This window comes from Aphidius gifuensis, linkage group LG6, assembly GCF_014905175.1.
Source record: "Aphidius gifuensis isolate YNYX2018 linkage group LG6, ASM1490517v1, whole genome shotgun sequence".
Classification (NCBI taxonomy): Eukaryota; Metazoa; Arthropoda; class Insecta; order Hymenoptera; family Braconidae; genus Aphidius; species Aphidius gifuensis.
This window is the reverse complement of record NC_057793.1, coordinates 10889909-11005775: the sequence shown is the minus strand read 5'-3', so window position 1 is coordinate 11005775 and position 115867 is coordinate 10889909. Positions and strand designations below refer to the sequence as shown.

Genomic DNA, 115867 nt, shown 5'->3' with positions numbered 1-115867 from the left:
CATTAATTTATTGTAATAGATTATTATGATGACACTGTTTGCATAAAGTAAATAAACAATATTTATTGGGGCATTAATACAGTGATGATATAGATAAGCACCTGTATTGAGATTTTGTGCCTTTGTAGTTCTTCAAACAACCGTACGTCGCTAGCGCCATAAGTGAGCCGTAAGTGAGACGGAACTGAGCCGAGACGACCATCGAACACAGCTAATAACGAATGTTTTAGTAAATTTTAGTTACTAAAGTTTCTTCAAATGACCGCAAAACTCTAGCGCTTCCTTGCATACGCTCCGTGCATACGCTCGGTGTGAATAGTGAACGAACACACCTATTGTCCTCAGCGGCCATTTTCTAGTAAATTTTTAGTGAGATATAGTGACACAAGTGCTATGGCATCAGGGATGGGCTTATAATGAGTTTTTGAGTTGTTTACAATTATCCATGGATGAAACGTTTAAAACGTTTAAAACAGGATAAAACCTACGTGATCTCTCAGTAACTTAAATTTTAACCATATAATTTTTTTTTAGCTACATCTTTTCCTTAGCTACTGCTTGTCCTTAGTGATTTATTTATTTAACAAATAAAAAACATGTTATTCATTTTTAAAAAATAAAAATGTTCAACGAAAAGCAGTAGCTACGGAAAAGATGTAGCTAAGGAATTAATGTGGCCAGAAAAATTATGTTTTAAGCAACATTAATTCCTTAGCCACATCCTTTCTTTAGCTACTGCTTTTCCTTTGACATTTTTATTTTTTAAAAATAAAATAACATGTATTTTATTTATTAAATAAATGAATTACTAAGGACAAGCTTTAGTCATGCGGTCATTTGAAGAAACTTTAGTAACTAAAATTTACTAATGCATTCGTTATCTGCCACACCCATATTCGCACGGCAAATTCGTTCTCATTAGGGCTTTTTTGCCACTGATAGCGCTTGTCAAATTTTTTTTATATAGATTTCACATATAAAGGCGTGTGGCCACTAGCATAGTTTTTCGAACAAGTTCTATGCCATAGTCCATTTATTACCAGAAACAACTGACTTTTTTAGTGATAATTGGGAATAATCTAGATGTTTCTGGTAATAAATGGACTATGGCATAGAACTTGTTCGAAAAACTATGCTAGTGGCCACATGCCTTAAAAGCTTTACAAGCGCTGCCATCGGAAAAAAAGCCCTGATGAGAACATCCTCTGCAGTTTACAATTCCGGGCTATTTTTTGCCGCTGATGGGCCTTGTAAAATTTTGTTTATATAGATTTTACATACAAAAGCGCCGCCAGTAAAGAAAAAGCCCTAAATTGTAATGCCCTGTGAGTTGGACTGCTGCACCCGTATTCTGGGGTGCGTTCCGTAGGGGGACCGCGGTCTTTTTTGGCCATAATCAGAGTGGATCCATAAAAGATAAAAATCTCCCTAGGAATCTTTAAAAAATAACCAGTCTCATGTATACTTTTTTTTACACCTTTCTATGTATGTATTGTTAATGTTGTGGATGTGGTGCTTACTGAATTTTGTACTGAATTACTGAATAAAATTATTAAAACAATAAATTTGTTAATAACAGTTAACAAAATGAAAAGAAAAATCCACTTCAAACACATTATCTATTGACTGATGTAAGTAGTAATTGTTGTTTTTGTTGAAAATGAACAGCAACATCAGCCAGTTTAAGATCTTGAAAGATAACAAAAAGATAGTGCTGTCCTAACCTTACATTTGAGTTATGATAGGTTTTGAAGCATTAACTTTGAAAAGAAATACAATTTACAGGCTAAATAATTGAGATAACAACAATATACACCTACTATTTTAATTGACAATTTTTTTTTTGATGCCAAAATATTTTTTTCTTTATAATACGTTAATCATATTTTTCGGTGTTTAAGTTTGCTTATGTTTGTTTACGTTTACTAATACATAGCAGTGCTGACACTACAACGAAATTAAATTCACCATGATAAACCACGCCTATTTTTGGTAGACCGCGGTCCTCTACGGAACGCACCCCTGCAGTCCAATTCACAGGGCAAATTTTTTACAATTTAGGGCTTTTTTTTGCCGGTGATGGCGCTTGTCAAATTTTTTTTATATAGATTTCACATACAAAAGCTCTACAAGCGCCGCCAGTAGAGGAAAAAAGCCCTAAATTGTAATGCCCTGTGAATTGGACTGCAGAGGATGTTCTCATTAGGGCGTTTTTTTCCGATGGTGGCGTTTGTGAAGCTTTTCTATGTGAAATCTATATAAAAAAAATTTTGTCAAGTGCCATTAGCGGAAAAAAAAGCCCTAATGAGAACAATTTTGCCCCGTGAATACGGATGCTGTTGGCCCAGGCCGAGGCCCTCGGTCGGCACCCGTATTCACAGGGCAGTACGATTTAGGGCTTTTTTCTCCACCGGTGGCGCTTGTGAAGCTTAGCAGAGTATGTTTGTATTGTGCGCATTGTACAAAAAAAAGCGATACAAGTCACACACGTTACCGGAGTACTACTAGCGCCCCTCAATTATGTGACGACCACGTAGCGATACGCTTTTCATATACAGGCGAGATAGGGAGTAAGTCCTCTTATATTTCTAGTCTTTTTGCAAGCAACATATCGCTTGTAAACATGGCCGACATAATTCTAAGGGATCTGAGCATGCGCCACACGTAAAATTACTAGAGAAATCACGTTAACTAGGAATATATCACTAGTTTTATGAGAATTACAACAGCCATGTTTACAAGTTCGACACAACCCGGCTTATTGCGCATGCTCAGTCTGTTTTACAAGCAAAATGTTGCTTGTCGTGAGTTTGAGCCATCATGAAGAATAGAGAACAACACCCATATTCAAAGGATGTTCTCATTGGGGCGTTTTTTTCCGATTGTGTGCACCTGCAGTCCAATTCACAGGGCATTACAATTTAGGGCTTTTTTCCTCTACTGGCGGCGCTTGTAGAGCTTTTGTATGTGAAATCTATATAAAAAAAATTTGACAAGCGCCATCAGCGGCCAAAAAAAGCCCTAAATTGTATAAAATTTGCCCTGTGAATTGGACTGCCGCATTCCAATTCACAGGGCAAATTTTAAGGCATGTGGCCACTAGCATAGTTTTTCGACCAAGCTCTATGCCATAGCACTTGTGTCACTATATCTAACTAGAAATTTACTAGAAAATGGCCGCCGAGGACTATGTTGAAAAAATGCTGCATGCAGCATTTTCAGCATAGAACCGCTAACATCACACTAGTTTTTTTTGATACAGCCAACATTAAAAAAATACAACAACAATGGTTTTAGCGTTGTTAATAAATTTCTTTGTTTATATTTACACATGTATAGTACATATATATAATGATTGACTGTCAAAATATCAAATTTATTTTTATGTATTATTTATTTTTTATGTGTTTGTAAGCAAGTTGGTACAGCTGAAACAATTTCAAGAAACGATTAAAACGCCGCCCTATAGCCGTCATATGTGAACTTTTCCTTCCATAGCGCTATGGCATAGAACTATGCTAGTGGCCACAAGCCTTTATACAATTTAGGGCTTTTTTTTGCCGGTGATGGCGCTTGTAAAATTTTTTTTATATAGATTTCACATATAAAAGCTTCACAAGCGCCACTGGTGGATGAAAGAAGCCCTAAATTGTAATGCCCCGTGAATTGGACTGTTGGAGTGCTATTCTTGGTCCCGCAATAATGATTTGCCGACAAGAAATGTTGTCGCGATAGAAAAATATGGAGGCACTTGTTGTTGCTTTCATGTAAAGCTGCCATAGTTGTATGCAGATTGCAGGTGCAAAAATAAGGTAGAATTTGCATGAAAGTAACAACAAGCGCCTTCATGTTTTTCTATCGCGTCTAACATTTCTCGTCGGCGAATCATTATTGCGGGACCCGCAATAACTCCCGCAATACGGGACCAAGAATAGCACCCTTGTTCTCTATTCTTCATGGTTTCAACCCTCAGTCATGTTGTTTATTTCGTTAAGTGAATGATTTTTTTTAAGACACAAGAACAAAATAGTAATTAATAACAACGGAAAAAAGCGACAGAACTGGAATGAACGTTTTAGTAAATTTTAGTTACTAAAGTTTTTTCAAATGACCGCACGACTAAGGCGCTTCCTTGCGTACGCTCGGTGCGCATCTCGTGTTCTTGAGGTACGTTCCAAAAATCACTCGGAAGCCCGGAAACGGCGCAGTAGACAGAAAAAGTTAGGAATAAAATAAACTTAAAAGTTACTGGAGGTTACTGTTGATTGCAAACAACAAAATTAGCCATATTGCATACATGCTACTTGCTTTTGTTATTTTTTACAGTTGTGAAAAGTATTTTTGTAACTATTAAGAATAATCAAACAATAATATTTTCCTGACTTGCATCTATTAAATTTATGGAAAAAAAGTCATGTCTACCACAACAAAATATCAAAAATTTTCTATGATCACAATCAATTACCATCTTGAACTTCCGGATTACTCCGGATTATTCCGGAATTGGCTCACTTAAAAAAAATTCGAAAAAATACGAAAAATCGGTAGCAATTCCAAAATACTCGAATTCCTGTGTAAAATGAAGGAAAAAAATGACCGAAAAATTTTAATGAGCCGATTCCGGAGTGATACGGAGTTTTCCGGAATTTTACGGAGTATTTCCGGAATTTTACGGAGTTTTTCCTGAATTTTACGGAGAAATTATTTCCACCAGGGAGGTCAAAAAATTGAAAAAAAAACAAACTAATAATCATTTTTTTTATTAAACTTCTAACAGGTGTAGTTGACTGTCCTGACCTCTTATCTGATGTTAGGATAAGGATTCTATCTACTAAATTACGTAGTGTGTCACCGTTCTACACCGCATCCGGATCATATGTGTCATCATCTCAACCTCCGTTAACCAATATGATAAATACAGCTAATAACGTATGCAGACACACGTTACTATTCAAAAAATTAATGTCGTTTGAATCAATTTTCCCCAAATTTATTCTTGATTGTGTCAAAGCATCTCATAAGGAGTCTAAATATTAAATATTAATCATTAACTATTAACTTTACGACACTACTCTCTAATTTTAAGCATTTTTGTTTTAGTAATTATTAATTTCACGTATCATGTGATTATATGTATTTATGTATTATATATATTAGTTCATTACTGCATTGTAAAATAATATTTCCAATCTTATTATTGCTAAATTGTAGAATCTCTCTACGATTTTACTCTGTAACCCTTTTATGGCTGTCAAGCCGCTAGGTACATCAAAAAAATTAAATTAAATTAAATTAAATTAAAAAGGTGAATTTTGTTCATAATAATAATTTATTATACGCTTATTTGTTTAATTAATTAATTGTTGTATTTTATTTTGCTTGATCCATCACAGCGTCAAAATATAGATGAATTTCAACGTTTCAAGCTGGGAAAAGCGAAGCAGAAGTATAACCGAATGAGAACCAATATTTTTACGATGTAAAAAAAAGCTAGAAATATGGATTGGCAAATTTCTTTCTTTTCAATTAAAAACAACTTTGCACTAAAATTTCATGTTTTCAATTATTTTACACCTTACTCGTACTGGTTTAAGTTTTAAAGTAGTTCAAATTTCCTCGATAATTTTCAAATATGAGAATTTAAAATTTAATAGTTTTATTCTGGGGGATATTATCATACCCCAGACAACATGGGGAAAGTTCCAAAACCTATCGCAGATATCCCTATTTTAGTTTTGATCACCCCCACCTATAAAATTTTCCTTCACATTTTCTCTACGCTTAAGACTGGCGGCAAATTGCAGACATGTTTTAAAATGTGATATATATATACGTATAATGTATATAATATATATAACATATTTTTCTAACTATATAGTAAAAATATAAATATAAGTAAAATATAAATGTCAATATATATAAGAATATATTTTGAGTGCTTAAAAATGAATATAAATTAAAATAAAAAATAGTATATAATATAAGGAATACTACATGTTTTGATATACCTATACATAAATAGAATATTTTTTATTATTCAATATGAACATTTATATTTTTTTAAATAAAATGAGTCAGAGCAAATATGAAGGTACTATAATAAATTCAATAATAAATGATAAAAAAAAAATAAATAATTATTGTGTAATACAATAGTCAATAAATACTAAATTTTGATACGATATACATATTTACATATGAAAAGAAAAAAAAAATTGGAAATACAAGTGAGCTTTTTTAGTATGACAAACGTTATAAAATTCAGGACCACTTGCCAATGATGCACCACGAAACCATACGACAGCACAACGTTGTTTATGATGTGATATAACGCGAACATCAATTGCTGTTGGCTGACGAAATAAATGAATATAATTAACACAACAATAATACTACCAAATATTATAAACAATATAAATTATATTTATAGTTATATGTCCACCACTGAGTTTTTTGCTGAATTCCAATCTTGCATCGACAGTTTTTTTGACATCTCTCTGTTATCTTCTTCCAAAATCTTTGAACATTGTTGAGCCACCAAATAGCACAATATTTTTATAAAGTGATTTTCTAACATCAATTGGACAAATTTGTATGACATCATCAAGAATTTCACCAAGTGGTGTTGTAAAATCTGGATTTGCAAACTGTAAAATAAATAGTAAATTAAATATATATAGACTTTTTTAAATTAAATAATCCTAACTACCTGTGAATGAAAGAATATTTCTGGTCCTAAAAATCTTTCATATCCAACATCAACATTAAGTCCTTGTTGTGTTATACTGTTCATACCAGTATATTTTTTTAATTTTAGTTGGATCACTATCATATTTAGCAAATTCTTTGACAATATCTGGACAAATATAGCAATGTTATTTAATTTGTTTGATTGTTTTTAGTGATTGTTCTGATGGTATACCAACTTCACGTTCTCGTAAAAGACTTTGTATAAAATATGTTACAACACGTCCAGCAATTGGAATGTGTTTTATACAACTTCCTATGACGTATCCTTTAGTCTTGAAAAAAAACTTATAAATTGATTTGAACAAAAGATAATTTGATAAATCAATTGAAACATATAATAATTAAATTTACAACTGGTATAACATGAGTAACACCATCACCACTATCAACAACAAATCAACAATACCAGTCAATACTCTTTCATCAATAAGTTTTGCTGTCCAAGATAGAAATTTCTTTGGTTTCTTATGTCATCTGATGCTGCTTATTTTTTATTTTTTTCTACAATTTTTTTGATACCTATTTTCATTTTTTGTTTGAAAAATTTATTTTATTCTTTTAATTTTTATTGATTCAAAATAAATTCGATAAACGAATTATTTGTTTCTTTTTTTATGACTTAAAAATATAAAAAAAATATTTATATACTTGCTGATCAAAAATATGGCCAGATGTTTCCAAAATTTAGTTGAACATTTGCCAATTTTTTTTCAACAAAGATAAATGATAAAATTTATTTCCTACAATCATTCGAACTTGAATACATGTATGATAAAAGATATGTTTGTATAGTGGTATAATGTTGGTTTATTAATAAACTTATATTCATGCGTATATATAATATATATATATATATTTGAAGCGTGGGTATAAGACCGTCAAAAAAAAAAAACAATAAAAAATAAAAAATATAATTCATTTGGTCAGGCAAGTACTGTAACCTCCAACTCGTTGGTACTTGGTATTTAAGAGAATAAGTATACAAGAAAACAAGATAGAGAAAAAAAAAATTTTATGTATATACGTATAAAAATTTGTGGATCTCACGTGGGCAATAATGCAAACGTTTCATATATGAATTTTCGTTTAGTTCATGTTTTAAGATGAAAAAAAAAATATATTTTTTGTCATGAAACATTATCGGTGTATAAAAAAAATTCCATCAAAACAAAGATCTTTAATTTTTTGTAATTTTGTAATTTTGTAATTTTTTAAAATTTGTTTGAAAAAAAAGAACTGGTTTTTAATTATAATTTCTTTATTTATATAATTTTTAATAATATATTATTTTATTAATAAATTTTTCTACAGATTAGATGTTGACTGTTTCGTTCAAGGCTATTTTGATTAAACACCTATAATTTGTTATTTAACGATTAATTCAACGCACCATCTTATTTATTTTTATAATATTAAAAAAAAATAAATAAGACGGTACGTTGAATTAATCGTTTCTTGGAACTTTTGATTAAATTTTTAATTAAAAAAAAATTAATTATATATTTATATCGCGCGTGGATAGTTTTTAACAAATGATTTTTTTTTTTTTTTCTAAATAGATGGATAGATGGTCGTTATAGATAAAAAAAAACTAAAATTAAAATTTATATTAATAAATATTTATTTGTTACCACGTTAAGAAGGCTATCTGAACAGTCGAAAAAGAACTCTTCAACAAGCAACATAATATCAAGTGTACTAAAATAAAAAAATTTTTTTTTATATGTATTAACAATAGTTTGTTCACACAAACTTCAATCATGGTAAATAAATTTAATTATTTTAAGTAATTGTTGAATAATTTAATTAATTAAATTTTAATTTAAGAAATTAAAAATAAAAAAGTACCAATTGCTGAATGGACAATCATGGTTTTAATGGAGCATCTATCACTGTCCAATTAACTGCTTCTTTAAAATGGTCATTCCATTACATGAATGTAAAAAAAATTTAATTTTAATAGTTTGCATCAAAATAACTATGATAATATTTTTTTAAATAATATATATTTTTATTATTTTAGGAATCTTTACTGCCTTTAGAAGCAACAACTGTGGTACCCCATAATAATATGACCCAAGTTAGTGGTAACTGTAATGGAGAAACTAAAAACATCAGCATATCATGGAAGTATAATCCAGTAACAAACTGGATTGAACTCAATTTAAAAAAAAAATGGATAGTAACAATTGTACTGTATACTATCTTGAAGGTATCCACATGAGTGCATCATCATTGTATTTTGTAAAAAAAAAAGTACATAAATTATATTATTTAATATAACTATTCAATTTATATATATAATTTATACTTTTTATTATATATATATATTTATACTTTTAAAAAATAAGTATAACACAGGACCATTTCAAAAAAGCAGTGAATTGGACAGTGATAGATGCTCCATTGGAACTATTGATTGCCCATTCATCAGTTGATACCTTTTTGTCTTTTATTTCTGCAGTCTTCTCTATTGGACTCGAGAATATCTCATTACTTATTCCATTCGCGAATAGTGTTGTTTATGATTTTGAATGGATTCTTGTCATCATGTTTAATTCGGAAAAGAATCGAGAACCTTCACTTAGTGTATTTTAACAACGACAACTATTGTTAATACATATAAAAAATTTTTTTTTCATTTTAGTACACTTGATATTAAAATATATATATCATCGTTATTTTAATACAGTAATAACACACTGTGCAATTTTATAGTAAACCCTATGCCGATTTTTTTTTCAAATTTTTTTATATACTTTTATGAATTGGCGGGTGATTTTTATTATTTTTTTTTTTTTTTAAATCCTTTGAATATTTCTAGGGCATGATTTAAGTGAAAGGTAAAAATACAAATTTAGAAAAATGAAAATTTTTTAATGCAAATTGAAATGTATGATAACTTAATTTTTGTAAATTGAAATTTATAAAAATATAAATCGAATTTTATTTTATAAATTATTGTGAATTGAGGAGAGTGATTTGTTGAGAGAAAAATTCTATATGATTTTGATTGAGATCTCTCTATTTAAACTGAGCCGATTTCACCAGTCATATAAATTTTCACCAGTCAAGAAAACTTGTGGTGAACATTTCCAGAAACGATTTCCGGAAATTTACCAGAAATGCAAACAGAAAATTGGTGGTTAGCTAGGTAAATTTATTTAGTTTTTTATATTTATAAATAAATTCGTGTTATAAATAAATAAAATATTCATATAAAAATTTAAATAATAAATTATATTATTATTATTATTTAGGTTTTTTTTTCAATTTATTGTAAATATTTTACCAACATTATTATACATCGTAAATTGTTTACCCATGTTATAATTTTTTTTATTTATAAATTTATAATAATTTTATGATTATTAATATTTTATTTTTTGATAATCCAAATTCACGTCAAAATACAATTAAAAAAATTATTGAACAAGCAACATCGAAAGAAGATGGACCACATGTTATGATTTTTCCGAAGGGTACATGTACAAACAGATCATAGTTTATAACATTTAAATGTGGCGCGTTTCATCCTGGTGTACCTGTTTAGCCAGTATGCATACATTATCCAAATAAACTTGATATACTGTATTATTTTTTTTTTCATTAATAAGAAAGATAAAATAAAATAAAATAAAACGAGAAAAAAAATGTTTATATCTTTTTTCAGAGTAAAATTATTATGGTTAACATTGACCCAGTTGAACGGCAGTTGTGAAATTGAATTTCTATCAGTCTATGAACCAAGTGAAGCTGAAAAATCTGATCCAAAATTATATGCCAATAATGTTCTACGTCCGATGGCTTAGTATATGTTTATGAAAATTTGAATATTTAGAAGAATTTAGTTTATTATATAGGTTTTATTTTGTTTTTTTTTTTTATCAGATTATACATACGATTATTGTAGAATAATCACAAAAGCTCATTCACTCCATTTGCCTCATGCATCTGGAATCGTTATAGCCCACAAACTTCGTTACAAACTCGAGTAAATAATTTATTAAAAACGAATAAATTAAATTAATTTTTTTAATATTGAATAATAATATTATTATGATTTATTCACAATATTATAGACTCCCAAAAATTGAAATTATGGAAAAATGACTTCAATGTAGAACATCCAAATTTAATGAAGCCGTTGATTTTTCAAAGATTGCAAAGATACTTAAAATTAATCCCGAAGATACATCATCTCCGCTGCTATTTAAAATTCATGATAGAGTAGCTAAACGAAGTTTTGATTTGATTTTTTTATTTTTAGCAAAGTCGTAAAAACATTGATTTAGAAAAGTATATATTTACTGTTATTGCAATCGTCAATGCAAATACTGAACTTGATTTAGTTGACATTGCTTTTGAAATATGGAAAAAATTTATACATAGTTTTGCAAACAAAATTAAAAATCAAGGGCTGGTACCGAGTTCGTTCCCAAGCCGGATTAAGGCCAAAAAAAAATCCGAGTTCGTTCCCGGGGGCGGTACTATTGCAGCCGAGTTCGTTCCCATCGCGATTTCCCCTATTTTAGTTTTAGATACCCCCTCCCTTAACATTTCCCTCCACATTTTTTCCAGGCTTAGGATTGGCGGCAAATTGCAGGCATGTTTAAAAATGTGTTTTATATACATATAATGTATATTGTATATATATAAATATAATATATTTTTTCAAATATAAGTCAAAGTAAAATATAAATGTCAATATAAAATAATTTATTTTAAGTGCTTAAAAATAAATAATAATAGATGAAATAAAATAAAAAATAATAATCTAATATTATAAATATTATATATTTTGATATGATATACATAAATATAATATTTTTCATTATTTGATATGTACATTTATATTCTTTAAAATATGTAGTAGAGTAAAATAGAGTAAATATAAAGGTCAATATATAATATAGTATAAGAAATTCAATAATAAATGATAATAAAAAAATAAATAATAATATAATAAAATAAATACTATATTTTGATACAAAATACATCTATGCATATTGTATGTTATAAATATAATATTTTTTTTTATCAATTATTCATTATTTTTATTTATTTTCTTCAAATATAAGTCATAATTAGTATTTTTTTGCTTATAAAATAAATAACCGTATAGAAAATAAATTCGATATATATGTCAATATATAAAAGTCAAACTTTATATTAAATAGTAATCTCAATTAAAATTAATTAATTAATTAATAAACTAATTATTAAATTGGTATTTTAATTAATAAGTCAATTAATAAAGTATAAATATTTGATATTAATCAATAATATCTTAATAATACTAAAAAGTCGTGCTACACCGGGTAGACTCGGTTAGATTCGGGCATGCTTGATCGATGGTTGGTGGAATTACGAATCGTGCTGCACCGGCTAGACTCGGTTGAATTCGGTCTCCGGAAAAAAGCGAACTGGCAAAGTGGAGGGGACACGGTAGGGGAAACGATTGGAACGAACTCGGATTTTTTTTTGGGAACGAACTTGGATGAACGTGCCCCGCCCCCCAAAATTAATCCGGGCATTTCGGGGAAGCGGGAACGAACTCGGCAATTGCCAAATCAAGAGCAAAGTTTTAAAAAGAAAAAACTATTGTTAGAAAAAAAATATATATAGGTACATATACTATATAAAATATATTGAGCAATAATAATGTATTGTAAATAAAAGATATTTTTTTTTTTTTTGAATATATAGCTCAGGGTTTATTTTTTAATTTTTTTTGAAAATTTTCATCGGTTTAATTTTGATACGTTAATAATTTACTCGTAGAATTCTAAAAAGTTTAGAAAACAAAAAATAGATTATACATGATAATTATTTGTTCAAATGATATTCATATAATGTTCCTAAAATCAATAATAAATCATAAAAATAATGTTGCTAGTATAAATGATAAATAATGAATGATAAATACATGATTAAGATAAAGAAAAACAATTTAAATTATTATAGCAATAGAGCAAACAATTGCGTGTGAGTAGTATTATTATTATCAGTATGTTTGTTAAAAAAAGTAAATGCTGGCCACAAAAAAAATAACACTCTATGTATGACAAATAGTTTCTGTTCATTTTCTTGATATAGTAAAGCTTCAATATCCAAGTTCCAATTTATCAATTAAAGTCCAAGTTAAATTTCGTGCTGTTTTTCATTTTTTGCATACTAAAAAAATATTATTGTGAAAAAAAATAATAGGTTAATTTTAAATAAATTTATTGTTGAATTAAACAATTAAAATAACATACCTTGATTTCACGAACAGCTTGTAATATTGCAAGATGACTAAATATATTTGCAAGACAATAATCATTGAGACAATTAATATTAATTGGACGTTTTGTTTCAACAATGCCCTTGCTAACATTAAACTAAGACTTGTGTAGCTTGAATAATTTTTTTTTCCACCAAATCTAAAACCACGTTCATTCCCATCTACATGTTGATGACGAAGTAATAAAGCTCTCATAACAACAGCTCTATCTTCTAGTAATATAAGTTCTTCAATAACAATTTTTTTAACAACTTTGCATGACCATCAGCATCTTTTTCTTCTAAATCAAGTAAAACAACACCAGTCTCTGAGCAACGTCGAAGATTTAATAATGAATAAAAACTTAATGATACATAAATCAACATAAAACATAAAATATTATTATCAAATTGAAGAAAAATATTGATCTAAATTAAATAACATTATTTAAATTATATTCAACAATATGTTCTTGTTGTACTACTCTACAAATCTACAATCGGTTTGGATTTTTTTCTAAAAGAAGAGATAGAAGATCAAGCCAAAAAAAAATAAAGAGAAGGATAGAGCTAGGAGACCCGAACCAACCGATGATTTCGGAACGTCGAACTTCCCCTTGCTTCCCCACTCGTGTACGTTCGTGGCTCTCACACTGGTAGAGAAAAAAAAAACGTAAACACGTAAACAACCTTTGCCGCCAACGGTTTTTACTGAAAACTCACCGATCGTCCTGTAGACATTTTTTCACACTGATCAGTGAGAGGTATTTTCAATGTGAAATTGATTACACAATTATCAAGCAATAAATTAAGTACAATTAAAAAACAGTTAAATAAACAGTGACATAATGTCAAAAAATAAAAAAATTAAATTATTTAAGACTAATGATGGAAATGTTAGCGAGGGGATTGTTGCAAAAAAACATCCAACTGATATTAGTGATTTTTGTTTTGCAAATATATTCAGCCATTTTCCAACATTTGAACAAGCTGATCGTGTAAATCAAGGTATGCTATTTTAATTGATTAATTCAATACAATAAATTTATTAAAAATTAACCTATATTTTTTTTTTTCACAATAATATTTTTTTAGTATGCGAAAAATGGAAAACAGCACGAGAAACGACTTGGTCTGTTATTGATAAATTAGAACTTGATATTGAAGTTTTACGATATCAAAATGATGAACAAAAAATAGAAGTCATACTTGAAGTGTTATCTCTTTGTGGCCAGTATTTAAAACATTTGATTTATAAAAATCTATCATTGGATGACAAAATGGTTCCAACAAAGATTATTAATGAATGTCGTAATTTAACAATATTTGAGTGTCATTTGGTCATTGATGATGATGGTGATATATTTTTCAACAATTTATGCATGAGTATGTCAAGACTAAAAGTTTTAAAAATATATGAAAAATACAATCTACGCCAAGTACATAAAAAATGCATGACCTCTTCGAATAGTTATGTTTCCAGTGTTGCGATGTCTGTTCTGACAAGTGTACCAATGACAATTGAAAAAATTTGCATTATAAATCTCAATAACTATCCAATTGAACTGAATCAATTGGTAAGTTTATTATTTTCTATTTTTTATTTCTTAAAATTTAATGCTATTTGAGTTAATTTAATGAACGTTTTTATATTTTAATTACAGCCACTTGAAAAATTTAATTCTCTACAATGTTTAACACTCAACAACTATGAGATTAAAAGTAATATTACAAAAAAAATTGCAAATACAAAAACAATTATGTACTTGGATTTACAAGAGTGCTCTGTTGAAAAACCAAAATTGATAAATGGTTTGTACAACCTTGAGTATCTTAATATTTGTAAGATGTACTATTTGAACCAAGAAATATCGGCAAATATTGGATGTAAACTGGAAAAATTAAAGCATTTAGAAATAGAAGCAGTATCATCCACAGAAGACAATTCAGGACTACCAATTTCATTTGCAGAAGTTGGTAAATGTGGAAGTTTAAAGAATTTGAACATTCATTATGCTGATAGCATCATTATTGATAGTATAATGTCAGGATGTAAAAAACTTAAATATTTATTTATACAGCAGTATTTTCATAAATCCATGACTTTGATACAGTTTGAAGATCTTGAATCATTGGCAATTAGATGGGCTCATGATATTGATGTTGATTTGATTCGTAATATTGCTAGAGATTGTCCAAAATTGAAATACTTGTGCTTGAGCACTTGTCCAACTAGAGATATATTGCAAGAAATACCAAATAAATTTGCAAATCTATCAAAGTTGGACTTACGTGACAATGAACATGTTGATGACAAATTATTAACTCAAATATCATCATCGTTAAAAGCTTTGAAAATGTTATCTTGTCAGAACTGTCTTAAAGTAACAAATGATGGTGTTGAAACAATACTGAAAAAATGTTTAATACTTGAAAGATTCAATGTTGATGGATGTCCACATATCGGAAGTGATATTCGACCAATTGTTATCGGTGAAGCAAAACAGCGTACAAATAACATAATTTTATATTTTCAATTAAATGATGAGTATGTATTTGATGAAAATGAGTCACGTAATCGTTCTCCATGGCTCAGATTTATATCACCAAAAAAAGATTGTGGAAAAAATACATGGAGCCCATTTAATTGAATTGGAAAAATTCATTTTACATGTTGATCAATAGATTTAATGTTTTTTTTTTACTCTTAATGTTTGAGCTTATGTTGACTACTTGATTAATCAAAACAATTATCATTAAATGATAATATTATGAAAAAAAATTTATAAAATCACTTTAAGATTATTATTATGAAAGAGTAAGAAATATTTCTCTTTATTAATAAAAGACATGATGAAAATTTAAAAAACAAAAGACATAATGCAGAGTTGATACTTTTAATAAATATAAAAGAATATATTTTTTTAAATCTATATTCACAGTTAAATGAATGTAAGCATACTGTTTTTATAATACTTAATTTTTTTTTTCAACCAACATACTGATAATAATAATAAGTACACGCAATCGTTAACTCTATTGCTATAATAGTTTTAATTTTGTTTTTATATCTGAATCATCTATTTATTATTCATTTCAGGAACATGAAATAAATATCATTTGAACAAATAATCATCATATATTTTCTTTTTTTTTTGTTTTATAAACTTTTTAGAAACCAGTGAAAACTTTTAAAAATAATAGTAAATAAAAAAGTTAAAAAATGGACCCTGAGCTATATATTCAAAATAAAAAAACATCTTTCATCTACAGTACATTTTTATTACTCAATATATTTCATATAATATATGTATATAAAGTTTTTTCTTTTTAAATTTTTGCTGTAGATTTTTAATTTTGTTAAAAAAATGATGCACCTTTTGTGTATTTATTTTTTTTTCTATTTATTATCGCGCTGATGCATGATCATGCGCATGAAAGTGAAAAAAAATAAATACACAAAAGAAAGCACCTATTAAAACATAGCTGATCCAGCCCCTCATGGACTACGCTGTTGCAAACTGACTTTTTGCTGGCTGCGCATTTGACTACGCATGCGCAAAAGTAAGTAAGAGAAAAAATGAATACGTTCCAAAAATCACTCGGAAACCCGGAAGTTCAAGATTGTGATCATATAAATTTTTTGATATTTTGTTGTGGTAGACATGATTTTTTGTTCATGTATTTTTATAGGCGCAAATCAATAAATTATTATTCTTTAATTATTAATAATAATTATAAAAATACTTTTCACAACTGTAATAAGTAACAAAAGCAAATGGCACATGCAATATGGTTGTTCTTGTTGTTTACAATATATACAGTAACCTCTAGTTACTTTTAAGTTTATTTTATTACTATATTTTTTCGACTACTGCGCCGCTTCCGGGTTTCCGAGTGATTTTTTGAACGTCTCCCTACGCTGTTGCAAACTGACTTTTTGCTGACTGCACGTTTAATTACGCATGTGCGAAAATAAATAGGAGAACAGCTATGTTTTACACTCAATAGGTGCTTTCTTTCGTGTATTTTTTTTTTCTATTTATTTTCGCGCAGGCGCAGTTGAATGCGCAGTCAGCAAAAAGTCATTTTGCAACAGCGTAGGACATGAAAGGCTGGATTAGCCATATTTTAATTCTTATTTTTTAAGAATTATTTGTTCGGCGCCACCGTTATTTCTCATATATTTAATACTACTATATTGCGCATCGCCTATGCTTTCCCATAAGTGGGCTGTGCGGATTCATTACGGTGCAGACAATCTCTCTGTCGCAGTCATACTGCTCGACAAAAATCTGTTGCGCATATCCGAATTATTATTCGAGTAGGAGCTCGGAAACATTCAGCAATGCACAAAACAAGAAGACTAGAAATACAGGAGGACGAACTTGCCTCAAAAAACCGTATCACTATATGGTCGCCGCATAGTTGAGGGGCGCTAGTAGTACCCGGGTAACGTGCGCGACTTGTATCGCTTTTTTTTTACGATGCGCACAATACAAACATACTCTGACAAACACTAATAGAGCATTATACACTGTTATACACATGATGTTTGTCAGAGTATGTTTGCATTGTGCGCATTGTAGAAAAAAAGCGATACAAAATCGCACGTTACCTAGCGCCCCTCAATTCCCCGACCATTGCGATACGGTTTTCATATACAGGCGAGATAGGGAGTAAGTCCTCTTGTATTTCTAGTCTTCTTGCCACAAAAATTCATTGTGTATACGTGTGAACCGAATGGATTATTCGGACATGCGCAAAAAATTTTTGTCGAGGCGTATGACTGCGACAGAGAGATTGTCTGCACCGTAATGAATCCGCACAAAATCATACCCTATGCGCAATATAGTAGTATTAAATATATGTTTTTTCCTCAAGTTTGCATAATATAAGCATGTGCATGATCATGCGCATTGAAGTGAATAAAAATAAATACACAAAAGAAAGCATCTAATGTGAGTCTTCACACATATGCCATTAGGTGCTTTCTTTCGTGTTTATTTTTTTTCCTGTTTTTTTTCGAGCATTCGCAATTAAATGCGCTGTCAGCAAAAAGTCAGTTTGCAACAGCGTAGCACATGAGGGGCTGGATCAGTTATATGTTAATTCTTATTTTTAAAGAATTATTCCTTCTACGCCACCGCTCTTTCCTCATGTTTGCATAATGTGCGCATGTGCATGATCATGTGCATTAAAGTGAAAAAAAATAAATACACAAAAGAAAGCACCTATTCAAAAACTTTACCTGGTTTTTCGACTTTTGCGCAAGTGCGTGGTCAGAATGCGCAGAAAAAAAGTAAAAAAACGCTGCCCTATTTGCCAGCAGTTACAGCACCCGCACCCGTATTCAGAGGATGTTCTCATTAGGGCTTTTTTTTCCGATGGCGGCGCTTGTGAACTTTTTATATAGATTTTACATAGAAAAGCTTCACAAGCGCCACCATCGGAAAAAAAACGCCCTAATGAGAACATCCTCTGAATACGGGTGCCGTATTCAGAGGATGTTCTCATTAGGGCGTTTTTTTTCCGATGGTGGCGTTTGTGAAGCTTTTCTATGTGAAATCTATATAAAAAAAATTTTGTCAAGCGCCAACAGCGGAAAAAAAAAGCAACAATTTTGCCCCGTGAATACGGGTGCAGGGAAAAGTAGGGCCGCTGGTGGTGGACAGTTAGCCGAAAATGTGTGAAATATTTGACCTTGAAATTATTTTTTCAATACCTGATGGTTTGCCTGAATTTGCTATTAAAATGAAAAAATCTGTTTGACACTAGTTCAATCGTTATTAGGTGCTTTCTTTTGTGTATTTATTTTTTTTCCTGTTTATTTTCACGCATGCGCATTTAAATGCGCAGTCGGCAAAAAGTCAGATTGCAACAGCGTAGGACATAAGGAGCTGCAGTCCAATTCACGGGGCAAATTTTTTACAATTTAGGGCTTTTTTTTGCCGCTGATGGCGCTTGTAAAAATTTTTTTTTTATAGATTTTACATACAAAAGCTTCACAAGCGCTGTGAGTGGTGAAAAAAAGCCCTAAATTGTAATTGCCTGTGAATTGGACTGCACGATCAGCCATGTTTTAATCTTATTTTTTAAGAATTATTTGTTTCGACGCCACTGCTCTCTCCTCAATTTTGCATGACATACGCATGTGCATGATCATGCGCATTAAAGTGAAAAAAATAAATACACCAAAGAAAGCACCTATGTATTAAGGTACAACCAGGGCAAAATGAGAGACATCTGGTGGATGTTTGCTAAAAACATTATATATTCATGAGTGCGAAAAGGACGAGAGATTAGAAAGAGAATACTGTTTCTCACTTCCACTCAAGTATTTAGACAAAGACAAAAATTTATTATCCTCTATTAATTAAAATTGAATATTAAAACCTATACTAAATTTGGGTGATGATTTTTCGTCTTTTTTTCTAGTTTTATCCTTTAGTTTTTGGTAAATATGGCATTATTTTTTCAAGTATTTCGACGGGGTATTATGAAAAGCCGAACATCATTTTCCATAAGAGCCTATGTTTAACTTAAAAAAAAGGACCATCTTTAACAGTTAATTAATCAAAAAAACATCTTATAACAAAAAAACTGATTGAAGAAAAAGGTGTATCGTTATTTCAATTATCTACTTTATAAAATTCGTGAAATCGTCATTATTTTTAATTTTCCCTGGTTGTACCTTAATTATCGATAGTGAGCGTGGAAGCTAGCCAATAGAAAACTTGCTGTGTTATTTGCCTGATCATAGTTAATTAACTAAAATAATAATAAAAAGCTGAAAATAAATAATTTTTTTATTGATTTGGAGATCACATCAATGTTCTGAACATTAAGTTCATGAAATAAAGCAGCCATTAATTCACAATGCACATGCGTGGAGGAAGTACGAACCCTTGACTCCCCTTTCCTCATGTAGAACTTTCATAGTTTCATACGTTCCAAACCTTATAATACGTTTTTACGTGTTACACGTATGAAAGCCTAAAAACGGTCGAATTGCCCAATACTATCCACTGGACAGTGTCCACAAACCGACAAACCAACCTGAACCAACCACTTAGGAACTTAAAAAATAAATAAATACTGAACAATTGAAACATCTAACAATTATTATAACGATAATAGTTTATTTACAAAGATTGTACTGTTATAAAATATTTATCAAGCTCTGAAGTATGTACAAGAAACAGTCTTCTTTCTTTAATTTTGATACTTTGACTACCGAGTATTTTTAATTTTTTAGTTTTACTTTATTAGTGTCAGTCATTTTTTTCAAAATATTTATTTACACTCAATATGGATATTGTCCCAGGAACTGCATCTCTTCTTGATGAGCTTGACAGTAAGTTTTCGAATATAAAATTTTGATCAATCATTTTCATTATTATAATAAAATCAATTAAAATTTTTCATTGATATCAATTATATTGTTGAATTTTTTTGTTATTATTACTAGAAAAATTGATGGTATTATTGAGAGATGGACGAACATTAATTGGTTATTTACGATCTGTCGATCAGTTTGCAAATTTGGTACTTCATCCTACAATTGAAAGGATTCATGTCGGCAAACAATATGGGGATATACCCAGAGGTGTTTTTATTGTTCGTGGTGAAAATGTTGTTCTCTTAGGTGAAATTGTAAGTTAAAGACATCAACAATAACCATGTTGAATAAAAAACTAATAATCATCATATTTGTTTATTTCAGGATAGGGAAAAAGAAAAAGATCATTCTTTGTCAGAAGTTTCAGTTGACGATATATTAGATGCTCAAAGAAGAGAACAAGAATCAAAACAGGATCAAAGTCGTCTTCACAATAAAGCACTCAAAGAAAGAGGATTAAATTTTGTTCCTGATCTTGGACATGATGATATGTTTTGACCTTCGATATCTTATTCTTCATTAAATTAATTATTTTTTTTTATCCATGTAATAAATAAATATTATCCAGTGATTTTTCTTGAAAAAAACAAGGCAACAGAAAAATCATTTTTTAAAAGATAACAAAAATCTAAAATACCTTGTAAATTAATAATAAATAATTAATAAAAAAAAAAAACACTCCTTAACATAGTACAAAAATCATTTATTATTATATTTTTATATTGTCATGGTCATCATAAATTACAATCTGTTTTGTTAGTTTACTTAAATTCTAAGTATCAAATATTAATAATAGTTATTTGCTTTTTTTTTTTTTTAATGATATATTTAATTATTAATAAATGAATTTATAATTCGCAAATCAATACAATAATTAATTTTTCTTAAAATGAAGTTTCTTGAAAATTTTCTTTAATATTCTCTGAATCAATTGATGATTTGTTATTTGCATTATTGTGTATATCATTTTCATGATCTTTTATTGATCTTTTTGAGTCATTTCTTTGCAAGCTTGTGCCACGTTTTCTTGGTGATGGTAATTTGACATCATCAATTTTTTCAATTGAATTATTGGCACTATTTGTTGAGCCTGACGCAATACCTGATGTATCTGAACTAGGAGGATTATTACCATCCAAACAATTAAGAAGACTATCAGAGAGTCCTTTTTCATCAAGTATATTTAAATCATCAGATTCAGATTGTTCAAAATCACCTGTACGTGATGAAAAACTTAAATCAACTGGGCTTGCTGTTAATACACTTCTTGACAATAGATATTCACGAAATGTACTCGTTATTGACATTGAATTTGATGGTATTGTTGTACAATAATCATCCTCAATTGGTGTACGATAATTTCTATTAACAAATGGTGGACGACGTTGACTATCAATTTTATATGTATTTGGAATATTTTCAGATTCTTCACTTATTGAATTTAAACTATTTTGTCCATCAATATCAATATTAACAATTTGATAATAATTTTGTGCACTAGATTGTCCATTTTTCATGGAAGCTAAATTACACAAATTTGAGCCTGACAACATTATCACTGGTTTTCTTGATCTAGGCGTCATCATTGTTTCCTGTATTGGAGAAAAGAAAAACAAATAAAAAATACAGTTTTTATAAATAATATAATAGTTTTTTTTTTTTTTAAATACCGTAAATATTTTAATTATTATTTTTTTTTTTAATAAAATAAATTTGTTAGTTGATTTTTAATTGAAATAAAATAATTCATACCTGCATAGCCTTTGTCATTTTGGAAGTACTTTGTGTTATTGGGCTCATGCTTCTATCATTATTTTTAAGTGGTGTTAGACCATAATCACTATTTGTCAAATTACGACGTAATAAATCTGATGGTGTTGACGTATGAGCATCATAAACATTTAAAAATTTATTTTTAATAACTGGTGATGAAGCTTGATAATGACAAGATTCAATTTTTTGGTTTGATGATATATTTATATTTTCAATGTCATTATTTTCTAATGATTTTACTAGACTTGACATCAATTTAATGGTGGATTTTTCATAATCTGGAAGAGCTGAATTTGATTTTCGTCTTTCTGCCATTACAACATCGTCAGTATTTTTTCGTGATTTTATTAATGAATACATATCACGTGGTTCACTCAAGTGTCGACGAATTTTACGATCAAATTCTATATTATTTTCTTGATTAATGTCTTGACTATCAACGTGTTCAGTTGAACTTTCATTTGATAATTCATCATTTTCTTCAATTAAATCAACACTAATATCTTTCCTAGTTTCAATTTCAACAATTTGACTGATATTTTTACAAATATCAATACTTCCTGTACTGCTGCTTGTTATTTTTGTTTGTGCAAGATTTTCATTATCCAATGATACAAAACTATCTGTGCTCAATTCATCATCAGATTTACTGAATAATATTTTTGGTGGTAAACTTTTTTTATGACTCTGTTAACAAACCAAGGAAAAAAAAAAAAGATTCATGCATTCAAGCGATTAGTTATGCAATCAATATGCAAGTTAATATTTATTATAAATAAAAGCAATGTTAATTATATATCTTACCATTGATAAAATATTTTCTTCGCTACTTGATCTACTTATATCGCAGCCAATATTTATATCACAAACTTTTTTATGGCCACCAAGTAATTTTTTTTGAAATATATGTTTTTTAATTGAGTCACCAAGACTTTTTGTTCTAACTTGTTTAACGTGTCTCGGTGTTCCTCTGCCATTTTCTTTATTAAATTGTTTAACAAGTCTTCGTTTTTTTGCTGATTCAGGCATTGCTTGAATATGAGCATACAACTGTGCCAAAGCTGCTTGTGTATCTTCTGTTATATTTGCTTTTGCTGTCAATTTGTGATCAACAAAACTAAATACTGTATGAGCAGTTCCTCCTGTATCTGATACTGATTCATTTGGCTTTAAAATAAAAACAAATAAATAAATAAAATTGAGATTAAACAAATTATTGATCATTTTTTAAAAATAATTTTAATTAATAATTGATATACTTACATCATATTTATTGGGACTTAATAATTTTCTTTCTTGATCAACCCAGTATGCCCTGATGTCTGTTGCCAATTTTATTGGTATTTCAAACAATTCATTGCCCTTTCGTATCATAAATGCAACAAGTCCAGATAAATTTTGTGAATCAAGATGCAATGCTTCAGGTGTTAATTTTCTTGGACACATTAAATGTGGTGTAAATAATGTTGCAAGTGTATCACAATTCATTTTATTACTATTTTCATGACTTGCTGTTTTGTTTAATAAATTTAGTAAATATTTAAGCAAAATTCTATTTGCTGATGGTAAAAGTAATAAAAGTAATTGTAATGAACTCAATAATCTTGGCTCATTGGTACTTGTATTTGGATTACATAGTTCAGCAATTTGACAATAAGCTGGATAATGAAGATCAGTAAGAAGTGGCTCTGGTAGTTCAGCTAAAAAACCTTTTAATACTGATGCACAATCATGAACACTATAAGCACCTGCTTCAAGATCCAATGGTTGACCTTGATACAATATTAATTTTAATTCTTGTTGTCTAGTCAATTTGCCAGTTCTTCTAAATATTCCCTCTTGATTGATGCCTTTCATATTTTTTTAAAAAAAGGTGATAATTATAATAAATTATTAAATTATATTTTTGTTTGTAATAAAAAACAACAAACAATTAAAACTCACAATCATTTTTAGATAAGTATTGAATTAATGTTTTTATTTGACCAATTCCTTCAGTTGTCAATGCAAGTCCTTCACATTTTTGTTGTAAATTCATCATTGATTTTGGTTTTTTAGAAAAACTTAATATACCCCATTTTTTTAATTTTGCTTTTTCTGTCACTGTGTCATTGCTGGAAATAAAAAGATAAGTAACGTTATAAATTATAAAAATTGTATTATTGTTAATGAATTTATACAAATATTTAAATGATATATCAAATTGTTACTATGAAAAAAAAATTTAACAACATTAATGATGTTGTTCAATGTTATTTTTTTTTTAATTGTTGTTAAACATATTCATGTGCATTTAAATATTTAGGTAATATAAAAAATTGTTGTTCAAATTACTCTTCAGTGTTTATATCCAACTCAAATGATAAATGCATTTTGACGAGTGTAAGAAATTGCTCCGGATTAACCTTTCTCATTCTACTTGTCAACTTTCCATCAACTGTCTCATTAAAATCCCCCATATTTGTTGTTTTTTGTTGTTTTTTAAATTATAAAATAATAACTGTAGGTATGATTTATTTGTTTAAAGCTACATTTAATTTATCTAAACTCATATTTATATTATTTTATTTTTTTGTCTAAATATTGTTTATACGGAACAAGCTTTGAATGACGGTTATGTCCGGTTGACAACAAAAAAAAAAAAAAAAAAATTGAATTAAAAAAAAAGAAGTTTTTATGTATACATTGTGTTTTTTTTGTTATTTCTATTTACACACTGAATATTGTGTTGAATTTAAACTACTTCAAAATAAATTTTTAAATAAATTATCAATATTTTTGTTGTTAAATGGTAAATAATGGTAAAGAAAATCAAAAGAAAAGTGACCGGTACACCACGGTACTGTGTTTTCATATGTGTGACACACACTGACACACACTTGCATTTTATTTGTGTAAATAAAAACACATCACGTGATAAAAATAGATTTATTCCATTGGTTAAGTGAGAGGCCATCTTGCGGCATTCTAAGGAGAGAGAGAAGAATAGAGCGTGGTGTAAAACAGTGTAAAATATTCATGTATTCATGTAAATAGTAGTGTGTCTGTGTGTGCAACAGTGTGCAGTCAATGGTGATTACTCTAGTCCATGTTAATTTTGTTTTTCAATTATATTTGTTTGCTCTTTAATTTTAAATACTTTTTGATAATAAATTATATTTTTTTTAATATATATAACGATAAATTAATGATAATTCAGTTGAATATTTGTGAGCAAATAAACTTTGAATAATATTGAGTAAGATAACCTGAATTTTTTTTTTTTTTTTTCTCGTAAAATATAAAATAATAATTTTATAAAAATAATTAACAATAATTTGTGCTACAAAGATATTTAAAATATCAGGTAATTAATTTAATATTTTTATCTACTTCATTCATTAAATTATTATTTTCTATTTTTTCCACATCATACAATAAATTTTATTATTTTTTTTTTTTTTTTCAGGACAATTGCGCATGCGTTAGTGCCACATGTTTATAAATTTTCGCGGGTATACAAAATCGCCATTCTTAAATTTGATTTAAAAAAGAAGATAAATAAATACGCCAATGATGTATACCGCCTACAATCAATCTGTAAATATTGACATCAATGACTACATGTTTCCAATCAACAGAATAAAAGTGAGTAAATTTTTATTTTTTCTATTCAATAAATTAATCTATTATGTTTAAATTTCCTCCACTTTTATTATTTACAAAATTGATTTATTTTTCAAAACAAACAAGTAAATAATAAAAGAGAAAAAAAAAAAGACAGGAACCAATAACAAAACAACAATAACAAAAACAACAATTGAACAATTAAATTTCTAAGGAAAACATTAAAATGCATTTACCAATAAACCCTTCACCCACATTTGACACAACATTGCTATTTATTAAATAACTTTATAGCATTAAATTAGTATGAATCAATAAAAATGTGGGTCGAGGTATCATTAGTCATAAAACAATTCAACTTTATACAAAATATAAAACATAAACATTATACTTTCATGCTAAATGCTTGAACAAAAAAAAAGAAACAAAACAAAATGGTATTGTATGATGATGACCCTGTTCTATACATTTGCTAATTTTTTTTTTTTTTTTTCATATTTTATATTACATGTTTTTGCACATTACATGTATCGTGATATTTCGGTATGCTTACGCATGTGTTCGTTAGCCTTCGGGCTCTTATCATGACGATTACGCAACTCACAAACCGAATCGTGTCTCGAACTGTAAGTACCTCAAGCGTAATAACCAACAAAAAAAAAATAATAAATGATGAAAAAAAAAAAACGTACAATAAAATTGAAAAAGATACAACTCAGTTGAATTTTATAAATTAAGTTTTTTAAATTTCCTATGAATCATCATGTGATTATCATAGATTCTGTTTCTTTTTAAAAATTTTTTTTTCCTTGAGTGACTAAATAATACTTGATAAATTGAATTTTCAAATAAGTTTTTTCTTTTATTTTCTTTTTCTAGTTAATGTTGCTATTGTATTACCTATCGTCGATTACATTAAATAATAATAATAATAATAACTAAATCAACTGTTTATAACAACGTCGACATTTTCGTCGGCATATGATGACGCGAACAAGTGATATGGTACAACTTGGGTGCAACATAAGCTCAGGGCGCGTGCGTTAAAAAACACTTGTGTATTAGAGAAAATTTAAGAGTGCCTAGAAATATATATAGAAAAATTATTTGTGTATTAGTATCGCGACGGCGCAGCTTGAATCATACAATTTTATTTTTATTATTTATATATATATATATACATTGTTTTTTTTTTTTTAAAGTTTTATTATTATTATTTTTCCCTTTATTTCGTCGACACCGTTGGAGAGTCCCACGAAACCTACGGAGTCTCGTCAGAATATCAGTAGAAAACAGTAGCGGGGGGCATAACACGGCCAGGAACACAGAATAGATCAGACCGAGTGTATAAGCAAAGTTGTGCGCACCGGTCTACGTGGAGATAAACACAGGCCGGTACGGCCGCAAGCACATACAACACAGTGTTCAATAAAATGATAATATTTAATTTTTTTTATAATTAATTAAATACCTTGATACACATTTTAAAAGTAATTTAACATTTTTTTAAAATTAAAAAATTCAATACGGTTAAATAAAACAAAAGTTGCATCAGTGCTTTTGATAAATACTCCAAAATTTATATTTTTTAATTATTTTTTCCTTTTTATTTTTATTTTTTAATAAAAAAAAATCAAATCATATATTTATTTATGACATCGTTAGTGTGCTAAATAATATAATTTAATCATGGAACGTTTGAAACAATTAATATAATTTTAATGTGAAAAAAAAATAAAAATAAATGTTTATTAATCAGTGCCAATTTGGTAATTTATTTGTAATAAATAATATATATTTTGAAACAAGTGGAGAGTAATATTCAAATCATAGGAAAATAAAAAAGTGTCATAAGAAATAAATACTATTTTTTTTTCTAAGGAGTCGTCTCGAGGTTAAGGCGGACGGAAGTTGCTAGGTTGCTGGGTTAATAAATTTTATCGTATCTACACGTATTGTATATATGAAAAAATACCACCTCGTGTTTATTACATAAATGTGCAACATGTATATATGCATTAATTGAATTACGTGTGACGTGTTTTTTTTTTCTTACGTTTATATTTTCTATACACAGTAATAATTATTTTATTAATTCTTAAAAGCTTTTTGATAAACTTGTGTATTTTCGAAAAAGTATACAATTTTATTACTAAAAGAAAAAACATATTTGAAAAAATTTGACAAAAAATAAAAAATAATAATTGAGTGTATTGTTTTGGAGTAAAAAATAAAAAAAAAGTCAAAAATGGATTATTTTGGCCGAAGTGCACCGAGACCGGTGTGACTTTGATAAAGTTAAATTAACAACATTAATTATTTTTTAAATGAATTGCAAAATAAAAGATAAATAATAAAAAAAAATACTTATTGTGAAAATAAAAAAATAAAAAGCGATAACAGAAGAAGCCAAGAAAGGAATCAAGGAAAGTCGAGTCTTCCGTGTTTTTGTGGCTTGACGAGCGTTGCGATCAATAGGAAGCTCGCGTGCTCGACCCAAGAACGTTGACGACGTTCCTGAAACACCGTAGTTACGCCAGAAGGGCATATTAAAATTCTTCAATTTGAGACATAATAGAAAATTTAAAAAAAATAAACAATGATAAAAATGGTTTAATAATTAACTATAAAAGTAAAAAAAAAAAGTTGATTAATTCATTTGATATAAAATCAAAAAACAAAGACCCATATTAAGTACCAAAGAAAAAATTTGTTGACAAAAGAAAGAAGAGGAAAAAAAAAATAGCAATGCAGGACGATCTTTTAATAGAAAAATCAAATACAACAAAACCAGCACCATTGTCACCAGGTGGCATGGATACGACAATAACATCATCAGTGAGTCAGGAGAAAAGTAAAGAAAATGATTCTATAATTGATAGTATATCATCAATATCACCATCAACACCATCATCAATGGACAAAGACATAACAACATGTAGTACAGCAACATCAAGTCTTCAAGGCTTTACAGATTCTGTACGTGTACAAAATTTATGGTCATCATCAACTGAAGATACATTACATGCATTGCCAGTTAATGGTACAATTGCATCATTTCAAAATTTTCCAACTGGCGGTGGAGGAGCTGGTTTATTTACAAGCTCAAATCCACGTAGAGCAATAACAGCAAATCATAATTTTCAACATGGTACAACTGGTGGTAGTAGTGGTGTTGTTGGAAGTGGTGTAAGTGTTGGTAATAGTTCTAGTGCTGGTGGTAATTCATGTTCAAGTGGTGCTGGTGTTGGTGGTGTTAATAGTGGTGTTGTTGGTGGTGGTGGTGGAAGTAGTAGTGGTAGTGGTAATGGTGGTACTGGTACTGGGGGAGGTGGTGGTGGTAGTGGTGCTAATAGACATGGACAACAACCCCAAGTTAATCAACAAGGACAGCAACAACAACAACAGCAACAACAACAACAACAACAACCTGGCTCACATCCTGGTGTTTATCTTCAAGGTAAAAGTTATGCTGCATGGTCTGGTGGACCACAAGGACCACAACAATGGGCTGGTACACCACAAGCAACAAATAGTCCATCATTATCACCATGGAGTCGTGGTAGATCTGTACCAAATTTACCACCTTTGCATTCATCACTTCATGCGGCTGCTGCTGCTGCTGCTGTTGCCGCTGCTGCTGCAAATTTGCAAGTACGTAAAACAAGTCCAACATTTCCAGGACATCATAATACAAATCAAGCACATACATCAAATATTAGTCCTGCTAAATTTCGTCGTAGTACATCATATCCCGGAAAAAATAATCCTTATTCACCACAAACAGCACCAACATTTGAAGTTACTTCTGCTGAAGAAAGGGATTTACTTCAGATGTCATCTTATCAGCAGGTAAAAATAAACCTAGCTCATATTAAACATCAAGTTTTTTTGTCCATAATTTACCATTTCTATAAAATTAGAAGCAATTACTTTTTATAAATTAAAAATTTGGATAAAATATTACGATATATATAATTGAAATTAAAATTAGCAAAAATATCTGATTTTACATTTTGACCTAATTATCATTTGCCTATATATTGTGATTTTAATTTGAGCACAGTTTTCATGAAAAGCACACATCAGTTTTTTTCATGTCAGTCATTGACGTATATAAACTTATATTGTGCATACATGTAAATGTAAATGATATATTTTAGTGTGTGTACGTGTGTGTGTATCTAGAAGTTTAAGCTCAGCTATTTTGGCCACGATACGAAAATAGGCCTTGCATACCATTCAAACGAGATGGCAAGTTAATGCTACTGTTAATTCTCTGGTTGCTACGACTCATCATTTAAATCAATTATTTATTTATAATTTTTTTAATTCTACATTTAAAAATAATTCAATAATTATAATTTATTAATTTTTAAGAAAAATAATATCATTTTTATTCTCACGTTTGAATATAAGTTTAATTGAACTATCGTCCTAATACTGCAGAAAAAAAAATATACGTATTGCACACCATGAAAGTCATAATATCTTATCGATATTTCTGAACAATTAGCCTTGCAATCAGTTGCTTTCTTATCTTAATTGTACACTTGCATTTTATTAATATATCAAACACTTTTTAATGCTACATGACTCTCAATATTCACACATTCAAAAAAAAAAAAAAAAAAAAAAAACATTGATTGTGTACGAATAATAATACTAAACATGCATTATATTATATCAACCTTTTTTTTTTTATTCTTCTATTTAACAATTAACTTAGCTCGTGTATTTACTAAACCTTAAGACGAAAAATTTGAAATATTTTAAGCAGAACGCAAAAAGAAAAAAAAAAACAAACAAAAATGACAATTGGCGTATCGATCCTTGAGGCTGGTCCAAGAATAGACTAAAACTAAAACAGGCCGACACTGCAGTGTTCTGATGCATTCTGCAGTGCGGCTCGAATACTTTTATGTGAGTGATGATAAATGACTATGGGGTATCATTTTGAATATGAAAATATTACTATGAATAGATTTTTATTTTTCTTAAATGAACTAAAATTGTAACAGATTTTTCTTTGAACAATAAGTGAAAGCTATAAGCGTGAAAAAAAAATATATATATTTCACATTTATAGTAAAATTCTAAAATGACGAAATTTTATATTTTTCCTATTTAAGTTGGCCCAAAACTTTAGCCTGGGAACACTCAAAAATCAGAGATTTGCAGAAATCTAACGATGAAAAAAATTTAATACACATAGAGTGTTAAAAATAGACTACAATTAATCATTGTGTTACTTTAAAACTAGGCTGTGTTTTAAATTGACTCAAAGAAAATGTATGAAAAAAAAAAGTCAACACTAAAAAATGTTGAAACATATTTTAAAGATATAATATTTTTATGTCAACTCAAAGTATTATCTAATTTTTGTTGGTTGAAAAAAAAATAAAAACTGTATAATGCCTATAGAAAAAAATTCGCCAGTCTTAAAAATTCACCATTAAGACAACTATTTTTTTTTATACTCAAAAATAGAAATTATTTGGTAGAATTTTACTTTTTCAATGAGTTACATTTTTGTTAATAATTTTGAGGAGATTTTTTATGCAAAAATTTTTTTTATACTTGATGTAGTTTTATTTTAGTTTCTTTTCCTTCAGGTCATTGCATCACTTTTTTTTTTTTTTTTCATCTCAAATAGTAATCTATTTCAGGTGCACACCCGAACCTGTTACGACATTTCATCTTGATGTGTTATATCAAGTCTCAACTATTCTAATCTTATCATGACAATTTTTTTTTTTTTTTTATCTTCACAACGCGACACTTTGTAAAGTTTTTTTTTTTTTTTTTTTTTTGTAAGAAATGAAAAAATATTGCAAGAATATTTGTATTGTTTTTTTTAACTCTTCATAATGAGGCTTCAAAAAAATTAAAAAAGTATAAATTAAATTTTTTTTATACATAACAGATGAAAGTTATTATTTTTTTTTTTTATTTTTGTTTTTTTTTTTCATTATTACGACTATAATGAGAAATGTACATTGGAATATGTAAATAATATTTTGAATGAACGCTTCTGTCTATTTATATAAAATATGGGTCCATGAATTTATGCTATTGTAGTGCAAGATAAATAATGAATGTATAAAATTATTATAAAACAATTCGCCACATTTGATTCCTCTATCAAGATATATTATTATTATTATTATTATTTCAATTTTTTTACGGCGCTCTTAAATATCTACACTGAGAAAAATTTGTACCGTGCTTTGATGAAAATTTCTTGAATCAATAATACAATTTTTTTAGATAATCTTTTTCTTTGTAATACTCATATTTTTTGATTTAGCTTTTCACCTTAATTTAGGAATATTTCTATTGAAACACGAATGAAATTTTTCTCGCTGCAACAAATTGCAAGTTGTTTTATCATTTTTCCAAAGAACAAAAATTTTTTTTCGATCGAAAACAGTCTTTTCTTCAATTTAACGAACGATTTTCTGGTAGTAATATAGTAATGTCGAGTGTTAGGAAAATATTTTTTTTATTGTTTTTTATTTTCTGTCAGATTGTACAAGTATATCTTGAAGCATATATAAGTTGCAATATTAATTTATACAATATTTCAATATTGAATTCGACTAGCCAATGACAATCATCACTATAAAATTATAACCAATGTAGTTTGAATTAAAACGACAGGATACATGTATAGACTTTTTCCGGTCTTTACATATGAATTATTAGATTTTATTGTTTTTTCTTTTATTAGTTTTTGTTTTATTTTTATTTATGTTTTATGATGTTTGTTTGTTTTATACATTTAAAATCGTTAAAATATTAATCAATTCGTATTTTATGTATATATTTTGATCCGTTGGTTAAAACTGTGCCTATATTTAAAAAATAAATAAATTTAATTAATTTGATTTTGATTAGTAAATTTAAAAATCTTTTCTCAATGTAAAAAATTAATTTTTTTATTTTTTTAATCATTGGATTAATGAGTTACGTTATATGACAATCAGAAGTCTCAGAATTCAATATTATCCAATTTTTGTTTATTGAAAAAATAAATGTTTATTATATTAACAACATCGAGAGAAAATTAAGAAAAAAAACTTTTATTACTTGATTTTATAATCGCTGTTAGAATAAACGGTGATGAAATTCGCCAGTTTTATAACTTTTTTGTTTTTAAATCAAAATCAAAAATATTGATTATTTCATTACGTGATAAGTAAAATATTTTATTATTTTTATTATCACTTTTTTATAATAGTAATAATTTAAATTTTATCAGTAAATAGAGTATGATAGTTAAAAAAAAATTTTATTGTATCTACTTGTTTATCATGTTTGTTTGTCATTAATATATTTTTATTGATACAATCGTTAAATGAAAAAAACAATTCTAAGCTATTTAAATTTTAATATGAAAAAAAATTCGAATAAATTAAAAGATAGTAAAAGTGTGATTTGTTTATATTACTAAATAATGTTGAAAAAAATATTAAGTGAATGTTGAGGTAAATTTGATTTTGTGGTCAATAGCTGTCATGTTGCGTGAATGACTCATCTAGGGTTGTATAGTTTATATTACACAAATGAAAAGAGAGAATGCGTAACAAGATACGACATCATAAGCTCTTTCATTCGTATATATACGTGTATTTATATATATGAATATAATTATATTTGAATGTATAGAAAGCTCGTGCTGAAATTAGAGATACAAACGAGAACGCATCGTTTCGGTCAAGATACTAACTTTGTCTGTCTGTCTTCCATTGCTAAACCCACGATAAATTTCTATTCCTAGACTCACTCAAATCATTTTCATTCGTACATCATTTTTTTTTTTTTTTTTTTTTTTTCAAGAACCAACCTAAATAAATGAAAAGATAATATTCGTATTAAAAAAAAGCTCACCTCAGCGTCGTTTTATTTATATTTTCTTTTGTCATTCATTTTTTTTTTTTTTGTTAATAAATCAATATATACATAATATTAAGATAATTTTGTATACATGTCTTAACGGGTATTGAAAGCATTATCATGTGAATTTTTACGGCTTATCATATTGTTCTTAAAAAAGTTATTTATAATTTTAAAAAAAAAATGCAAATTCACCTTGACGCATTAAAAAGATTTTTTTTTTTTAAATATCATTTTATTAAATAATATATTACTGTATTTTTTTTCTTCTTTTATATTAAGTTGAAAATAATTTTATGATAATATAATTGAAGAGTTGGTTAAATCTAATTCAGTGGCTACTCGACCTGCTTGACAATTTCTGGCTCATCCAAAGTATGTATTGCATTTGTGTGTTTCAGTGTATATGACGTCGACGTCGACAATCTCATTGGTGATAAATATAGGTCGCAAGTACAATCGCACACTGAAATGAGAATACAAATAAAATTTAAAAAAAAAAAATCAATATAGATTTTAGAATTAAAATATATTATTAAATTGATGGTTGTAAATCATTCAGTATAGAAAAACGAAAAATACAAAAAAATTATTTAAAAAAAAATTTGAATGCAACTAGGTCACTCTAAAAAAAAAAGAAGAATACATATATATTTGCAATGGTGAAGACGTACTATAACGTATACTTTACACTTACAATAATCAAATTTTTATTCTACGAATACTGCAGTTATTACTTGAAGGTTTTACATAATAGAATGACTAGAATTATCAGCGAAGGTAGTCAAAGTTTTACAATGCACATGAAGGCTATATGAATCAACCAATTTAATTTACAATACATTAGAATGTATCACTAATTTAAATAATACATATTAATATTTTAAACTTTTATTTATTTATTTTTTTCCCTTGTGATAGTTATCAGATATTTTACGAGAAAGCTAATCAATATAGTATTATATATAGTTTATACAGCTAAAAAAATGTGGGTCACGAACTTGACGACCCTCGGTTGCAAGCAAGAATAAACGGGTGCATATAAATATATATAGATAAACCATGACAACACAACCCAGAAACTACCCCTGGGTAAAAATAATTTTTCCAATTTACTCTGTTGTTTTGTTGAATTTTCTCCAATTTTCTGTGAATTAAAAAAAAACTCGGAGAAGTAAATAGGAGGAATCATTTTTTCAATATACAAAATACTCTTTGATTGTTATTTTAAAATGATTAAATATTTATATGGAATTTAATTATATTTTTACAAATTTTATAAAGATTTAATTTTTTTTTTATTTCTAAAAAACTTATATTTTTTTTTTCCTCTGAATAGCATGAAATGAATTTATATAATGTAGATATAATAAATTTAAATTTAACTCGCTATGTTTTATTAGGTTTAGAAGAATAAAAAAAAAATAAATAAATAATTTTCTTTGTATAGTCAAATGTGAACTAAGTATAACGCGAGACTCTGAAAAGTTTTGTCGACAGTTCGTGTTGGCAGCAGCAAACCAGGCTTTTGCCTGGGGTCGCTCGATATTGATTCAATGTGACGTTGCAACCACGTATTTACACCAACCACCCAAGCTTTTATGTAGACCCCTTTTTTTTATATACATTACTATAGCAATTTTTTCTTTTAAAAAATCCAAATGGCCTAAATATTTCATTTCACAATTTAAAAAATAATATAATGAAATATTTTTTATATTAATCTATATAAAACCAGTTAACTATATAAAATAAATGAGTTAATTTTAAATTTTAAATATATAATTTATAAATTTAAAAATTTCTTTTTTTCTCTTATAATTTATCGATAAGTTTAAATTTTTTATTTGTCGCTAAAAATGAAGATAGTCGGATAGTCAAGTGAATACATTTGTAAAAATTATTTATGAATGAATAGTATATTGACTACGTTTTAAGTGCACAATCAATCATTTAATATCAATATATGAATAATGTGCGATAAAAATAAACCTTGGTATAATTTTTTTTCTAAAAATATAAAATATATATAAAAATACCTGTTTTTGTCTTTTGACTTGCGTAGTTCATGTTAACTTTCCACTACGACTTGAAATTTTTGTTATTTAAATAAAAAAATTTTTAATGAGAGATGACTCTCTTAATAATTTATATTTTTTGATAAAATAACAATTATATAAACTGTCATTTAGATAAGACAAAAATATTGAATTATTTTTTTTATTAAAAAATGTTTTTATTGAAATATATAATAAATTCTAAAAAATCAAAAATATAATTTTTTTTTCATTAAAAAATTTTTAATACTCTGGCAGAAAAATTGCACAAGTTATTAAATATTTTTTTAATAATAATTAAAATTCACGTTTAAAAATATTGTTAACACTCTCATACTGGTTAGAATTAGTTGCACACTTCAACTTGAAACTTGATTAAAAAAATAATTAATTAATTTTACGACAAAATTTTATAAGGTGTAAATATTAGAAAAAATAATAATTAATAATACATGCAGCGCCTGATTTTTTATTCAATTAACCTGATGACTTTATGGTTTAAAAGTAGAGTTGGGATTATCCCTAAAACCATGCATTTAAATTAAAATGAATATGTGGAAGGGATATGCAACCCTCACTATGTACATCTGCCCTACTGATTAGTTTATTAGCTTTTATCATGTACATATATCCTGCTCAGCTGTTACAATACAGAGTGCAGAAGTACCAGCATTGCATCCATATCTGAGATACAACAAGAAAGCCAAAAAGATGGTAAATGAAAATGCACAATAAAAATAGTAAAAAAAATATATAGAACAAAGCACTACTAACTTGATAAATGAAAATGTTCGTCTGAATTTTATGAATCATTTTTCTATTTATTTTTATTTTTTACGAAAATTGTAAATACTTGATCATTAAAAAAAAAAAGTTTAAATTGATATGGTAAAGCTGTTTGAAGAAATTAACAACTCTCGAGTGTTTAGAACAGAGATATACAGATATAATATCAGGAAGATGTAGTGTTTTTCTTTAGGCGATATTATTTATATTTTCCATCGGATTTATCATGTCAAATTTTCAGTGTAAGCTTGACCAAGAAAACCCTAATTCGAGCCTGACTTCGATTTCAAAATTTTGGTTTGAAATCATATTGTTATTTAAAATTTCCATCTGACATTAGCTTGTTTCTTTTGCCACCAATCAAGGAGGCATTAAGCATGCTTTGTATTTTCCCACGTCATCATATCTGGATTCAGACTTGACTTAGGTGTATTGGTGACGAGCAAAAACAAGGTATGAGTTGTTTATTTTTGATTGGCCGGTGCTTTGTGACAGTGAGTCATCTATGTCGTTATTTATTATATTGAGGTTATAAACGTGGTTGAAATTGAAAAAAAATAAGTGGTTCTGTTAGCAAACATACTACGAAAAATCGCTGTAATAATTAATTTAAGAATATAATATTCGCATAAATAGAAATACCACGGACTCTTCATTGATCATGATGCATGTTTTTTATTCAATAAAAATGATGATCAAAAAAATAACATAACTTGGTATGAAAATGCGTCAATCAATCCGAAGCACACATTACTTTTTAAATTAATTAGTCTTCATGTCAACAAAAAATCATCAAACGAAGTTTTAATTTCTATTTCATTTTTACATTAATTTACTACAAGTATCTCTTTTGATATAACAATAATTGTCAAATCAAAATTAAATTAATAAGTAGTGTATCAAATAATTTTGATTTATGCCATAACAAGAAAATAAATTAGCTCTCAAACGTTTTTTTATAAAATAAACTGCGTTTGCGCGGAATTTTAACCAATGAAATATCGGCAACTCGCACCTTGTCCCCACCGCAAAGTCCTTCTCTCTTCCCCTGGCTGGAAACTTTACGTTTTTTTTTTTTTTATGTTATGTTATAAATGTAGGTCTCGTTATAAGATTAGCTCGTTGTTCGTTGGTTTGTATCCCACCCGATGCATTATAAGTTTTCAGCTGTTTTATTTTATAAATTTTTCAGGGGCCAAAATATTTAAATCATCCCCTTCATTATCTTCAATGCAGCAAATAAATACGATACTTAACGTGATCTATATTAAACCAACTGACTTGATCTGCATCTAACCTCTAAAAAATGCATTTAATCTAGATCCGTTTTAAATTTTGATTTAAATTCGAACAATTCTGATCCATCTGGGATAACAAAGTCAAAGATTGTTTATGAAATTTTAATCGTTTCTTTATGTTTGAAATTTGCGAGAACGTCTGATAAAAAATCCCTCTGATCAATTTAATTAGATACTCAAAACGAATTCTGCAGAAAAAAGAACCTTGTGCGTGAAAAAAAGTTTACAATTTCAACATTGAGATTGAATTCAGCAATTCCAAGTTCAGTCACGAAGTCTGAAGGTATGATGTTGAATCTGTTAAAAATTCTTTTCAGTGTAACCAGGCTGAATCCTTCATTTATATATACGTTTTGAACAAATAGACAACAATCTGTATTATACACGGATTTTTTTATTTTTGAAATTGTAAGTAGTGCCATCTTGTGATGACAAACGAATCATAAATAATCAATGTCATTTAAAAACAAATAAATTAAAAACATACTTTATTTTCAATATATTTAATTAAACATCGAGGGTTAATCGGTTAGTTTAAATTTAAATTATTAAATTTATAAAACTATAACTATTTTTAATTTTTTTTCATGGTCACAAGGTGGCGCTATTTTTAAATTCAAAAATAAAAAAATATAAATTCTATTTTTTAGAAAAAAACATTGTTTAATAAAAAAAAATTATTACTTTATTTGCCTTTTTTTTCTGCAAATGAAAAAATTAATTTTTCTATCAAAATCAATGGTTTCTTTTGATACTTAAAAATTTCATGAAATGAAAACTCTGTAAAAGTTTGTTTTTCCCATCTTGAAGGTTGATGGGGCAATGGATCGATAATGCTTACAGCAATATTTTTTTTATATTTTCATTCCTATCGTTATACAATTTATATTTCTCGTTTAAAAAAAAATTATTTTTCCTTCCTCAGTAAAATATTTTTAAAAAATAAATATAATTATTTTGAATATCATATTTCTTCGAGCTAATTTTGAACTCATCACTCTAAACTTTTTTTTTTTTTTTTTGACAATTCCAAATCGTTTATTGTAAAATAACGTACAAAGTTTTTAATAATCACTTACAGTGCATTTTAAAAACAGACGCCAGACATATACTCTCACATCAACAATCGACATGAGTAGACTCAACGAAATACAGTGAATACTAGATGTTATGAAAAAACAGTCTCTTTCAATTATCACTCTTTATGAGGACGAAATTTGAGTGATTTTTTGTTTCCATATTCGTATGTGTTACAAAGTCTCTCTAGTCGCACTTACTCCCTTGTGTTTATATTGTTACTTTTTTCACCCTAGCCAGACACTCCAGGTTTATTATTATTATTATATTATTATTATCATTTTTATAATTATTATTATTTTAGATCTATTTTAATTTTTTTCTTTTTCGCTCTTTTGTTTATTTGTTTATTATAAAAAACACTTTTTTTAAATTATATTTTCCAAGATTGTTTCAATTCAAATTGTTATTTATTTTTCTTTCTTTACAACTATTTTCATCATGATTTATTTTATTTTTTTTTTCATCTTTACATTCTTATTATCTCGAACAATCTTTTTTTGATTCTCAACGTGTTTTTTTTTTATGTTTACTGAAGCATCTATCTGATATTTTACTGAATAATTATTTACTTACATCTTTATATGAAACATATTGAAATAGTTATTCTATAATGTAAATTTTTTTATATTGTGTATCTATCAGTAGCTCGTAGGTTTTATTATTCATAATAATATTTATTAAATAAATACGACTGATTTTTTATCAGATAAAATGATGTTTATCTGAAATAGCAGCATCTAAGTTGCAGCATTAAATAACAAGTCGATATATTCGCCGGGCAAGATATCAAATGTGCGCAGGATCGTTACATATATGTGTATGTATGTATATGCAGGTGCAATGCACACAAATACATAGTGACACCAGATGGGGTTGTTTGGATGAGCAGAAGTAGCCGGGTTTGCAATGGGATGCTGTTGCTTTTTACGATTTGCAAAGTTAGAAGTAGGTCAACTTTTTGCACACGCGCTCATTGATACTTCTGCTGCTCGACCTCGAGATCATCATTAAAATCATTACACACAAAACTATTCGAAATCGTTTCTACTTTCATTTATTTTATCCTCCAAGAAAAACATGGTGGTGTCGTCTTACAGTATTATGTATACAAAAAAAATTCTGATGAGCTTTTTTTTTTTTTTTTTTTTTTCGATTACATAAAATTATAAAATTATTATTCACAATGATTACCATGATAATCTCCGGCAATAATTTTTCTTGCAGACATGTTAAATTTTTTTACTCGTAAAACTTGAATCCTAATGGCTTTATTTTTTAGTATTATTTTTTGTCAAGTATCAAAGAAAATTAATAATAAACAATGAAACTTTTGATGTGGTTAAAAATCATAAATCCGAATTTTTCTATTATTTTTTTATTTGGCTTCTAAAATAAAAAAAGGTCTTATGAAAAAACTAAAGTTAATAATATTGCATAGATGATATGGTTTTGGATATACTTTTAAATCAAGCCAGATGACCTGAAGATCTTACGTATATAGATTAATCACGAACATGCATGATAAGCAATGGTGATGTAGTAGAACTAATAATGGACCAACTACCAAGCAAGATTTTCAGATAATTAGATTGACTCGTTTTCCAAGTAAATGCAATTTTCAACTCAAAAATTTTTGTTCGGATTACTGCAGAGATACCTTGAGAAAGAAAAATGTTAAATTGTAAATTAACCAATTCTAGTTTAAAAGATTGTAAAATAACTAAAAACAAATACTATGAATTAGATTATTGAAATAAATGATGAACAAAAATATTTAAAGAAAATGAACCACTTGAAAATCTATAAAAATTGACAAATGAAACTTTTGTCATTTCAGAAAGTTGAGGATTTTAATTGCAGAGATGTTTTTCAATAGAGAGGTGAAAATAGGAAAAAGACAAATTATGTGATTGTGAGAGGATGGCGCTGGGGTGGAGCTTGCACGGGAGTTTTGCTGTCGACGCCCTGCCTGCCCGACGTTTCCTGGTTTTCCCTATATTGATTTTCTAGCGCGCTTGGTATGCTCAGAAATATAGATATAAAATAGTGTATCTCTTTTTCTCTCAAAAGCATGAACGAGGACAGCTACACCGTCATTAACGATAAACCCTGGTATATTCTCTCCCGGTTCTCGGCTGGTGCTGGTGCTGCTACTTCCACTGCTACTGCTACTGCTATATACTGTTTGCTCTGCTACTAGGTATATATAGCGTTGGCGTATGAAAGATAAATGCAAACTCTAGTGATTTAGGACGGGGGAGCTTTCTCTTCTCATTTCATCGCTTCATACTTCACTTCACTTTACTTTACTTTACCTTCTTCAGCATGATGGTGGCAAAGAATATAGGTATATGTCAAACGAACCGGGTCGACATAGGTAGTAAAGAAAAAAAAAAAGCCCGAGTGAAAAAACTTGACATAAGATGAATTTTTTTTAAAAACAAAATATCAATTTCTAATATACGAACACTGTTAAACATTTTCACTGGGTTTTTACCTGAAAACGATTTAAAAATATTTTGGAATAATTAGAATAAAAGTTTTGTAAAAATTTACGATTGCAACTCAATTTTTGGAAATGTATACATGCATATCCATGCGTGCACTCTAATTCCAAATGATTCCAAAAAGTTTTCTTAAGAATCTATTGGAAAAATAAAAACTTTTTTTACGTTGTTCCTAAATTTATATATATTGAAAAATTACAATATTTTTCAGCAAGTAAACAAAAGTTTTTTTTTGCTCGCTCTAAATGTCCTAGTATCATTTTTAAACCGATCAATGATTTCATAAATCTTTCAGTTTTATGCAGTTGTTTTTTTTTTTTTTTTTACTTGCATAGAACATTTTTCTATTTTGTGCAAGGAGAAAAAATAATAGTCGAGGAACCCTTATTTTAGTGTATATAATTTGTATGTTGCCTAAACAGGGTCATTGCACCCAAAACCCAAGAAAAAAAAATTTTCAAATAGTTGGAAGGGAAAATTTAATGTGTGCCGTATAAAATAGTGGTCGAATTTTCTCCATATGCATGTTTACTTGCATAAATGGGGTGAGGGAGAAAATTTAACGTAGCAGGGTGATATTCTTATTTTTCGAAGTATCAAGGGCTTCATTTTTTTGAAGGGTTTCCCCTCTCAATGTGGGGATAGCTGTCTTCATACGGTGACTAGATATTTTTCGATTTGTTATATCATTGAGTCAATCTTAAATTCAACCAAAAAATAAAATGAATATTATGTTATATAAGTTTATATATACAAAAATATTTTTATATTTGTTTTTAGTATTTTTAAACCTAAATTCAAAACAATAGTAAATAAAAGTTTTCTTTTAAAAATTAAAATTAAGTTTAAAAAATGACTATGCAATATGTGCTCGATTTAATGTGCATTTATTGAATTAAAATTAACTTTTTTTTTTTAAATTTATATATAAAAACTTTATAATTTTTTTTTCAGGAACGCATGGTTGGAAATGGAAATTCTCCACTGGAAAATATGCGAACTCTCGAACATTATTTGAGTGATATAATGCGGGCAGGTGCTACTGAAACCCCAGAACATATGAAGGGTAAGTTTTAAAAACAAAATTATATTTTTTGAATTTCGTCAAACAAAAGGGTAGATTTTCAATGATTATACATATGTTCATTCGACATTTACTGTTATTTTCTATACAGTGATATGTCAACTTTTAATATGAACCCTTAGCCTAGTTTCACTGGAGATTTATATTTCTATATATTTATTTTTACTTCTTAATGAATATTTGATTAATTTATTTGTAGCGGTGATAAGAAAATTATAAATTCTAGAACGGTTTTCAGGCAACGTTATACAAATACTGATGTTCAGAATAATAACTTCGAATATATTGAAACACTTGTAATTGATTTATAGTGAGTGTCATTTTGTACAATATCAATTATTTTATTCGTTGATAAAATGTTTTCTTTTTTTTATCCATTACAAACCAAGTATTGTATAATAGTTACAACAATTTATTTTCACTGTATTATTCATTGCAAAGATCTGGTCATTCATTACATATCCGAAACCAAGTTTTGAAAGATTTTTGTTTTTTGGCAATTCTCAAGTCATCCTCCAGGACTTGGCTAGTAATGACAAACATGCTCCAAGCTGTTATAAACATTCAAGGCTCTGCCAATTCTTGGCTTGGCTACCCCTCAAATGTGAAACACATTTTAATGTTTGATGCACCATAAATCTGCCAATGATTCGGTGATAAATTGTGAAAAGAACAATCTGACATCGTCGAATAGTACTAGTTGTTCTTCACCCAGCAATGAGTCTAAGAAACTTTGAATTTCGTTGCAAACTATAAAGGATGTCCATTAATCACTTGTACTTTTTTTTATTTTCATTTTTATCTACTTATCGATTAAATTTCCAAATATTAGTCATACTCCATATTTCAAACATAAATTTTTCTAACGCTTGGAATTAAAAATATTATTTATAATTATACAGCGTTGTATATATTAATATTATTTTTTAATAATTTTTATCTATTAATAATTCAGATATATACCTGGATAAATTTATCATGATAAAATAAATGTTCTAGGGTGTTTTTTTTTCGTCTTATATAACTATCCTGAAACAAATCAGATCTTGCAAAAAAAAAAAAAATTTCTTTGCTTTATTATTCAACCCTCTAAGTTTGAGGGGTCTTACACTGAGAAAAAAAAATAACAATTTTTACTATGCTAGCAGGGTAATCGTCGGGTAAAACTCGATTTTGGGATTTTTTCATGTTCTGATATATAAAAATTATTGTTTAGATTATATAAATTACTTTGCAGCACAGTAAAAATTGGGATATGCCAGGGTAGTATTTATTGGTATAACAAATATTGATAAGCTTAATACAATTATTACAGTTTTATTCAAATAAAATACTGAGCTTTGGATAATTTTTATTGTGCTGAACACTAAACATTACTCTGCAGCATGGTAAAATTCAACCCTCGGTAATCTTCGGCGCTGTTCGATAATTATCGTGTCAGGCTTTTGTTATTTTTGTTATTGTGAGACGCACATTTAGGTATTTGTACGTCCAACGGTCTAACGGCCTCCGTAATTATACATAATATTGATATTAATTAATTCAAGTGAATAAAAAAGTGCAGTTATCTAAGAAAAATCTACGACTTAATTTGAGTACTTTTACTCGCTAATTATTTATAGATATCACTAGTGAAATGGAAGTGTGAACATAATTTGTGTGCAGTTTTCATTTGTTTATCGTGAATTTGATAGCAGTGAGGATGGTCTCAATTTTTATATTATAAACAATATTTTAATGGAAACATCCACACAATATTATTTTATAACAAATGATTTATTAGATGTATTTTTAAATGAACACACCGAGCATTATGAAGTTAATAAAAAATTTTGTCGTGAAAAATTTAGATTTGAATAAAATATATAATTATAAGTTAACATATATAACACAAACACCAAATACAGAATTTATTGTTAAAAATTGGATATAAAAAAAAATACATTAAATAAAAATTTTATTTTGAGTATCGTTATTTAATTTCCCTTTCATTTATTTTTTAAGCAATATTTAAAAAAAGATAATATATTTGGAATTTTTATTAATTCAAATAATAAAAATTGTTGGTAATACATCAAACTTTACTTATCGACACTATATTTTTTAGTGTGTATGTATAGTTAAAATTACTGTGCTTGGCATGGTAATTTTTGTCCAGCCGAAATACAAAATTAAATGGCACGAAGGGTAAAAATTATTGTTCCCATTGTAATATATGTTAAACTTACAAAATACCCGGCCTTTACTACGCAGCACAGTAATTTTTATTTGATTTTAGTTGTAAAAATTGTTATTTTTTTTTCTCAGTGTACGTCTGAGATGCAGGTGTCCGTTACGAAGTGGTGCCAGCCAGATTGTTATTATCGATCTTTTCGTCAATATAACCCCTTGCTTTAACTTCATTGGCTCCCTCAGATTCGATTACATTTGCAATTTCCGGAACTCCTGATCATCTAAGTAACTTAAAAAGATAGTTTAAATCGATAAAAAAAAAAAAAATGGTTATCAAAAACGAATAAGTGGTTTCTACACGGAGAGAAATCCACATCAAATATTACTGTAGTAGTTTAGTAAAAATCATAGCCGACGTCATTTTAGCGACTAATTCTCACTTATTATAATAATTATTATTGCATTTTATCTAAATTTTAACTGTATTTTACAGGAATATTTAAAGTCTTGAATTAATAGTATACTTTATGATAAATATTACTGAAGTTTACAACTGCTCTCGATAAAAACGCATTGCGGTGAAGCACATGATAATTATATAAAGGTTTTTTTTTCTTTTTTTGAAATTAATAAACACGTGATATCTTCATTTTGATATCTAAAACAATGAGTTCTTATTAAATTTTTTTTTGTTTTTTTTTTTTGCTTGAGTCTAATTTTTTAGTCTAATAATTTCCTCCACAATTTCGAAGTGGGAAAGAATTTTTTTACTTTTTGGCACCGTTCCCCAAAAAGTTGTTGTCCACCAATTTCGATGTACAAAGCGCCATCTTACAATAAACAATAACGAGTAAAACTAAGTACTTCTCACCTTCATATGATTTCTCGTTTAACTCAACATCATCTTCGCACGTACGATCAAAACTTTCCTCCACACTTGTACAATAATGATCTACGATTTTCACACTATAGATACATGATATACTATTTTCACACAATTCCCAAGACAAACTGAAGACTCGATCTTGACTATTCAGCTATATGTAAGGCATCATCTTTGTTTTTCACTTTTTTAAAACTCAATTTTGTCAGAATTTCATATGATATTTAGAGAAATATTATAATGCTATGATGATAATATTTCTTCAGATGATTTTATATTTATTATTTGATATTTCAATTTAGCTGTTTTCTTGAAAATGAAATCATTCTTTCGAACGTTTTTATAGATAATTTAATTATCAAATTAACATGTAGAATTGATTACATATTTGAAAAACAGTTAAGATAAGGAGTCAATGTATTATGAGTACATAATATATCCTTAAGATTTTAGAAACAATTAACTAAAGATTCAGAAAACAATTTGTTGACAAATTGAACAAATTACATAGCATACAATTTTGACAATAAAATAAGTCAATAAAACAGATGACATGACGAAATTTAAAATTTATATGTATATAAATAATAAGATATTTACATGATGTTATACATAAACGTGAATAGTTATTCTGAGTGAGTCATGAACCGCGCCATTAGTGATGCATATATATGTTTAAGCTGCCGAAAACAATGGCTGTATATACATATTTCAAAAGACAAAGCTTAGTAAATATCGTAAAGGAAGCGTCGGGACGCAGAGTGGTGAATGGGGATAGTTGGGGGGATGAAGAGTAAAAGGGTGAATGCGATTTCAAAAGGCTCAAAGAGTTAAGGGATGGGAAAAAAAAGGAGAGACTATCTAAAAAGCCGGGGTAATACTGGAGGCGTTGGACAACAGAACAGACGTGGTATATCTACACCATGTTTTTCAACTTGTGCAACGAAAACGCCCTCTGGTTGCAGACACAGTCTCACGTACTCATTTTTGTTTCTTTTTCAATTTTTTTTTCCATTTCAACCCTTCTTGGCCTTGCACTTGAGCACTTGAGGATAGAGCTTAGAAGGGTGCTTGAAAAAGTGAAAAAATAAAAAAAAATGTAGAAATCATAAAAAAAAAAAACGAAAATCTGGATATAAAAAAATAAAAATAGAAAAAAAATTATAGTATTTCATATGCAGCAAGAAGTTCAGGTCATTACCTGTAAAAAATACGACAACTTTATATTTGTCTTTTTTTTTTCTTGAGCTTTGAAGATGGTTGATAAAAAAGAAATCTTATAGCAAGCCTATCTTTGCTATCATTTTATAAGGATTTGACCTCTGGGCAGGACATATACTTCGACAACACATCAAGAAATGATCGTTTTTCGATAATAGAAAGTCAATGAGATTGAAATAGTTGAAAAAATTACTCAAAATCAATTGATCAGGTAAAAAATTGTTCGATGCAACTGACTTAGCTGATTTCATTGAAAAATTTAACGTATACAATTTAATTGAAAAGAAAAATTGAAGCCCATAATTTTTATCGTCATAAGAAAATTTTTTATCGAAAACAAAAGAAGATCTAGAGATTTTTTATTAGAGCCATAATATATATACAATAATTATTATAAAATTGTCTGACTTTTTCACTTATAAAAATACACATCAAATTGTATTTTATACTCAAATGTTTAAAAAATAAAAATTGCAAACTTTGAGGTTATGTTGACAGGGTTGATAGAGTTAAAAATTATTTTTTATATTCATTTATGCTCTAGCACATATTATATGCATAAAATTTACATTATATAAATATATTTGTACCTGACGAGAGTTAACTTTTATTATACTTTAAAAATCGACTTATTTTTTATTTGTTATTTACTTGCACGTTAGCGTAACGCTGACATAAAACAAACAGCACGTTGATAAGTATATGAATATGAGCTCAGAATACATGCAATAAATAAAAAAGACCTTCATGCTACTATATGCATGAAACACACACCAAATTCAAAAGTCAAAACAGTGTATATTTTTCAACTTTATTCTTTATCAAAAGAACGGTCTCGGTAATTTCTTTTAAAACGAGGTTGGTCATGTTATCATTTTTATTTTATTTTCAAAATCTCATTGGCAATTATATTGAAAAAAAAAAACAATAAAATATTTGTGCTGCTTGGAATTTTGTTAATAAAATAAAATAATTTTGAGACTCATTAAAGCCAAGTTATTAGTATTTAAGACAAATTTTTTTTGTGATAATTACATGTAAGATGATTTTTGGGCAGATTACGCTTACGAAGCTGGTAGTCCTGCGTATTATACCCACACATATGAATGTAATCCCTCTGCACACATAACTTGGTCGTTTGGCATATTTGGATAATAATTTTTTAGTGTAATGGAAAAAAAAGTAAAACAAAAAAAATTATACGAAATAACAATCACACTCAGCCCCCTGGAGTTTTGAGAATTTCAATTTTCGTCACATGTGCTTTTTTATATTTATTTTCCAGTTTTTTCGCAAACTGTAAAGATCTAGCGTTTTTATAAATTATATTGTTGCCAATGTGTTAGTATACGTTCATGTTCAGACAGTAATAAAACACCAAAAGATTTACAGGTGTTAAATTACTGTTATTTTTGTTGAGTGTCAGTATCATATATGGGTTTTTATGGATTTGTACTGGTCACTAACGGCTGCTCATGAATGCAAAGAATATGAATGTATTTTTATGTTAAGGAACTTGTGTACCAGTCCCATATTATTTAAAAATATAACGAGAATGTTTTGTTGAAATTTCGCACACAGTCAAATTTTTTACAATTAATTATTAAAAACATTGGCTATGTCGGTGACGTCAGCAGCGCTCTGCAATCTCCGCAATAAATTTGTATACCACCTCCTTAAGTTATTAATTTTTAATGGAAGTGCAACTATTCTATCATCTGCAAATAATTTCATTACCAAGCGTGCATCTAACCTGTCCCATAAGCAACAATTTAAAAATAGTAGAATCTCAAAAAAAATATGAAATTAATTACAAATGATGTTAGATTTTTTTATAGCGAATATTTAAAACACTTGGCATTATTTGCAAACGGCTGTTAAAATGCCGTAACTATAGTGGTACACCAAATCAGCATGCTGCAACAACATTTCTTGGAACAAGAGGTAAACGAATAAAAATAATTATTATTTTTTTAATTTTTCTTACACGCAGCTAGTTCACAAGTATATATTTTAGCAAGGATATTCAAAGTATACATCTACCGGTTGATGCTTTCCGGAGTTTATAAAATTGTCGACTTGTTAATTAGTACAGAGTAGTAACAGCGCTGTATAATTGCACAGAGTTGTAAAATATATAATCTTAAATGTTAGTCTCATGTACATGTTAATATATACTCCATAATATTTTATATTATGTTACTTCATCAGTTATATATATATAAGTATATCATTTTACCAACTCATTAATGTCATTTTCGTCAATTTATATATCCCAGGTAGGAGTTCTCGGGCTTGAACAACTGTGCCAGGCTTGTGCGAGGGTCGTGTATCGAGCCTGGGGAGCACAGGCTTGACACAAGCTTGTGCCCATTGTTTTCTCCGGCCTTACACGAGCCTCGTTAACATTGGTGGCTTGACACAAGACTGTCCTCGTTGTTTAACCTGCCCACGGCAGCTCAATATCCGCCAGTGGTCAAAGCCTGTTTTTTGTTTTCCTGGCCTCTACACGAGCCTTGTTAACACAGGCTTGACACAAGATTTTTGTCCCTTGTTGTTTTCAATCGGCCTCCACAGCTTCCCTCAATAATTCGGGCCGGTGTCAAGCCTGTGTTTTTGTTTTCCTGCCCCACACGAGCCTTGTTAACACAGGCTGACACAAGACTGTCCCTCGTTGTTTTCAACCGGCCTCACACAGGCCTCACACAAAGCTTCCTCCAAGCCTGTGTTTTGTTTTCCCTGAAACTACACGAGAGCCTTGTTAACACAGGTTGAAGACCAAGACTGTCTCGTTATTTAAACTCTCTTCACACAGGCTTCAATAGTCCGCCAAGTGATATTTTGCGTTTAGTTTTCCCGGCTATCGAGCCTTGTTTCAAGCCTGTTTTACCAAGCTCTTCACACGGGACTTGACTTGTGCATATATTCAATTAAAAAAAAATTAATTAATTAGATCTATAAATTGTGTATAGACATTTTTAAATAAAAAATTATTAAGATTTTGACTTAATGTGCCAGGCTTTTACAAAACTATGTATTGACTCTTGAATAAATTCATCCATATAAAAAATTTTGAAATTAACTCTTTTCATGAATCCCCGTGGTCGACTTGATAGAGCATTGGAAGTTCCACGTGAGAGACCTAGATCGATCCCCCGTTACGCCATTTATTTTAACCATATAATCATCGTTAATCCAAATTGTATCGCGTAAAAAATAATAATGTCAAATTGTTAATACGTTAATAATTGTTTATTTATATTGAATTTTTATAATTTTTCTGAAAGCCGGTGTGAAGCATTTCAAAAGACTGTGTAAGTGGGAAAAACAAGCCTATGCCAAGCCGGGATACACTAGTTGGACAACAGTAAATACATCGTGAACATTCCAGACTTGACACAGGCTTGCGTCACAGGCCCTTGGTTGCAGGCCCAGAGCCACGTATCTTTGTTTTTCTTCTTTTTCCCGTCGCCACCTTCCTACCTGGGATTCAAGTAAAATGATATGATAATAGACTCAATAATTAACACAAACGTTTTTATTCAATTATAGAGTTAATTATTATTTTAAATTTTATTTGTTTATCAAGTTGGAGAAAAAAAATCAACATTAAAAAAATATTTATTTGTAGCAATTAATTGTTTTTAATTTTAAATTGGAATTATTTTGTTTTTTTCTAACATTCTGACAAAATTACTTGGATTTCGTCCTTCTACTAAGATTTTTATTTGAAGATATTCTACCAACATTAACTCCATTTTTATAATGAATACAAAATTTTGAGTTTTTATTTAAAAAAATATTTCACAATATTTAGTTTTACACAATATAAAAAAGAAAAATTGAAGCCTTTAATTTTTATAATTCATAGAAAATTTTTGACAGCGACAAAAGTATCTTGAATTTATTAGAGCCGTATATATAATAAAATTATAAATATATTTCTACTATACCAGTATAATAATACTTAATACTATACTGGTATAAAATATAAATGAAAACTTTGAAGTTATTACATTAGTTATACTGTATTTTAAATTCATACCATACTCTAGCAAATATTATTGTACTTTATTGTAATCATTATTATACTACAGTTCTTTATTTATATGAATAAATTTATTTAATTAAAAAGAAAATTTTTTACCAAATAAATCATTTTAATAAGTTGCTTAAAGAAAACAAAAATAAATTTTAAGGCAAGACATTCAAAAATATTTAATAAAATTTAAATTATTTATATTAAAAATAAAAAAAAACTATAACAATAACACTGAATTTGTAGTTTTTTTTCTTCAATTTTCTTAGTTTTATTATTTATAATTTAGCTCAATTTATTATTTGATTACGTAAAAATTACAAGTGAATTTTAGAATTTTGTGTCTCAAAATTCAACAATATTATTTCATATAAAAACACTTTGTAAATAGGAGAAATTGTTCAAGTGGCTGAATTAAATTGCAATAAAATATATTATCACATCGTGTTTTGAAAGACACGACTGAGTGATCATGACACTGATCAACATATTGAAAATATAAATAGCCATATATAAAATTTGTTTAATAAAAAATTCATCAAAATAGATACTGGATAAATTACAAGAGGATAGCTCTGATGAAAGATGTGCTGAATCATTTTAAATTTATTTAGATTTAGATAAACAAGTAAAGTTATTCGTTTTATAAATTATATAATCTTATGAATTACCACGAATAAAATTACTGAAATTATTATTGAAGTGAAAAATTATTAAAACTGAAGCTACTAATATTTGAAATCAGTAAACTAATGAAATATCAAAAACTAATTTCTATGGAAAAAAAATTTAAAATATATTTTTGACGTATATCTGAATTTCATCTATTACAAAAAATAAAATAAATCATTTTGTGCTTCGCACAATAACTTTTAATTTATCAACAATATTCATGACGATTGGTTTATTCACCACTAGATAAATTTGAAACTAAAACAACGTGCTTTTGAATTTCGTAAACAAATAATATATATATTTTCCTCGTAATGATTCCGTTTAAATTATTCCATCAGAAAAAGGACCATGTTTTTTATTTAGTATACATTGTATATCATATGAATTGAAAATAAAATTTGTATTGTATTAAAAAAATCAATTGATATTGAATGAGATGAAATTAAAATGAGATTTTGTCAGGTAATGCAGTCATTACGTACTGAACAATCATAAACAATCAGAAAATTTTATACCTAAGCTGTAGTATATACTTGTATAAAATGTATAGTTTTTTAATGAATATTTTTTATTTAAAAAGTAAATAAAAATATATATTTTTAGATTTGATTTAAAATTTATAATCCCATATATTATTAACATTGTTTTTTCTGAATATTAATATTTATTGATCTTATCTTCATTATTATTTAACCAATAATATTATAATATAAATTATTTTTTTCAATAACTATAATGTTTACTTGTTAAATATTTTTTTATTTTTCAATTAATTTTTTAAAAAAGCATAAATTTACTATATCATGGTAAAAGTTATTATTTTAAATTTTATTTGTTTATCAAGTTGGAGAAAAAAAATCAACATTAAAAAAATATTTATTTGTAGCAATTAATTGTTTTTAATTTTAAATTGGAATTATTTTGTTTTTTTCTAACATTCTGACAAAATTACTTGGATTTCGTCCTTCTACTAAGATTTTTATTTGAAGATATTCTACCAACATTAACTCCATTTTTATAATGAATACAAAATTTAATTATAAAAACATATTTAATAAAACTACAAATTTTTTTACCATACACACCTACATATAATTTTTTTTATACGTACTCACAACTTTTGAACGATAAAATTGGATAGATTTTTGAAGCATTCATATCAACCGCAAAAATTCAATAGCAAACTTTCTCATAAAATCAACTTTAAAAAAAAAAATATTTCTATTCACTGTGCATTCTTTTGAAGCTTTTCCTTTTTTTTTATTCTTTTTTCAATAGAAATATTCAATACTTTACAACTCTTTCATTTTTTTTCTTTATTTCAATAAGATTTTTCACGGTCTAGCAGCAAGGCTCGTAGCTATTGAATTGAAAAAGCGACAATTCAATTGTATTTATTATTCCTTAATTTTGCCAATTACAGGTTTTAATTAAATATTTATGTTGAGCTTTAATACATCAATTTCGAATGTAATTATCTTCCTCAATACCCTTATTATTTACGTATACCCGAGAAAAATCATTCTCAGCATTCAATTGTATTCTCTTTCCTCACAGTTAAGCTTTATCACTTCATCTTTTTTATATAGGCTATTTCGTATTAAACTATCATCATTTGTTTTCAAAATCCAATTTACCTCACATTAAAAAAGAAAAACATTAATAAAACTAACCTAAAATTCAAAATTTTCAATACCTTAACGGGAAAGTTTTATTCTGTGCATGGATGGGTATAAAAGCCTACCAACCTTATTTTTTTTTTTTTCGAGTTTTTAATCATTTTCTCATTAATTAACCGATCAACAAATGAAAATTCATCGCACGATCAATAACACTCGACTTGTAGTATATGCACATGTGTAATTTTTCTCAAGGCTCTTTCAAGATTATTTCTATTTGAAAAAAATGGTTGAAATCTCCATAAGAGCCAATGTAAAAAAATTTTTTTAATAATTAATTATTAAAAATTCAACCGATCAACATGAAAAAAGCAATATACAATCATATAGTCAGTATTAAAAAAGTTAACTGTTTGCAAAATGTCAGAACATTCTCATCATTATTTAAAATAACATAAGGCTGGTACACAACCCCCTTGACTTGCAATTGAATTTAAAAAATAATGATAATTTAACATTTCTGATAGCCAAATAATGTATTTTAACATTCAAATTTTGTAAAATGTAATTTTGTGTTAAATTCTTAATTCAGTACAACTAGAAAGTATATAAAACTTTTCACACTTATAGTTTTTTTTTTTTTTGTGTAATCAATATTAAAACACAATCCTTATTTTAGAAACTAGCCCTATATATATAAAAGTGAGAAAAATGAACAAACAAGACTAAAGTAGTTTCCTGATAATATAATGATTTTTTTTTTTTGTTGATGTGTGTATACACACTGGTGTATATATTTATTTATATTATGAACATCATTGTAGTAAATTTTCTGTGGCTAGATAAAGAACGAGAAATTGGATCATTTGCCAGCCTGTCTTTAATCCTTCAACTTTTTCCATTTATCTATCTTTTTCATTTTGATAGTTATGTGTAACAGGGTCAGAGACCTTGAATGAATATAAGGGTAGAAGAGGGGTTGAATGCTTCATCAATCAGTTGCCTTATTTCGGATCCATCGGCAATGTCATTTCCGCATGTCCATACTGAGGGTGAAACCCGACGAGTGCAATGGCCTTGTGTCTGCTTTTACTTAGTGCTTCATCACCTAACAAAATAAAAGAATAAATAATAATAAACAAAATAAAAAAAAAACCCCAATTTTTGTTGGTTTTATAATTTATATAAAAATATGAAAATTTTACGAACCCTGTAGTGAAAATTTATGTTTGTTTTTTTTTTACTTTTCATCGAGGCGAATAGAAAAATGTTAACTACAGGGGTTTCTTTTTTTTTTTTCCATAAAATCTTATACTTACATACAAATGTATAAATTGTCGATCATGATGATTTGTAATGTGAATGACAGTCTTTTTTTTTTTTTAAATAATAGTTATTAAATATAACTAGACCACTGTCTGTATTTTTTATTTTATTTTTTTTTTTACTTTTGATATATGCATAAATTTTCACAGTCATAAATTTTGTCATTTTAAGAACAGCATTGAGTTTCAATTTTGTTTTATCATGAAAATCGGAAGTAGAGATTGAAAACCACGAAAAAAGAAAACTCATCTAGTCAGATTCAATTTTTTACAACAAAAAAAAAAAAAAAAAGAACTGACAATTTTTGAATATATTTTATGCAATATTTTTCTGAACTGAAGACTTATTGATTTATACGCAATTAAAAGTTCATGCTTAATATCAAGGAAAACGTAAATAATTCCCTCATTACAAGATTTCCTATGATTACACAAGATTCTTTTTTTTGGTAATCACAAAGATCCCCAGTAATCTCTTATGTTTAAGTATCGTTATTAAATTTAATTATATATTAAATACACGATACTTGAAAATAAAATAGTGTCAATTTTAAAAGCACACTTGAATACTTTTTCGATAGACATGAAAAATAATAAAATAAATTGCTGATTACATGAGATTGTTCAAGATTATTGTTGATTAGAGAATATTACAAGAGTATACTATAGAGATTGCAATGATGACATGATTTTTTAAAAATCATTTCGGTAAGATTACAAGAGATTATTGAGGACTCTTTTCTTGATGTATACCAGATTACACAAGTGACTTCTCCCTCATTCATTCTCATTATCAGCCACCATAATTTTATTGAGCGATGTTTGCATATAGACGAGTAATATGCAAATATAGTGTGCTCATAAGTTTTTCAGCTTTACAGTATTAAACAATATGCTTTAACACAAAATTCTAAAATGCATTATTTACATTTTCATTTGACATTGCTAGCAAAGATAAAATACCACAAATCAGTGATCAAGTTGAGTCATGTAACTCATCATAAACAGACTATTGATTTTTAAAGTATATTTTTCTTTTCATTTGATTTTTTATTCAGGTATACTGTTTTTATCGAGTTTAGAATTTTTAATTATTTGTATGTATACTCCAAATAATTCATTTAAAATAATTTGTTTTGTCGTTTGATGCTGCAGCTATCAACTCTTATGATGACAAATTACTTATTTTTTAAACAAACCCTTTGCATCTGTAGTTGATATAATCATTGTAATTCTATTTTTTTTTTTTTACAACTCAAAAAAATTTCCATATCACAAAAAAAATCTAATCACATTGAAAAAGTATAAATAAATTTAAATGTAGTATAATTTTTTTTTTTAATATAAATAATTTTAATTTTTAAAAAAATTTACAACTTTTAGATAACACGTCATTGCATTTTAAAAATGAAAGAACATATTTTATTTTATTTTTTCAAAACTAAATAACATGTTGAATAAAATTTTATCAAAAAGAGGTGTTTTTACGATAAAAATAAAATAAAATAAATGACCATCAAATAGACAGAAAAAAAAAAAACTGTAATATCGAATACACCCAAAAAAGATAGCAGGAAAAGAGTTACGAGTCTCTGGGCATTACGAGTTTAATTATGTCGATATTGCCTCGGTAGTAATATATATACTAAAAACATTTTACTAAAAATATATAAAATTATGCACATACACTTGAGGATGTTAATCCCCACAAACTGAATTACGGATTACACACGTGGATAATTAAAAGATTAGTATAACGATCATAGCATAAATCAATGTTTTGTTGTTTTATTATTGTTATAATAATTATATTTTTGAATATGTAATATATATAATATATATATTATGACGGTATATAACAATTTCATATTAATATATTTATTATTTTATTTACAAAGAACATCCAAACTTGGATATAACCAGTTTTATTGTTTATCATATATATATATAATAACGTTAAAATATTAATTGTTACAAAAAAAAAAAAAAAAATTAATATAAATGTGAACATTTAAAAACATTGTCTTGTCATTATAAAATAATAATTTTAATTACTTTAGACACGTATTAATCTACACTTTTAAAAATATAAATTTATATAGGCAATCAATAGTAATATATATGTACTATCGGTAGTTTCTATGCGAAAAAGTTTTATATATGAAATATACTGTAAAACTTTTTAACGTCAGTTGGTAATACTGGCCATATTTTATGACATAACAATTAAACAATGGAACATGGTCTGATGCATTATGGCCTTGTGAAACTATTTTACTTAGTTATTTTTAAAATTTTCATGTGTCATTAAACTACTTACATATTTTACAACCATTATCAGTTGAATACACAAATCATTTATTTTTATTTGATTTTTAATTTTAAGGAAAATTTAATTTTCTATTTTTTTTTACTATAAGTTTTGCTTTTGTACTTTTGCAAGCTCAAATTTAATTTATATTTAACCAGATCAGATACTTGCATGCATGCTTAAAAATAACATAGGTTTGTGTCAATTCTAGAAGTATTAATCTTGATCCAACTTTTCTATTGATCCAAACAAGAAACCATTAGAATAATGTAAAAACAGATTTTTAAACTGAATCAAGTTATGTTATTTATTAAATATTAAAGCTTTTTTGTGTCACAAATATTTTTTTACTCTTCAAAAACATGAATTGTCGATATTGCTGAATATTTTAAAAGTATATAATTTTGAGATATTTAAAAATATTTCTAATAATAATATTTCTAATATTCTAATAATATTTCACTCGTTCATGAACACTAATTATAATTTGAAAGTGATTGGGACTTCGTTGGTTGGTATATAGATAATACGAAATTTGTAACTATCCAGATCAATTATGACAACTCATCGTTGAAATATTAACAATGTTTATTTTCAATAGATAAAACTATAAAAGGCCACGGGTCTACCTATTGCCCTTATACTTTTTAATTTAAAAAGTCTGACTCGTGCTAAAATTTGAATAGGTTCTTGACACGTACCGCCGGAAATTTATCTTGTGTATAGCACTACACTCTGTTTTGTCATTCTAGCACTTTTTATTTTTTCATTTTTTCTACATTGTAAAACTCTTTGTCTTGATGCCAAAGTACTCTTTGTTTGCATACTGTGGTTCGCGGATTTCATTTTTATATGTCCGCGCGTGATTCTTTTTCTTTTACATGACAAACAGGAAACAAATAAGTGCTGTCATAGCTATGTACTTTTTTTTGCCTTTCCGGGTGTCTTCTGATGCATAAATATATACTTTGGCTAAAAAAAACTTTGAACACATATAAAAACTAGATTTTTCTTTTATAAACCAAAAAAAAAATTTATTTTATAATTATTTCAATGCTGTAGTATTAACACAAATGTTATTTAGGATAAAATCGCGAAAACTATTATTTTTTTTTATTATGCAATGTGTATTATATTATGTGTGATGCGTCATGACTCATGAGTTAAAAATATTAAACTGCTGAGGACATATGCAGTAACTCAAAAACTTCTATAAAATCGAGAAAAAAAATTGTGTATTTTTAACTCGGCACAATTAAATTAAACTCAAAATAATAATGCAATTATTTCATTAAAACTTCATTATTTATTCAATAATGCTGAATATAACAATTAATATAATTAACCAAGATTTATTCTGATTTAAAATTTCAATTTATTTAAGCTTCCTTCGAATTAAAACGTTTTGTACCCATTTGGGTATCAACTAAATTTAATATTGTCGACAATCCTTAGGGTCTTAAATTTTTTTAGTTTTCAAAGATGTGTAAAGCAAGATCAATTAAATTTAAAAATTATTGCTAGTTTAAATAACCCCAGTTAAACTGCTACATCAGAAACAAAAAATTATTTTTTTCTTGAAACAAGAAATACATGAATATTATTTATTTGCTTATGAAAATCATAAAAATTATAATAAAAGTCTTTTTAAATGAATGTCACATTTATATCATCATTAAAAGTCGTCATAATCAGTTTTACAATATTAATTTAAATATACTTGATACATCCGAGAGGCTATATTCATAACAGAAATCATGGTGTCAAAATTTTTTTAAATCAATCATAAGTCACCTCGATAAGAAATTATATTTAAAAATGCAATTGAAAAATGATATTAGTAATAATAAAATTACGTATTACACAATACCAACTAATTAACATTTATTGAAAACAGCGAATAAACAAACCTTGATTTAAATGATTTAAAATAAAAAATTTTATTGATTTCAAATCAAATGAATCAAAAAAATCACTGAAATCATCAACAATTTAATTTAAAATTAAATCATATAGTGTCAACAAAATTCTTCATGAATAACTCCTCGAATCCATCAGCATAGCAATAAAAATAATGAGTGTCATTGTCTTTATGATCTTTGAAAAAAGCAATTTTAATAAAAATAAAAAAAAAGCAATAAAATTTTCCTCTAATAATTGATAAATAAATATTCTTTATAAAGTTATACTTTTGAATACATAGTATTATATATATAAATTTAAAAGGATACAAAAAAAAAAAAAAAAAAATGAAAAAAAAATTACCTCAAAACAACTTGAGGTTTACGATTTTTTGAATGGCATGCATTTTACTGATTGGGGCGGAACAGATCGGTCAGATGATATTTTGGGGTGTCTGGCACAAATGTCTGCTAAGGGAAAAAAAAAAGTAGGGGAGGGAGGCGAAAAGATATTATTATATGAACTGGCGTGTGCGACCAAGGGGGTTCCCCTTTTTATACTTTCTCTTTCGTTTTCGTCATTTATACACGTACAAATATAAAAATACTTACATACATATACATAACACACTGTCTAATGAAACGAACCCAAGTGAATCATTTTTTTTTTTTTTTATTTCTTTTAGTATATATATCCATGCTGCACCCGGTATCACCTCGGCGGATAATTTTGTAATACAAGGGGACCAAAAAAAAAATAAAAATATTAAGGGGAAAGGCCAGCAGAAGGCATTGAACTCTGCAAGATACATCTAAAGTTAATATTTGTGATTGGGATATATCTACTGAGATTTTTCACGGTTTTTTTAAATTTTCAAATTGACATTTATCTAATGTATTTAATGTTACTTCACTTGTGTGTCTCCATTACATTTATTTATTGTATATTTATGTTTTATTGCACTGACGCTAAAGCAGACAGCCTTGAGCTGTATTATCAGATTGCTGGTTGTCTTGAAACACATATAGTTGGCAAAAAGAAAAAAAAAACATGTACATATTATACAAAAAAAAAAAAAGACATTTTTTTTCATTAAACTTTTTACATGCTTATTGTAAAAATAATTCCAAATTATTGGTTCAGTCATTAGCACGTACATATTTTGATGGAAAATATTCTCTGGATTTTCTTCGTAGTTATTCCACAATCCATATTTTTCTGCGTTGCTCCAAAATTAGCCCAGTTTGATTCTTCTCGAACTAAACCAGTTTTAGACTAATGTAGAGAGATATAGAAAAAAAAATTGCAAAATTTTTTCTGTAAAAAAAAGAGATATATTGTGATAAGACTCGATAAAATTTAAGAGGTTCATATATAAGCATGTTATAATAAGGTTGAAACTTTTTTGCTTATATGTTTATTATATAAATTGATCAAAAAAGTTATATATTTACTTCCGGAAGTAATTGAAATATTTTGACTGACTATAATATGATACCAATTATTGTAAACAGGAGCTGGAAAAAAATATAATATAATTCACGCCCTTGACTTTGATTATTTTACAAAATCTCCTTTTTTTATTCATCTTAAATCTTTTGAAAAATATTTTACCGCATGTGTTTTGAGTGAATTTCGATATATATATTTATCTTTTGTATACAGAAAATACATAAATGTATGTCTATGTTAATGCAAAGATCACGTTTTACAAGTTTTTTTTTTTTTAAAAAAAGAGCCCAAGTGCTATGATTATTTTTTGTTAGCTCTGTCACACTCTTATACTCAAAGCTAACATACCGAAAACATAAATGTATAAACAATTTATTCCTGATAAAAATATATTTCTGATAATGGTTTTACCTTTTGTCACAATGTTAAAAAAAATATCAAATTATATTCAACAGTATTTTAATAAGTTTAAATTTATTTTTTTTATTTTACCATCGTATTGTAATACACGAAATATTAACATAATAAAAACTATTTAAACAACATTTTATAATTTAAATCTTTGAAAAAAAAAAAAAAAAAAAACAAATAACCTTCATAAAACTTGATATTAAATAAATGCAAATTATATTTTAAATGTACATAACATTTGGGCTCTTAAAAAAATTTATTTATTTTACTAAAAATTGTAATATAATACCCACGTATTATGATTATTAAACGTAGAATAAAGTTATATTTTAAAAAATATAAATTACAAAACTCTGGTTGATTTTAAAAAAATTTTAAATTTTTACTCCAAACAACGAGTTCAATTTTTTTATAACTAAAAGGTAAAAAAAAGGACAAAAAAAAGAAACAAATCATCATTGATATACCACTGAATTCTTTCCAGCTTATATCTTTGTTTTACTAATATTAAATTGTATGACATTTATCTCAGTCATACCAAGGCAAAGTGTCATCTGCCTGACCCCGCCCGACCCCACTCACAACTCATGCATACCAAACAATATCAGTGTATAGTAGTATAGTAGTATGTATATAGTAAAACGAAACGACTTCCCCCCCACGAAATTGTTTTCCATCTCCTCTTTATTTTATTTTTTTTCATACAGTCATCCTGATAAAAAACCACATATACAAACACACATACACACTAGGATAACAAATAAAAATATATATATATTGCTCGTTAGTAGAGATCAAAGTATACACTTTTTGTATATATATATGAATAAAAAACGATAAAGATTGATGTTAAAAAAATGAGAAAGAGAGATAGAAACAAAAAAAAAAAGATATTCACAGGAGCTATGTCAGCTCTCCACTCTTTGTTGCTGATGGCGCTGTTGGTCATATATATATATATATTGTACATACTGTACAGTATGCACTGTGATCGTCTCAGCAACACGAGAAATAATGACGGCGGGGGGTATGGTAACAAGCAATTTCTTCCCCTTCCTCTTCATATCTCCTACTTGGTGAACCAACCGAGAATCCCGATGACTCCCACGCCTGAGGGTAGGGGAGACCATCGTCATGCCGCCATTCCTTTACCAAACCTCGAGCTGAACACAGTTAAATTTATTTCATAATATATTTTTATATATCTATATTTAAATATCAACAAAATAATTATTATTACTATTATTAAATAATATTTTAAATCATAGTCAAAAATTTTACAGTGAGAACATAAATTTACTTTTTTATTTTTTTATATTATAAATATATATATTTTTTTTTAAATAAATTTTATAATTATTTAATAGTAGTTTAATTAATTTTTTATTGATTCATAAAAAAATTCATAATCACATAGTACGTATACATTGACGTAGGCACGTGGGCAAAAGGCAATTAAAATACGTATAGAAAAGTTTTTTTAAATAGTGAAATATCAAATATATAATAATCTACAGCCGTTTTTTAATTAAATAATAATATAAAGTGTTATTTTTATATATCAATAGTATTTTTTTTATTTTAATTTTTGCGAAATTATATTTTGTTCAGTGTGTACATACGTTTGCGCTCAAGTTAGCAAGTATTTTTGCATGTTCGTGTGTGTTTGTTTACATGTGTATGTGCCACCTCGTGGTTACGGAAAAGTGGTGGGAGGTCACCTTGAGAATAAGGTAAATCGGAGCGAGAGCTAAATATGCATCAAGAGAAAACGAAACATCAAGTGCAAATAATAAAATAATAATAATAATATCTTGATTATTTATTAATTAAAAAATTCAATAAAGATATATATTCAAATAATAATAATAATATTATACCTAATTAAAAAAATATTTCAAAAAATTATCGTATTGTTTTTTCTTTTGATTAATAATTAACTGATAATACATATAGTGAAGAGAAAATTCTGTAATAAGTTTGTGAATTTTTGCGACGTTACGCGATCCGAGGACCCCAATCATTTTATAAAGAGAAAAACAAAAAAAAAAAAAAAAAAAAGTAGTGTCGTAACAAAGTTCTTCTCGGTTATAACCAAGGCCACTCAATAGTCTCGTAACTTGTGTTTTATTATTAAAAAATAATAATAAGTAATTTTTTTAATTTTTTTTTGAGGGTGTGTGTATGTTTATGACGCAATTAGACACAAAATAAAAAAAAGGATTTTAAATATCTAAAAAAAAAATTAAAAGTGAATATTGTTTGATATATATATATGGAAGGATTTTACTTGAATTATAAGTAAAAAATAAAGTAACCGGAACTATTTGAGGACGACATCCGGTGTAAAAAAAAAAAAGAAACAATAAAATATGTTTAGGGCTTACGGCACAACACCACCGGAAACACCGACTGGTGATGTCTACTCCTGGAACAATTCAGTCTTCAACAAAGGTGCAGTTATTTAAATATCATTATAATTCAAGCAAATTGTTTAAATTTTTGTCTGAAAAAAAACTTAAGTTATATTTTATTTATTTATTTTTAATTTCTCAACGTCTTCAAAGTAATATTAATGAAATTATTTATGTGTCACCTCATGCTCACTTGATATATTGAATTTATTATGTTCATTTTTTCCTCTATGCTTTTTTATTTATTTATTTTTTGCATCAATGTGATAATCAATATTACCTCGTCATGATTATATATATATATATACTGAAAATATTATTGTTGTTATTTAAAGGCCTTGAGGCGAAAAAAATTTAAACACGCACATATAACCATTGCGCGCGATCTATTTAAAAAAATATTTTACTATAAGTAGAGCTAGTTTTTTCTCTTAATATTTTTATTAATTTCCTTTCGTGTCAATGTTATTTTTATAATAAGTATATATATAAATTACCAGTGCATGTCCCCCTTCAATTTAATTATTTTTTGTCTGAACTTTTTTTCAATTTGGCCATTTTTTTAGACACCACCATCACAATGGAACACCCTGTATATGAATATGAAGATTTTTATACGATTGCGTTATCAAGTTTTGTGTCATTTTTTTTCATCATACAATACAATTTTTTTTTTGTTTATTTTTAACTTTTAGTTGTGATGATGAAATTTCTTATTTTCATAAAAAAAAAAAAAAAAAAACACTTGAATTTCTGAATGATGTGAACCATACCTAAAAAGTTACATAATAATTAATAATTATACTTCAAAGAATACTTATCGTTAATTTTTGAGGTCATAAACTTGTAAATAAAACAAACAATTTCATTGTTTTTACAACACTTTGATGAACTTCATTAATTAACGATACATTAATTATATTTAATTTTTAAAATAACTGAAATTGAACCTATTTTAAAAAATATAATACATATAAAAATTATTTTATATACTTGAATCGTGTTATTTAAATTGATAGTTTTCATTTAAACAATATTAATTTGTTTTTATTATTCATTAACTATTCATTTAAGTTCATTTAAATATTTTTACTATGTAGGTAGGTTTAATTAAATTATCAATTTTTTTTACTACAGCTTACTATTAATTGTGTACATTAATAATAACAATAATATATGTCACTTTATATATACATGTATACGGGAGATTTGTTGTTGTATTCGAGGTTGCATTGTTGTCTCACTCCATCGTCATTTATATCATTTGATTTGAGGTCAAATGATTTTTCTTTTTTTTTCTCTACAATTGGCTACTGTCTAGTTTATAATAATAATAATAATAATAATATATGGTATTTCGTTTATAAAGATATTTGTTTGTATTGTTGTCTTATTTTACCTCAATTTATAACTTTTATTCTATTTTTGTACAAAACGTGCCAGCAAAACCAAACGAAACGTAACGAAACGCTCGGCGCTCGCAAGAGAGTGCCTTGACCTGGCCTGACCTGCGCAACTTTGCACCCCACGAAAGGATATAAACCTGCTGTAGTGTGTCCCCCACTTTCTCCCTTCATAACCCTCTATCTCTCTCTCTTTCTCTTACTCACACGTAGTTTTTCTTCCACATCTCTTCCTGATCCATTCAATGACGATACCCCATTTTCAGCAGCTTCAGCCCCATTACCCATATCGATCGAAAGACTTCATATTTTTATCATATTCCTTCTTTTTTCCTTATACTTTTATCTCTCTCTCTCTCTTTTTTTTTCTCCCTCTCTATATGTTCTCTATTTTTTCTGTACTACAAATGCATTTTATTGATTTTACACAATGTTTTTCTTATGTTTTTTTTTTTTATTTTTGTCCCTTTTTATATTTTGATCATTAGGAAATAGAAGATTATTTTCAATTATATAGCTGTATATTTATTATTTTTAATTAAATGAATAATGATGATGACATTGTTGTGATTATAATAACAATGATTATTTAATTTTTTTTTTAATTTAATTTTTACGTAATGTTATAATGAATTACGTGTATTTTATACTTTCTGTATTTTTTTTTTTTGCTGCTTGGTAGTGAGTCGTATTATGGCTTTGAGAATTTAGGACAACATTTTTATTTGTATATTATTATTTTTTTTTTTTCAATGTTCAACTATTGTTGTGCTTGCTTGATTTGTGTCAGTTGATTTTATTATTGACGCTTTCAAATTTGTTATTTATTGTACGAAAAATAATACCACATGTTGGAAAAATACTACGTCGTCATTTAAAAAAATTAATTAAATTTACTCAACAGTGCAACAATTTATTTATATTTTTTAATCTCACACGATATTTATTTTTTTTTATTCAATTTTATCGATTATATTATATTATTTTTTGTTTTTAAACGAAGAAAGTTTGAATTTGAATAAAATGTATATACATATACAAGTTCGACCAGAAAAAACGGCCTTATTGCGAGAGTATAATTTTTTTTTTCGTTCGTAAACCGGTCAAAGATTTTTAAAAGTGCCAATCACTAATTTGTGAAATGTACAGCCTTATTCTATAATTAAATTTAACAAATTTCGATTATATAAAAAAACGGTTAAATTTTACAAGTAAATAAACATATAATAGTATAAATAATAAAATAATTACTGTAGCATATATGCCATGATTTTATATTAATTTTTTATATTTCAATAGTCAAAGTAATATTCTATTTAAATCCAAAAAATTTAAAATTAATTTTAGAAATTATACTCAAATCAATTTGAATTGATTTTACGCGTCTTTGAGTTATTTATTTTCTCCGAGTATACCTCTTTATATATATTCATAATTTTTAACGCTGTTCTCCTAAAAAAATTCGCAGTGACTGTCAAAATCTAATTGCTTAAAACAGGTTTTTTTGAAGGTCGATTTTCACTTTTTTATATATGTCCTTGACTCTTATTTATTGTCATTGCAAATGCTAACTTAATTAGGGATTGTCTACGTTTGAAAGCTGATGAATAATAAATATTTTTGCAATATCGGCCTTAATAACCTGTAAATTTAAATACAATATTTTAAATGAGCCTATTATATAGCAGCATTGATGGAAAACTTTTCGAGCAGTTATTTTTAAAAATGAAAGCAATGATTCGTATCGAACCGTCAAACTCATATTAGGAATCATCACCTACCTCGCTCGCTCATTTAAGAGATTCTATCAATTTTTAACCAGTTATGAGAAATGTTTGAAATTTTCACAGTTAATCCTTGAAATACTTTTCTATTTTATATAATTTTTTGAAAATTAATAGAAAGCTCGTTATTTTTATATTAATTTTCAAATTTGACTATATACTTTTAACTTTGACTTGTGGAAAATACGATTCGCATCTATATAAATAGACATTATTGGACGACAGTAGGGCATCGAAATAAAAAACAATTAATCGAAACACAACGAAGGGCATATTATAGGATAAAAATTGTCAGGTTTGAAGCTTGGTTTTTTAAAAATTAATTTACTCGAACATTCGATTTCATTGGGAATAAAAGTATTTGCCTTGCCTCTATCGGCGAAGCTACAAACTAACTTTTTGAAAGTATACATACATGAAGGGCAGTGTCATCTGTGAATGACAGCCCTGTGTATTGAGTGTGCGATAGTGTCCCACGAGCATCGACCCTCATAATTTTTTTTCAAACTCGCCCCTGTTCCTAGTCCCAATATGGCCTATACTTTTTTATACTGTTTGCACAATATTCCTGATTATATACTGTAAATAAATTTTGCAAAATCAAAAATTGGTCATGAATGTATCAAAGATAATTTAATCTTATAATACAATAATAATTAATATGTAAAATAATTTTTTGAATCAGAAAAAGAAGTAGAAATTTTGTTTTATTAAGGTTGGCAGTAATTACTTTTGGGCCAATGAATGACAGAGTGGCTTCATTTTCTCTTTTTGGCACTAAAAAAATTGTCGTCATTTTTAAAAAAAAATGCTTATTGACATTTCGAAAACGTGCTTTTCATAAGTGAAATAATATTTTTTTTTACTCCCAAATTTTCCATGCAGAAAAAATAAATTTTGTCATGACCAATAACTAAAATCTAGTCTTTTTCCCAGAAGTTGCGTTTTATTGATCGCGCAAAAAGTTTTCATATCTTGATCGGTCAATCAATGAGTAATTAATTATAAACATTACAAAAATGAAATGTAGCAACGTATGGCATGTATTAAACACACGCGCATGCGCTTTACACTTTATCTTTTTACAGTGTAGCCAAGTCTCAATTTTGTCTGTGACGTCAGGAGTGCCCTGCAACCCCCGCAATGAATTTGTGCATAACCTCCTTAATAACAGAAATCTATCATACAGCTTCGTTTCGATTTTTGTATTTTATGTATTAAAACTTGCTGAAAGTTTCGAAAAGCTGCAGCCATTTCAGCAGTTCATCAGCTGTCTTCGTTATGGATCGAAGTATTTCTGTCAAATTTTCAGATTATTTACATATTTATTTGAGTTGGAACACGACTACCTTAAGGATGAATCATTTTTCTGTTCTATTAATTGCAAAAATCATGACTTCTATATCTGCAAAGTTTCATTATGCTTACACCGTTTTTTAATTATTCCAAAAAGAAAACAAAAAAATTCCACCTTGATTTTCATAAAAAGTCACAAAATCTTGTCAAAATAATAAAAGTCAGTGAGGGACAATTCAGCAATAAAAAGTTGCTGCTCATTATTCATACCCAGTAATGGTTATGGCACACTGCGTAAGATCTAAACTTTCAACTGAGAAACTGTAAAGGAAAGAATGGGTGATAGGCAAAATATCAAATCGACTCAATCAAATAGACAGTGAGTAGAGGATATACGAACTTGGTGAAATAGAAAAATCCGAGGGCCTGAATAGTCATAGTTTTAAGGCACTGAATTCGGACGTTGCCAGAGTTAGAGAGAGAAAAAGAGTAAAAGCAAACGAGCCCCGGACAAATCGATAGTTGAATGCCCTCCAATTGACATGCGTAGCCCCTACCTGAATCCTTTTGCTATACTACAAACAACCACAGTCTATATATATCATAATTCTGTCTATTCTTTTCCATTGCTTTTTTTTTTTTTTTTCAATATCTCTTTTATTTCTTCGTCTTGTCCTTGGCAGACCCAGCTATATTTACTCACTCCCACATCAATCACCCTAAATAGAAAAGCATATATGTGTTATGATGTTCCAGATGCTGATTTCAGACTTTTTCAACACTATTATTATTTCATTATTTTTTTATTATATGTATTTATACACTTGTGCTGTTGGCCCATCTCAATTATAGGTGTATACTTATAAACACATTCGATTAATTTTTATTAAAAAACTTGCTTATGCATTTAAATAAATTTTTTTTGAATATAATTTACTGAACAACTCATTCACCAACTTTTATTTATTCAACAAAAAATATTTTTTATTTATTTCCAAGTTTCTTAATCCAATTGACGCAATAAAATCAATTAACTTCGTTGTTTGTATGAAAATTAAAATCAAGATTGATGATAGTTTATTTATTTATTTATTTATTTTCATTTGGTACTTAATTGAAATTAATTTATGCACTTTTGGATAGAAAATTTTAAATTACTTCAAAAAGGAGTGAGGATTAATTCCATGAGAGAATTTGTTATGTTTAATGAAAAACATTGAATTTTGTTGATATACTGATATACATAGACATGGATGAATGGAGATATATATATAATATATATTGATGAGAATAAAACGTGGGAAGTGACCTATTGTGAGATAAAATGTAGTTGTAACTATTGAAAGGCGCGTGCGCATCAAATAATTTCCGTTTGGCCGAGTTTAGATATGTCAAACAGCGTTTAAAATTTTCTAAACATATTGTCATTGTTTTTTTTATTTCAATTTTTTTTTGATAATTTATTTGTCAATGATTTTTTCGATTTTGATATAAATTAAATAATATTACGGTATTAAAAATTCAGTCAAAAAATGTTAACATATTTTCATGTGAATATTTAATTAATTATTATTTTATAAAATTATATTTTTTTCTTGTAAAATTAAAATTATTTGAATAATTTTTTTTTCAAAGTCTTCAAAAAAAAAAAGAGAAATGATATTTAATTTAAAAAGTAAATAACAAATATTTTATATAATTAAAAATTAAAAATTTTTTTTTATAAAATCAGACTTTTAAAAATTATATTTGTTTTTAAAACAAAACATTTTTTCTCAGTGCACATATAAAAAGTTTGTGTTTTAAAAAATAATTTCATTTGTAAAAGTTAAAAAATAAATTCGAGATCAATTTCCAAACAGTTGAAGTACAATACTTTATTTTGAACAATAAAATATAAAAAAAAATATTCTTAAGAAATTTCATATGCAATTGATGGTTCAACTCTAATTTTATTTTATTTTTTGCACACCCAAACAAATTACTAATTAGTATATTACATAACTAGTTCGGGAGGTAGGTGATTGGAACTCGTATATGGTTAAGCTTATTACTTTGCTCATCAAACGGAAGGGTATGGTGAGTTGATGGTTTAGCGCAGCCAGGTTCGGAGTCGAGGTGTAGCCATTCATACCTGTAATATATATTCAAGCATTACATAAAAATATTTTTCAATATTTTGTAAAAATTCTCTCTATTCAAATTTTTGGTTAACGTTTATGAAAAAAAAAAAAAAAACCAATGAACTCTGTATATGCAAGTAGGGGACATTGCACGTGGCAATACATGTAACTAAATAGGTTAATATGAACATCCGTATGTCGAGTTGTATCGCACATAATGTCATGCATCCAAACTAAAATAATATTCTTAATAAAATTCTATTTTACATTATAATAAAATTTATCATATACAAAATACAGATGTTTGCAATTGTAAAACAAATTTTATAAGTTTGTTTTTGTTTTAAAACGAGTTTTAATTGCAAGTATTTTTTCAATAAACAATTTTGATAAAATATTCAATTCACAATAACGGAATAATTATACTATTAATCAGTTGATCAATTTTTATAAAAATTAAACTAATAAAAAATTGAAATATTTTTTATTATTATTTGCCTTTTTATTAATACAATTATTATAGTTTTTATTAACGCATGTAATTTTCATTTTTTTGTTACATTGTTCATAAATAACTATTTAATTATTTAAAATGAAAATTATGAAAAAATATGAGCATGTAGACAGTATTTATTTTTAATGTTTACATTTATTTTTATTATCTTGAAAAAATTTACTTAGCATTATTTACCAAAAGTTGAAGATATTTTTTTTTATTTATCTTTTCATATCTCATCTCATGATTTTTTTTTTTTTTTTATTTCATCTTGTAAGAATATTGTACATAGCTATATTTTAAATTGCCAATGGGAGTGACAGTACCATGATTGCAAATTGTTGAACGTCAAACCATTATTTTTCTCGGCAAGCATCTGTTTTGTTGCGATTATAAATTCACTTAAATCCTGGTACTACGTTTATATTTTTCTATGTTTTTATGAAAATAAAAATATGTGGTCATTAACCCTGAAGATATAAAAAGTTTAATTAAATTTTTTTCTTCATTTAAAGAAAAAAAAAAAAATATGAAACATTAAAAAAATCTCAACGATTTTGTCTGTGGTTTTAAAAGGAATTTTCAATTTTCTAGTTACATCAACAGGTTAAGAATCGCTGAGTTGAACAATTTTTTGCAGTACTTATATTATTATTTTTATTTACCAAAAGAAATTTTTCATTTTATTTTTCAACTTATCAAATTAATGTCGCACTTGAGTAGATATCGTTATTCCTCTAAATTAAATAAAGTTATAAACTACCTATTTTATTAAACTCATTTTTTAAAAATTCATTTATAATTTTTTGCGTATATAAAACTGCAAGATTAAATTAAAATTACACGTATTTTATTAGACAGATAAAAATATTACACATATTATTCGATACAAATTAATTTATTTTAATGTGTCGAATATCAATAAATACGTGTCCGATTATAATTGAAATAAATTATTTTGTATCGAATAATAAGTGTGATATTTTTATGTGTTTAATTAATACGTGTGAATTTAATTTGTGTCGTTTTAAATTGTGTCTTTTTTATTTGTGTAAATTCTGTGTCCACCTAGCTTTTATGAAAACACCAAGTACCAATTAATATGGATATTTTCTTTCACATAAAAAAATAAATGTCAGACAAAATAAAATCAAAGATACGAGTTGAGAGTTGATTCCTCCCTAAACTGTAAATTCAAAAGATTGATACACTGATGCATGTTAGTGCATTAAACATCTTACATTATGTATTACCATATATAAAATTCTCGGAACATTAATCAACTTATGAATACTGCACTCTGCAGTTACTGCTTGTATATTAAATATTCCATAAATCATAAAAAGTGAAATTTCTTATGTTTCCATAAAATTTCTCGTATCTTTACAATCTATAAAATATATAGTTATTGTACTTACTAGCAACAATAATTATTATCACAATTATTCATATGATCATTCAACTCTTCTATGAGCTCAGTATTATCATGATCAAATATATTTAAAATACAAATAATTACCGTAATTTAATCGACAATTAAAATCATTTATCGTGTATTATATACTTGATTAAATATTTCAAACTTTATTATAATTTGTTTTTGGTTAACGAATTAAAAGGAAAAAAAAAAAATGATTTATAGTTTTTGTTGTCATTTTAATACTAATACCAGAAGAATTGAAGTGTTTGAATATACTTTTTTTATTTTTCTTTGGAAGAGAAAAATATGAGGATAAAAAAAAATTTTATGGTTAGCTGAATTACGGCTTTCGTATTTTCACTTTGTTTATTTTGAGGTGAAAAGTATATTGATTTCAATTTTGCGGAAGCAAAAACGCCAGGAGCTCCATTGTGGAATTAAATTTGTGCCAAAAAAAAAAATAAAAAAAAAAATTGATAAAAAAATTTGTTTTTTTAAATATATTTGATAATAAACATGGCTTGATTTATAATATCAGTTGAACGAAATAAAAAAAAAGTAAATTATGCTTTATAAGATAGCTCTTGACATTATATGGATAAAAAATAGTCAGGCAATCGATGAATTTTCTGTGATTTGATTCGTTTATATTTAATTTAAATTTAATACTTATAGATCAATAACAGAGTTTAATTGTATTTTTTTTTTTTTGTTTCAGGATTCATCAGCTGCAATGCCAGTACACTCCAGTCCCTGGCACAATTACATGGTAAGGAACAATAACTCTACTTTCATTCAAATAATAATAATAACTTTTTATTTATTCATTCCTACTTGATTTTTTTTGTGCCAAAAATATACATAAAAAAAATCTACATGTATTTTTTTTTTTTAAAATATTAATTCATGTCTCTCCTGATGAAATAATTTTGATAAATTATTCATCATAAATTTTGTTAATTAAAAACGGAAATATACATTTTGTATGTGGTCTTGAAATTACATCAATAAATTGACAAGTCTCTTTCAACTGTCCAACATAAAATCAATCTTAATTTAAATAAAAGTTTTTATTATAAAACAGTTTAGTATTTTTTATAAACAAATAAAATAAATCAATATTGTATATAGTGACATTTATTATTAGTAAACTAAACAGTATAAAATATATCAGGTACAAAAATACAGCAGATGCTTGGAAATAATGTTATTTAAGTCGTTATTTTTTGTTGTTTTTTTTACATACATAATATACATCAGCATACGCACATCGACATGTGCTTGTGTCATAATGTGTACACGCACTTTGCATGCATATATAGGTAATACATGCACGCGTTTCTATTTCCATATTACTTCTCATACTTTCATAATCACTTATTATCATACATATTACCTGGTGATTGTGTTATGAAAAAAAAAAAAAAATTACTAAACATAATTCTTTCTTCATCTTCCCTTCGGTAAACATAAAAAAAATTTAAATAAATAAATTATATTTTGATTAAAAATATGGTACAATTCGCTCGATAATATTTTTTTATTTTGAACTGGTTATTTTTCTGATTTTATTAATTTTTTTTTCTCCATTTTTATTTGAAATGTGTTTAGCATCAGATGATATTATTAGCAGACGTATCTATTTATGTACTTGACACGTACATGGTAATTGAGTTCTGAGTTTCGAGGTCTTTTTTAGTCAATATTTAAAAAATTATATATTTTAATAATACAGTGATAATTATTCAATAATTTTATTTTTATTGTTTGATTAAAAAAAATTTAAAATAATTTGATCAATAAATATTGGTGTTATACTATTCAAATTAAAATAAAAGTTTTTTAAAAAAAATCAGTATATGCAGTATTCAAATATTCCGTTATTTGAAAAGTAAAATTTTATGGAAATTTTCAAATTCCGTGAGTACGTTTTTTTTTTTTTTAAGGAAAAAGGGTGTTGTAGAATGTATGCATATTCATGAAACAAAAATGTAGATTTAGTTTCGACGACAGCCGGCAAAACAATACATTCATTAGACATGTGGTGTGTTTTGAATATCCGTGGGACTTTTAAAGAATTACCTATGTTCTTTAATATTTTTTTTTTTTCAAATAAACTACACATTAATTATTATGAAATTGACGGTCACGGTATAATGACTTGGCAAAGTATACGAACAAGAGGCAACCTACTATACTTATATTAGCCCCTTTAGTTATGCCAACCTATTAATATTAAAAACATAGTCAAAGACGCATATTTCGTTACACCATTAAGTTCAAAGCTCCAAAAGATAGAGTCAAGGCCACCTGTCGAGTTCACTAGGACATAAATTTAATTTTTAAAAAACATGCATTCAAAATTTTTATCTATACAACTTGAAACATTTTTTCTGTTTTTTTTTTATTGATTACTTGTATAATTTGATTAATGTCCGTCATGGTGATGAAACAATTTAAATTCGATTAAAGAAGTCGTGTAGAAAGTGGAGCTGTTTTTGGAAAAGCCATGAAAGTTCTATGAAATTATACACAAATCATGTAGATATTTTAATTTTAAATATTTATTTTTCAATGTTAATAATTTAGGCAATTTTTAATTAATGATTATTTAAAAAATTCTTCCAAAAAACCCATTGGTTCTTATATTATGGAAATTACCATTATTTGTATATTTAAATTCAAATTAAATTTAATTAAAAAAATATTTATTTCATGAACTCGTTGAAAAAAACATCTCATCAACTTTTAAATTTAAACAAATAATAAAATAAGCGAAAAAAAAAATATAAATTAAATATATATTTTTACATATTCTTGTAAGTGATCAGTATTTATTTTTTTACAGATATTTTCATACTGTGGCTGTTTAAATTTTTCAATCTTAGTCTTTCATAAATTTACTAGATGTAATTAATTTTTTGATTAATTTAGTTCCTTTTTTCAAGATTAAAACGAATAAAACTGTCCTTTGACAGTTGACGAATTCCTCGAGAGTGCGACGTCTGGTTTCGAGTGTAGTTTTTTTTTTTTTTTTCTGAGGTCTTTGAAACAAGCACTCGTTAATTTACTGGATTTTCTAATTTTCTTGCAAACTCCTAATTATAAAATATTTTTCTCAAAGCAGAAAAATAAAAAAATTACACCTTGTATAGACTGAAAGTAATTGAAAAATTAAAAGAAAAATGCACATTTTATTTTTACACCCTCAAGTATACCTTCTTAATTTAGTAATTAAAAAATTATATTTTATCATTACCATAATATTTTTTTAATTGAAAAACTTATATTCATGTGTAAACTTTACGCTCCAGCGAAATGATTGCGCTAGCAATGAGTAATATTGAATTTTTAGAATTTGAATGACATGCCATCTTGTGAGACATGGAGTCTTCAAAGATAGAGCGTAAAATTTAAATGTCGATTATCGTGGACTATTCATGATTTGTAAATTACCAAAAACGATTGCTTAGATCTAAAATGGCTCGGGTAATATTATTTTGAAACTGTCGTTTCTCACATGTTAAAACCGGTGTTCAATTGAGGTTTACAAAAATATAATGACATGAAAAAGCAATCTAACTGCAACTCTTGTGACTTTTTAATTTCATACAATGTTTTCTTAAGGACACATAATTATCTTAATAAATTTCAAACCTTTATATATACATAAGTTAGTATTGGTTTGTTTTTTCACACTCTTCACATTCTTTGATCAGAACTACTTGGCCATGATTAGCATTAATTAATGTTTCAGTGTATACTTTTGAGGGAGGAAAAAAAAACTTCAAGTATAGGTGTCTCAAGTGTATATTCTTCGTTATTTTTTTGCGTTCACTTTTTTGCCATGAAAACGTGACTACTTTTATGTTTATATTCTCATACACGAATAAATTTCCTCCTTTTTTTTTTTTTTTTTTGTTACTAAGTCAGTATCTTGTCTTTTTTTTCATAAGTTATTAATAATAACTTATTATATATCATAAGAAGACATGATACAGCCGTCCTAATCAATCAATTTTCATATCAATCCATGTTGTTATTAAAAACTCATTGATTAGTTTCACAGATCGTATGAGAACGTATATAAAAATATCTTTTGAAAGATGGGCACATATTTTAAATAAGTACATGAGGGAAAAAATTCTCTTCATTCTCATGCCGTAACACAGTCTTATTTTATGATTTATGACAAACAATCACATTTTACATTTTAGGAAATTGTATAAAATATCGGACATGTTAATTTGATATATATGGAGTCAAAAAATTGACTCTTATTTCTACCTGGGTGGCAATTAGATCTTTATTAATTTATTAATACATACTCAAAACATCTAATTTATTAAAAACTAAAAATAACAAAAAATTAAGGGTTTTAATTTTCGTCCAACGTGTTTTTCTTTTTGATTTTTTTGTTTATATCAAAACAAAAATGTAAATTTTCTTATGTAGTTGATTGTCGTAATGAAAAAAGAGTTGAGACGGAAAAAAAATGATATATATATATAGGGATAAGATAAAGCCAAATCGTCTGAGAATTTTTACAACAAAAAAAAAAAAACATTTATAGAAATAAATGTTGGACTTGTATCATGTACGTGCTTCTCAACAAAGTCACGTACGTGAAAGCACTAAAGACCGGAAAAATGGTTTGAGTATACTATTTTAAATATACCCACATAAACAATGAAAAAAATTGTAAAAAATATATTGTAGCTGTTAAAGTGACAAGATCAGTTATTTTGACTTTCTTAATTCTACTATTATTCAACGAGTAATTAATTCAAATAGTGACTCTGTAAAAACAAATAAAAAACAAATAGTTCAACGAGTCTTCGATTGAATCTGCCTTATTATTAGAAGTACAATCATTTTATAATTATTCTACAAATATCTGTAATTTTTTCGTCGTTTGTATCGTGACTGAAAGTGTTAAGAAAATTAACAAGAAGATGTTTATATAAACAGTGAAAACTGTGTGGACATTCTCTTGTTAACATTTTCACAAGGGAATGAAATATAATAATGGTAAATTATTGTAATTAAAAATAGAATGTTTTGATACAAAGCGCCAAAACAGCTTTTTGGGCACCGATTAATAATGATAGAACATGAACACGAAATCGAAACGAAAGCGATGACTCCGCACTGAAGGCACTATGCGATGTTCAAAATCTTTTTCTCATTGCTCATGATCGTTGTGTAAAATTCAAGATTTTTTGGATCATGGGCGGTGGAATTTTGCGTGTTTTAGATGCTTGCGTTAGGAAAAAAAAACATTCTGAGCTTAAAAATACATCACTCTAGTATTTGAGATACAGTCTTGTTATATTTTTTTCTAATTCTTTGGAGCTGTATCGTAGTTTTTTGGAAAAAAACAATTATCCTTCGAAACGGTCAACTTTCGAAATGCTCTTACCTTTTTTAAGACAGACAGATTTTGAATCCTCAACTTGGGATTTGCTCAAACTTTAAACTGTACATATATTTTCAGTAATACATATTCGTGATTTGAGTATATAATTTTCAAATGAAATGCACTCACCCAATAAAAAGTTGAATCAATTTGAAGAGTTTTTTTTTACTTCTTGTAATCAAATAATTGATTCGAAAATACTGGCAATTTTCAATTTTTATTCGATTACATTTTTTTTTCATAATAAAATTTTTCATAATAAAAAAACATTTTTTTTTTTATCAAAATAAAAGTAAGAAATAATGAAGTTTTATTTTTTTAATTATTATTATATAATTAATAACATTTTGTTGAAAAATTTTTAGTTTAAAAGATTTAAAACAAATAATGACACTTCAATATATTTTTTATTTTTTCAATTTACCTGTTATAGTTTATCAATTTTCAATTATATATAACTTAAATTAACTGAATATACTTAGTTGCACTAAAAAAATGATGGCGTTGATGCAGTGGTATACGTGGTATATTGTAGCAAGGGAACTAAGGTCCGTTGCAACTTACAAGGTTCTCTGTCACAGTGGATCAGTGGACCTCGGGTACTGCTTATTATGTAAATATTGTTCTTTCACATACTAATAAGTTATCAATTACAAACTCATCCATGAATAGAAACTTATTATTATAAAAAACAAATATAGTAGTAACGCGTGCTAACACAAAACAATAATCAACAAACAAATTATAAAATATATTATATAAAGACGAGCATATGATTCCGGTGCATGTTTACGATGATTCTCAGGTCCGCTAAAGCAGTAGACCTTTCGTCAATTGCAGCATGGGAATGGTTCAATGCAACAAAGGACTACGGCTGCCGAAACTTTAGACCGCTGCGTCAACACCATCGTTTTTTCATCATGATGAATACATTCAACTTTATTTTTTGCAATCTAGATTGTCTGAAAAACAAACTAAAAATAGAATACATATACAAACACAAAACTTTTTATTTTTTTAGAGGACATTTTTATTTTTATATTTTTTTTTATAGATACTTGAGAAGGTGTTTGTCATGATCAAATAAAAAATAAAAAAAGAAAGTTTGCGTGTTCAGCATATCCATATTTAGTGTACATATAATTTCATAAATTTATGTAAAATGAATTGCATGGTAAAGTCAAAAACATTATTAAAACAAAAAAGAAACTAATAATAATAAAATTTATATGAATTATTATTTTTATAATGATAAATCCAAACGTACTTTATATTTATTTTAACAACGATATATAATGATTTTCTTTTATTAATTCAAAATGGATTTAACAGTATGTTATTTCAAAAGAAAATTATGAAAACTAACTAATATTGACATGTTGGAAAATTTCCATCAAGTAAGACCAAAAAAGTTTGAACTTTGAATCGATCTGAGTATATCAATCGTCAAAGAATAATATTGAAACAAGGCTTATTATTGTTATTTAAAAAAAAAAAATCTTCTAGAATAATTTTTTATAAATACATTATATGATTGAAACATAATTCGTGCATATTATTTTTATTACAATTACAATAAATAATATCATTTTAAATGGAAATGTGTGTCTTTACTTTTTCGATATATTCATGGTGGACTCTTGAACCGTAGGGGTCGCCTGCGGGCTAAAACGTGTTACGAATTTTGATGATGTTTTGTGTGTGTGCACGCTTCTGCATTTTATTATTATCAGTTTATTTTATTTATTTTTTTTGCTTTACCTGAGGGCACTTACGTGGCACGGTCAGCAACCTTTATTTTTTTTTGTTTTTTAAATTACATGATTACATGATGCAAAAAATAAATACGCATGATAATAATGTCATGTAATTCAGGATTTTTCCGATTTAAAACTTATTTAACTTTCGAATTTTGCTAATTTGAATTTTACTATTATTGAATATTAAATAAAAAATTACTATTAGTAACTTATCTCCATGGCGTTATTAATGAAAATAATAATAAACTCAAAATTTGTATTTTCTTAAAATAAAATAACAGAAATCCAATATTTTTTTCAAAAAAATTGACTATTTCGCCAGAGGCTATCCAAGTTTGAAGTCATATGGTGTCTGCACTCTCGTGTGTAGTATTTGTAAAGTCGCATGTAGTTTTTGTAGTCATTCTCGTAGTCAACGTAGTCGCTATAATCGACTACAATATTTCAAGTGATACAGTAGTCGTATGTAATTAGTTTTCCATATATCGAAAACAAAACAAGAAAAAAGTCGTAAGTACTCAAGATCATATGCACGACTTAAATAGTGGTACTAAAAATATTAGTGATAAAGTAAAATAATAAAACTCAGATAATTTTATCAAGCATCCAATGAATTCTCTTGGTTATACAGATATAATAAAGAACTGAATGACTTCAAAAAAACGTAGTCATTTGTAGTCAGCAGCTACAAAATTATTCGTTGTAGTCGAGGTTGTAGTCAGTGTAGTCGTGGTGTCACTCTATCTGCCCTCGGACAGCCTCTTGCTACTTTGTGTAACAAATAAAGATAGAAAAAAAAAAATCAAGTAAGTAACGTTCTAAAGTGTATGAAGATTGAAGAAATAATAAATCCTATGTAATGGCTCGAACCAGCAACCTTCAGACTAGAATGTTCTGTAACGTCAGTATATATTTATGTGACGGATTAAAATATATTTCTTTTTGATTTTTCGGTAAATTTTACATATTTGAGCCTTCTGGAGAAGAATTCAGAGTTATTACTAGATTTTTTTTCTTTACTCAATGTAGAAATTTCAAAAAAAAATCCAGAAAAATTTTTTTTATAAAATGAGTTCGGAAAAATTAAATTTTTTTTTGTCAGATATGCCAGTTAAAAATATAAAAGCCAATATTAAAAAAACAGTTTACATTACAAAAAATTATAAAAAGGAAAACACTTTTGTGTCTGTATATAAAAAATGAGTGAAGATTGAAGGGCGATGGTGAAATGAATAAATGAAAGAAAAGAATAATGCATTGGTCCTACAATTTACATCTGTCTTGAACAGCAGGATACTTGGTGATCATTAATTCTGAAGTGAGAAACAGACAAACTTGTGACATTGAAGAGTTTGCATCGCCCTCGATTTCCTCTAAGGAAATACCATCTTCCCCTTTTTTTATTTTATCTTTTTCTCACAGTCACTTATACTTCATCTTTTCTAAAGGGTTTTTTAATTTTCTGTAAACATGTTTTACCATATACACATAAACATGAAAATAAAATTGACAAATCAATTGATAATCAAGATTATAAATAAATAAATTTTAATTTTATGTTTTTAATATTTTAATTCGTTATGTTTGATTAGATTTAGGCTAAAATGTACAAACCACTCACTTGGACTTTTAAAAATTTTATGAAAATAAAAATGAATGAAATAAAATAATTTAAAAATTAAAATGATTGAATAAGACAATTAATTAATTAGTAAATTGTGTATTAAAAAAAAACCTTTATAATTGAATACTTAAATGAACAATTAACTGATCAATTGAAAAACAAAAAATTGAAATATAATTAAGGAACTAATTTATTGTTAGTTTTTTACTATGATATTTTTAGAACCATATAGTATTTAATTATTGTGAATTAAAATTTAATGATGCCCGTATGCTCAATACGTGTTAAAATTATTAACTTTGTAATATTATTATCTTGTAATCGGTACCACTGGAAAATTTGAAATTAATTCAGCATACCGGCAATTATCTGCTTAATAAGCATCGGCAATATTGGTTACATTTATTCCTAATTAGATTTCTATATACAAATTGAATTTCTGTAATAAAAATTTATTCTCTTTACAAATGTGTTAATATAATGAATATAATTTTTTTATTTTTTAGTGATTTTACAAATCAAATATGGATAATATCAATTAATTAAAAAAAATGTTACTTTAGTAAAAAATAAAAATGATGAATCTGTTAACTGAAAAGCCAACTTGAATATATATATTTTTATTTCAATGAAAATTGTTCCCCAAACAGTTTCTATATAATAAATGAAAAAAATAAAAAATACTATATAACCGAATAAAAGTATATGTCTGGAAAATTCAAATATCCGTCTCGTCTCATCTCAAGCATGTCAAATTCTCTTTTTTTTTTTTCTTTTTATTTTGTTCTCTCTTCATCCTCTTTTTTTTCATTCTAATCCGAGACACCCTAAAACGCGATTGAAAAATCTTCCATCGTCACTGTGAAAATTTCCAAGTCATTTCTTTCAACATGATTTTTTATAGCGTCTTATTTATTCCAAAAATAAAAAATCTTGGTTTTTATTTTCGAAAAATAAATGTTTATTTATAATTTAAAAAAAAAAAAGAAAACCAATTTTATTAAAAGAAAAATTTTCAAATGGAAAAAAAAGTTTTATTTAAAGAAAACTTGGTAATTACATTTTGAGCATTATTGATCATTGCGAGAGAAACACTTTTTTACTTTTTCCTATCTCCTTATTAACTCCACGTCAACGGTTAGTCGATATCAACGACCCGCACCATGTATAATTATCATGAAATAACACTTCACCATAATTATCTTTAAAATTACATACTGCTTATGTCAAACAGCTCGAAAATAGTCAATGAATCATGTTTAATTTTGTACTTGATTCTTATAATTTTATTTGAATAACAATAATTACTGATACACTAATAAAAATACACTAGTTCATTCTAATTAATTTTTATTGATTTATTCATAAACAAATAAAAATTCGTCAAAAAAGTATCAAAGTTATTATCTTTTTCGGAAATATTTTAACACTCTAGATTTTTACAAAATTTATCATTTATCATTTTTTTTATCATGAACAAACAATCTGGTTTTTATTAGTAAAAAAAAAAAAAAACCTCTCAAGTACGTGAAATTTACAGGAAAATCTAGTGAAAATTAGGAGGAATATTTTTGCCAAAGAACGTAAGCATTACTGTTGATTGTCAATTTAATTTGACTGAGTTGATTATTTATTTTTCAAGTCCACAAAATCTACTGAAATATATAAGAAAATTATTATTTCAAATGATGACAGTAATGAAAAAGAATAAAAAAAAGATTGGATATATATTTTTAGATTGTTTGCATTTAAATTAATATTGAATGGCTGAATAGTAGAATTAAAGTCGAAAATTTTTTATGTTGAACGAGGGTTGACTAAAGCTATGTACATGTGAAGCAATCAGATTCAATCCTCGTCGTCATCATCATTCTGTTTGGTACATTCAGTGAATCTAGATGTAATGATCATTATCTTCTAAATATTACAATTCATTTTAGACCCTCACATTCAAATATTTTCATGAAAACTTAATGAACTATGTATATACTTTTTTTTTCTGTATGTATCAAATTATTATTTCTCTTCCCTAAAAAAAATAATCTCGACTATTCTTTTTTATTCATCAACTAAAATTTTATATTAAAAAGATAAAAATAAATAAATAATAAAAAAGATTTTGCAGTTGTTTACTATCATATGAAAAACATTCTAGATGAATTTAAAAAACGAGCAGAATATAATAATCAGAATTTTGAAGAATAAAAATGAAAATTGATTAATTTTTATTAACTTATTATTTTTAGTTTTTTTATTTTTATTTTTTTTTGTAGCACATGATAAATCCAAATCTGCTCTATTTTTGGATGTTTTTTTTTAAAGATCCCAGGAGACAAAAATTTACTCTTCGTGTGGGTGGTTTTTTTTTACAATAAAAAAATTGAATAAAAAAAAAATCTATATATATAAATGAAATAAAAAAAAAAGACAAATGCCATGCAGACAAACGATCTAATAAAATACTCCAAAAGAAATGAAAAAAAAAAAAAAAATTGATCAAGTTTTTATTTATTTATTATTTATTTTGTATATATATTTTTTTATTTTTATTAGCCTTGTAGTTGGGTTGAATTTTCGTTGAATATGATGGATATAAAAAAAAAAAAAAAAAGATGTTCATTATTATAGATACGTGGAAATGATGATTCGCGGAATTTATTCGCTGCGTTGAAATTAAAATGATATTTATTTTTTTCATTCCTTTTTTTTTTTCCCCTTCTGGAATTTATTATTCCCTTCTTTCTCCCTCCCTTTACTAATCTAATTCTCTTGTTTCTTTATCGAAAATCATGAGTTTAGTTTTTTTAAAATCCTCAGTTTTTCACCAACTCTGAGACAAGTCTTGACATATTTACATATCAATCACGTGCTTCGATAATAACTAATAGTAATATGTTTAATTATAAAAGAATATTTACAATTAGAACAAGAGGTGAATATATTTCTCTATTTTATTTCAATCAAATAATTTAATGTTTTATTGACGAATGGAGTACAAATTAATTGTTGCAATCGACGTTATTTTATTTTTTTATTTTTTTTCAATTGATTTCTCGTTCCCTTAACAACCAGTTCAAACGTGACAGTTGAAGGTTTTTCAATCACAGAAATAAAAAAAGATACAAAAAAAAAAAAAAAATCTAATTAACCAGTTTAATTATATCATAAAAAGTTAACACACTTATCATTAGAAAAAATATTATTTAAATATAATAAATACAGTTTTATTTGATTTCGTTTCTTTTTCTTATTCACAATGGCAATGTTTATTAGAAGAGCAAGATTTCCAATTAGAAAACGATTCAGTGAGTGAACCTTGAATGGTTCATATTTAAAAATAAAATATTTATTAGTGATGATTTGTGTTAAATAATATTTATTTTAATTTTTATGTTTTCAGGTAAATCACCATTTTTTTCTGGCATGGATGATCAGAGTGGAACACTGCTTGAAGATCCAAATTTACCTGGTCAAATGGATGGTATTAATATCGGTGTTGGTGGTATGAACGCACCACAAAATCCATCATTATCATCACCCAGTCGCAGCAGTCCACACAGTCAAGGCAGTGAAACAGGCGAAAGATTCTCAAGGAAGGTCTTTGTCGGTGGTCTTCCACCTGATATTGATGAAGGTATGCAATGACTATTCTATTTTTTTTTGTTTTATACTTTCTGTGTAGAGTTATTACAATTTTTTTTCTATTTTCCGGTCTATATCTCATTTTACTCTCTCGCTTAATCAAAAAAACGATTTAAGAGAAAAATGAATAAAAATATGAAGCAAAACAAATTAGTTATTATTCTATTATTTTTTTTTTTTTGTTGGTCTAACTTTCCTTTATTTTATTTTTTAAATTTTTTTATTGCAGATGAAATTACAGCTAGTTTCCGGCGTTTTGGACAGCTGGTAGTTGACTGGCCACACAAAGCTGAGAGTAAATCATATTTTCCACCAAAAGGATATGCTTTCCTCTTATTTCAGGTAAATAAAAGAAAATATTTTATCATTAAAATTATGTAATTTATAATTACTTTGAATATCTTGATATTATTTTTTGTGGTACTTAATTATTATTTTTTAATTCTATCAATAGGACGAAAGCTCAGTACAACAACTTATTGACGCATGTATTCAAGATGATGACAAATTATATCTTTGTGTTAGTTCACCAACAATTAAAGATAAACCAGTACAAATACGTCCATGGCGTTTAAGTGATGCTGATTTTGTACTTGATGCATCAATGACACTTGATCCACGTAAAACAGTATTTGTTGGTGGTGTACCAAGGCCATTAAAAGCCGTTGAACTTGCAATGATTATGGATAGACTTTATGGTGGTGTTTGCTATGCTGGTATTGATACTGATCCAGAATTAAAATATCCAAAAGGTGCTGGTAGAGTTGCATTTAGTAATCAACAGAGTTATATAAGTGCAATATCAGCACGATTTGTACAATTACAACATGGTGACATTGACAAAAGAGTAAGTTAAAAATATATATTTAAAAAAATTAATCGTGTTATTATTATTTTTATTATTATTTTCTTGTTTTTTTTTTTTTGTTTTAATCTAGGTCGAGGTTAAGCCATACGTTCTCGATGATCAAATGTGTGACGAGTGTCAAGGACAACGCTGTGGTGGTAAATTTGCACCATTTTTTTGCGCCAATGTCACTTGTCTTCAGGTAAATTTTTTTAATTAAAACAATAAAAAAATAATTATTATTTTTAAATTAGTAATTAATAATTAACTTGAACAATTTTTTAAATTTATTTTTCAGTACTATTGTGAACACTGCTGGGCTACAATTCATTCAAGACCTGGTAGAGAATTTCACAAACCACTTGTAAAGGAAGGAGCAGATCGGCCACGAGCTGTACCTTTTCGTTGGTGTTAACCCCACAAGACGTCGTATCTAATTATTACTCGCGGCCCTTAGCTAATTAACTACCCAACCTCTTATATATCTATTTCCATTATTCCTGCTTTTTTTTGTTCCTTGTTCCAATTATCTTCTGCCTCATTCTTTTTCAATTCAGCACTACAATGTCTCAAATATTATCTACTGTTTGTTAAGTGCTACTCTACCATACACATTTGACTACTCTTAAATGTTTTATCAACCGAACGGAAAAAGAAGATAAAAATACAACAAACATGTTTGTTATGAAGACACAAGGTGGAATAGGATGAGAAAAAAGCAGCTATCAACATCGCATTGGATTTATCTTAATTCAAAAAAAGAAAATAATGGAAAAGTTTGTTTCTTCTTCACCTGCAACTACACCTGTACTTGCTAACTACAATTAACATCGTTTTTGACCTGACAGCAGAGCAAATAGACCACAGTAAGATTATCTGAAAATACATTAACAAGAAAAAGAAAATATTATTTAAAATATTGACTGCGCTACAAACTAATCAGTGCGATGATTTATTATTTTTTTTTTCGACTTTTTGTTCTCATTTTAAAGAGGACAAATTACTTTCGGCAAATAGCACGCACTACTATTATATTATAGTAATAATTTTTTTTTTCTTCATCGTCAGTGAGAATCGATAAAGAAATAATATATTAGTGTTTTAAATACGAGAATATTACATAAAGCGATATTTTATGCGTTCTTGAATGTTAATCAATTTTTTTTCTTTGTTTCAATGACGCTCTATCGCTGTATGTATAAAAAAAATTCTCTGTATTGCAAGTCTATATTAGATTATAAGGGGGTTCTAGTTAAGCTCAAATGAATTTTATGTGAATTTTGTTTTTTAGTTCAAATGAGCCTAGTGTGATTGTTTTTGTGTGTATGTTTGTTATGTGAATAAATGTATTTTGTGAGTTTCGTGTTTTAAAAACAGAAATGAAATGACAAAAAAAAAAAAAAAAAACAAAGAAAAACAAAAAAACAAATGAAAAATTGTGCAATTGCGTTCAAAGATATTTGATTGAATGGGTCGAAGCAATGTTAATTATTTTATTTTTTCGTTATTATTATTTTTTATTTTATAATATATATGTGAAATTTGAAGACTGACACTCGAGGTTTAGAGAGTTATATCCGCAATCCTTCGTAAATTTCTATTCAATTTTTTTTATTAAAAAAAAAATCAATTGTTAAATTTAGAAAAAAAAAAAATTAAACGCAAAAATTATTTTCTTTTTTGTTTTATGAACGTTTAAATTCTTCCAATATTTTTATCAATTATTTATTTTTATTTTCACGATTTTTTTTTTCACTAATTATGAATCGCTCATAAAATATTTTTTTTTTCAAATTTGTAAATAACTAGTTAAAGGCAAATCTTTTTTCTTTCCCTTGCATCAATCTCTTTATGTACCTTAAAGAAAAAAAGAAACAAAAAAAAAATGCAGTAACAGCAAAAAAGAACACACTCATTTTTAAAAAAATATTATTTTAAGAAAAACACACTGTTTCTTTTTGATGTATATAATCAAATGATGCAATTGCGTAGTTCAAATTGTAAAAAAAAAAAAAAGAATAAAAAAAAAAAAAATTAGTAAGGAAAATTTAAAAAAAAAATGACTAGTAGTAAATGCCATCGAGTTTTGAAAAAAGTCGACAAGTATGCACGGATAGGTACACGAATTTAAACAAAAAGAATTTTCAAGTTAAACAATATTTACGATTTCATTTTTTTTTTCTATTATTTCTAATCCGATTAAAATCTTTTAATTCATAATCATAAAATTAAAAATCACAACTAGAAAACAATAAATTAGTGTTAATGTGGAAATAAAAAATTGTAAACTCGTTACCACTCACTAACTTATATATAAACGTGAATATATATATTAATTTATTTTTTTGGTCTCCTTTTTGTAAATAATACTATTTGCCATTATTAAATAATAAAATTGGCAAAATTACCTAGAAAAAATCAAAGAGAAAGACAAAAATATTTTGCGCTAATTTTTCAGTCGCGAAAATAAAAAACAATTAAATTATTTTGTCAAAAAATAAAAAAGAAAATAAATCTCTTGTAGTTAAATTAACAATTTGTTTTGTGATAACTGCTTGTTTATTTGATTAAAAAAAAATAATTACAAAGTCATTCAAATTACTAGTACAACGGGTAATTATTGAAAAGAAAAAAAAATCTATTAGTAATAATTCGAATTGTTAAATTTTATTTTAAAATTTGAAAAAGAAAAAAAAAAAAACATTATTACAACAATCTTTAAACAAATTGAAAATACATTTCCTTCGTGTTTCAATCTAAATGTTGCAATGTCTAAAAATCGAAAATTAATATAAAAAAACAGATAATAAAATTGTGTAAAAATTAAATGAACATTCTTTTTTTTTTTTTTTAATAATTAAATTGGAGTAATAATTCAAATTAGTGCAATTTCAACGCAAAAATATTTGTCTCATTTGAGACATAAATTTTCTTAGCTTAATAATTCAAAGAATATAAAAATGAAAAAAATCTAAAGATTGTAGAAATTTACAAGAAATTAAAGAAAAAATCTTTTCATGGATAAAAATTTATAAATAAAATTTGTATATGTAATATATAATAAATGAAAAAACAGAAAAATTGAAACAAAAAAAAAAAAAAAACTATAATTTAAAATATTAAGGTGTGAATCTTTCGTCCTTGCGTACAGAGGTTTTGGGTAGATCGTAGAAATGATTGTTTTTCTTTTATATTCATATTAAAAATCGACGAGTAGGATAAAAACAAAAATATTTCATTGGCTTAACAATCGCGTAAAACGCAACTACTTAAAACAAATAATTGTTTAAAAAAAAAAATAAAAAAAATAGTTATGAAAATAATGGAATGGTTATCAAATGAATTTTAACTAAAACCAAAATTGATTCTGATCGACATAAAATCTTTCATTAAAAGCAAATGTAATTCAAAGTGTAAAACAGCTATATTTTTTCGTGATAATTATTAAAATAAATAAATAAATCAGGTTGATGATTTTATATCAAAAAATTTAAAAAATTGTATAATAATTTGTTTAAATTAAATTTGAATTTGTTATTTATTCATTTTTTTTTATTTTCAATAATAGTCAATAATTTAAAATTATAATTTTTTAAGTTGATAAAACAAAAAAAAAATAGTCTAAACACTTGAACGTTAGATTAGAAATTAGAAAAAATAAAAACTGACAAATATGCATCACAGCAAAATAAAAATAATAATGAATAATTCAGAAATGATCAGCTATTATCATATGGCACTTGAGAGATATATAAAATGATGCTCGATAAAAACTAGAGCAATTAGTGAAAGAAAAAAATATGTCGAATACTTGACAATACAATCTTGTTAATAATGAACACATTCATTGCATTAAAAAATAATTCACATTTGACCTAGTAATTCGCTCCACGATTTCAATAACTTTCGATTGAGTTGAAGAAAAAAAAAAAAAACAACCAACCAACCAAGCTGAGTAAACCAACTCCTGATAAATACAAGAAAATAAAAAAAAAAAAAAAAGTCCAGAATCAATTTAAACAATTAAAATAAAAATAATAATATTGATAAAAGCAAAACTAATGTTAGGTGTGATTCCTCACCTCCTTTGTAATATGTGTGATAAAAATAATATATAAAGTAATAATATATTATTCATATTGATAATTTAAACATTTAATAATATTAATGCAAATTTACAAAACAAAAAATTAGTCGACAAAACAAACAGAAAATGATAATTTCGTACTAATTGCAGGATTTAAAGAAAAAAAAAAAACAATAATATCCAAAACTAGTATGAAAAATGATTTATTGTTATTTCTTCAATATTATTATTATAACTATTCATTTCGTATGTTTTTTTTTTTAAATTTATAATAAACGCATTGCATCAATGAAGTTAGCTAAATAACTCGATACAAAAAAATTTAATAGCAAATTGGTCTGAATGGATAAAAAAAAATTTTAAAAAATTAAAAAAAAAAAAAATTAGCTAATAATAATTGCAAAGCGTAAAAAATTGTAGTCATTTATAATAGATTTGTATTTTTCAGTGTTGAAAAAAGTTTTTTATACAGCTGTTATATTCTTGTCTAAATATCTTAGTTGAAAATGTGTGTGCGATTGTATGTGATTATCAAATTTCTACAGGCAAAAATGCGGAAAATAAGTTAAAAAAAAATATTAATACTTTGAATAATAATTAAAAATAAATCTAAGTTTTAATAATATTCAAGCATCGTCGATATACGTGTGAATTTTAACAACAATCAATTTAGATTTGATTGCATAGTAATGATACATATACATACATATTTTTTTTTCTTTTTCATTTTTTTAAAAATTGTTTTATATTCTTAGTAAATTAGTAAGAAAAAAAAATTAGATAAAATAATAATAATAATAATAATAGTAAGGGTGAAAGAGTCATCTCTGAGATCGTCCATTTAAAAAAAAAAAAAAAATTGTTTTTTTGAGTTGACGTATTATTAAATAGATAAATAATATTCTTCTTAAATAAATTGACGAATACTATGAGCAAGACTCTACACTTCATACTCAGATATAAATTATAAAATTTTTATTAAATAACACTGGGAAAATGAAGTAATTATCAAAAATAATACACATATACATACACAAATTATTATAAAATAATTAAACAGACATATATATATACACACAAACACATACTCGCTGCTCACCTTCCAATGAAAATTTTTTTTGTTTTTAATTTTTTAATTTTTACATATTTCCCAATACTTTTTTCGATTAATTTTTAATTTTTTTTTGCAAATGAATTTTTATTTTTTTATATAGTTATTATTCAATAATATTAAAAATAATCGTTATATGTTTTCTAGATAACAAAAATAAAAATATAAAAAAAAAAAAAAAATGGGGTTTAATAAAAAGTAAATTTTTTTAAATAAAATCCATAGTAATTAAATGATTTTAATAAAAAACCGGATATTGTTTTTTTTTTTTTTTTTTTTTGTTATAGACATATACATAAATATATATAAATATATTTTTTTTTATAAAAAAAGAAAAAAAAGGGGAAAATAAAGTTATGCCTATAGTTGACAGTTCATTTTTATAGTTGACAATTCATTTTTTCCGAGAAAAAAAAAAAAAGTTATCAACAATTATACAGTTTTAAGAAAAAGTCAATTTCTATTATTTTTTATTTTTATCGGTTTTATTAATTAATAAATAACCGACGAAACGAATAATAGACTACAATTACTCTTATATTTTTTAATTTTATTTTTATTGATATTGTTAATATTATTAGTGTAGAGATCTCCTCATACCAAAGATACACAAACACATACCACCACCAACACTTGCACTGAGCGAGAAAAATAAAAAAATTAATTTTTTTTAATTAAATTTTATTTAAAAAATGAAAAAAAAAAAAAAACATCGAAAAATATGTATTACGATTATTTTTCTTTTTCGTTTGTTCTTTTTTTTTTTTTTTATTTAAACGACTCAAATGTACAATTAATTTTTTATCACAAAAAAGATAAAGAAAAAAAAAGAAAAAAAAATATTACGCATAAAGTGTAAAATGTCATTTTTAAAATGTAATTGAATTTAATTAAAAATTCAAATAAAATCAATTTAAAAAAAAAAAAAAAAAAAATGATATAATATAGAGGGGAAATTTACTAAATAATCAGAAACAGAGTTGACTTAATATGATGAAAATATAAAATAGAAAAAAAAAAAATATAATTAAATAAATGAATTTATTATGTATTGTCATAAATCAATTTTAGAAAATAAATATAGAATTTAAAAATAGAAAAGTAAACGATGCCGCTGGGAACAGTGCAATGATTAAAATGGACTAGACCTCGATATAATCTTTAACGAGTTTTATAAAAACAAAATAAAAAACAAAAAACAAAAAGCAAATAGATTTTTTTTTTTTAAAATAAATTAATAAATAAATCATTTGTAAGATTTGTTTTATTTTTTTTTTCATTAGTTTACTTTTGTAAATGCTTTACTAGTCAATCTAGTTTTTTTTTTTTTTTTGTTTTTTTATTACTCATTGAAGAATTTCTTGTCAAGGTCGTTACCAATCGCAAGTAAGTTATTTTTAAATGATAGAAAAAAATTCACTTTCAAGTATTGTTTTTGGTATGTATGATGTACACGGATATGAAAAAAAAAAAAAAAACAATTCATAAATGATATTAATGTTTTCAATGTGAAATGTTCTTTTTTTAAAAAAAGATAATTAGTAAAAATTTCACGAAAGAAAAAAAAAAAGGCTCAGACAGCGCTGATAAATTGTTAACTATTTTTTGTTTCTTATAGGAAAATTTTGTACAAACGAGTGTGTAAATTTAATTTTTAATAGTACTTGAAGTGGCTGGGAATGAGTGCAAGTTAAAAAAAAATATAAAGAAATAAAAAGGGTCGAATATTTTGGAAATGGAAAATTTAATAAATTCAAAATGTCATAAAAATAATTTTCCAAATTCATAATAATAATTACCCAATTTATTTATATTTCTAGTGGTGTAATGATATAGTGTTGTATCGAATGTGAATAGAAGTTGAAAGTTAAAAAAAAAAAAAAAAAACACGTTATTATTGAAAGCGTGTTTATTATATCTAGCCAATTTTCTCTTATCACTTTTTTTGTACCGTTCTTTTTTCTAAATAACCATTGAATGTTTAATGAATGAAAATAATAAAAAAAAAATTTTTGAATTAAAAAAAAAAAACTAATAAATAAATAAATGAAAAATTAATTAAATATAATATGTAACCTACATAAACGAAAAAATACGCTTAGAAAATTTTTGTACACACAAATACACAACACTACACGAGTAAAAAAAAAATCTAGGCAATTATTTTTATTTCAAATTTTTTGTTTTTCAAATTTTTAAACTTTATCTTATCAAGAAAATTCATAAATTTTTTAAAAATCATTTTATTGTTGCAATTTTTTTGCAGTATAATAAAATTGACAATTTTTCTAAATATTAAGGACTTGTTTCGTGTTCATCGTGAAATGATTGTGCGGCTGCGATAAAAAATAAATAAATAAATTTAAAAAACAATTACGGATAGTATAAAAATTGGATAAATAAAAAAAAAAAATGTGTAAAAACACATATTTGTTAATGTAAAGTGGCAAATAAGATAAAAAAATTAACGTCACAATTTCGGGGGGAAATGATATTGCTATTAGGAAAAAAAAAAAAAAAATTAAATAAATTTAAAAAAAAGACGTGTTCGTATACATATGAAAAGGGCGCGGAATCGCCATAATAAGAGCATTAAAAAAAATTAAGTACAAGTGACTGAACGGAGGTGAATTTTTTTTACTCTTTTCTAAGAAAATTTAAATTTAAAACAACCAAATATGGAGTATAACTAAATGTTTTTTTTTTTTTAAATTGATAAAAAAATTGTTGATAATTAGAAAAACAAAAAAAAAAAAAAAACTGTCAGTCGTACATATAAAAAAAAAAAAAAAAATGATAAATTGTTTGTAGTAAATTTTTTTTCTCTTTTTGATATATCAAAAATTCGTTGTAAAAATGCACAGAAAAATTAAAAAAAAAAAAAAGAAAAATATAAAAATTAAAAAAAAAAAAAAAATATTAGATATATTTTAAAAAATTGTACAATGCAAGTGTGAATTTTTTTGGCATTTTTTATTGTATTTGTGGATTTTTTCTATATTGTCCGACTTTTAATGCGGCTTTTCAATTTTAATAAGATTTATAAATTAATTATCTACTTGATAAAAAAACAAAAAAAAAATGATTAATAATATTAAAAATATAAAAAAAAAAGCCATAAATAAATTTTTAAAAATCAATCGGTACTGCGTTGATTTTTTACGCGCATTGAATCGATCTTAGGTGAATGAATAATTAAAAATTAGGTGATATAATTAACTGAATTGACAGTATTACCACTGAAAATCAGGTGTTTGTTATTTTATTTTGTTCTCATTTTTATACACAATAAATTACTCTGTTATTAAATATAAGTATTTATGCACGCATCATATGCGATTGCGTAGAACTAAAAGTTCATGTGAAAAATGTATACATAAACATATATGTACATTATTATTATTTTCTTCAAAATTTATAATCAATTGGACAAATTTTTCCCGAATAAAAAAATTTATCATTGATTTAACAATTTTTATGAATAATGATATTGCGCAATCACACATTAAAACACGACTCAATGTACCTCAGTTACAAATACACTCATTGAACAAACATTTAAAAATAAATAAATAAATAATTCATAAAACACAAGACAAACTTTGATAATTCATATGAATATTAATTAAAAAACAAAAAATTCCTGTAGTAATAATATATGGTGTAATTAATCCAAGCGATTTTCAACGTTTTTCGATTTTCCAAATATTTGCTTGATTTTTCTTATTTTTCCCTGCAGTTCAATGAATAATTAAACAATAATAGAAATATATAATGTTTAGCAATATTAACTTGCAGAGATCATTTTTTCTATAAAAAAGTAGATGAAAAAAAATTCTCTTCGACATTCAGAAATCAGAATAGTTAAATTCTGCTTTTTGTACTACGCGTTTAATAAAATATTTAAAATAGTGCAAAAAAAAAAAAAAAAACAAAACTACAAATAAATAAATTAAAAATTAAATAAATGATCAATAAAGAAATTTACAAGTAAAATATATATCGGTTGAGTTTTTAAGTTAATCATGTGTCCGTCATATGTATCATTTAAATTTTTCAATAAAAATAAAAAAACAAAATATTCATATATCAATTTAAAAATATTATTCAAATTTATTTAACAAAATATTTAATGATTTTATTAATTATAGACAGATTTATCAAAGTGAAATAAAAAATAGAAAAATACGTACATTTACATAAAGCATATATCCTAACAGAGCCACCGCACCAGGCCAATTTTGTTATATTAGTCAATAATTAATAATCTTTTATTAATTGAAAAAAATAAAATAAATAAATTAGTCATATAAAATATAAACATAGAATTTATTTTTTTGGTCGCAAGAGTACTGTTGAAAAAAGATTGTGGTAAAAAAAAAAAAAAAAAGAAAAAAAAATTAAATATATAATAAGATATGAGTGTGATTGAAATATTTTTTTTTTATGTTTGTTTGTTAGGCGTATATTGTTTGTCTGTGTGTGGGGAAATACCAAAACAAGAAAGTGATAAATTATTTTGGATATAGGTACAGAGTTCGAAAGTGCAACCTGAATACAAAAAAAAAACAAAAGAAAAATCAACATTTTTTAAAATATATAAAAACAAAAAAATTTTGATTTGTTTTTTAATTTGATTATATATAATTAAAACAAACATTTTGAAAATGAATAAATTAAATTTATAATAATTATCAATATTTAAGTGAAAAGCTTTAAAAATAAAAGATGTTATTAAAATAAATTGTAAAGGTTTAATGTCAATGTTTGACCTTTGCTGGAATAAGTAGATAGTAAAAATAAAAAAAAAAAAAAGGTCGTATGTGAAATGAAAATAAGTGGGGAAATATAAAATGAGCAATGACACAGTGATTGTATCTTTAATTATATACTTTTATCACTTTAAGATGTCGACTCGTGATTACCCCTCACTGACCTTTTTTTTTTTGCAAAAAGATAAAAAACAAAAAACAGATCCCAGCAAATAGATTTACTGAAGATGTAATTTTTTATACTACTCTTTTATTTATTTAAAAAAAAAATAAAATAATTTTTTTAATTTCTTCACAATTTACATTCGATGATAAAACAAAAAATAGTTTATTTATAAACATTATAAAAAAATAAAAGAACTTTTTTGGCGTTTACATATTCTCTACAAACGAATTTCAGGCTGTGAAACCACCCAGAGTTCGAATTTTTTTTTTTTTTTCAGGAAAATATATTCCATAAATTTGTTATTCATTTAAAAAACATTTTTAAATAATCAATAGAATTGAAAATTTTATTACAGTAAAAAATATAAATAAATAAATGACAACAACAATAAATAATTGCGATTTGAACAAAATAATAAAATAAAAAATAGTATGGTTGTACTTTCGTGCTCGTTTTTTAAATCACTATTATAATTATCTAAAAGTAATTTGTACTATGTAACTATTTTATGAATTTTTCTACATTTTTCTAATTATTTTGTATAAAAGTCCTCAACTGAAAGAATGGATGGAAAATATAAATAAATTTTTTTTTTTTTTTTTTTCTATAAGTTGTGGATAAACAGAAAAAAAAACACAATTATTATTGTCAATGATGATGTCCATATGTAGTTCATGATGTAATATGTAAAGATTTATTGATGACAAACAAAAAAAAAAAACAAAAAAAAAAATATCTGCCCGCTAGTGTTTCTATCGATTTGTCTGTGCTGATTTTTCTTCTTCAGTTATTCTAAAAAATATTATTTTACATCTTATATCTAAATAATAATTATAAATTGACAAAAAAAAACTTCAAAAAAAAAAAAAAACAAAACAAAAAAAACAAAAAAAAATTGATATTTCAATGTCCTGTAGCATTATTACTTTTCCTCGCTGATAAATGAAATATTTGATGATAAGGAGAATTAAATGAATAAATAAAAAATATACAAAAATAATCATAGTTTTATTATTTATAATTTAAAAACCTACACAAACTTTAAATAATTAAATTTTAATTAGAAGAAAAAAAACTAATAAATATAAATACATTATTTATATTTAATGGATTACTTATAAAAATGATATGTCTTTAGATGTTAAAAATTTTTTATTATCATCAATTTTGATAAAAAAAAAAAATACATATGGGGTATTCCAGGTCAAATGATAAAACCAGGCCAATGGATCAAGATTCTCAACACTCGTTATTATTTATTCCACCATGGACATTTACTGATTGTTTTTTTTTCAGTATTCCAATGGAACAATTACAGAAGTTGCAGGATTGAGTCTGTGGATTCAACGGTGACGGTAAATTTTTTGAAACAATAATAAAACAAATGAAATTATAAATTTATAAAATAATAGTTAAAATTAATAAATTATTATCAGTTTATATATGTTTTTTTTTTTTCGAATCATTATAATTGAATAAATAATATACCTACGTGTTTTTTTTTTCTTAATATAATCTTTTGAAAATATTGCAAATACTTTACTTTTTTAAAAAAACATGAAGTAAATTTACCTAAACAATTTCAAATTATCAATTTATTAATTATTTTACGAAATATGATTGATAAACTATTTTTTTATAAATATAAACAAGATGCTCAGAAAGCAATCGACTGAAAAATAGCAAATATCTTGTATGTCAATGCCACACCTCAATGGTAAAATCCATCTCAGATAAAAGATCTGATATATATATCCTATTTTGCTTTCGATGATCAGCAAAATATTATTAAATATACATGTTACTTATCTTAATCGTAAAATCTAAAAAAACTGTCAGTCGTACATATAAAAAAAAAAAAAATTGTTTGTAGTAAATTTTTTTTTGTCTTTTTGATATATCAAAAATTCGTTGTAAAAATACACAGAAAAAGTAAAAAAAAAAAAAAGAAAAATATAAAAAAAAAAATATATTAGATATATTTTAAAAAATATGCAAGTATGAATTTTTTTGGCATTTTTTATTGTATTTGTTGATTTTTTCTATATTGTCCGACTTTTAATGCGGCTTTTCAATTTTAATAAGATTTATAAATTAATTATCTACTTGAATACTTGATAAAAAAACAAAAAAAAAATAATTAAAAATATTAAAAATATTTAAAAAAAAAAAAAGCCATAAATAAATTTTCAAAAATCAATCGATACTGCGTTGAATTTTTACGCGCATTTGTCTGCAATGGGTGCACAATGTATACAAAATATTTAATCATTATTATATGTCGTAACTCTAGAATTATTGTCATTCATTGAATACGATGTAAATATTCAATTATTTTTAACTGATTTGTACATGATATCAAATGAATATAATTATTCTAAAAAAAAATATCCTCAAGTAAAAAATAAATAAAAATTACGTTGAATATTCAACAGATAAATATTAGCTGTTGAATTAAATTTAAAATAATCATAACATTTAGTCATTAAAATATAATTTATTTTACAATTTATTCAAGATAATTAAAGTAAATTTTTTAATTGATAAATTGTTAGTTGTAATATTTATTTTTTCGAAATCATTATTGGCACCGATACGGGGAAATTTACGGGAAATACGGGGACATTTACGGGTTTCACACACAATGTAATCAGTCCTACACACACAATGGTAACTATGCTTACTGTAAATTTTTCCGTAACCTGTATAAATGTCCCCGTCAATTCCCCGGTATTCGGTGCCATTAGCGTTACCTTTATTTTTTTCTTTGAGAAATTATTTTATTCAGAAAAGTTTGAGCTGATAAGGTGTGTATTTCATATATACTAAAATAAAATATCAATTAATTTTTCTTATATCAATAATTATCTTCTTTCAGATGTACAGTTTGATAACTTTTTTCAAAGACTTTTAATACTAAATGATAACGAACCAATTGATCTTCATATCAAAAATATATTACGCTTAAACGGATTTAAAGATTTATCAAAATTCAGTCAATGTGACATAGAAAACGTACAGAATTTTGTAAGAGAACCATGATTCATCTAATTCCAGTAGACAGTGATTATCTTAATTATTATAGTTTATTTCATCGAAATTGTAACAAATTCGTATTTAATCCAGTTGAGAAAATGTTACTCGAAGAACTCATTGAAAAGGCGAAGGAACAATGTAAAAAAGAAAAAAAAAGGTAATTCATTTATTTTAAAATATAATTTATTTATTTTATTTTTTTAATCCATAAACTGTAAAAAGCTTAAAGTTTTATTCTACATTATCTATAAATCAATATACATATATGTTGTTGATTTAAGCAATTAGTAGTCATCAATTTTCATCAACTTTTTTATTTTAATATTTATTTATTTATTTATTTTAAATAATTTGCCAATTTATCAAATAAAATATAAAAATTTCTCTTTATTAATTATTCAACAACAACAACAATAATATTATAATTGTTGTTGTTTATTTTAATTTTGAGTCTGGCAATTAATAAAAGTAATAGTCGTATTTGTCAAATGAATTTAAAAAAATTACTAAAACATTTATTTATTTTATTTTTTTGGAACAATTGGCTGTTAAGCCATCTGAAACTGATGTCTCAAACGAAGTATACTTTGGGAAATAATGTAAGTTAACAATAATAATAATAATTATTATTAGTATTAATATTGAATTTATTTAATATATTTATATTAATTTACGATATAAACGAGTATATAATCTATATTACATTTTTTTCAAGTTTTTATTATTCAGATTTTATTAGTGAGACATTTATTTTTTTTCTCTTCCAGAGTTCGACCAATCAATCTCTTATTGTTGATTTGATTAATTCAAAAAAATTTGTTGACAAAACAGAATTCATTGAACCTTCTCTGGTGAAAATATTTCTCCGCGATTTCTCCTGAATTCCTCCGCGATTACTCCGAATTTCTCCCAAGTTGACCCATGCGGAGAAATGAGTGGAGAAAGGTATCAAAATTTTCTTTCCGAATTTTCTCCGAATCGACTTGGGTGGAGAAACGTTCGGAAATATTTCTCCGCGATAAAAATACGCGGAGAAACGTGTGAAAAAAAATATCTTACCATAGAGAAATTCTTCCGAAATCAACGATGAGGAGAAATTTTTCCCCTCATTTCCACATATTCATCAATTTAATAAAACGATCACGGGAGTTGAAAAGTGTCTTCGAATTTTCATTTTTTTCAAAAAAAATAAACATCATTATGCTTTGCGTTATCTAACAATTAATAATTAGTCATTTTTTTTTGGAAAAAAGTTATAACTGGTTATAGCTATTGATTCAAGTCGAGTTAACTTTAAAGAATGTAAAAATAATAATTGTAAATGATTAAATGATCAAAATGATAATTAAAATTAATAATCTTGTGATAGTATTGTTTAATAAAAAAAAAAATTTTATTTTTTAATAAAACATCACAGAGAGATTATTTAATAGTAACACACATGTTAGTAAATGTTGTATTTTTTTTCTGTTGATTTTTTAAACACAAAATTTATTCCCTAAATATTTAATTTTTTTTGGTGTCTATTTTTTGTATTCATTAATATATTTTCTTGTTGTTTTTTTTTTTATTCAAACTAGGCCATCACCTATGTATTGTCAAAGAGATGTAAATAAATAAAAAAAAAACAACAACAACAATCAGCCATGTTGATTTTTTTTAAGCGGGAAAATATGAAACTACTACAACTGGCAAAAAATAATAATAAATAATAATAATAATAAAGTAAATATTGCGTTTTGATTTATACAACAATTAATTTTCTGCTTTATTTTTTTTTGAATAAAATTTTTTATATGTATTATATAATAATATGATATCGCCATATCGGTTATCAAAAGACTACGTGAATCAGAAATGGAGAAAAAAAAAAAATTAAAAAGTGACAAGTCAAATTTTCAAATTTCAACACGTGCTTTTGCTTTTAGCAAAAATACTAACTTTAACGACAACATAAGAGTGTTTAATAAAATAAAATAAAACAATTTAGTTATCATATTGCAAATATGAATCAAAGCAAAAGATTACATGAAACAGAGCAGGAAAAAAACTTTGCCAAAAAATTTAAAATTACGAGCCAGCTTTCAGCACATTTATCTAGCAAAATAAATAATAAGGTTAGTTTAAAATAACTGCAATAAATATTCAATTATTATTATTATAAAAATAAATATTGACTTTTTTTTTATAGATAAACTGTCAACATGATGATGATTCATACCCCAAAAATAAAATAACAATTGATCATGTTAATGATGATTGCCTGGCTGAAATATTCATTTATGTGCCAGCATGTGAAAGACCAAAAATTGCATCGGGTATTATAATATTAATACACAAGATAAATTATTTAATGATGACAATTAATTTATTTTTTTAGTATGCGAAAAATGGAAAAGTATCATTGATGATTCTTGGTTTAATGTCAAAAAACTTGAACTAACTCATTGGCAATATGATGAGTATCCAAATTATTTAAAGAAAAATTATTCAACAACCGATGAACAATTTAATTTTTTAAAATCACTGCTTGATAAATGTGGTCGTTATTTAACAGAATTAGATTTGACAGCATATGGTCATTGTATCATAGTTCCAGTTATCAATGAATCTTGTCCAAATCTCGTGAAACTTCGAATAAGAATTGAAATTATTGATGATGCAATATTAGATAATGCATTTACAGGTCTTTCTAAACTAAAAGTATTGAAAATTATATTTCAATGTTTTATAGTTCGTCATACATATGTACCTGTTACTTTAATCAATTCATTGTTGAACGTCGCTGATACATTGACTGAACTGAGTTTGTCGAATTGGACTGGATGCATGCTGGATAGTACTAATTTCCCAGAAGAATTCACTAGTGTAAGTTCAACTTCATATCTGTTACGAAAAAAAAAGCAAAAATATTATTTTTAGTCTTTGAATATAGGTATGTTTATGAATTATTTGTTCTGCAGGTGGTTTCTAAACTAAAAGCCTTGGAAAGAATTCAAATTGGTGGTATAAACTGTTCCAAAAAATTAGTCAGTTATTTCTCTTTGAGAAGTCCTGGAGTGATAGCCCATTATGAAGAGTGTACATATCAGGAAAATAAAATTTATGTAATACAAAAGTATGAAGATATCAAGAAATTCCATATTAGAAAATACACAGTTGTTGATGATTTTTTATATAACGTTGCCAATCAAATGAGGCAATTGAACACACTACAAATTTATTGTGAACGAGTAACCGATGCTGGTATGGTAGCAATTTCAAAGATAAATTCTTTAAGAACTTTTGAGTGTTACGGGTATACTAACGTTACTGATTCTTCAATTAAATTGCTAAAAAATATGTTGTTTTTGATCTTACCATTCAGCAACAAAATTACAAATGAATCAGCCATTAAAGTTCTTGAAAATTCACCAGATATGTACTATTTTAGCGTTAAAAACACAAGTGTAACTTCTGAATTTATAAAAAAAGCAGAAGAAATATCAAGAAAACGTAAAAAAAAATTGAGAGTAGTCATACCATGTGAAAATGGTATGTCTGAAACACAACTTAAATATGATTATTTAACAATTGACTATGTTAAAAAAGAGAAACAATTACTTCAATAAAATGAATGTATATCAAAATATTGTCTAACAGATGATTATGTATTAATATTAATAGTACATAGTATTATTAATACGTAAATCATTAAAAAAACAAAATATTCTTACATGATATAAACATTAAGCATTAACATAAATAAATTTAAAAAAATATAACTAACAATGTAACAGCAAAGAGGCGTTAGCAGTACGCATTGTTCTCAGCATTTCTTAGCTTTCACGTCATGCATGATGAAACCAGGCCAATGGATCAAGATTCTCAACACTCATTATTCCACCATGGTCATTTACTGATTGTTTTTTTTTTCAGTATTCTAATGGAACAATTACAGAAGTTGCAGGATTGAGTCTGTGGATTCAACGGTGGTAAAATAAAAAGATAAAAGTGGCAGTAAATTTTTGGAAACAATAATAAGACAAATGAAATTATAAAAAATAATAGTTAAAATAAATAAATTATCATCAGTTTATTTTTTTTTTTCTTCTAATCATTATAATTGAACAAATAATATACGTGTTTTTTTTTTTTTTTTCTTAATATAATCTTTTAAAAATATTGAAAATACTTTACTTTTTTTAAAAAAACATGAAGTAAATTTATCTAAACAATTTTAAATTATCAATTTATTAATTATTTTACGAGATATGATTGATAAACTATTTTTTTATAAATATAAACAAGATGCTCAGAAAGCAATCGACTGAAAAATAGCAAATATCTTGTATGTCAATGCCACACCTCAATGGTAAAATCCATCTCAGATAAAAGATCTGATATCTTATTTTGCTTTCAATGATCAGCAAAATATTATTAAATATATACATGTGACTTATCTTAATCAAATGTCAAACATACAACATGATTTTTCTTAATTAAAAATTGTTTCAGCATCATTTTAAACTTGTTTTTTATAATTTTCTTGAATCAATAATCTTGAAGAAAAAAAATAATTATCATTTTTCTCTTTTTCCATTAATTTTATTTGTTTGTTTTTATTTTTATTTTATTACACACTAAATAAAAATATTAAAAAATTAACAATGACAAATTTTTATGTTTTATTGGTTCTTTTTATTTATTTATTTATTCTTTCGATATGAGACTTGTAAATCTTTTTGAAATTTTTGGATATTAGATTTTAATACGATAACTATTTTTTACAATTGTTCTTTCCAAAGTGTTAAATTCATCCCAGTATCTTGGTATGACTTACAATCGGCCACTTCGTTTCTACAAAAAGAAAAGATAAAAAATCCATATGAAAAAAAAAAAATTATAATATAATTTTAAAATTTAGAAAAACATGATAACGTACAAGAATGGATCTTTTAGTAAAAACGCTCTTGGTTGAATACGTTTTAGTCTGTCTCCATTGTTACATAAAATTCTAGCCATTGTTGATTTACGTATTTCATCAAGCTGCTTCAGTGTAAATGATCCAGGTGTCAATCCATTTTCATACCAGTAACGATCACCTTCAGAAAAAAAACCATATAATGATGAAAAAAAAAGTTAAATGCTTTTTATTGTTATGTTTAATTAAGTATGCAAATAGACATTTAAGGTATAGATCCTCAAGATAATAATTAAATGAAAAATAGTTTAAAAAATCGAGCAAAACTCTGCTAGCTTGTACTAGTATGTATAAATAATATAAATTAATTTATAAAAACATACCAAGACGAATATTTCTGAATGTTTGACCAAGCAAGCAAGCAAATGTTGGTCCCATGACTGATCCTTCAACTGGAATTTCCGAGAGTGCACCAGTTACAAGATCAATATCTTCAACATTTCTTAAATTTAATAAATAAAACAATATTTAAAAAATACCAATTAGTAAATTTAATTAAAAGTTTGTATTACCGATAAACTTTTTCAATACGTGTTATTGTATCATTGCTCATTGTTGATTCAAGATCATGAAAATTTTTGACCTCTGTTAAATCACAAAATGATCGCCAATGTGTATATGACGGTAGACCATGATCTCTACCCTGTTGAATCAATTGAGCAGCATAGTCAACAGCGTTATCACTTGTTTTACCATCATGAAAATAACGATCAAGCAATACTTCATTTAAACTTGGTGGTAATGGTTGTCTTGAGTGTCCAGCTAAAAATAAATCAATAAATATTTCAATAAACAAAGAAAAAAAAAGATAATTTAATTTTGTAATAAATATTGTGTAAACAATTTGTGACTATTGTACCAGTTGCACCAGAAATAAGTCTATCAATTGCACCAGCTTCGTAAAGTTCTTGTGGTGCATAAAATGATGATAATAAAATTCTTTCACCAGATTTTGATGATGATCCTGAATCAATAAGATCAAGAGTTTTTGGTGTTAATGCAGCTATGAATAATAATCCAACTGATGCACCAGCATTTGAAACAGTTGCATCAATTCTCGTATCATAACCAGTAAAATATCCAGATTTTACAAGTTCCAAATCGAATCTGCAAAGAAAATTTAAAATAATAAATCACATCATCGTATTCAACAAAATAATATATCAATATTATTGTAAACAAAAAAACATAAATTGGCTTTTGAATCAATTCAATTTTTATGCTTTTTATTCGTCGAATTTACCTGTCAAGGTTACTATCACCAAACACTGCTGGAAGAAATTCATTATACGTGATATGCTGAACCTCAGCAATAACAATTTTTCTTGCTTCCTGATACAATTTTTCATCATTCCAATGTGAATTTAATTTTGATAATTGTTCAGCAACTCTATTGTGTTCTCTTAAAAATAAAATATGCATCAATGCAATACCCGGATGCTCATTAATTCTTGTATCACCACTTAAAAAACAAGGAAATGCTTTATTTTTATTTCGACAATAATCAAAATTTTTCAATGCCATTGGTAATTTATTGTGTTGTGTATTCAATAAACCAGCTTTATTTAAACGTAATATTTTTGATATATTATCATTAGTTCCATAAATTGGTGATAAATCCAAATATGATGTTGCTTGATTTATTTGTTCTCTTGGCCCTAATTTACATTTCTAAAAAAAAAATATTAAATCATCACTAAGAAATCAAGTTACATTGTTATTCATTTTTTTTTTTTTACAATAAATAATCAATAACTTTCACCTTTCTAAATAATACAATGAATCCGGAACGAGATAAAATAAATAAGAAAAAAAAATCTTTGACCTCATTATAATTTTTGACACAAGATAAAAAAAAAAAAATGATTAATGAATTAAATTAATTTTTTGATTATATTACCAGACTATTTCCAGGATGTGGTGCTGATCTTGAATATTCCATACAACCAATGTTATTATCTGCCTGTATTGGAAAACATTCAGAATGAAAATATTTATAATCAACATCACAACATTTTAAACGTTCACCATTTGTTAATTTTATTTTTGGTGTATGTGATATATCATTAAATATAAATTGTCCAAATAATGATGTTATGGCCATTAAATAAGGATGTCGATAATCATTATTTCCAGAATGTATTTTTTTCGATATTAAACGTGAACTTGGAAGATTAATATTTGGCAATGATACACCATCTTGGTATTGAGGTGATAAAAAACGTGTATATGCTTCTAATGAACTACCCCAATTTTTATTAAATGGATTATTACATTTGCCATTATGTGTACGATATTTTTTATCAATTATTTTACAATTATATTGTGATTTGATATTGGTCAATGATTCTTTACATATATTTTGTGATAATGACATAGATGGTAGTATTGTTAATGCATCATTTGGTGACATTTTTAATGCTTCAACAAGCATTATTGCCATTGTTTCACTTCTTAATGCTTTTAATGATAAATTTCCTGCTTCTTCTGACATATCGTGAGATACACCAAGATACCATGATGGAGATTCATGATTTAATTTTATTTTTGAATTTAATATTAATTCTTCTGTATTTTTATATTTATTCATTGTTTCATTTGCTTTTTTATCCAATTCTTGAAGCATTTTTTGAGGCAGTATGGTCCCTTCAATCAATGCCATTAAAAAAAACATCCTGAAAAATTTTATATAAAATAAATAAAAATATTTTTTTTATTTTTTACCTTTTTTTGTGAACATAATAAGTAGTCATGACTGTTTTTTTTTCTTGACATTTAGAATTCTTCCTGGTTTTCTCTAGACATAATATGTTCGTTGAAATCCCACGGTAATCAATTGCAAATATCAGCTAAATAAAATGAGCTATATTTTTATTTTTTTGATGTAAAATGAACTATGATATTAATGATTTATTATAATTTATAAATTTCTTTTTGTTTTATTGTTAATTTTACTTCTGAATTTTATTATTTATTAAATAATTTTTGTTAAGTTTTGAAAGTTTATTTTTGTAGAATAGAAAAATTTTAGCTTGTTTCTAGAAAAAACCAAATAACATAAATTTTATTTTAATTAGGTACTGTCATTAATCTTAGAAAAAAAAAATTGAATCATAATGATTTTAAGTACCTGAATAAATTAGAGTTCACATTTTTTTTGATAATATTTGATTATTTGAAAAATAATTTTTTATATAAATGTTTTGATAAATGTGTAGCATCTTATTATTTCGAATTTAAAAGTGTCATTTTTTGAAATCAGCAAGTTGACATTTTTTAAACAATTAAATTGAATCTCTTTTTTGCTAAACATTTGAAAAAAAAATTGAGTTGTTCGTTTTTTTCTGGGTAGTTATATATTTCAAGTTATATTTTTGTTATTATTTTTTTTAAATTTAATTATTTCTATCAGGGGAAGTCTATTTTACAGTGATTAATAAATATCAATGACCTCATGAGATAATATTTTTACTTTCATACTGAGTAATTTTGTTTTTAACTTCAAATCTCTTGTTTTAAGACAAAAATTACCACTACAATTTTATTTTAACAAAAAATTTTTTTCGTGGCAAGTTAGAGTGACAATTTCACCATCATTTTTTTAAAGTGAAATGCTTTTACTAGAGGACAACGATGTTCTTATTCTTGATTAAAAAAGACACTTGTTTGCATGTGATCAGTAATTTCATTGACTAAAATTTGTTCTATTTATTGACATGCATTTTCTCATAAAATCTCTAACATGTCTCATTCAAAAAGAAACAAAAAATTCATTACTAGATTGAAAAATAAAAAATTAATAATATTCCGAAATGAAAAGTAGTCTTTACGAACACATGAATATATCACTTTTTTTTCATAAAATCAAAATAAAAAAAAACTTACCAGCAAATACAGTAAAACATTTTATGTATAATATAAATTTTTTTATTTTTGTTTTACTGTGTATAAAAAAATTGTTTGGTAATGAAAGTGCTGTATCGGTTCCAAGATAGGACACAACTGTTGTTGGATTTCTTTGAATAGTTATAAAGACCTCTCTGGAAGGAAAGTAAACGAGCTTCTGAATTCGAATGTTCCATAGAGTGGGGCTATGTCTTCTTTCCATATAGCATCATTGTATCAGGATTTCAATTACAAAATAAAATCAATAAATGAATAAGATGTAATATATTTTTAAAAATATAATGCAATAAAAAATTTTTTTTTCTTTTTAAACATTATTAAAGTTACTTAATTGTTATAATGATTTTTGTAAATATTAATATTCATCATTTACTTTGGTAGATTTACACGCAATTTCGAGTTGAGATAATTGATTGCATGACTTGATCATTTAAATCCTTCCCTGGCAAAAGTACTTTTATGACATTTTAAAACTCGTAGGTGGATAATCAAGGCCACAAAACACAAAGTAGCTTCAATTGTCATTAACTTTTAATTTTAAAATTAACCATTTCTTTTTTTCATTTTTTGAATAAAAAAAAATCAAGCAGGATTATTTATCTGTAGATATTGTGTTTATTATTTTTTTTTGAAATAATATGAAAAAAAAAAAAAAAAAAATCTTATTATTCACAAAATTCTTACTATTAGTACAATAGTAATATTAAAAGAAAAAAAAATAGTTATAATAAATACATATTTTTTTTTTAAATATTTACCTACATTTGTAACTTTTTAAAATTTGTTTTCTTTTTTTTTTAAGTTGTAGTGTCATCTGAGTTACCTAAAACCGCTCCATTGTATGCAAGATCCCAGTAATGTTCAACTTGATGTTTTTTAAAATGTTCCCTAGCCATTTTTTCAATTGGACAAAGTTTCATTTTAAAATCATTAAAATGACGCTGTTTACTTGTTCCTTCCCATACTAACACACATTTATTTGGCACATCAATACCATCAGTGTCCTTGATAATATCTTCTTCCCATTTAATACGATGCATCATAAGTTTATTATATTTTCTCAATTGTTTTGGACCTCCTTCAACAACAATTACATTGCAATCACGAAACAGCATAACACAACCAGTTAAATAATATTGTTTAGCATTAGTTTCAACTTTAAATTTTTTTGATGCATTGTTAACTAAATCTCGTACTCTGAAAAATGAAGAAAAAAAAAAAAATGATTAATAAATACATAACGTTACATAAGAACATAAATAAATATTAATTTAATTAAATTACCTATAAACAGAAACATGAACACCTAATGATGTGTCTTCTTTTAATTTTCTTGCTTTTTTATCTCGTTTTTGATCAGCTGTTAATCTACGAGCAGCATTTGCATCTTCATGAACTTTCAATCTTTTAGCTATTTGTTGTCTAACATGTGCTTCAATTTTAGTTGGATCTTGAACAGCTTCCGTACCCAAAACTCTCATTAAATTTGATATACGTAATTTTGGTTCTGGTGGTGCTTCTAATCCTAAACGTATTTTTTCTTGTTCTTCTTTCCATGTTTCACGACGATTTTGTCGACGTAATTTTTTTCTTTCTTGTTTTGTTAAGAACATTTGCATATATACTGGTTTTAGTGGATCAGTTGGTGAACGCATTTGTGTTGGATGTTCAACTAAATTTGTTATTGTTGATATTTTAATTTGTACTTCATCATCACAATTTGTTGGATAACTATTAACAAGTATAACTGAATCCCACCATTCAATATTTGGTACATCTTCATTTAAACCTTCATTTTTAGGTGCAATTAATGCTAATTTTGTTGCTGAACTTATACCTGTTTTTCTAGCAATTTGACTAATTTCATTTTGTAAATTTTCTAATTGTACTTTTAAACGTAATTTTTCAGCAATTTGTTGAAATTTACCTGGTTCATGAAATTTAAATGCACGTTTAGTACGTACTGCTGATTTAACACCAATACGATTGTCAAAAAAATGTGTATCTTCAATTTCTTCTGGGCCTTTTGATTCTTGTAATTGTGCACGAAATTCTTCACGTTTTTTTGCTCGTATATTTGCTTTTAATGTTGGTACAACTTGTGTTAATTGTACTTCTTTACCAGTTATATCAACAGTACGTCCTGATTCATCAAGTATCAATGGTGTTGGTTTATCTACTGGTGTTGTTGTTGATCTTGATGTTGTAGACATCAATGGTAACTTATTGAGTAAACCTGAATTTACTTTATTTTGTATTTGTGCTTGTAATACAGCTAGTTGACGTGCTTTATCACTTATACTCAATAAGCCATGATTATACGTTGATAATCTATCAGCTTGCACATTATTACGTGCTTGAGATACTGAGTGTGCTGTTGCCAAGTCTTCCTGCTTTGTTGTTGCTTTTATTGCCATTCGCCTTTCAGTAAGTGTACGCTGTGCTATTTTCATTATTTCATTTATCTTTTCTTTAGATTCAATATTATCGTTATTACTAATAGTATCATTATCAACTTTTACTTTTTTCGAATCTTTTTCTTTATTTCTATCATCACTATGATGACGTTTTTTACTTCTTTGAGAAGACTTTAAAGCATCAAGTACTTTAAATAATTTATCAGTTAATTTTATGGCTTTTTGTTCGTCAAGAAGATTTGATAGTTCATCTGAAAGAAAAAAAAAATAAAATATATTATTTGTAAACAATTTTGTTTTTTTTTTTTGCCTATATTATTTATTATGGTATTAGAACTAACCTGCAGTTTTTCGTTTATCACATCCTTTTGATATACACTTGACACATGTTGTTACAACATCCATTTCAGTAAAACCAAGATATCTATTAACAACATCTTCAATTTCTGGAGTTATATCATCAACTTCTCTTTTCGATAAATACGACATTTTTCACAATAATCTGGATTGTTTGTCAATGTCAATACGTTTTGATGCGTTTCCACTCGTTGAAATTTGTTAAAATCATCAACATAACCACAGACACTTCACGAATCACGATTCACGATTCACGAATTTTAAAGGAGAGTGTCCACTGGTGTCCACTGTGCAAGTTTTTACAACTTGCATGCAAGTCGCAAGATTGCGCAAGACCATTTACATTATTTACCAGAAAAAAACTAGATGATATCTAGTGTTGGGTAGGTATGATACCCGTGTATCATACGCTATGTATCATACATTTAAAGCGCCTCTACATTTTAGTTTTCAAACTATTTTACTGACGTCGTTTTGCCTTTCCGCCATTGTATATTTGGCGCCTAAAATAATATTAGATAACTAACAACCTGTTATCAAAAGTTTTTAGTGCTATGGAAGAAATGAAATTTCCTTCCATTAGTTGTCATGATCACGATTTTGGATCCAAAATTTTAATGATTTTTTATGATTTTTCGTATGAATACTCTTTGCAATCGTTATAATGATATTCATTTATCATCGAGAAGATAAGAAACACAAATTCATACCAAAATAGCCAAGTTAAAATGAATAAATTAATGAAACTGCGTAAAAATGAAAATGTATAAAATAATATAAATAACTTATTATTAAATAAAAGTACAAATAATTGTACATTTATAACGTATAATATTTTATTCTGAAAACAAAATTAATTCTCTCCTGAAACTTATACGTATAATATTTTATTGATTTATCTATTTATTTATTTGCTAAAAGAAGGGGGGGGGGCGTAATTAAAAACACGTTGAAATTAAAATTTTTGTTTCAATTTAAAAAATAATGAAAAGATTTTCAAGAAATGACATCTCTTGAACAATTTGAGTAATAAGATGATGATCTTTAATTTTATCGAAAAATAATTTTAAAAAATTAGATTTTAGTGAAAATTTTAATTAATGAATTCGAACTAATAATGAGACTGCACCTGTTATGTCCAAAACGGTAAACAGGCTAGATCGAATAAGAGTGTTTTGTTCTATCTTTCTTTTTGGTGCAAGGTAGAGTGGGTATAAGCAACTTTTTATCATGATAAAAAGTCTTTGGAAATTTAGAATTGAGTGTTAAATATGTGTAGAATGACATACACTTGGGTATGTTTTTATACTGACAGATCAGTTACAATATTAATGTAAAGTTATCTTGGTGATATTGATGCATCACACTCCAAGGACTTGTGCTCTCTGTACTATTTTTTTGACTATACATTCTTTGACTGTATATTCTTTTGGTAATTTATAATTTTATTTATTGTTACAAATTTTCTATATCTTTAATTTTACTAGTTTTTTTGTCGAAATATAAATATCTTGAGCGTATACATTTAGAAGGATTTTATGTATACGTTTAGAAGGTAAATTTGGTTTATTACGCCAGAGAGCAACTCAACAGCAATTTTAAATCAAGATGATATTTGTAAATAATTTGATTATATATTATTTATTTGTATATAAATTTATTTTAAATAAATATAAATGAATTTAAAAAATATTTTTAAAAACTTCTCTTTGTTTTTTTTTTTCCTGATTTCATATATTTTGTTAACGATAGTTATTGTCATGAATTTTGTATAAGAGCTAGGTATTTTTTTTTGTCTTTAAGTGAATGACAGTCACCAATGTCGTAAATGTGATGAATACGTGATTAGTAAGTAGTTCAGGTAGTTCAGGTAGCCACGGAAGTTTGACATTATCATTATGAAAAGAAAAACAATTATTTAATTTTTTAACTTGTATTTTTCGAAAATAATATGGAATTAAATTAAAGCATTTTTATTTTAAATTGAAAGATTATTAGAGGTATTAATGATCAATAACTTATTCAACAAATACCACAAATTAAATTATATTTTAAACAAGTCGATAAGAATTATTTATTGTAATTAACATAGTAAGGCACACATTAACATTTAATTATCATAAAAAAAATTTTATTGTATAGAAATAAAATTATTGAATTGTGTATTTATTTTGATTTAATCTCAAATAGTAAATAATTTTACTTTAAAAATTATTTTACAATAGCGACATTGAAATTTTATGAATAAATATACATTAAATATATAGTAATTATACGCATATAGTTTCTTATGAATAATATATTGCCAACCGTTTAGATTTAATTATTGATCTACAAGCTGTTTGAAGCTCTTCACGACATCCATGTAAATGCAAAACAATATTGTTTTCACGATATTTGGTAGCTCGGTCGGCAGCAATAATGGTATTAATTGTCATACGAGTGGATCTGAGAGAAAGATATTTAAGTTCTGGACAATTTTTTATAAATTGAATAATACCAACATCAGTAATTTTTTTACATCTGTTACAATTCAAAGAATTTAATCCTTTTAATTTTCTGAGAAAACTGTTTGTAACACATTTGTTATTGCTCACATTCAATCTTCGTAATGATGTTATTTTGGTTATGGCATTGAGACCTGCTAGAGTAATAAGTGTGCATTCTATATTCAGATACTCAAGATTTTTACATTTATTGGCAATAGCAATAAGACTACTGTCTTGAAGCGTCAACTCAAATCGCATATTCAAATATTCAAGATGTTCCAATTTTGATAACTCATCCAAAATACTTGTAGAAGGAACTCGATTATGAGTAATATCATTACTATAATCGGTATTATCATTACCATCATCATCACTATAATCAGTATTATCATTACTATCATTATCATAATCCCCACCATCATAATCATAACTATAATTATAATTATCATCATCACAACCATTATCATCATCATCATCCTCGTTGTAATCTTCATAATCATCATAATCATAATCATCATAGACATCATTTTCAAAACAATATGGAAAACTACCAGTGCACGTACTCAGACGTTTGAGTTGTTTACAATTGTTGACAATTGCATTTATTGAGTCAATATCGATGTTACATAACGGATATACCAAACATTCAAGATTTTTAAATTTTTCCAATTTCTGCAGAAAAAACTTGGTGGCTTCTTTTTTCATATGTAGGTATTTCAAATTCTTGCAATGTTTCACAATTTCGCGTGATGATAAATCATCAGTAAGTTTCCAGCTTATAGTAAAATTTTCCAAGTTTTTAAGATTTACCAAGTTTTCAGGTAAAATTCCACATGAGCCATCAGTTAACCCGTTGAAATATTTAATATTTTTGCATGTATTGAAAAGAGTATTTGGTGAACTGCGAGTAATAACGTCCCAATCATCAAAACAATAAAAATATTCCAAATTTACAAGCTGATTAAATATATAAGTTTCTTTAAACATGCAATTATTGGTCACCGAAGATTTTTCAAGATCAAGATAAACAAGTGGTATTTGTTCAGATATTTGTTCTATAATATTATCTAAAGTACAGCCATTTAATGTCAAGCTGTGAAGATTTTTATACCTTTTTAAATTCTGAAAAATCATTGAAATCAACTTATATATGTAAGGTAACTTTTAATGGATTTATTTATTTCAGACTAATAATTATCAAAAAGTACTTACGAAAAGTACAGGTGTCCTGGACATGAATCTTGGATGAATTAAATGAATTTCATTCATTTCTTCTGGAAGACAATCAAATATTTTATAATTTAAGTTCGTGGTCTCATGTTTTTCAAAAGTTGCTTCTATTCTGATGTATTTCAATTTATCTAATTTCTTGAAAGCTTGAATGTAGTCATCAGTATTGACTTTTGATCTCTGGTTGAATGCAAACTCAAGTCTTGTTAAATTCTTACAGTTTTCAGCAACTATTGGCATGATAGTCGAGGTGCAAATTTTTGAAAGAGACAATTCATTCAAATAAATACCACACCGTAATAATAATTTTTCGACGTATGATTGTGTCAGCAACTTGTCATTATAAGCATGACCAATTGTATGGCCACATTTGTATTTTTTAATGTTTAACCAAGCAAGTTTACAGGCTTCTTTCCATTTTGGACAAACTAGAAAAGAAATATAAAAATTATCCTTATATAAAAAGGACAAACATCATCGGTCATCCGGACATTTGATTGGTCGTTTTTCTTCTCACTCCTATAGTTTTTTGTTTATTTCTATTTTATTTTATTTATTTCGTTAGCAACAAAAAAACAAAAAAAAAAGAGTGAGTAAGACGTAGTTTGTTTTTTTGTCGCTAACGAAATAAATCGAATAAACAAAGAGTGATCTTCGGAGGATTAAATGATCAAGGAATGCATCTGACCTTGACTTACAGCTTTTTTTTTTTTTATTTAATTTTATTCATTACAAGCTAGCGTGGAATAGATTTAGAAGAATTAAAAAAGAATTTATCATCTGCGTTCAGAGGAAAATCTGAGGACGTATACACCTATCCTCGACATACCCCAAAATTGATTAGATAATATATATGTATTTTCATAATTGAAAAGATTATATAAAGAATTTGTTCTTTTATTTTTTTGTAAAATAAAGAATAACTAAGAAACGATTAAAACTATATCGTGAAAATCGATTATAATACGTAAATTACAGTAAATATTAGGTTAAAAAATATAAATATACAGGTGCGCGTAGCGCGCCAATGTGCTCGTATAATAAAAGCATAAAAATTGATTGAAAAAAAAAAAAAATTTATTTGAAATGTTACCTTCTTCCATGGCCATTCTATCAGGTATTGGCAACAGCATAAATATTTCTGCTAATGAATAATCATCCAGGAAGTCGTTGACGTCTATTGTTTGGTCAACATCATTAAAAAGTTGTTCTTTTTCAGCATGATTGATTTTTTCTGTATTTATCATTATTAATGTCTGCAGGCAATATAAAACATATCTATATTCAAATTATTCAATAAAATTTTTTGAACTATTAAATTAATCAAAAGCCGACGTTTCGTGATTCTCAAAGAGCCAGTGTTAACCGTACATCGAATACAACAATGTATGTTTGTGTGTATGTTGATGTCATAGTCAATGTTTTTTTTTAAACCGAAACTAAGGAAAAACTTTAAGTCTTTATTATTACTATTACTATAGATTTAATAGACAAATTTATAAAAATATTTATAGATACCTTTTTTTGTAATTTTTTCAAGCCAAGTTGGAAGTTCAAACGTCAAATGTTCGAGAATATTATCACCTGGAATATAATTAGTAATACCGTGTCGCAGTGCAGTGTCGACTGGTGCAGACTAGAGTGGGTAAGCACTCTATTGCCGACGGTATAGTCAGGTGTGGAAGGGATATGCTGAGTCCAGTTTCGATCTGATTCATGGAGGTGAATACCTCCATGATCTGATTGAACCATCGAGATGTGATGGATCTTGATTGACCAGTCCGGATCCCATCAACCCCCCTCCCCCCCCCATTCCATCAACCCTTGATGCTTGTTTCTGGTAGTATAGTTGGAAAGCATTGGAAAGGTAGAACAAAAACAACAATGAATTATTAATATTACATTGATAATATAATTGTTTAGAAAATTATTAAATTCATTTTTTTTATAAATAATTATTTCTCATAAATTTTTATATAATTGTTGGTTAACTTATTTTTTTTCTCTATTTATAAAATAAGGCTCATGGTCGTTGTCGATTTTATTATTATATCTAGATACGAACAGGAATATTTTTCAAACGAAAAAAAAAGATAATCATGTTACCTCGGTAATATTAATACAACAAGTAACAATTGTTAAAATGTTAACTAAAAAAAAAAAAGATTATTGAGCTGTGTAAATCGGGGCTTAAATGATTTGGATTGTGAACACTTTCTTAAAAGATAAGATAATATAATAATTAAAAATATCCCGTTGTGGTGGCATATGGAAAAAGTTTCATTATATTTTGTAGGCGGTGAAATACCATTGTGTTAAAATCTTCACTTGCTAGAATCAGTGTGCATTTTTTAAATTGGTATAAACAGAAATATTTTAGTCGAAATACGCACTGGCAAGGATAGCACTGCACTGGAGCTTCAAGCATTTAAGCTGCAATAACGTGCAGTGGCTATGTTATTTTTGGCTCCAAGTGACAATATCGTACTAAGTCCAACTATTTAATTATTAACAATTATTTTTATAAATATTGCATGTCAATAAAATTAAATTTTGATTAAATTAAAAAAAAGATACTTATAAGTTTTT

General features: G+C 26.2%; 8 protein-coding genes and 2 pseudogenes across 13 annotated transcripts; 5 read left to right on the top strand and 5 right to left on the bottom strand.

Annotated features, from left to right (window-relative positions):
- Nucleotides 1-1481: 1481 nt before the first annotated feature.
- LOC122859832 lies at nucleotides 1482-10048 on the bottom strand (annotated as a pseudogene).
- Nucleotides 10049-10135: 87 nt separating this feature from the next.
- LOC122859831 lies at nucleotides 10136-11128 on the top strand (annotated as a pseudogene).
- Nucleotides 11129-13703: 2575 nt separating this feature from the next.
- On the top strand, nucleotides 13704-15734 carry LOC122859467. The gene is made up of 3 exons (XM_044163072.1): nucleotides 13704-14022; nucleotides 14110-14591; nucleotides 14679-15734. The coding sequence occupies exons 1-3, from the start codon at nucleotides 13863-13865 to the stop codon at nucleotides 15663-15665; spliced, it is 1629 nt and encodes a 542-aa protein (XP_044019007.1). The 5' UTR covers nucleotides 13704-13862; the 3' UTR covers nucleotides 15666-15734.
- Nucleotides 15735-19986: 4252 nt separating this feature from the next.
- Nucleotides 19987-21086, top strand: LOC122859466 (U6 snRNA-associated Sm-like protein LSm1). Of its 2 annotated transcripts, none has more exons than XM_044163071.1 (4): nucleotides 19987-20202; nucleotides 20287-20371; nucleotides 20486-20670; nucleotides 20741-21086. In XM_044163071.1, exons 2-4 carry the CDS (start codon nucleotides 20326-20328, stop codon nucleotides 20912-20914), a joined length of 405 nt encoding a protein of 134 aa, XP_044019006.1. In that variant the 5' UTR covers nucleotides 19987-20202; nucleotides 20287-20325; the 3' UTR covers nucleotides 20915-21086. The 2 variants fall into 2 exon arrangements, with proteins under 2 accessions (XP_044019006.1, XP_044019005.1); XM_044163070.1 differs by having other exon boundaries at nucleotides 19988-20202; nucleotides 20273-20371; nucleotides 20741-21025.
- A 12-nt stretch (nucleotides 21087-21098) lies between these two features.
- On the bottom strand, nucleotides 21099-25044 carry LOC122859465. Its single transcript, XM_044163069.1, has 6 exons — nucleotides 24524-25044; nucleotides 24134-24303; nucleotides 23453-24039; nucleotides 22994-23356; nucleotides 22169-22876; nucleotides 21099-22008 (listed from the first exon to the last, which is right to left on the bottom strand). Exons 1-6 carry the CDS (start codon nucleotides 24646-24648, stop codon nucleotides 21301-21303), a joined length of 2661 nt encoding a protein of 886 aa, XP_044019004.1. The 5' UTR covers nucleotides 24649-25044; the 3' UTR covers nucleotides 21099-21300.
- Nucleotides 25045-26464: 1420 nt separating this feature from the next.
- LOC122859464 (cytoplasmic polyadenylation element-binding protein 2-like) lies at nucleotides 26465-94349 on the top strand. 2 transcript variants are annotated; one of them, XM_044163066.1, is made up of 8 exons: nucleotides 26465-29647; nucleotides 42377-42488; nucleotides 72171-72221; nucleotides 83656-83889; nucleotides 84127-84239; nucleotides 84352-84744; nucleotides 84836-84946; nucleotides 85043-94349. In XM_044163066.1, exons 1-8 carry the CDS (start codon nucleotides 28544-28546, stop codon nucleotides 85157-85159), a joined length of 2235 nt encoding a protein of 744 aa, XP_044019001.1. In that variant the 5' UTR covers nucleotides 26465-28543; the 3' UTR covers nucleotides 85160-94349. The 2 variants fall into 2 exon arrangements, with proteins under 2 accessions (XP_044019001.1, XP_044019002.1); XM_044163067.1 differs by having other exon boundaries at nucleotides 26467-29449.
- Nucleotides 94350-98014: 3665 nt separating this feature from the next.
- On the top strand, nucleotides 98015-101527 carry LOC122859830. The gene is made up of 3 exons (XM_044163516.1): nucleotides 98015-98054; nucleotides 100297-100784; nucleotides 100880-101527. Exons 1-3 carry the CDS (start codon nucleotides 98015-98017, stop codon nucleotides 101525-101527), a joined length of 1176 nt encoding a protein of 391 aa, XP_044019451.1.
- Nucleotides 101528-102607: 1080 nt separating this feature from the next.
- On the bottom strand, nucleotides 102608-107377 carry LOC122859460 (peroxidasin homolog pxn-2-like). Of its 4 annotated transcripts, XM_044163063.1 has the most exons (9): nucleotides 107159-107377; nucleotides 106765-106979; nucleotides 104780-105554; nucleotides 104123-104550; nucleotides 103739-103986; nucleotides 103392-103641; nucleotides 103203-103321; nucleotides 102841-103000; nucleotides 102608-102755 (listed from the first exon to the last, which is right to left on the bottom strand). In XM_044163063.1, exons 2-9 carry the CDS (start codon nucleotides 106782-106784, stop codon nucleotides 102683-102685), a joined length of 2073 nt encoding a protein of 690 aa, XP_044018998.1. In that variant the 5' UTR covers nucleotides 106785-106979; nucleotides 107159-107377; the 3' UTR covers nucleotides 102608-102682. The 4 variants fall into 4 exon arrangements, with proteins under 4 accessions (XP_044018998.1, XP_044018997.1, XP_044018996.1 ...); XM_044163062.1 differs by having other exon boundaries at nucleotides 106765-107377; XM_044163061.1 differs by lacking the exons at nucleotides 106765-106979; nucleotides 107159-107377 and adding an exon at nucleotides 105604-105800.
- Nucleotides 107378-107515: 138 nt separating this feature from the next.
- LOC122859463 (U4/U6 small nuclear ribonucleoprotein Prp3) lies at nucleotides 107516-109824 on the bottom strand. Its single transcript, XM_044163065.1, has 3 exons — nucleotides 109544-109824; nucleotides 108070-109453; nucleotides 107516-107982 (listed from the first exon to the last, which is right to left on the bottom strand). Exons 1-3 carry the CDS (start codon nucleotides 109689-109691, stop codon nucleotides 107583-107585), a joined length of 1932 nt encoding a protein of 643 aa, XP_044019000.1. The 5' UTR covers nucleotides 109692-109824; the 3' UTR covers nucleotides 107516-107582.
- Nucleotides 109825-111716: 1892 nt separating this feature from the next.
- LOC122859459 (protein PFC0760c-like) lies at nucleotides 111717-114898 on the bottom strand. Its single transcript, XM_044163060.1, has 4 exons — nucleotides 114797-114898; nucleotides 114372-114534; nucleotides 113261-113706; nucleotides 111717-113170 (listed from the first exon to the last, which is right to left on the bottom strand). Exons 2-4 carry the CDS (start codon nucleotides 114523-114525, stop codon nucleotides 111848-111850), a joined length of 1923 nt encoding a protein of 640 aa, XP_044018995.1. The 5' UTR covers nucleotides 114526-114534; nucleotides 114797-114898; the 3' UTR covers nucleotides 111717-111847.
- Between the last annotated feature and the right edge of the window lie 969 nt (nucleotides 114899-115867).

Excerpts from the sequence above, each read along its gene's own strand:
- LOC122859466 (XM_044163071.1), top strand. The coding sequence starts at position 20,326 with ATGGATATTGTCCCAGGAACTGCATCTCTTCTTGATGAGCTTGACA. Across the intron at positions 20,372-20,485 it reads TCTTCTTGATGAGCTTGACA|AAAAATTGATGGTATTATTG; the intron begins GTAAGTTTTCGA and ends TATTATTACTAG. Across the intron at positions 20,671-20,740 it reads TTGTTCTCTTAGGTGAAATT|GATAGGGAAAAAGAAAAAGA; the intron begins GTAAGTTAAAGA and ends TGTTTATTTCAG.
- LOC122859830 (XM_044163516.1), top strand. The coding sequence starts at position 98,015 with ATGTTACTCGAAGAACTCATTGAAAAGGCGAAGGAACAAT. Across the intron at positions 98,055-100,296 it reads TGAAAAGGCGAAGGAACAAT|TATGCGAAAAATGGAAAAGT; the intron begins GTAAAAAAGAAA and ends TTATTTTTTTAG. Across the intron at positions 100,785-100,879 it reads TCCCAGAAGAATTCACTAGT|GTGGTTTCTAAACTAAAAGC; the intron begins GTAAGTTCAACT and ends TTTGTTCTGCAG.
- LOC122859465 (XM_044163069.1), bottom strand. The coding sequence starts at position 24,648 with ATGGGGGATTTTAATGAGACAGTTGATGGAAAGTTGACAAGTAGAATG. Across the intron at positions 24,304-24,523 it reads TTGGATATAAACACTGAAGA|CAATGACACAGTGACAGAAA; the intron begins GTAATTTGAACA and ends TTTTATTTCCAG. Across the intron at positions 22,877-22,993 it reads AAGAAAATATTTTATCAATG|AGTCATAAAAAAAGTTTACC; the intron begins GTAAGATATATA and ends GTTTGTTAACAG.
- LOC122859467 (XM_044163072.1), top strand. The coding sequence starts at position 13,863 with ATGTCAAAAAATAAAAAAATTAAATTATTTAAGACTAATGATGGAAAT. Across the intron at positions 14,023-14,109 it reads AGCTGATCGTGTAAATCAAG|TATGCGAAAAATGGAAAACA; the intron begins GTATGCTATTTT and ends ATATTTTTTTAG. Across the intron at positions 14,592-14,678 it reads CAATTGAACTGAATCAATTG|CCACTTGAAAAATTTAATTC; the intron begins GTAAGTTTATTA and ends TTTTAATTACAG.
- LOC122859464 (XM_044163066.1), top strand. The coding sequence starts at position 28,544 with ATGCAGGACGATCTTTTAATAGAAAAATCAAATACAACAAAACCAGCA. Across the intron at positions 84,240-84,351 it reads ATGCTTTCCTCTTATTTCAG|GACGAAAGCTCAGTACAACA; the intron begins GTAAATAAAAGA and ends TTCTATCAATAG. Across the intron at positions 84,947-85,042 it reads CCAATGTCACTTGTCTTCAG|TACTATTGTGAACACTGCTG; the intron begins GTAAATTTTTTT and ends TTTATTTTTCAG.
- LOC122859463 (XM_044163065.1), bottom strand. The coding sequence starts at position 109,691 with ATGTCGTATTTATCGAAAAGAGAAGTTGATGATATAACTCCAGAAATT. Across the intron at positions 109,454-109,543 it reads TGATAAACGAAAAACTGCAG|ATGAACTATCAAATCTTCTT; the intron begins GTTAGTTCTAAT and ends TTTTTCTTTCAG. Across the intron at positions 107,983-108,069 it reads GTTCATGTTTCTGTTTATAG|AGTACGAGATTTAGTTAACA; the intron begins GTAATTTAATTA and ends TTCATTTTTCAG.
- LOC122859459 (XM_044163060.1), bottom strand. The coding sequence starts at position 114,525 with ATGATAAATACAGAAAAAATCAATCATGCTGAAAAAGAACAACTTTTT. Across the intron at positions 113,707-114,371 it reads TAGAATGGCCATGGAAGAAG|TTTGTCCAAAATGGAAAGAA; the intron begins GTAACATTTCAA and ends TTTCTTTTCTAG. Across the intron at positions 113,171-113,260 it reads CCAGGACACCTGTACTTTTC|AATTTAAAAAGGTATAAAAA; the intron begins GTAAGTACTTTT and ends ATGATTTTTCAG.
- LOC122859460 (XM_044163061.1), bottom strand. The coding sequence starts at position 105,632 with ATGACTACTTATTATGTTCACAAAAAAAG. Across the intron at positions 105,555-105,603 it reads TATTATGTTCACAAAAAAAG|GATGTTTTTTTTAATGGCAT; the intron begins GTAAAAAATAAA and ends AAAATTTTTCAG. Across the intron at positions 104,551-104,779 it reads CACATCCTGGAAATAGTCTG|AAATGTAAATTAGGGCCAAG; the intron begins GTAATATAATCA and ends TTTTTTTTTTAG.